This window comes from Astatotilapia calliptera, chromosome 17, assembly GCF_900246225.1.
Source record: "Astatotilapia calliptera chromosome 17, fAstCal1.2, whole genome shotgun sequence".
Lineage (NCBI taxonomy): Eukaryota > Metazoa > Chordata > Actinopteri > Cichliformes > Cichlidae > Astatotilapia > Astatotilapia calliptera.
Window position 1 is genome coordinate 46,648 of NC_039318.1, and position 141,685 is coordinate 188,332.

The window sequence follows — 141,685 nt, forward strand, 5'->3', positions numbered from 1 at the left end:
TGAATGTAAAGTGGGGCCGGGTCTGCTCTGCCCTTCCTGAAGTCCAAGATAAGTTCTTTAGTTTTCGTGGTGTTCAGCTGGAGGTTGTTAACTGAACACCACTCAGTCAGTCTGTTGACCTCATCTCTATAGTCCGACTCATCCCCCCTTGAGATGAGTCCAACCACTGTGGTGTCATCCGCGAACTTTATGATGGTGTTTGAGAGATGGGTAGGGGAGCAGTCGGATGTGTAGAGCGTAAACAGGAGGGGACTCAAAACACATCCGTGTGGAGACCCGGTGCTGAGTGTGATGGTGCTGGACCGGTGGGGGCCGAGTCTGACAGACTGTGGTCTATTTGTCAGGAAGTCCTTGATCCAGAGGCAGATGGGGGTGGAGAGTCCCAGGTGAGACAGTTTCTGGACCAGGATCTCCGGGATGATATGATTGAATGCTGAGCTGAAGTCCAGAAAGAGCATTCTCACATAGCTTCCTCGGTGCTCCAGGTGACTCAGCGCAGTGTGGAGTGCTATGGTGATAGCGTCCTCGGTGGATCGATTTGTCCTGTAGGCAAATTGGTGGGGGTCCAGAGTGGGAGGCAGACCGGCCCTGATGTGCTGACAGACCAGTCTCTCAAGCACTTCATCACTACAGGCGTAAGTGCAATAGGCCTGTAGTCATTTGGGCTGGCCACAGCTGTCTTCTTGGCGATGGGGATGATGGTGGAGGTTTTGAGGCAGGGCGGGACGGTGTTTGATGACAAGGAAAGGTTGAAGATTTTAGTGAAGACTCCGGTCAGTTCGTCAGCACATGCTCTGATAACCTTTCCATGTATTCCATCAGGACATGCTGCCTTCCTGGGATTCACTGACCTTAGAACACGCCTCACTTGATGCTCCCTGAGTGTTAGTGTGCCAGTGCTGGGGGCGGGTGGAAGTGGTGTGGCAGCTGAGGGCCTGGTCGTCTCAAAGTGGGCGAAGAAACAGTTTAGATCCTCAGCCAGTCAGGCATCAGTCCTAGATGTTGCCTGGTTATTGCTTCTGTAGTTGGTAATGTGATTGATCCCCTGCCACATTTTTCTGGGGTCGTTGTCAGCAAAGTGATCTTCAATCCTCCTCCTATAGGCAGCCTTAGCTTTCCTGATGCCTCTACTCAGGTCTGCCCTGGCCGCCCTATACGCAGCCCTGTCCCCTGACTTGAAGGCAGTGTTGCGGCTTTTTAGGAGGGATTGCACTTCGCTATTCATCCAGGGTTTTTGATTTGGAAACACCCTGACCCTTTTGTTGACGGTGACATTGTCAACACAGTTCCTGATGTACGAGAGTACAGTGTCCGTGTACTCCTGGAGGTTGTGGCTGGAGAATAAATCCCATACAGTTGTTGAGAAGCAGTCCTGCAGTTGAGAAAGGGCTCCTTTAGGCCAGGTTTTTATTGTCTTTGTCTGGGGCTTTGTTTTTCTCAGCAGGGGGGTGTAGGTGGGGGTGAGGGACATGCAGAGGTGGTCAGATCCAGCCAGGTGGGGGAGGGGACAAACCCAACCCCACAAAGTGGGAAATTTTAGCAGCATCCGTGGGGAAGGCGTGCGGCGTGCGGCTGAAGAATAAGGAGCATTGGAAAAGGAACCCCCAACACAGGTCTAACTCCCCGTGGAAGGGCTCCAGCGGTGGAGGTGAAACGCTGCGGTGCACAGGGTCGGGCTGCTTGGCTTGCAGCTGATCCTGAGTGTCACTAAGCTCCTGGTAACGGTCTTGGAGTGATTGGAGCTGCTGATCGTGGCGACCGAGAATAGCGCCCTGTTTGTTAATGACGGAGCGGAGTGGATCTGCTGGGTCCATACTGGCCAGTCCATACTGTCATGAACCGAAGTTCAGCGCACAAGCTGGACCCAGAAGCAGAGCCAACACACACAGGAGTACGAGAAAATAAACTTTATTTTAACTGAAGGTGTCCCGGGAGGGTAGAAGGAAAACACGCGTGAAACATGAGAAACCAAGGGACCGGGAGATGAGTCGCGCAGGAACGCCGAAAACGGGACTGTGGGAGGCTGCAACAGAAAAAGGAAAAGAATTATTGGGGCTCGGGGAAATAGCAGCATACGTTGGGGAAGAGTATGAGTCTTACGATGACAGCGGGGCCGAGGGAGCCGGAGGGAGGGGTGAGGGTCCGCGGGGGAGCTCCAGGAAAGTCGAAGTGGCGAGTACTGAAGGCGATCCAAATTCCAGACGGGCAGGTGGACAGGCAGGTGGCTCAAAAAACACGCCGAGTTGTTATCTGAGTGCACAGGACAGAATTAGCGCTGGTTCAGACAGATGAGTTTTCACAATCGCTTTCCCGCAGGTGTACGTTACCGCTGTGAGACGACTACGGACTGGCGTGGAGCAGCAGGCTGGGCTGGATCAAATAGTCCACCTGATGATCGCCTGGGATGGGGTGCAGGTGTGGAGTTAACAGCCACGCCCGTGGGCGTGGGCATCCCATCAGCACCTTGGACGCCGGGCCGCGGACCATGACACTGGGTCACCGACCCAGGAACCCTGACAACTTTTTATCCATGTCTCTGTTATAATTAATACATTTTTGTTTTTCTTTAACAAGTTCATCAATTTTTCTTTTTTATTATTAATTGACTAAAAATTAATCAACACCCAGCTTCCGTTATCCCCTGCATCGCATTCACTATCATCACCACTATTATCATCACGCGTGTCAGTGCTATTAGGTGTTGAGGGCTCATAGTCTTTATCTCTCTCTGCACTCTAAAAAGTGTATTTCAGCAGTAGTTGAAGTTATGTAAAGTTCAGAGTCAGTTTCATTAAGATTTCTGCTTTAGTGGAGCCAGTCTAAATTTGTGGAGTATATCAACTTGTTATTACGTGTTGTTCCCTCAGTACACATGTAACCTGCTATTCTCATTAGAGTCAACCTGCATCAATTAGGTTTCTCCTGACACAGTGCATCTGATGTCATGACGTCTCCGCCTTCTCCAGAATTTTCTACTTGCGGTTGAGAACAACAATTTGAGAGGCACTTTGCTGCAGGCAGGACCTCGTGAACAATTTGGTCAATAAGGTAACGAAGATATTACTTTTTCCATAGTCCTTGAAGGTAAGTCAAATGTAGAACACATATTTTAATATATTAGATATAAAAATATTCCAACTGTATTGTTAAGTTTGTAAAGTGTTTAGTAAACTGACCTGACCAAACCGCTATCATTCAGCCCTGCTAACATTAGCGAAATGTCAGACCTGTTGGTAGTTTGTGCTTGGACATGTAGGTTAAGTTAGTAGTTTTCCGGCGGTACTCTCTTGTTTTAATATCGTAACGCTAGCTTAAAGTTGTGTATTCATGCAGTGTGTCGGTGTTGGCTTACTGTTAGTTATTCATTAGCATTAGCACATTATAGCGGCAAGCTGGGCCGCGGTTCTCTTCAGAATACGTTACTTCGGGCGCGCGCATTTATACACGAGTGGTTGTTCGCAGTATGCCTGTCGGCGCGAATAGTTCACGCGGTCACGGCCACGGGTGATGTAGGAGGTAAAGTTTAGCTGTGGTGGCTCCAGGAAGCATGCATTTACTGCCGCTTGCATTGCTTTCAATGTACATAACGTTAAGAAGGCGAGGAGAAAGGGTGCGTGCAGCGCTCGTACACGCACGGATCAGAGCAGAGTGAAGCTGACCCCCCACCCACTTGAAACGTAAAGGCAAATAGGCGGAGCGGTTAGTGCTACGTTTGTGCTGATTTGTGCAGGTAAAATTAGCGTTTGTGCTGCTACGGTTTCCGAGATATTAAACTTTATTTTATAGGTCATTCAAAGGTCACCATCCCCCCAGACTGCTCCAAAACAAACCAAAATGGTCTACTTTTTTAGTGCTACGTTTGTGCTGGTTTGTGCAGGTAAAATTAGCGTTTGTGCTGCTACAGTATCTGAGATATTAAAAGTTATATTTTTTGCTGATGACATCACCATCCCCCCAGACTGCTCCAAAACAAACCAAAATGGTCTACTTTTTTAGTGCTACGTTTGTGCAGATTTGTGCAGGTAAAATTAGTGTTTGTGCTGCTACGGTTTCCGAGATATTAAACTTTATTTTATAGGTCATTCAAAGGTTACCATCCCCCCAGACTGCTCCAAAACGGGCCAAAATGGTCTACTTTTTTAGTGCTACGTTTGTGCAGGTAAAATTAGCGTTTGTGCTGCTACGGTTTCCGAGATATTAAACTTTATTTTATAGGTCATTCAAAGGTCACCATCCCCCCAGACTGCTCCAAAACGGGCCAAAATTAGGGGTGGGTTTTTATAATCGATTCATCGATTAAAACCGATTCTGGCTTGGATAACGTAAAATCGATTCATTAAAATCCTGAATCGATTTTTTTAATATAAATTTATTTTGTCCGAAATGCCAGAATCTCTGGTGACATCTCACAAAATTTCAAGAACCACCAAACAGTAAATGAGAGCAGGTACAGGGATTCTGCACATAGACTTAAACACACAGCGCGACCCGCGGATCAGAATCAGTTAGATGTCGCCTTTCTCACAGTCGGGGCTGAAAGCCGACAGCTCGCTGATCCGGGTCCGCGCTTTGTGTTCACGCCCTTTATGCGCTGATTCTAAAGCTGTTAGTTTGATCTCTCTCCAAACAATATTGACCGAATCAGCAGCAAAAGAAGATCCAAACGCTTCACATAAACATCGTCATGAATTCACTCTTTTACTGTTTTGCTTCCGTTGCGATGCGCAGCTCTCTCTCTCTCTCTCCCTCTCTCCCTCCCCCTCTCTCCCTCCCACCCTCTCTCTCTCGAACAGTTTCGCTTTCTTCATTATTCGCTTGCTTGTTATGCACAAGTCTACTGTTGTTTACAGCGCTGTCGGCCGCTGTTTTTTTCCCTTTTACATTCTTCCGAAAAGAAAACCTCATTTCTGCTGTTCAATACTGAACAAATTTAAACTTTTTAATATTATTCAAAATGCAAAATGCTTAGCCGTGTGTCTAATAAAACCGCTGTAACGTCAGAGGTAATGTTCATTAATTAATGGTTTTCTTTCGTTTTTGATGTACTGCAGAATATTTTTATAAAATCCCAGGCCAGGAAAATCACCTTCATGTTTTTCTGTGTTTTATCTTCAGCTACTTTGACACAAAGGCATCTGCTGTGATGCTCACACCTTGGATAAAGTCTTGCGAGTGTCAGCTTCCTTTTTATAGATACAAAAATATGTAAATGTTCTGATCTGAATTATACTTCTGACTGTCAAAATTTCCCAGATTTAAATCGAATCTAATCGAATTAAATCAAATCGTGGATCGAATCGATTTGGGACCTTGTGAATCGGAATTGAATCGATTCTAGAAATCAGTGACGATACCCAGCCCTAGCCAAAATGGTCTACTTTTTTAGTGCTACGTTTGTGCTGGTTTGTGCAGGTAAAATTAGCGTTTCTGCTGCTTCTGTTTTAAAGATATTAATGAAAATGTAAAGGTCAACCAGCCCCCCCACATTACCCAAATCCAACAAAAGTGGTATCAAACGTTTGTGCTACGTTTGTGCTGGTTTGTGCTGCAAAGATTTTCGTTTGTGCTGCTATCATTTTAAAGATATTAATAACAATTTCTAGAGGTCATCAGAGGTCAACCAGCCCCCCCCCCCACATTAATTAAATCAAACAAAATGGGTGTCAATCAACTGTGCTACGTTTGTGCTGGTTTGTGCTGCTAAAATTTTCGTTTGTGCTGCTTCTGTTTTAAAGATATTAATGAAAATGTAAAGGTCAAAAGGTCAACCAGCCCCCCCACATTACCCAAATCCAACAAAAGTGGTATCAAACGTTTGTGCTACGTTTGTGCTGGTTTGTGCTGCAGAAATTTTTGTTTGTGCCGTTATTATTTTAAAGATATTAACAAAAATTTCTAGAGGTCAACCAGCCCCCCCATATTAATGGAATCAAACAAAATGGATGTCAAACGTTTGTGCTGGTTTGTGCTGCAAAAATGTTTGTTTGTGCTGCTAACATTTTAAAATGTTTAATAAAATAACGTCTTGATGCGTGCTTAATCATCCAGGTAAGTAAATCCCAAAAGGTTGATTCTGTTCATCTGGACATTTTCAGTTGGAGAAACGTTTTGTCACTCATCCAAGTGACTTCTTCAGTCTCAGCTGACTGCAGGTTTCCCCAGCCTTATAAACACCCGTGAGTGAAGTTGCCCCCCCTACCTTCTTCAAATCGAACAAAATTGATGTCAAACATTTGTCCTGCAAATTATTTTGTTTGTGCAGGTTATGTTTCCCTAATTTTATAAACAGTACATGTACAGTGAGAGAGAGATGTTACATCTGTCTTCACTTGCATCCCAGTCATAGAAGCGTTGGAGGTCGTTCATAAGAGATTACAGGATCATCCCAACCTCAGCAACAGGACCACTCTCAGCACTGATCAGTTGTGTTTGCTTTTGGAACTGTGTCTTAATTCCACCTATTTTGCATAAGGGTCAGTACAGGCAGAAACCTAGGTGTGCCATGGGTTCTCACAGGCCCCTGGTCAAAGTCACCAAACCAGTTCGTAAGCAGGTACAGGTGTGGCCAGAAGGGTCCTCAGAGGCACTGCTTTTCCACCACAGGCCGCCACACACGACAACACCACAGACTTTCAGGAATATACAGAAACTGTCACTGCCTACATCCCAAAATGCATCGATGATGTCACAGAGACCAGGACTATTACTGTCTGGGCCAATCAGAAACCATGGCTCACAGGTCAGGTTTAAATGCTCCTAAAGTTGAAAAATGCAAGCCTTCAGAGCCGGGAATTAGGTGAGTCTAAGAACAGCAAGGGCAAACCTGTCACGTGGCATCAGCTACAGCAAAGCTTCAGCGACAGCAGAGATACTTGGAGGCAGTGGCAAGGAATACAAACCATCACAGACTACAAGCCCACTCTACAGACCGTGGTGACACAATCCCCAGACAGTGTGTGGAGATCCCTCCACCATCATTACTGAACCCAAGAAGTCATCTATCTCCTGCTTTAAGGACTACCGTCCTGTCAAACTCACCTCCATCATTATTAAGTTAAGTGCTTTGAACGGTTAGTCATGCATCAAATCAAATTATTGCTTTCCCCCAACCTGGATCCATTTCAGTTTGCATACCGGTCAAAACGCTCAACCGATGATGGAATTTCAACTGCCCCTCACTCAGCCCTCACACATCTGAACACTAGAGACTCATATGTCAGAGTGCTGTTCATAGACTTCAGTTCAGCATTCAACACCATCATTCCCCAGCAACTCATTCACAAACTGGTTCTGCTGGGGATCAGCACCTTGCTGTATAACGGGCTGCTAGATTTCTTGACAGGAAGACAGCAGATAGTACGGGTCAACAGCAACACCTCCAGCCCAAGAACACGGAATACGGGGGCTACCCAAGGATGTGTGTTGAGCTCCCTTCTCTTCACTCTGCTGACCCACGACGAGATCTACTACAGGGGTGAAGTTAACCATCTGCCAGAGTGGTACAGCAACAACAACCTGTCCCTGAATGTGGAGAAGACCAACAGTGACTCTACTTCCTCTGCAAACTGAGAAGCACAAGAGATTCAACCCCCATTATGAGCACCTTTTACAGAGGCACAGTTGAGAGTATCCTCACCAGCTGCATCACTGTGTGGTATGACTCCTGCATTGGGTTCTGCAGGAAAAAATGACAACGGGTAGTGAGAGCAGCCGAGAGCATTGTGGGGACCTCTCTTGCCTCCCTCCCCAGGAGATCTACTGCACCTGCCTCATCTGGAAGGTCGTCTCCATTACAGGTGACTCCACTCATCCCTTCAACAGCGTCTTCAGTTTGCTGCCATCAGGAAGGATACTGAAGAGCCTCCGGGGCAGAACCAGCAGACTGAGAGACAGCTTCGTCCATCGGGCTGTCAGGATGCTGACCATCTCTGGATCGAGAAGGGGGGCCCAAGGGTACATCTTTCGCCATCCTACAATGCTGTGATTGTAGCCATTCCCCACTTTCTGTGAATGGTACTCATGGCCATTGATCAATAGGCTTTGATTAGTTGTCATTGATCAATGGTCATAAGAATTTGCATACTAACAATCATGGAATTAACCCCCCGGCACATTGTTCATTCAGTGGCGCTAGTTTCCTTCACTATGCAAATGTACTGTTTATATGGTTGGGGAAACCTGCAGTCAGCTGAGACTGAAGAAGTCACTTGGATGAGTGACGAAACGTTTCTCCAACTGAAAATGTCCAGATGAACAGAATCAACCTTTTGGGATTTACTTACCTGGATGATTAAGCACGCATCAAGACGTTATTTTATTAAACATTTTAAAATGTTAGCAGCACAAACAAACATTTTTGCAGCACAAACCAGCACAAACGTTTGACATCCATTTTGTTTGATTCCATTAATATGGGGGGGCTGGTTGACCTCTAGAAATTTTTGTTAATATCTTTAAAATAATAACGGCACAAACAAAAATTTCTGCAGCACAAACCAGCACAAACGTAGCACAAACGTTTGATACCACTTTTGTTGGATTTGGGTAATGTGGGGGGGCTGGTTGACCTTTTGACCTTTACATTTTCATTAATATCTTTAAAACAGAAGCAGCACAAACGAAAATTTTAGCAGCACAAACCAGCACAAACGTAGCACAGTTGATTGACACCCATTTTGTTTGATTTAATTAATGTGGGGGGGGGGGGCTGGTTGACCTCTGATGACCTCTAGAAATTGTTATTAATATCTTTAAAATGATAGCAGCACAAACGAAAATCTTTGCAGCACAAACCAGCACAAACGTAGCACAAACGTTTGATACCACTTTTGTTGGATTTGGGTAATGTGGGGGGGCTGGTTGACCTTTACATTTTCATTAATATCTTTAAAACAGAAGCAGCAGAAACGCTAATTTTACCTGCACAAACCAGCACAAACGTAGCACTAAAAAAGTAGACCATTTTGGTTTGTTTTGGAGCAGTCTGGGGGGATGGTGACCTTTGAATGACCTATAAAATAAAGTTTAATATCTCGGAAACCATAGCAGCACAAACGCTAATTTTACCTGCACAAATCAGCACAAACGTAGCACTAACCGCTCCGCCTATTTGCCTTTACGTTTCAAGTGGGTGGGGGGTCAGCTTCACTCTGCTACGGATCAGCCGTGTGAGAGGGAGATGGTGTGCGGCAGAAAATCAAAATTAGAAATCATAGAAGAAAGTATTACGCTATTGAACACAGAAAATACAGCCATCAGATTTCTTGTAGACCTAGCACACTTCTGGTCTGTGTCTGAATACATATATAAGTACATAGATGCAGATGAACACTGTAAACATGATGAAAGATCGACAGACTAACTCGAACATATCTTTAATCTTTAGGACTTTGGGTAGCGCTTCCTTTCCTTCCTGTCAACCTCTCCAGAGGGGTGTCTGCTGATGGCAGAAAGATTACATCACCTCTGGTTGGAACCCTGGACAGTGCCACAACCTTTGGCTTGGTGTCCAATGTGATGCCCCATCGCCACCTTCTGACCTAACTTCTTCTCAGCTCTGTGACTACTTCAAGAGGGGCATTCCTGTGTGGAGGCGTGCCAGGCAGCTCGTTTTACCTGTGAACTTGCGTACTTTCAGTTTATCAACAACAAAGGTATGCAAGTTCAAAATAGTAATGTCTCATTTAAACTTAATTCAGTTTTACACTGAACAGGAATCGGCTTTATATATAAAACAATTGCAAAAAAAAAAAAATGTACCTATGGGCATTTGGGTTTTGTTTTTAAACTTTTGTTTTGAACTTATCCCTTTAAAATCTAATTAGAGAGGGCTGGCTACATTTGATGAATACATTTTGTGTTTAAATGATTCGCTTTGTGTTGGGCAATGTGGCAAAAAGCTGAGATGAGATCTAGTCTCATATCACCATATTGATATATTGTAATATTGCCCAACTCTCCCTCTGTGTTTTCTCAAATTATTTATATACACCCAGTAAAGCGTGTCTCTTTGTTCCTCCAGTGCTATGCTTCATGTGGAGATGCAAGGACTGTGGGACAACATTAACAAAAAGATCTGAATTGCTCAAACACTACAAACTGATTCATAGGCATTACGGACGAGGCCACTCATATCCATGCACTTATTTAAATTGTGCATGTAGGTTCAAGACTTGGAACGCCCTACTGAGCCATCTATCAAGAAATCACCCTGCCCAACAAGCAGTCTCCAAAGCTGCGTCCACATTCACTTGCCATATTTGTGGCCATAATCAACTCTCCACAGAAAGAGAATATTTTCAACATATCTATCAGCATCTTAAAAATAAGGAGACTGTAACATGTGTGTTCCAAAACTGTGAATATAAAACCAATGTCTATGAGAACTTCAAAAGTCATAAATAAAGAAAACACTCTGGTACAGTGAACACATTTAAGCCTGGAATAAGTTCTGTTGATGAATCTTTTGCCAGTGTTGCCAGTGATATTTCAGATGTGGAAATTATAGAGAGTGATGTAAATTTAAATTCTGCTTTTGACAATGGGTATTCTGAAAACTTAGAGAAGGATATTGAGCTTAAAATTGCTTCAGTGCTCCTTAAGTTGGAACACATCTTTCTTGTGTCTAATGCAGCTGTAGATGAGCTTTTGCAGGAGTTAAACTATTTGATTGGTTCTGTTTCTGTGGCGATTACCCAAAAGACTATTAGCCAAGTATTACAAGACAACGGATGCCAATTTGACCAGTCAGTTGTTGAAAAGCTAGCCAGTGTACTCTGTGAGACAAACCCTGTAAAAAAAGCAATTGGAGATAAAGGTCCACTTTCCAGTCCTTGGAGACGAAAAGCATACTATAAGAGCCACTTTAAAGTAGTGGAACCAGTGGAATATATACTTGACCGAAAAAATAACAAGTCATTCCAATATATTTCAATTTTAAAGTCTTTGCAGCATATTCTTGACTGCCAGACAATCTTGGATCAGGCTGTTAATTTGAATACTGTAGATAATCAGCCTCAAAAAACTTATGTGCACTACAAAACTATCTTCGATGGTGACTTCTTCCATGAAAATGGACTGTTGTCCAAGCAGGAAAGCATTTCATTGATATTATACATTGATGAATTCGAAATATGTAATCCCCTTGGTACATCACGGAGGAAGCATAAAATTTGTGGATTGTACTGGGTTTTGGGTAATTTGCCACCAGGCTGTAATTCTGCTTTAACCTCAATCTATTTGGCTGCTTTAATCAAAAGTAATGATCTGAAGTGCTATGGGTATGAGAAAGTGTTAAAACCTGTAATTAATGATCTTGTAATTTTGGAACAGAGTGGGATATTTCTGTCAAAGTTGGGCAGAACAGTAAAAGGCACTGTTCAGTGTGTTGTTGCCGACAACCTTGGTGCACACAGTATTGCTGGATTCTTTGAAAATTTCTCAGGGACATACGTATGTAGATTTTGCACTGCAGAAACATCAGAGTTCCAGACTATTGAAGTCAGAAGTGAAGTCTTTACTTTAAGAACAAAAGACATTCATGCAGATCATTTACGAATTATCGAGGAAAACAAATGGCCCAGTTATTATGGTGTGAAATCAAAGTGTATTTTGTCAAAGCACCTCTCACATTTTGATGTTACCACTGGGTTTCCACCTGATGTTGTACATGATCTTTTTGAGGGAATTGTTCCTTTTGAACTTGCGCTTTGCCTCAATTTGTTAATAAAAAAAAGGTATTTCACATTATGTACATTGAATGAAGCAATATCATCTTTCAACTTTAAGTGGGCTGACAAAACAAATCGACCTCATCCTGTGGCTCTCAGTTTTGCATCCAAAAAAAGTGTAGGAGGGAATGCACACGAGAACTGGAGTCTTATCAGATTTTTGCCTTTGTTCGTTGGGCAGAGTGTACCCTGTGAGGAGCCCGCTTGGCACATCTTAACAGACTTGAAGGACATTGTTGATCTTGTTGTCAGTCCTGTTCATACTGAGGACTCCATTGCATATCTTGGTTTTAAGATCTCCGAGCACAGAATCAAGTTTCAAGAGGTTTTCCCAGATGTTAATCTTAAACCAAAGCACCACTACTTGGAACATTATCCATACTTGATCCGTAAGTTTGGGCCACTGGTTGCACTATGGACTATGCGATTCGAAGCAAAGCATAGTTTTTTTAAAAGAGTTGCAAGGAACATCAGATGCTTCAAAAATGTACTTCTTTCCCTTTCACAGAGACATCAGTATCAGATTGCATATCATTTGCATGCAATTAGCTTTGCCAAACCCCCACTGGAAGTAACAGATGTTTCCACTGTTCACATTGATGTTCTTAACAAGGACATCTCAAATGCACTGAGACAGAAGTCTCCAGATATGGACAATGTGTGCTTGGCTAAAAGTGTAGCATATAATGGAATAATCTACAAGTGTGGGATGATCTTGATCCACGGCTCACTGGGAGGACTGCCAGAGTTTGGTGAAATCATCCAAATGGTGATACTGCAGGACAAACTAATCTTCATTCTGAAAAAGCTTAGCGGATGGTATATGGAACACTACAGAGCTTATGATCTCAAAACATCACCAAGCAAAGAAGTGGAACTTGTTGAGCCACAAGAACTGCATGATACCTACCCACTGGCAGACTACAATATTAGAGGGATGCGTCTTGTCACCTTGAAAAGATATGTCCATGTTTAAATGGTGAGGCCTCAAAATATGATAAAGTATTTTCTTAAGTGGGAAAACAAAACCCAGACCCATACAATACTAATGTGTTCTCAGAACATATTTATTTTATACTGCAAGCCAAAGTGGTGTGATGATGTCATTGGCAATTCATCAGTTATGTCATTTTTTTTAATGCAGGTCGCTGGATTCCAGTCAGTGAATGCTAATCCTATGCTCTCCCCCCTTCTGCTTCTCTTCTCTTTTTCTTCTTTCCTCTCCTTATTGTCTCCTATATTCTCCTCACCTCCTCTCCTTCTCTCTTCTCTTCAATGTCTCCCATATTCTCGCCATCTCTCTTCTCCTCCCTTCTCCTCTTCGGTTTGCCTTCTCTCCTCGCTGCCTCAGCTGATCTCCACCTCTCCTCTTCATTTTCTCCTCCCCTTTCCTCCTCTCTTTGCCTTCTCTCTTTTCCTCTAGTTTGACATTAAATTCTCCTAATTGGAAATGTCAGTGGTTTACATGTTGATCCTCACTAACTGTGCTTGTGCTTTGTTCTCAGACCACCATGGCTGGTTCAACACCTGCAAGACTGAAGGTTATTTTAGGAGAGAACAACATTGAAAAGCTGACTCTTCCAAATGGCATCCCAGAGTCACTTGAAGACCTTCTCAGCACGATAAAGACTACCTTTGGGTTAAAAGGTAACTTCAGACTGCAATACATGGACCAAGACTTTGGCAACGACTTCTTTAATCTGAATTCTACCACCGAACTTCGGAATTTGGGGACAATCAAACCTTTGATCAGTGCCGATCAGTCCACTTCATCTCTGTCTCTTTCATTTGAGTCTGATGACGGTATTTCGGTGGCATCAAATGACACAATTATCCTCTCATCCCCTGAATCTATGTCATCTCGAACACAACAGTGGCCAGAAGACTTTGCAATTCCCCAATTTTCATATGACACAGAGCTACAGCTAGAGAGGGGGAATACTGAGTACCGTGTGAGCCAAAAAATGTTGACTTTAAGCGCCCGAATGCTGTCTGATATCCTGAAAAGAGTTGCAGAAGAAATTTACCGTTACAAGGCCTATCCAGAGGATGCACATTTCTGCGCAGCTGCAGAGGCCCTTATCAAAAAGCACCCATGTTTGAAAGAACCTGGATCATTCAATGGCTGCTACGGTTAGAAACAACGACTGAAGTACAAAATGGCAAACTACAGGACCCAGCTCAAATTACAGGGGTGTCCAGAGCTGTGTGTAAACTCACTGAAATCTAAAGCTACTACAGATGCTTTCCCTGCTAAAAAAGTGAAGAAGCCAAAACGTTCTGAAGCTAACTTTTATCCATCCTTTCCTACTGGTGAGACTCTGGACAGCATGGAAAAAGTGAGACTAGAACTTCTGACAGAGATCGGGATAAGGGACAATGAAAGGGTCATCGCAGACAAAATGGCTAACACGTTTGCCTACAGACGACATGAGGTGGTAAACCAAGAACCAAGCATTCAGGAACTGAAGGACAGATGGCCTGCACTCTTCACACAGAAAGAGGTAAGAATGGAACTGAAGTGATCGAAGTCTGTATGCTTTGGGATTTATTGCAGTTAACTTTCATGAATCGGTCATAACTTGATTTGGTTGAGATTTTATAACACTGAACTTAATGAAAGAATTTACATTTTGAATTCCCATATATGTTATACTTTTTGGGATATAGACATTTTGGCATACAATCAGTTTCAGCATTTTGTTCCATAATACAATATCTACTGTCATTTGTGTTTTGTTTTTAGATAAATACAGAGTTCCAGAGGCTCATGGCTGTTCCTCTTGAGTGGAAGTTCATGGCCCAGTTAGACATGCACTCAAGTCAGCTGATCAAAGTCATACGTGCCAAAGGAGGAGCAACACGCCAAAAGATTGCGAACATCTTGGACACATTGGACCAGGTAAATCTGTACCATCAAACAAGATGCTTCGTAACTAAGAGGGCTGTCAAAATATATCTGAATCCAAAAAAATATATATATATTTAACTGAATCTTTCATAAAGACAATATGGGCAGGCCAATGCTAATCATGGCTTTCATATGCATGAATGTTTTTAGCGACTGCACTGAACTCATCCCCTTTTCTTTCTGTAATGAATCTCTGGGCTTGTGAATTACTGTTTTTAAATAAAGTACATGTAAGTTAAGCAATAAGAGTAAGGATGTCTGTCTTATGAAATTTAGAGTTTAAAATTACTCAACATTTGTTGTTCTAGACTGTGGACATTAATCATCGGAGGGAATGTGTGCTGAAAGCCCTCACCATCTTCCTGGGAGAAGATGCAGATGGCCTGATCAAGGAATACCTTGTAAGTTTCAACAGTTTGTCAGCACATCTTGTCAAAGGGACACAAAAAAGTTAACTGTTAGAACAAACATAACACGTGAACCCTAGTTGGATTGCTGACATGTATTTATTATCATGACCATATTGGACATTATGTAATTCCCAGCAACAACACATTACATATCGGATTGACTTTGTTTTAAGTAAGACGGGCTTACTTGATTATTTAAGTTCAAAGGAATAGTTTGACATGTTGGGAAATCTTATCTTTCTTGCTTACAATTTGATTAGAGTCAGATTGATACACCTCTCTCTGCTGTTTCTGGTGTGTGATGACACCCAGCCAAGAAATAGCCCAGCACATAACACATATTGGTACATCACCCAAACACTTAATCACAGTAAGAAGTGAGGCTAATGATGATTTATGTTTGTGTCTTGTACCCCTCTGTAGGACTGTGGAGCAGATGATGTTCAAAGGGACCTGGAGGAGGTCACCATGGCAGTGTATGTGATTCGGAAGGAGGGGGAGGGACTGCAGGAGCCACCTGAAGACATTGGCATTGTCATTGAGGGTGTGGAAGTGTTGCATGAACTAACTTCAGTTGCCTCAGCTTGTGCCCTGCTTCTAGGTTTGATCTATGCACTCAACCTAGCTTATCCAAAACCCTTTCGCTTCACTTTTGAAGTGCTCCAAAAAATCTTCATGCAGCTTGATCAGCACAAGATGTCCCCCAAAGTCCAAAATCTGTATATCAAACTTCAAAGCTCCCAGTAATGGCACAGAACAATGACCAACAAATGGCCCTGTGCCATAATGCGAAGGAACAACTGTGTTTGGACATATAGCATGTAAAATATGTAGTCTCTTTTGGATGTTGGGCCTTTTTTATGCTCCAAGAGACCTCAAACCCCAATTTAATGTGCTTTTATGGTATTTTTATTTATTTTTTAATTTTTTTTCAGACATATTTGCCTTCGTTTCAAGGGAAAGGTTGCATTTCAGGTTTGATGTGCTCAGTTATACAACAAACTGTTGTGACATTCTAAAACTCTAGAGGAGTGTTTATATTTTTTCATCCCCATTGGTCAGCTACACTGTTCAGATATTTATTCATTGGCTATAGCTGAAGAGAAGTTTCTGTATACTCTTGGGGCACTTTTTCATAGTTGACACTGTATGTGTTAAGATTGATATTTGTGTAATACTGTGTTGCACTTTACACTTTGTTGACAACTTTGTGGTCCTACTAAGCGTTACTTGCATTTTGTGCATATGTGTTTCAAAAAGGACAAATGTGTAATGTATTTGACCAAAAGCTGTGTTGGTTGCCATAAAGGTAATACTTTATTACATTTATACAATAAAGCATTTAAAAAAAAAAAAAACATTGGATTTTGAATTTTTGAAAAATATTTTCAGCCAACTTAAAATTTTGATTTAAGCTTTATTATACAAACTAAAATTTCATTTTAGAGTCACTACAAAAAGTAATTTACACTAAACCACATTATTAGGTTAGCAAAGAGCAATATTTTACTTTTGGGTTATGCAAATTATTGGGTTGGAAAAACTGAAAACTTTAAGTTGAAATGTCTTAATTTTAAGTTGGATTAATGCAAAATGTTTATTTGGCAACAATTAATTTATTAAGTACATGTAACTTAAATCAGTTGTGTTAATTTAATGTATTAACTTAATTTCAAAGAACTTAATTAAATTTGGTGTTACCAATTGAAATAATTCAATTAAGTTGGTTCAACTATTTTCTTTTTTCAGTGTGTGTCATCAACACCACTCTCCTCATTTCCTTGATTACTTTCTTCCTCGTTGCCACCACCACTCCTTGTTTCAGGAGCAGGCTGTTCTTCACGTGCTTGTGGAGCTAGCTTGTTCACCTTGTATCTGTAAATAAAACCAGTGAAGGTCAGGTCAGTGTGATTTCAGCTGTAAGTGGTCACCAACAACAACAAACAACAAACAGGATTTACACTCATGCCAGATTTACCTAAAACATCTGGAATGCAATAAATTTACTAATGAAATCCTGCCCGACTGTGACATGATGTTATTTATAGTTTCCTTGGTGATCATTTATGGAGGACTTAGTAATTCAGAAGATGTTGATATAAGTTATTGCTCCAACTTGGTAGATTTGGTGTGATCATACCAAATTCTTTAAAGGATATGACTTTAATTCAGGCATTGTTAAGTTGTTCTACTGGTGTCCATTTGAGCAACTGGAGGCTTTAACTCTTGGTTAGTGAGCTTCAGGGTTTTAAACTGTGTCATATGTTGTCATATAACTCACTACAAACACAATTCAAAGGCAGTGACAGCAGTGAGCCAGGTGTGATTTGTAAACATAAGAAACATGGAATGGATCCCTGCCACATGTGTGTGCTGGAGTTTCACCTGTGACATAGACAAGCTTGTTTTCTTGGAGCCTGCTGAAAGGAGGCATACTGGATATTCTAAATTAATCTGTTTGCTAAGTTACATGTATTTTCACATTAAATTCTGCAGATGAGACGCATTCTCCGTGTGTTTCAGTGTGTGAGATACAAACATGGTGACAGTGATGGTTGAGGTGTGAATTAGAGGGCACCAGAGCGAAGACACATTTTAAGATACTCATGATAACGTCTAGTGGGCCTTGTGAATTTTGTTCCTCGAGCGGTTTCCCCACCGGTAGTTCGGACGCGGCCCAGATGTAACTAGGATAGCAACCTTGGGTGTGGAACCCCAAAAAAGCTTGTTCATGCTTGCGTGCCAACCCCCTTGCTTGTGGACGCAGAGGCAGGCCCAGCGGTGTCTGGTTAGCCAAGGTTGGCGACTTGAGAACTTAGGACTCGAATTAGCCTCAGTATAAACAAAGAGACTGCTGTGTAATCATGGCTTGATGTTTATTCTGGTGTAGAACAAGACACATATTTTTTAAAAAAATCACAGGTTGAGTTCTACATTGGGTAAAAAGGTTGAACCACTCGCTTCAGCGGTAAAAATTGTTGATTGTTGTGTGCCTGTCCCCTGACGAATGTGTTTAAAACAAATTAAGAGAAAAGAAGAGAGACAGAAAAGAGGGTAACTCGGAGCCACATAGAGACAGGCTTAATTGGGTGAAATTCTGAGCTGTGTAAAAACAAAAGTGAAAGGTGAGTAGTGATGTGAAATATGTTGGGTTTTAAATTTGACGAGGAGAAAGGAGAAATAAAGGGAGAGTGGAGAACTATTGAGAAGCAGAGAGAGGAATGTTTTGTGAGACTGGTGTGCAGTTTGTGCTGTAAAGCTGGGCGTGTGGCCTACTTGTCTATGGAGCAGTGGTGAAAATGATATTAAGGAAGTGTCTCAGTGTGTTAATACAGGTTACAGACCTGGACCAACCATCCACCACGAGCACAGTGGCCGCAGCAAAATGATAGATTAGCATAATGGGAACCACACCCAGCAAGAATCAGCAGCTGTGAAACGGACAGCAGCGAGGAGAGAATTAGAGGAAAAATTAAGGTTTTAAGAGCACACAGCTAGCAGAAAGCTAAGGCAGAGAGAAGCTTTGCTGGATCTGCAGCTCCACTGAACCCACATAAAATTAACCCGCCTACTAATGCACACACATGCAATGAAAATCAGCTTACACTCATGAACACGTGAAGATTTTTCAGCAATATTAAAGCAGGGAAAATTAACATATACTTGTTGTTAAATTCTAAGTTCATGCACTACTAACAAATGACATCTATGGGTTGCAGGACAACAGCTTAACTTTAAAAAAAAGAAAATAAAGAGACTGGTATGTAAACATGTACCTGTTGTCCTGGCAACTTGGTGGGCTATGAGTTGATTATGTTATTAAAAAATAAAAAGTGGGGCGAGAAGGCTGTCACAGGGCCCGGCCCAGCCTTTCTCCCCTATCCTTGTAACACAGCAAACACAACATCATTTTCCTGTCCGTACACTCCTGTCTGTTTTTTCTTTTGTTTTTTCTTTGTATGCCCCATTACAGGCTGCTTTGCAGGCCCTGGAAGCCGAGGCGGACCTGGACTCCTGCGCTCCTCCCTACCATCTTCGACGTGACCCTGACCAATCGCTGCCGCAGCTGGACCCAAAACAACCACCTGAAAATGTCAACGGTGCTGCAGGAAAGGGATCTTATGAAACGGAGACGGAGGACGCTAAACCCAAGGCCCCTGTCACTACATGAGGGACATTCCCAGACAGCTTCAGCTGACAGAGCAGACGCCCATAAAGCCCGGCTAAAAAGTGAGGCTGAGCAACATAATGCTGACCTTGATAACTCTGCACTAACACTGTGCAGGGCAGTGATGGACCAACACGGATGATCGGGCAGCAAAGAAAAGGGCGTGACAGAGACAGAAGGAGCAACTGAGGTCAAAAGCCACCTCAGAATGGACAAAACACTGGGACGTGGCGTCTTTGGTACAGGGACGAGGCATGATGTCTTCCACATCACCGGGACCCTCTGCAGACTCAGACTCAGCATAAACAGTTTATGAAAGACTCCACACAGCTGGGGGGCACAGGCCTTGAGGATGAGGGGACTCACTCCGTCTGGTCCAGCAGACTTGCCTGAGTGAAGTCTCCTCATTTGCATCTCAACCTGGTATTGAGTGAAGGTGATGGGTGGGGGAGGGGTGTCAGGAATCTCACAGGAGGCAACATGTGAAGAGAGAGGCTGGCACAGTGGTGTGGCTCTGGATTCCAGGCTGACTGCAGGTGAGGTTGTGGGGGTGGGAGCAGACACTGTGGTGTCGAATCTATTGAAAAACAGATTCAACTCGTTGGCTCTATTCTCACCTCCCTCAGCTCCCCTGCTGTTGGTTGGCCTGAATCCAGTGATGGTCTTCATGCCCCTCCACACCTCTCTCATGCTGTTCTGCTGGAGTTTCCACTCCAGCTTCCTCCTGTAATTGTCCTTAGCCTCTCTGATCTTGTCCTTTAGTAACACCTGGATCTTCCTCACCTCCTCTTTGTTGCCCCCTCTGAAAGCCCTCTTCTTGTTGTTGAGGAGGGCTTTGATGTCCTTAGTCACCCACGGCTTGTTATTTGGGTAACAATGAACAGTCTGAGCTGGAACAATGGAGTCGGTGCAGAAAGTTATGTAGTCTGTGATACACTCAGTAAGCCCATTGATGTCCTCGGCGTGAGGCTCACAGAGTGTTTCCCAGTCGGTCACCTCGAAACAGCCCTGTAGTTCTGCTAAGGCCTCCTCTGACCACCTCCTGACAGTCCTGGTGGTCACAGGTTCCCTCCTCACAATTGGCACATAGCGGGGGGTGAGGTGAATCAGGTTATGATCTGACCTACCAAGTGGGGGGAGGGAGGAGGAGCTGTATGCATCCTTGACATTAGCATACAGTAAGTCTAAAGTTTTCTCTCCCCTGGTGGGACAGTCCACATATTGTTTGAATGTTGGTAGTGTATTGTCCAGTGATACATGGTTGAAGTCACCCGAGATCACAATACAGGCACTCGGGTGCTGAGTCTGTACCTGGCAGAGTGGATAGTGTCACATGCAGCTGTGGGGTTAGCAGAGGGGGGAACATAGACAGCCACCAAGATGACGTGAGAGAATTCCCTGGGTAAATAATACGGCCTGAGTCCAACAGCACACAGTTCAGTGTCCGGGCAACAAATCCTTTCTTTGATTGTTATGTTGGCAGGGTTACACCACCGGTTGTTAACTAAAACAGCAAGCCCACCTCCTTTACGCTTACCGCTAGCGATGCTGTCCCTGTCCGCCCGAACAGTGTGGAAGCCTTCCACGGAAGCATTCTCATCGGGAATGTCCTGGTGCAGCCATGATTCGGTGAAACACATCAGGCTACACTCTCGGTATTCCCTCTGACTCCGTACCAGTGCTGAGAGCTTGTCGATTTTATTCGATAACGATCGCACATTTCCCATCACGATAGACGGCAGACACGGTTTAAACCTCCTCCTTGCTTCGAGCCTCCGCTGTCTCACCGTCACCTTTTTTCTTCTCTTCTGTCCTTGACCTCTGCATCCCCAATGTGTTTTCCTCCAAATTTCAGCTGGTATTTCTGCGGGCCTGGCCAGCGAGCCGGCCGGCATCAGGGCGATCAGCTGATCTCTGGAGTAAACAGTCCGTGAGTGTAGGAGATGTGCCGCGGTCCCATTCCTTGATAAAAGTAACAGTTCCACGGCCACCAGAAGAACAAAAACTCTCTCAATCCACATGATTGAGTAAGAGATAGAAAACGGAGGAAAATACAAGTCAGAAAAAAAAAGAATACATAAGAAAACAGAGCTAAACTAAGAGAAAAAGCAGGAGCGACTGTAACAGGCTGCACGCTGGTTGGCGCATGCGCATTACACACACATTGAGATTTAATTTATGCAGGAACAAAAAGTGCTAGGGTACCAGAGGTTCTAATTTCCACACAATGTTGTTCCATGAGGAAGCATAAACGTCCTGTGAATTTTCTTTTGGTTGACTTGTGGGTTTTGGCTTAGAGGTAGGTTGATTTTATCAGTGAGGTTTGGGTTGTTTTCTTTCTCTAAGAGAGAGAGAGACAGTTTTATGCTTCTACATGTCTGGAACTGGCCCTAGTATTTGTTATGGTTATTATTATTTTATTGGTTACCTTTGTTTTTGCTTTTGTTACAGTGCATTGAGATAAGGAAATCTGAGAGGTGTGATCCACCGATGGTGATATTTTGTGAGTTCATGATTTAACAATCAGCTCTTTAAACCAGGCCTGAAAGATTTAAATTTATAAAATATTCTTACTTGAAAAAGTCGCAAAGTGTGCTTCTCCATGATTATAATGGGCTTGGGAGAAAATTCACTTATATGGGACACTGATCACATGAGATGGTGAGTCCTGAGTCTAAAAGGATTGCAGCGAGTCAATCCAGTCCAAAATCATAAAGAAGTGTCTTCTCATTGACATGACATAATATTGCTGTGAGTGAACACTCACAGCACACACGTGCGCGTGAGACTACATTATCAGCAATACCTGGTATGGATTGGTGTGAATGAATGCATGTGACTGGACTGTGATAGACTGACGAACGATGTGGACTAAAAGTTTTAACTGACTTGATACTGAGACAAAGACTGCACCAACTTTAGGATTAGTAAATGTTGAGCAACAATTCACCCAGCCAGTAAGAAAAGGGTGGATGCTTTGATTTGTTTTTTGCAGGAGCAGGAGGATAAGAGAGACTGGAAGGGGAGGCTGTAAAAGGTCGTTCCTCAAATGTCCTGTTTATAAGGTTGGGGAAACCTGCAGTCAGCTGAGACTGAAGAAGTCGCTTAAATCAGTGATGAGGTGTTTCTCCCACTGAAAACGTTACGTCCAGATGAACAGAATTAACTTTTTGGGATTTACTTACCTGGATGATTGAGCACGCATCAGGACGTCGACAGTGCTAGATTTGTGAATCTGTGAAGATTGTGGCATCAACCTCTACTACTCTGCATACTTACATGGTTCCACGGTCTTTGCCTCGCCTTGCCAATAAGTGGAGTTTCCATGCATGACCCTCAGGTGGTACTGAGCTCCTGGTTGGAGGCCCGTCAGCATATAGAAACCCTGCGTAGTGTTGACCTGTTCTGACTTCTCCCACCCACCGCCTCCTGCAGCCACACGGCAGAGAAGAATGAAACATATGAAGAACATAGTAGGAATCAATCCTAAAGCTGTTCCTCCTCTCATTTAATGAACTGTCTCTGATTCTTCTGCTCTTTCTAATAATTCTGCTGTGATGTTGATCCAGAGACGCTGCAGAAGCAAAACAGTGTGAAAATTCATATTCAAATCACTGGATACGCATGAAACATCAGAGAGTCGTGACAGTTTAATCTACTTGTTATCATCATAACAAGTTGGGAGCTGTTTACTTGTTCTTGGTTCACTGCAGGTTCTTCAGGCTCGTCTCACTTTGGATTGAACCATTAGTCAGGCTGTCATGTTCTCAGACCAAAGTATAACTTCAAGAGAAAAAAGCCTTAAAGGTTTATTTTTTGGACATTTGAGAGTTTTTTCAGATTTGACTGTTGAGCCTCCGCATGCTGTTCTTCAACACTGAAGTTTAAACCTCTGTTTGATCATTTAGAGTCAGGATCTTCAAAATAATTGGTCGAATCACCGCCGGGAACTGTTATCAAGACTTTGAGAAGGACTCAGACATGTTTTCCTTCCTTACTCTCCAGCTCCTTTATTCCCCTTTCTAAGAGTCATTGTCCACACATGCTCACAGACCCCCTCAAACTTCCTCTCCCTGCAAGCCGTCCTGTCCTTACCGCTCTTCTTGAGGTATTGGATGTGGAAGCCGTGGTTTCGGTTTCTCTCTCCGGGCACCCAGCTCAGGTGGACTGATGCGTTACCAGAGGTTACTGTGATGTTTCTCGGAGGCTCTAGAAGGCAGGGGGGTGGAGAAAACAAGGTCAATTTGAGAATTTGGTTTTATTTCACTAAATAAAGCCGAACACTAAACGGTGTGAGGCAGAATTCTGAAGTTTCACCTCCATCAAGCAGGGTGGCTCCCCTGCGTGTGATGGGAGGGCCTTGTCCAATCTTTGTGCATGCTGTTACTTTGAAGATGTAATGGCTGTCGGGGTCCAGGTTGTCCAGCGTGATGTGCTTTACTGTGGGATCATTGACTTTCAGTATCTCCACAGGACTGTCTTTGCTTTCCACCTCTACAGATGAAACACAAACCAGGCAGAAAAACATGACTAAGAACGCTTGGTGGCCAAACGCTGTTCCCAGAAAGTGAAATAAATAAAACTTAAACAGGGACAAAGAAAAACATTGAAATCTGAAGGAAACACCAGAAAGTAAAGTTACAACAGAATTCAAGGATGAACACAAAAAGAAAAGTCACAATCGTTAAACTTCATCTTATTTTCATGACGCAGCCAGGATCAGACCTTACCCCGTTGGTACTGCACTATGTATCCCAGCAGAATGCCGTTGGTCTCAGCTGGAGGGCTCCAGGAGAGAATCAGGGATTTTTCTGTCGGGCTTTCAAACTCCAGAGTTGCAGGAGGACCAGGAACTGCACACACAGAACAGTTCCAGGTGAGGTTTGTGTAACTTGAGAACTGATCCTGAACTCTTAGACACGAGGGAAGAAAGTTCGGTTGACTTTATTCTGTCTGAATGTCAAAGTCCGCTCGGATATGAATGTCGTGTCGTAAGCTTTTGGGTCAGGTGCAGAGGTTGCAATGGGCTGGAACAAGAGCAGCATTCTGATACCTTAAAATAATTGGTAATTAAAGCAGACAGCTAACTTACTACACAATGCTGCTCAGATCAGCTGACCTTTGACTTGTGGAACCTGTCAAATTGCACTTCGATCCATGGTCACATGACCCTCAAACAGCAGTGTTTGGTTGAAACTCACCTCCCTCCGGCGTGTGGAAGTGGTGCGGCGGGGAGCGAGGACTCTCCCCTTTGCTGTTAAACGCAGTGACCGTCAGCTCATACTCAGAAAACAGTCGCAGTCCCGTCACCTCCGCTGAGGTCTTGCTATGGTCAACCTCCTCCACCTGCCAGCTGTGCTCGTCTGTCTCACTCAATTGTTTAGATCTTTCTCCTCTGTCCTCCTCATGTTGGGATTGTCTGAGAGACCTCCGGCTCCGTTCGGCCTTGGGAGCCAGCCTCTTATAGTAGATCTGAAACAAGCATAGAGAAACATGAACACACTTTATGTGCTTTGATAAAGTTACAGCTGAAAATGAAATTAAAAAATTCAGAACACGATAAAAACTTTTATCAGCCTGTGTTTTCATCCATTATTCTACTAATCAAAGATGCCACTCGGGACTATTTTCTGGGGTTTGATTGACAGAAAGATTATAAAGTTTCTCAGTATTAAAGATGGGCAGAGGCTCAAAGCCAAAGTCCAATTAAATTTTTGAAACATCGCACCAAGTAATAACCTTACATGAACAGAGGATTTAAATGTTAAGAGCATTTCTGTGATGTGAGTCAGGTAATTAAACTCAATGAGAAGTGCTACCCTGTATCCCAGCAGCCAACCTCGGACCCTCTGGGCTTTGTTCCAGCTCACTCTGATGGTGCTGTTCATCACGGTGGTTGAAACTCCAGTCGGCGCTTCCTCTGGCTCTGAGAGAAGCAGCAAGGCATGAACATAAGAAATCAGCACAGCAGCGATGTTATTTGCACAAACTCGCAGTTTATGACTGTGTGTGTGAATGTGTATTGATATCTTTGTGGGGACAAAAGTTGGACTTTTACTATAGTTGTGGGGACCAACAGCCTTCATGGGGACCAGAATTCTGGTCCTCACAAGTCTGAAGGCATTTTTAAAACTAAAAAAGGTGGTTCTAGTGTCAGGGTTACAACTGGGTTATGGTTAGGTTTAGGGTAAGGGGCTAGGGAAAGCATTATGTCAGTTACACACAAGATATGAATACGCAACATGTGTATGTGTGTGTGCACGGTTTTCTGTCAGAGACAAACTTCTGAATTTCTGCTGAATTCATTACACTAGTAAATACCCATTGCTGCAGTAATGACTTGTCTGTGATTGTCAGGATATTTCTAAGCAATACGGTGATGTCATAATATAAGCACGTGAACCTGAAATGATGAATAGTTTAACAGCATGTGTCTGTGAAGGTCCTCATTGATCCAGGTCATCGTAGTCTAAGGAGCTTGGAAAGAAAAGCGTCTGGACTTCTTTAAGTTGCTTGAAGACGTTTCACCTCTCATTCGAGAAGCTTCTTCAGTTTTAGGGTCAAATGGTGGAGAGTCCCAGATTTAAGCTCTTTGGGAGTAACCCACCGAGAGGGACAATGGACCCACTATTGACCCTCTACCTAATCACACGAGCCAAGAGAAGACAGATGTGTGAAGGAGTGACCTTTGACCTTTAGATGCCGATGGACAGCTGAGTCTTGTCCTGTGGAGGTGGCTCTTCTGTGTTGTGCCATGCGCTTGTGAAGTGGCTGTTTGGTCTCTCCAATGTAGAGGTCTGGGCATTCCTCGCTGCACTGTACAGCATACACCACATTGTTAAGTTTGTGTTTAGGAGTTTTGTCTTTGGGATGAACCAGTTTCTGTCTGAGCGTGTTGCTGGGTCTGAAGTAAACTGGGATGTTGTGCTTGGAGAAAACTCCTAAAGAATGGCAAACAGTTATCCTTTGTGTCAAACTAGGGAAGACACAAAGGATAACTGTTTGTCATTCCTGAACTGTGCTGTGCGCATTGAGAAGAAACCTCAACATCGAAGTTTACCGGAAGCCCACGCACACGGACCAGTACCTCCTCTTTGACTCCCATCACCCTCTGGAACACAGACTTGGAGTAATTAGGACCCTACACCACCGGGCAGAACATGTTCCCTCTAAGCCTGAAGGAAAAAAGAAGCAACACACACATGCAAAGGAAACACTTAAAACATTGTCATCCCCTCTGTAGCCGGTGTATCAGAGAAACTCAGGAGAGTTTTCTCCAAGCACAACATCCTAGTTTACTTCAGACCCAGCAGCACACTTGGACACAAACTGGTTCACCCGAACGACAAAACTCCAAAACACAAACTTAACAATGTGGTGTATGCTGTACAGTGCAGCGAGGAATGCTCAGACCTCTACATTGGAGAGACCAAACAGCCACTTCACAAGCGCATGGCACAACACAGAAGAGCCACCTCCACAGGACAAGACTCAGCAGTCCATCTGCATCTTAAGGATAAAGGTCACTCTTTCAAGGATGCCAATGTTCACATTTTGGACAGAGAGGACAGATGGTTTGAAAGAGGAGTGAAAGAAGCATCTATGTCCACTGTGAGCGACCATCTTTGAACAGAGGGCGGAGCTTGTGACACCAATTGTCTGCAATCTATAATCCAGTTTTGAGATCCTTCCCAGATGCCTTAACGCCCACTCACACCCTGGGCCATCTGACCTCAGGAAATGACATAATAAGGTGGGGTCAGGTTTCACAATGAGCTCACCTGAAACTCTGGCTGATTGTGACCCACACCCAGTTTCACACCTCGGCTCATGTGATTAGAGGATCATCAGGGGGCCCTTTTGTCCCTCTGTGGGGGGGACACTCCCATATGGCCTAAATCTGGGACTCTCCACCATTTGACCCTAGAACTGAAGAAGCTTAGCCCGTTGGTAAGAACCTTTGGATGGTGTCATGTCACGCGTTGCTGCTGCTGCTGCTGCTGCTGATAAAACACTGAGCTTTCCAAAGACCAGTGAAGACCTCAGAGCTCGAGGTAACTGAAGGAAACCGTGATGACTGCTGTGAGGAATGACCTTGGCAGTCATCACCTTTTTACCTCCTAACTACCCTCTAACTGAACAGTTCTCTAAGCCTGTGAAAGAACGCATGTGCAACCTCCTAAACAGAAATAAGTCAGTTCGAGCTGAAACTCGTATTTCTCATCAAAATGACAACATTACAAAAGAGGCAATTATTGATTCACATGCCGAACATTCAGCGTGAGACATTAAACCCTCAGCTGCATCATTCCCATCATCCACTCATTGAGATTCTTGACTTTTGACCTAAAGACATTTTCCCAGCAGGATCTAAGCACTGACAGGAAACTTCACTATATGCTCTGAGTGATTAACAGCCTGCACAGCAGCAAAGCATTCATGTGTACAGCTGCCGGGCACTCCAACAAGAGATGTTAGATTTGACATTTTGACAGAAAGAGCTGTGATGTGATGCTTCATGAAGCTGTTGCAGTGAGATTATTTATGACTGATGGCATTCATAAGCTGTATGGATAAACATGGTTAACTCAGATTGTTTTAAGTTGATATTTTCAGAACTGGCTCACTGTCATCAGTATTACTGACTTGTAGATATCATGTACTGTCTCTATATGTGTATGTATGAGCTTTAGTTCCAGTCCTCTCAGTGGGTGCACACAGGCTTTAGCCCTGTAATGGTTCCCAGTTACACACAATAACAGGCCCTCCCATTACAGCACTCGGCCACAGGGATGAAGCTCTGGGATGACGTACTGTCCTCTCCGGAGTGCCCGCTCTCCGACTTTGGTTCCGGTCCTCCTCCGAGAGCGTTGACAGATCGGACTTTGATCTCAAACGGTGTGTACGTTCCTGTGTTGTTCACTATGAACGGTGGAGACCTCACACGGCCGAAGTTCCAGTTTACATTTGACCCATCGGCCTCCCTCCACAGCACCTCGTACTGGAAGTTCTGGCCGTTATGGAAACGCTTGTCTATCTCCTGCAACAGAAAGTAAGAATATGAAGTGCCCGTGGACTGTGCTTTTCATGAAACATATCAGAGGATGTTTACTCGAGCCCACTGCATACACGCTGACGTACTCACATCCCACGTGATGATCAGTGTCCCTGGTTCTGAGGAGTTACTGCGCACTCCTGTAGGGTTGATGGAGGGAACTAAAAGGGTGAAGGAAAATATCTCAGTTTAATAAACACACTTCAGTCATCCTGTATTGATCTTCTTTATTGATCTCCATGACCATTGATCAACCATGTTTTATATTTCTTTGTGAAACTTTCAGACTGATAATGTAATTAATGGTAAATACATTTTCCGTCCCTCTAATGTCAGCCTGAGGCTCAGCTGTGAGTCAGACTCCATGGTAAAACTTCACAGCAGAAACAAACTTCCTGCAGAAGAACAACACGGTGATGACCATAAACTGCTGTTCCAAAAACCGGTGGGTAATGCCACGCCTCATATTGAGCTCCTGGACACAGTCTATAAAAATCACTGCTAGTAGCAGTTGTAACTCTAAAGCTCATCACATCTGCTGCTAGCTTATATTGTTGTTTCATTCACTGAAGTCTTTTCCAGCCTCTGACACATGGATCCTATCACTTAAGGCTAGAGGTGGGCGGATCGATACCAATGCTGGTACTGGTATCGGATCGATACTATCATGATAGGATCGATTTTTATTTCTATCTTTTAGTTGCAGCATGTAGCCCAGTGAATTGTGTTAAATAAAGTGTATACCTCAAACATGCACCTGTGATGTTCACGGTCACGTCTATTTTATTTATGTCCTATAGCAAACATAAATTTAAAAAACCTCCCAATTTAAAATACACGAAAAGCTGAAGAGTGTGTTTTGTTGTGTCAACTAATTATTGTGGAAATTAAAAATCACAGTTGAAATCAGAATCTCATAAATCATGCTGCTCTTCCCTACATAAGCTGCCTTTAAGCTTTGGTATCAGTACTGGTATTGGCAGTACTGGCCCTGTATTTATTTGATATTGGATCTATACCAACATTTGCACAGCACAAGTTGAGGTATTGTTCTTTACCAGCAGGTGGCGTGCTGTGGTGGTCTGAGGAGTTGCTGTGTCTGCTCCTGCCAACCTCATTGATGGCGATGACCCGGAATCGGTAGGTGGAGAATGGATGGAGGGTCAGCTCCACGTGGTTGAAGTCGCCTGGCACTTTCTTCATTTCCTCCCATGTCCACTTCCTCTCCTCCGTGTGGTACTCCTCCCGAGCCTGTATGATGAACTCTGGAAGGAGTCAGACATGATCCGGTTCATCAGCTGTTTTTCAGCTGTAGGTCGGTTTTTCAGTTCAGTTCAGTTCTTTTTTATTTCAAACATATACATTCACCAACGTTTCATAAAATCATTCCATACAGTTGTTTGAAAAGGAGTAGGCAGAAGTATATACTTATTTAGCCCTACCCCCTCAGGTTTACATCCTCATCATCTAAATTTGAACAACAAAAACGTATACAACGCCTTCAACTTAGAACATAACATCTCAAAAAGTATTTTCACATGTTCAACTAAAACTATATTTAGATTTGCTAATTTGCAGAAGAAAATAAACATGAGTTTGACTGCTGTCTTGGGTTAATTGCATTTTCTTCATTCTTATACTTATTTAAAATTTATTGTTTGAGTTTTATTTTAAACTGGTTTATATCACTACTGACCTTTATTACTTCTTTTAACTCATTCCAGAATTTAACTCCCGCTATTGAAATAGACATTCTTTTCAATGTTGTTCTTACTCTTTGTAATTTTCAAATAAATACGTTTTAAATAAAGTTGAATGAGCAACATGGTTTGTTTCAGGAATGCCTAAGGTGTTCATCCATCCATCCATCTTCTTCTGCTTTATCCGAGGCTGGGTCGCGGGGGCAGCAGCCTAAGCAGAGAAGCCCAGACCTCCCTTTCCCCAGCCACCTCCTTCAGCTTATCCGGGGGAACACCAAGGAGTTCCCAGGCCAGCCGAGAGATATAATCTCTCCAGCGTGTCCTGGGTCTGCCCTGGGGCCTCCTCCCGGTAGGACATGCCCGGAACACCTCACCCAGGAGGCGCCCAGGAGGCATCCTTGTCAGATGCCCAAACCACTTCAGCTGGCTCCTTTCGATGTGGAGGAGCTCTACTCTGAGCCCCTCCCGGATGGCTGAACTTCTCACCCTATCTCTAAGGGAGAGGCCAGCCACCCGTTATGGGAAGCTTATTTCCGCTGCTTGTATCCGCAATCTCGTTCTTTCGGTCACTACCCACAGCTCGTGGCCATAAGTGAAGGTAGGGGCATAGATCGACCAGTAAATTGAGAGCTTCGCTTTTACACTCAGCTCCCTCTTCATCACGACGGACCGGTTCCAGTGCGAGCTGGAGGCCCTCACCCAATGAAGCCAACAGAACCACATCATCTGCGAAAAGCAGAGATGAGATTCTGAGGCCACCGAAGCGAAAGCCCTCCGCCACTTGGCTGTGCCTAGAAATCCTGTCCATAAAAATTATGAACAGAATTGGTGACAAAGGGCAGCCCTGGTGGAGCCCATCACCCACCAGGAACGAGTCCAACTTATTGCTGGCAATGCGAACCAAGCTCTTGCAACAGTTGTTGCAGGTTTGAATGGCCCGTAGCAATGGGCCAGACACCCCATACTCCTGCAGCAGCTCCCACAGGACACCCCGAGGGACATGGTCGAATGCCTTCTCCAAGCCCACAAAACACATGTAGACTGGTTGGGCAAACTCCCATGCACCCTCAAGTATCCTGGAGAGGATAAAGAGCTGGTCCAGTGTTCCGCGACCAGGACAAAAACCGCATTGTTCCTCCTGCATCCGAGGTTCGACTAGTGGACGAACTCCCCTCTCCAGCACCCTGGCATAGACTTTCCCAGGGAGGCTGAGGAGTGTGATTTCCCTGTAGTTGAAACACACCCTCCGGTCCCCCTTCTTAAAGATGGGGACCACCACCCCGGTCTGCCAGTCCACAGGTACTGCCCCTGATCTCCATGCAACATTGTAGAGGCGTGTCAACCGGGACAGCCCTACAACGTCCAGAGCCTTCAGGAACTCGGGGCAGACCTCATCCACACCAGGGGCTCAGCCACCAAGGAGTTGTTTAACTGCCTCAGTCACCTCACCCCTGGAAATTGGCGGGTCATTCCCCTCATTCCCAGACTCTGCTTCCTACTCGGAAGACGTGTCAGTGGGATTAAGGAGGTCCAGGAAGTATTCCTTCCACCGTCTGACAATTTTCTCAGTTAAAGTCAGCAGCGCTCCATGACAGGCACCAACCACCTTGCGGCCGCAGCTCAATGCAGCAGCTTCGGCAATGGAGATGCTGAACATGGTGCATTCGGACTCAATGTCCCCAGTCTCCCTTGGAATGCTGTTGAAGCTCTGCCGGAGGTGTGCGTTGAAGATCTCACGGACTGGGGCCTCTGCTAGGTGTTCCCAGCACACCCTCACTACGCATTTAGGTGCACCGAGTCTATCCAACGTCCTCCCCCGCCACCTGATCGATCTCACCACCAGGTGGTGGTCAGTTGACAGCGCAGACCCTTTCTTTACCTGAGTGTCCAGAACATATGGTCGCAGGTCTGGTGATACGATTACAAAACCGATTGTCCTGGTGCCACGTGCACTTATGGACACTCTTATGTTCGAACGAGGTGTTCGTTATGGCCAAACTGTGATTTGCACAGAAGTCCAATAACAAAACACCGCTCGGGTTCAGATCGGGGAGGCCTTTCCTCCCAATCATGCCCATCCAGGTCTCGCTGTCGTTACCCATGTTTTTCATAACTGATGAAGATGGAGTGTGATTGGTGGAGGTTGGTGGCCTGCTGTACTCCTTTTTCAGTCATCTCAGAAAAATCCAGAACATTTCATAAGGTTTAAGAGTCTCAGCAGGAAATGAAAATGTCCTCTTCAGCTGCTTCCACTATCAGCACATGACAACAGATACCAAAATTCGCATGTTTTGTTTGTGTGCGTGTGTGGTACCTGTGATGGGGCTGTTGTGGGAGAGTCCTGGGCTCCAGCTGAGAGTCACACTGACCCCCTCAGCATTAGACAGAGTCAGACCACTGGGAGGGTCCAGTTTTGCTGAGAGTACAACAGAAAACAATTAGAGCCACAGTCCAGACACACACACACACACACACACACACACACACACACACACACACACACACACACACACACACACACACACACACACACACACACCTATGACAGTGATGGAGCCCTGTGCAATCACGTTGTCCACTTTAGTGATGACTTCACAGGAATACTCCGTGCTGTCATTTAATTGGACGTCTGTCACTTTCAGCGTGTTGTTCTTGAAGAAGGTGTACCTGCACACACACACGAGCACACGTGTAATTCTGTGTAACAACAACAGTACAAGTCATTTATTTCTGCACCCTGACAGAGACATGCAGACCTCCAGTTCAGAGCTGAGGAACTCAGATGTTTCTTGGATGGTGACACCTGAGAGCTGCTGTAATGTTCTCTCTCTGTGTTGAGAGTCATGAACGTTTATCGACGATGCTGCATTTCAAAGTATGCACTTTTACTACATTTTGGTTGTTTTTCATTCACAGACATAAACTTTTGTGGTATTAATAGCTGTACAAGTATGTTTGGCAACTCATTTCAGGGTCCAGCATCCATCATGCAGTCCATTCAGGTGCTTCCCATAAAGGATCGAGTCTTGTGATCAGACATGTCTGACCTGTTCTGAAGCTCAATCCTCTGAAGAAGCAGCTGATGATATGACTCAGTTATTTATTTTTCCCAAATTAAGATGAAAATGAGTCACTGGGATTATTTAATTATTAGGAAATTTGTGAGTGTGTCATTTTGGGGATCACATAGATAAGTACATTCACCATGAAGGTCTTTAGATTTCTGCTCTCAGAAAGAGAAATTTCCAGCTCAGAAACCAGTCCTCTGTTCTTCCTGCTGTCCATCTACACCAAGCGGTGCAAGTCCAAAGCTAGGAAGATTATGATGGACCTCTCCCATCCCAACAATGGACTCTTCTCACTGTTGAGGTCTGGGAAGCGCTTCCGCTCCCTTAAGGCCAAAACAGAGAGAATGAGGAGGAGCTTCTTCCCCCAGGCTATTCGGGCCCTGAACCAGGTGTAGGACTGGACTCTCCCAAACACGTCACTATAAGACTGGACTCTCACACACGTCACCACACGCACCACCACACATTTCCTATAATCCTATAATTCCTATAATTTATAATCCTTATCTTTATAATCTCTTCTGCTATTTGCACATTCTTTACTGTAAATTCCTAAGTTAATTTGTAAATTTTTGTAGTAAATTGTAAATATTGTAGAACTTTTCTTCTGTCATTTAATGGTCGGGCATTGTACAGCTACAAGCATTTCACCCCCATGTCATACTGTGTATGGTTGTGTGTGTGTGACAAATAAAATTTGAATTTGAATTTGAATTTGAATTTCCAGAGATTTCTTCTGTTTCCTCCCAAATAAAAGATCTTTAGGTTTTTTTCTTTCTTTTCCTTTTAGGACAGAAGCTGCAATAGAAATGTGCTTTGTTTTGCACAGTATGTGTGTGTGTGTGTGTTTTTACTTGTCATCTACTGATGTCTCTTCTAGTTTCCGATTCGCTTTCTTCCAGACAACCTGGTAATCCCTCAGCCGAGGATCGGTGTCGACGTCACAGTCCAGGAAAGCGCTCTTTCCCTGGACAACGCGAACAGCCTGGGGGGGCGTCAGTATCTCACTTGGACCTGAAGGAACGCAGGAAACACAGGACCGAGGAATTAGTGACATTTGTTAGTGACTTTTTCTGTAAACGCTTACAACAAAATGATTGCATCATAAATGGTTCATATCACAGTCACACAGTCACAGGTGCAAGCAGAGATTTTTATAAAGCGCAAATAATTCCAGGCTCCATCAGAGAGGAGCAAGATTTATATGAAGCTTCACTTTTATGTGTGAGACTCACGGAAGACGTCCAGCTTGGCCGTGATGGAGATGTTGGTGTTTTGTACGGAGCAGATGTACTCGCCGCTGTCGTTGTGGCTGACGTCGGACAGCTTGAGGGTCCCGTTGGTCAGAATGGAGACACGAGGATACAGCAGAGGGTCCAACAGCAGAGCACCCGTGTCCTCCCGGTCCCTGCAGGCAACACACACACATGCACGCACACACACACACACACACACACACACACACACACACACACGCACACACAGAGCAAAGATATTGATCGTTACATATGCTAATCAGCTCTGTGTCTCCAGAATCATTGCAGACTTATTCTAACATACGATTGCAGAATCAGGTCCCAGGACCTGGATCGATGGAAGTGTGTATCCTCACTGATTAGTGACTTGATAACAAACACAAAGGGATCAATAAATGATGAGAGAGGGGAAGAACATAATGTGAACTGCACAGTGGAAGCCAACACATCACATTTGTTTTCTAATGAAATTCGATGTCTTTTTTTTCAAGGATACCCAGAACAGTATTTCTAAGTTTTGGTGGTTAAATAACTAAAAAAACCTGATAGCTGTAAGTGTACATTTGTTTCCAGATGTCAGGAACTGAAAATCTAATCACACGACAGCTGGAGATAAAAATAAATGCAGACTGCTTTCAGTTCTTCATACTTGGGAAATGGGTGTGGTCAGGTCATCAGAGACATGGTGCATTTCAAACAAAACCACACGAGGGCGCTGTTTCATTCAAAGTAAAGAGCAGGGGATGCCAAACCAACAATGGCTCATTCATGACCAGTGTCTTTTCACTGTTAGCACAACTAGACTGATAACGCTGCTGTACAAATGTGGGATGTGTATAGAAACTGCTGTAATTCTTAGACACTTAATTCACGTCAGCAACCACCAGCTCCAACTCAAACGGTTTGAATTAGTTTGATAGTTTGAATGCGCTCTTTGTTTTTGATCTTGTCAATAAATAGGCTTTAATAAAGTTTAAAATCACCTTTTTTATGTAATAAAACCTTATTTCACTGCAATTAAAACACTAGAATTTCACGGACAGCATACACACTGATCTGCCTGTTTTTAGTTACCTGCACAAATCATCCAGCTGCATGCACTTTGACACACACACACACACACACACACACACACACACACACACACACACACACACACACACACACACACACACACACACACACACACACACACACACACACACACGTGTGTATTTATATCCTTGTGGGGACATCTCATTGACATAATGCTTTCCCTGGCTGCTTACCCTAACCATCAAAAATGAACACCTAACCCTGACCCTGACCATAACCTAACTGTAACCCTGACACTAAAACCACACTTTGAGTCTCAAAAATGCCTTCATACTCGGGCTGTTTGTCCCCACAAGTATAGTAAACTACCAATTTTTGGTCCCCATGAAGATGTTAATACCCGTCCACACACAGAGACTCTACAGTCCTGCACCTGTTAGTTACTTAAGGTAGTTAATGCATGCGCACATCCATATTTACAAGCTTTACTGCTTACAGTTAGCAAACTTTGCCTGCTCTGTTGGTAAATGACTAAATGACATTGAAAAATCATCTCTCTTGGCAGATTTTACATTGAAAAAAACTGACGGCAGAAAACAGCCCAACTTTTTATAATCACCTCTAAGACTAACCACACCTCTGACCACACTAGTTTGAAAGGGCCACCTCTCAAACTAGTGTGGACCCTCCTCTATCAAGCCCTTAACTTTAGGATGCCATCTATATGCTGGATTTTCTTCTGGTTTAGTGTAGGGCTGGGTATCTTCGCTGATTTCTAGAATCGATTCCATTTCGATTCTCAAGGTCCCAAATCGATTTGATCCTCGATTCAATTCGATTGATTCGATTCGAATCGGGGAAATTTTGCCTCAGACAGTCAGAAATATTATAATTCTGATCATGCATCAGCACATTTCCATATTTTTTGTCTATAAAAAGGAAGCTGACACTTGCGAGACTTTGTCAAAGGTGTGAGCATCACAGCAGAGGCCTTTGTGTCAAAGTAACTGAGGATAAAACAGAAAAACATGGAGGTGATTTTCCTGGTCTGGGATTTATACAAATATTCTGCAGCAGATCAAAAACGAAAGAAAACCATTAATCAACACATGAACATGACCTGATGCTGCTGAGGTGAAGCAGAGCAAAGTTACGGAGGTTTGATTACAGACACAGCTGAGAGTTTTGCAATTTTGCATAATTTTAAAGTTTACATTTGTTCAGTGTTGAACGGCAGAAATGAGGCTTTCTTTTCCGAAGTAAGTAAAAGGAAAAAAACAGCGGCCGACAGGCTGTAAACAACGGTAGACTGGTGCGTAACAAGCAAGCGAATAATGCAGAAAACAGATTTTTAGATGGGAAAGTGCAGAGAGAGAGAGAGAGAGAGAGAGAGAGAGAGAGAGAGCTCTGCATGAAGTGTGATTTTATCCTGGTGGAAGCAAAACAGCAATTCATGCCGATGTTTATGTGAAGCGCAGTTTGGATCTTCTTTTGCTGCTGGTTGAGTCAATATTGTTTGGAGAGATAAAAACCCGCAGCTTAAGAATCAGCGAGCTGTCGGCTTTCAGCCCCGACGGCGTGACTGTGACCGTGTCCGTGCCAGCGCGTGAGAAAGTCACATCTCACTGATTCTGATGCATCGGCGTTTTGTGTTCACGTCTTTGTGCAGGACCCGTGTTCCTGCTCTCATTTACTGTTTTAGCTGTTTGGTAGTTGTTGAAAATTTGTGAGGTTCAACTTGAGATTCTGGCGTTTCTGGCAAAATAAATTTATATTTAAAAATCGATTCAGGATTTTAATGACTAGATTTTACGTTATCAAAGCCAGAATCGATTTTAATCGATAAATCGATCATCAAAACCCAGCCCTGGTTTAGTGTTCTCTCCACAGGGCTGGTTAATCAAACTTTCTGATAAAATACTGCCCCCTAGTGGTGAAGGTTAAATTCTGCACAGTGTAGTTAGAGAAATGATTTTCACTGAGGTGAAAAGGTTCAGCAGAGAGAATACAGAGAGGGTATTTTAGTTACACTGATGAGAATCCACACTGTGTGACACTCACCATGTGACGCGGGGTCGTGGCGAGCCAAAAGACTCACAGTGCAGTGCGACGTCTCGGCCCTTGGTGGCGTTGTAGATGAACCCATCAGGGGACAGGATCTGAGGGGGGAGCTCTGAGACAGAGGGAGAGACGCCGTCATTAACCAATCACAGGTGAGACAGAACAAAGAAGGACGTGAACCCGGCGGGAAACATACCGACGACGTAGAGGTAGGTGTTGAGGAGGATGGAGCCGTGGTCGTTTTTGGCTTCACACTGGTACACGGCCGTGTCGCCAATGTTCACGTCTTTCATTATGAGCGTTCCTGCGGTCACCGTGCGCCGAGGTTCTTCATCCACTTCTACAGGGAGGGGGGGGGAAGAGGCGAGGAGGCAATGTAGAGTTTGTCAAACAGAAACAGGCTGAATCTAAAGAACTGTTTAACAGAGAAGCTGAGGCCCACTGAGAGGAGCAGCAGCTGTCACCGCCTGTCACCTCCCTCCCTCTGCTGCTTTCTCAGTTTCCCTCCCAGTGTGCTCATATTCCTTCCTTTTCTTCCTTTTATGTGGCTTTTAGTTTCTTTCCTCATTTTAATTTTCCTAAAAGCCCATCTTCACAAGTAACATGTAAACTCTGAATGTGCGAAACATCAAGAAGAAGGTTTGATACAGAAATGTGGACTCTTTCTTTGTCTCATTTCCATCGTCCATTCTTTCTGCCCCGGTCTTTTGATTCAGTCATTTCTCCCTCTTCTTTGTTCTGATGATTTGTTTCCTTACTCTCTGTTTATTTTTCTATCTTCTCACTTCTCTCTCTCTCTTTTGGTGAGTCCATCTAATTCACGTTAAGCTTAAGAGGCTCTCTGTCCACAGAAAGTCAACAGCCTGGAGCCAGGAAATGCTCGCTCTGCCCTGCCTTCAAATCTATGTCTGTGGCCATCAAGCTTTAATAGAATCAACATCGAGTTACCCGAAGGAACGGTTCACTCTGCAAAGTGCTGATCATCAGAGTAATACAAGTCTGTTTGCCCCAGCTGTTTAAAGGTAGTTTATCATGTGCACTATATAAGAAATCGATAACTCCTGAGTATCAATCACACACATCAGGTGCTACAGTTTCTCCCCAAAGAATCACAAACAGGTCCGTCAGAATCTTGCTGTACCTGTTAACAGCTGACCGTTGATCCTCCACGTGATGCTGGGCCTCGGGATGCCGTCCGCCTGACAGTCCAGTCGGACTGTTTCCCCGGGAGTGTACATCAGGTTCTGAGGCTCCTTCATCCAGTAAGGAGCCGCTGGAAAACGAAGAAAAGCAGCATTTAAACCCTAAAATATAAATCTCAGAGTCAGAACTTGTCTGTTGAACATTTGGCTGTAACTCTGAACAGGCTTCAGGACCTGTTGATGTTAATTAGTGAAGTGCTCATTTGAAGTTGTGAACATGTACACATGTTCTTCAGTAAAGACTCACAATCATCTCAGACAGAGGAGCACAAACACGTTAGAGTTCAAACTAACACAGAGATCACGTCCTCACGGTCAGCAGAGCACCGTGATCGTCTGTGCGCTCGGCTCAGCGGCCTACCTTCCACAGTGACCGTGAAGGAGCGCGTGATGGAGCCGTGGGTGTTGGAGGCTTTGCATTCGTACTCGCCGTCGTCATCCAGGGTGATGTTGTCGAAGTGGAGCCAGCGGTCAAAGTTAATAACTTGGCCGGTTGTGTCTGCCAGGACACCATCCTTTTTCTTCCATTCCACCTGAGGTGTGGGTCTGCAGAGACGGACATGGAAGAACAGAAGGATGTGACTGTGAGAGAGAACCGATCATGGAAGTGAGGTAGGCGACGAACAGAAGATCGATCACAGGAGGAAATTAGAGCTGAGTGCATGCAGATGATCTTGGTAATGATGTAACATCCTTTTTCATCATTAACTCAAAATTATAGTGAGAGTCCATTTGTTGCCATAGACAGGAAGCAGGATCATTAGAATGAAACTGAACAGATCAAATGATTTCATATGAAGAAAAAGGAGCAAGGCTGCATGAGGTCAGCAGGCCAATTTCTTACGAGCAGAGAAAATATGAAACAGTAACTGGGTCCTGAGTGTGGTTGTTATTGTTGTTGTTGTTGTGTGTGGCTGTAGCAGAAAAGCCACAGCTGAGTGTTGTGAGAGCAGCAACTGGGAATAAAGTGCGTTGAAAGAGCGAACCAGGTGGGTCAGTCATTCTTATGCCACAAGGATCATAAACATGACATGAGTTTCACGTGTAAACAAACTGAAGGTGGAAGTACACACACACACACACACACACACACACACACACACACACACACACACACACTGAGATGCTTACAGGCCTCTGGGTAAACATTCCAGGGTGACGCTGTTCCCCTTGAGGGCTGATATTTGGGAGTGGTTCCTGTGGTGGAAGAACTCGGGTTTTCCTCCATGAGCCACGCTGTTACCTGGACGATGTGAAGACAGAAATCAGGACACGGAAACTGTGAAGCTCGATCATCACGGTCATGCTGATTATTGCAACAATAAATGATGAAATGAAGACAAATAGCCTACAGGGCAGGGCTGATTAGTCGACTGTGATCTAGTTACTGAGCATATATGCGTCATCATAGTGGAACAAACACTGGTGTCTCAGTTGTGTTACAGACAGTTAATTATGTCTGCATGACATAATTAACTGTTCTGGCTGATGTTACCTCACACAGAGAGCGTGATCACGGTCCGCACACACACAGGACAGCGTGATGCTCTGACTCACTTTTCTGATTTTTCTTATCTCTATATTTAACACTTTGTGTGCATTGTGCGTTGTGTGTGCGCTCACTCTGCTTGACAGAGAGGGAGACAGCAGTGGCAGGTAGAATAGTCCTGGCCTCTCTGTACTGGGCGTGGCAGATGTAGTCCTCTTTGCTGTCACTCTTCACGAGGTTCGCGAAGTACAGCTTCCCGTCCAGGCCGATCGTCACTCTCTCACTCCGAGTAATGTGCATCAAATCTGAGCCGGGACGGGGACAGTTTAATGTAGGTGGGAAATAAAGCATGGAAACTGCAGTGGAAGGTGAAAATGTTTTTCACGTCAGTGTAAAATGAAATTGGTTAGTTTGCTCTTCAAATGCACAATAAGCGCCTCGCTTTATTGCACCGCAGCCTCAATAAGCTGATAACTGAAAAGGCAGAGAAGGTCAGTCATAGAAAAATGGAGGAGAGTGGACATAAAGAGTCTGTGTGTCACAGAGGCAGGCAGCTGATGAACGGGACAGGAAACAGATCGGCACACTCACTTATGTTCATCCAGTGGATGCTGGGAGGAGGCGAGCTTTTTGGAGGGTTGCAGGACAGGACCATACTCTGTCCCACGAGTCCTCGCTCACGCTCCACTTGTTGTTTCATGAGAATTGGCTGAGCTGAAACACAAAGCAGCAGAATACAAGTTAATACTTGTGCAGGTAACAATGAAGAAACAATGAAAATAGTGACGCAAAATAAAACAATACAAAGAAGGAAGAAGATAATTGTAAAGATACACTCCACAGCTGTTGTAACACAGTGGACTGGAGGAAATCTCCAGGATAATAGACTTTAAATGCCTAAATTATATAAAAACAATGCCAGGGTTCATTTGTAATTAAGAGGAGCTGAAACAATAGCTGCATATTTACAATCATGTGGACACAGAGTGACATCATCTGTCTTTTTGGGTCACATGATTAACTTGAATCTCATATTTCCTGCACAGCTTCTCAGGTTTCATCAGCCAGTTATTTATTTTGCTCTGAAACATTGTTTAAAAGTTTTATTTGCTAAAAGCAGCTTTCTGATGGTGCTTTGGGTAAATCAAGATACCTCGACCACATGCTGCCTGTCGAAACTGACATTTAGTCATCAAAACCTTTACAAACGCTGGCTGAGCTGATTGTAAACATTGAAGTTTCCCAAATTAATTGAGAACAATGGTTCTCTGGAAGTCACAGAGCAATATTCAATCACAGAAAAAAAAAACTGTGAGGAAGAAAAACAACAAATTATGGAAGTAATTTGCAGAGGAAATAAATAAATAAAATCTGAAAGAACTGAACTGCAATCAAAACCACGGCAGAGGTGAGATCCGGGGCAGCAAGAGCCCGTACAGTATAATATTTCATCTGGAGAGATTTTAGTGAGTCTGTGTGCACGCTGACCGCAGCCATCGGCTTCATCCTCCACACCCACGGTACATCCTCCCTACTGAGTGACGTCACAGTGCTGTCTCCGGGAAATGGTTGCCGTGGCAACTTGAGATGAGCGAGCAGAACAGGTGGCCCCGATCAACCTCACTGACTCACTGATGTGTGTGTGTGATTTTATATGATCGTGTGACATCTGTGCCTTTGTGTGACTCACGCTCTACGTTGACTTTGACGGTTTGTGTCATGGCGGTGCCCAGACTGTTGGAGGCGTAGCAGCGGTATTCACCCTCTAACATATCCAGGGAAGAATTGTCGCCTCTCAGCGTTCCGGATCCTTCGGTCTCAGATCCGAACAACTCGCCATCTTTCAGCCAACGGAATCTATGAGCACAGAGGGGAGAACGGCTGTCAGCACATCAGCAGTTTACAAAGTCACAGAAACAAACCTTAAATCACACAATGAAGAAAACAGCTTCTATTTATTTGTGAGCTATTTTGAAGGATCTACATTTTCATTATAAAGCAGCGAGTCTTTATCTTTGGATCAAAGCCGGAAACAGGTTCATGTAAAATTTTCAGCCTTTTGATTGACGGCCTGAAATACAGAAATACATAAATATGAGGAAGTGTAACATTTACAGCTGTTATTATTACTTTTAACAGTCTGTCTCCCCGAGAGAAGCAGGGAGTGGAGAGAGGGACGAGCTGTTAAAAGGGAAACAGCTGAGAGACAATTTTGTTCTTGTTTTATTATGAGGACATTTATTGCCATGTCAGCACACACACACACACACACACACACACACACACACACACACACACACACACACACACACACACACACACACACAGGTGTACGTACGTGGGTGCTGGGTTCCCGGTGGCCTCACAGGCCAGATTGAAGTCTTCTAGAGAAAACACTGTGTGTGATTTTGGCATCTCTGTCAGCACTGGAGGCTGAAATACTGAACACACACACACACACACACACACACACACACACACACACACACACACACACACACACACACACACACACACACACACACACACACACACAGTAATGAAATTGGCAGAGTACAGGCAGGTAAAGTAGGGCGTACAGATCGAGACACATCTAGAGGGATTGACTGAAGCTCATTCATCATTCTTAGTTCTGGCAGGTCCTCTAAAACCATCGTGGTTAACAGGAGCCACTGTTTCAAAAATAAAAAAAGATAAACATCCTATAATAACAGCAAAAATTAAAAACTACAGTTTTTAATGGAATACTCTGATATTTTGTGACATTGTATATTTAAATAAAAATATTTTGTAGATAAATGAGTCTCAGGTCAGCTGATAAGTAGCTTCTGATCGTCCCTAGAAGCAGGCTACAACACAGAGGAGACCTTTGTGATATTGCTGCGCCCAAACTTTGGGCAACTTTCTTCAAATTAGGATCCCTCCAACACTCAACATCTTCAAACCCGTCTGAAAACACACTGTTACTCACCAGCTTTAAGTTATGACTGAGTTTTTGTTTTGTTCTTTGTGTGTGTTTGCTCTGCTTTTTTTTTTTTTTTACCATGTACAACACTTTGGTCGACCTGTGCTGTTTTCAAATGTGTGGAGAGCTGTTCCTGAACATACTGAAAGGACAGAGTTCAGTTTGTGCTGAAAAATAAAGCTGCGCATGACAAACATTTACTCAGGTTCGTTGGAGCTGTACAAACTCTGTCATGTTCATTTCTATGTATGTTTGCACATTTCATTAAATTGCTGCACCGAATCCAAGAAATACAGAGAAATGAAAAGTGGTCCAAGACTTTTGCACAAGAACTATACAGAAATACAATGAAATGACTAATGTGGCAGTTTCAGCCCTCCAAATATCCGTACATCTGTTTCAGAAAAATACTCAAAATAACATTAAATCAGTTTTAAATGAGCTAATATACATGATCTCTTCCTTAGTGTCTGTGTGGAGTGATGCAGGGGAGAGATGTTCTGCTTTGACAAATCTAACAGGAAAAGTGCAGGTGAGCAGGTGCGAGACACAGTCAGCAGACGTCCGGAGCAGGTTTCTACCAATGAAGCACTGCTCACGTCAGAGCTGCAGACACGACACACATTTCTTCATTACAGCAACAAAGAAAATCACTTACTGTTGTCTTTTGTATCTGTGTCCACGGGAAGCAGTGAAAGGAGAGCAGAAAGGAAAGGTTTACAGACTGAACAAACACATGCTGGCACATTCTTCATGCTGTTCCCCGAGCGGGACAAGATCTGCTCATTAACAGGATTTTTATTAACAGTGACAACATCTCAGGGATTTTATCTTCCTTCTTGGTTTTCTGACTCAGACACACTGGCGTCTCAGGTCACTTTACATCCATCTCCTTATTTTTTCTTCCCCGTGTCTCCTTTTCCTTCCCCTCCCTCCCCTCTCTCCACCTCCCCCATCGTTCTCCTCCTCCTCCTCCTCCTATCCTTCTCTTCTTCCTCTCCTGCCACACCCAGAAAGAAGGTCGTTTACCGAAGGTCAGACTGAACCTGATTCCTCCTCTGACTCCCGCCTGCTGACCTTTGACCTTTATCTCCAGGACCAGAGGTTATTCTAACCTGATTGTTTGGATTTATATTTGTGCTTAGATGTGTTTGAAAGTTCCATATCTGACAGGAATAAACACAGCACCAGAGCTTTACTGAACTTTACTGTGCAGGAACCAAAGGATCCACCTTTAAATGGCCCCCTATCAGCACACGTCACGTTTCTGGTCAGTTCCATCAAAGGTTTTTCCTCAGATGCCTGAAAGGCGAACAGCTTTTTGTTGGAGTCTGAGGTCTGTGGTGACGTCGCAGTGGTCAGAGTGAGCTTTGGTCCAGAGGTGCTCGAGGAGACAACCCTGAAGGAGAGTTTGTGGCTACTGCAGAGCTCTATGATCTCACAGACGATGTCTCCCGGTGCTTTCTTTTTCTCTCTTCTTCTGTCACCCCTCACTCCACAACTGATGGTTCTACAGGAAGTTTTTTCCTGTTAAAAAGGAGTTTTTCCTTCCCACTGTCACAATGTGCTGATCGTATGGGGAGGGGTTGATTTTCACAGCATACTGTGGGGTCTTTGGAGTCTAAAGTGTCTTGAAGTAACTGTTCTTGTGAGTTGGAGCAACATAAATAACCTGAACTGACCTGACGTCTCTGCGAACATTTCAACCAAACGCATCAAATGTTGAACGTTACGTCTTGACAAAGGCTAAAGAAAAAAGAAATCCATAGTTCTGGTTCTTCTCCACAGCGCTGCATCAGAGGCTCGTGGGTAGTTTAGACTCCTCCCCTGATGCCTATGAAATAATTCAAGTTGGTGGCTACAGCAGAAATCTACTGACCTGATACTTAATTTCAAAGAGTAATGATATGATTAGAGAAGCCAAATGTGGAAATTCTCCCTCATACTTCCCAGCCCTGTTAATTCTGAGGAAATGGTTTGGAAATATTTACTGGAAATGAAAAAACAAACACTTTCCAGTGTTTCCAGTGTTTCCAGTGTGTGATGTGTGCAGTGGAGGAGGGAGTACTCACAGCTTTCGGGGATGTGGATGGCTCCCTGAGCAAACGGAGGCGTGGAGGAGAGGAAGGACAGAGGGAGCAGGAGGAGGAGGAGCAGCGGGAGGGCGGGGGAGCACATCCCCCTACAGCCCATCCACCGACTCTGTGACACACACATCTTTCAATGTCCCATCAAAAGTGATGCAAGACACCCACACACTCATCAACACATAAAGAAACACACACACACACCCACGCACACCAAGGCAGACACACACTCCAGGGACCGCCCGGAGCTGAGGGAGAGCTGAGAGGAGTAAACAGCAGTAAGTTGGTGGGTGTGTCTGTTTCCTTTACAGCCCAACTGTGAGTGAGGCTCGCTCCTCGCTCCGTCAGCTCCACAAACGCTTCTTCAGGAGCTGGCTGTGGGGGGAGGGGGGGGGGGGGTGACCCCGAGAACAAAGAGGGATAAGAGGGGAGGAGAAGAGGAGGGGAGGAGGGGAGGGGAAAGAAGCAAAGACATGGTTAATTTGACCAAACATAAATCAACAGAAGACAAATATTAATGTATTCCAGAGGGGGGAAAGTTTGACCCAAAATCACATCACGATGAATCCACGGCACATCTGTGACGTTGAGAATAAATTCTAAGATTTAAATTCACTTTGGGTTTGAATTTAGTACAGAATCCACAAAAATTTGAGATAAAGAAAAGACAGTCGGCCGGGTCACCTCGATAAAGTCAAGATCAGATCAAAGCAGCAGGAAGCAGCTTCTCCACTAATGACATTACAAAGAGAGATTGAGTGTGTGTGTGTGTTTCTGCCACACTCGCCGCATTTCCATTCATCTCAACATCTCCTCCTTTGTCCCTGCCTGGTGACTGAACACTGACCCGTGACAGCAGGAGTGTCGGGGGGTGAAAGCAGACACAGATGGATCAGGCTTTCTTTGCTGCCTCGACATGAAGGCCAAAAGAAGAACCCTCAGCGCTCCGAGTTTGGCCACATTCTTGTTTGTACTTGAAGTTGGGGATTACGCGCTCCTCCTCTGCGAGCTGATCAGCTGAAACTAACAGCCAGGCTAAAAATAGCCGATTGTGCCACTTCAAAGCCATGAAATCAGGCTGCGGCTCCATGTATGGGAATACTTTGATCAAGCAAAAAATGAAAGAAACTGAGGGAGATCCCTCGAATGAGCCAAACATCTGTGACAGGTTTTCATGCTAAAGCCTGAAACAGTGTTTCCTCCACTCCAAACCATTCATGCCTCCAGGAAAATTACTGTAAATGCTCCTGATTTATTTGGTATCATGTGAGCTCCAGTGAAACAGAAGCTGCCAAAAAAGCTCATTGTGCAGTTTTTGCATTTGCATGAATCAGTTTGTTTGTTTGCTAACAAGGACAAATCCCAAACAAGCATTTTGTAACGCGTCGTGAGACTTTCACCACCGGGGGCAGCATTTTATCTTTGGGTATGTTTTTATATCTGTTCAGGAGGCTCTGCCTTTAACCAGGATTATTAAAGCAAATAGGTTCTTATAACTTTCCTGATTCAATTCAACACTGAAGTACAGCCTGCACCTAACTTGACTTAATATCCCTTTGACACAGTACAGAGATGCGTTGAATATAAAGTCAGTTGCCTCTTTAGATTCTTTTCACAACTTTATGTAATTTTTTAAAAGACAGGAAGTTAGAAGAAATAACTGTAAATAACAAACTGGAGTCATAAGAAGACAGTAAGATAGATTGTCCAAGAGTTCATGTCACTCCAACGCGCAGATGAAATGTCGTTTTCACCAGAGAGCTGAGAGGACGCATCGCTCATGGAAGATGAATACAAAGAATCGAATAGAGCCAGTGTTGCTGTCAGTGTCTAATTGCACTGATGGATGACATATTGCAGATGAACAGGGTCTGGGTCTGGATGACTGTCCTCCCTCATTCACTCCCTCAGTGGACAATTATGGAAATACAAGTTTTTATACACTGACTTTATGCCTGGTGTGATGCTGCAGCAGCTTAAAGATGCTCCGACTGTAGCGACTCCACGCTGACACACCGGAGTGAGAATACTAACAGACAGGGAGGGCAGAGGAGGTTACAGGAGGTGTCATAACTTATCAATCTGTGAGTGTAACCACCAGCAGTCCTCCGCCAAGGCCCGTCTCCGAGGCTTCTCTTAAAGCACACACATGGGGTGAGGGGCGAGGAGTGACAGCTGGCTAATGTAGACCCCCTCCAACATCTCATAATTACACAACCTGTCCCCAGCACACACACAAACACACACACACTGTCTCTTTGTGAGGATCCAGGTCTTTCTGAGCATCTCCACAAACACAGAGAGGACACAGACGTGACCCCCGTTCAGTTCCTATGACTGTCAGAGTCTTATTCTTCTAGTTTTTCATTGTTATCACTCATGATTACACACACACACTCACATCTGCCCTGCGTCACGGTCACTTAAACACACACACACACACACACACACACACACACACACACACACACACACACACACACACACACACACACACGCACACACACACACACACACCTGCTCCCGCCTGTCGGGCTGCTGCTGTTACCTGCCGGGCGTATTTTCAAAATACATGAGCCAAATGGCACAGCAGGACAGAAGGTGTGTGAGAGCCTGTGTGTGTGCGTGCGTGTGTGTGTGTGTGTGTGTGTGTGCGTGTGCGTGTGTGTGTGTGTGCGTGCGTGTGTGTGTGTGTTTGTCATTTTGTCACTGATGGGGGTGGGGGTGGGTCTAATGATGTAATGAGCTCAGACAGAAAAATGAAACAGACGTAATAAATGACGGGTGAAGAAAACATCCCAGCATGCTCCACTTCCTTTAATAACAGCAGCCTCGTCCTCAGCATGGAGGTTTTAAAAAAACAGAAATCCATGATCATCCACAGAGACTTTCTTCATTTAAATATTCATGGTGCTCCTGCTGGCACTGACTTAAGGAGGGGGCGGAGCTCGTTAATGAATCAAGTCTTAATCTAAAGGCGCCTGATGGAGGGTCGCCTCCTTCACACACTCTGAGTCTTTATTGAGGCTGCAGCTTAGAGCTGCTTGACCTCTGCTGACAGGAAGCTCGTTGAGTTGCTGTTGCCGGTGCACAATGACATTAAACGCACCGTGTTGTTCGCCTCTCACCGATTCTTTGTTATCCTGGAAATTTGACACATTATGACCACTTGAATTAAATCAGCCGTGAGAGCACAGGAAGTCCATTTAGGATTTAGAGAGGAAGGACGAGGAGGAAGAGTTTCAGATCTGATTAATGCTGCAAGTTTCGGCGCCCTGCGCGTTCACGGCGCAGTCTTAGATTTAAGAAAACACAACATACCACACATTTGATCACAACTGTATATCAGCTGCAGACATGAATGTATCAGGCAGGAGGGGACTTTGCAGGTTTTATGGTGATAAAGCAAAAGTTAAGCTCCAAAAATTTTATTATTTGCTGTTTTTTCCACAGAAAACTAAAAGTGTTAAAGTTTTCTTCTGACGTGGAGCTCTCACAAACTGGGATGGACATTTTCTTTGATTTAAGAGAAGTTTATTAGTTGCAGTGTTGGCAAATTCACACTGTTACAGCAGCAACGCGGACACCGCAGGAATAATTAAATAGAAAGCTTTTGGTCTCTGTATATTCTTCCTATAGTCATATCTTACATATGTTACAGAGATTACCAGACCCCAGTCTGAGTGTTGGGTTGCCAGCTGAGTGCTCACTCTCAAGAATGAAAATGTTTAATGACTGAAAGCCCAAACAGGACATTTTAATAGCTGCTGTTAATCTCGCAGACCGCAGTAAAGAGGCAGTTCATGCCCTGTGGGCAGCCATGTTTCCGTTCTGTGCCGGTTAATATTAAACATACTGTACCAATTTCCTCTCTGCGGCCCCCCTCGGCTTCTTCAGGGTCCTGAGCCATCCCAGAGAACCTGAAGGGCTTCAAAAGGCAGAGGAAGGTGGACCCGCCCGTCCACAGGGAAGCCTGAGGGGAGGAGGGGAGACGGGGCGGGTGCAGGTGGAGCAGTCTGTGGGGAGGTGGGAGGGGATCGGAGAGTCAAAGGGAGGCGATGCAGGTGGACGGATGGAGAGCGACAGAGCGAGAAATTAATTCATTGATAGATTCCGATCTGGAGGAAAGAACAGGGACGTGTGGATGGAGAGATTAAGCAAATGCTGGGAGGAGAGGGTACTTCCCTTTTAGTCTGCACGAAACACACACACACACACACACACACACGCACACACACACACACACACACACACACACACACACACACACAGGTGTACGGAGATGAGGAAAGAAAGAGCTATTCCCATGTTGTCCCTCCTATTCGCCCGCATGACCTAAATTCACCCTAAATTCATTATTCATTACACATCTCACATTTACTACTCCATCCACACACACACACACACACACACACACACACACACACATACCACAGAGCAGACAGTCTATAGGTGAACTCTGCTAAGTGTGTGCGACAGTCTGCAGATCGAGCTGCTGATGTCCTTCACATCAGTCCTCATGAATATGTGATGAAGTGTCATTTTAATGAAGCACCACTGAGTTAAACGTGCTGCTGTCTCTGTGTGAATAGCAGGGGGGATGATATGTATCAGACATCCTTTCTCTGAGAAATGACATTTATATACTGTTCATGTGCAAAAGCAAATATGTTTTTAATGAAGCATAATGCACCCGGATTACAAAGAAAGCTGTTAATGAACAAATCTGCCTCGCAGAAAATGTTATCTTCTAAAGGTGAGGTAAGGATCACTATCTTGAATGAAGAATGAAAAAATAATCAGCATACGAACTTTCCATAATTTAATCTAAACCTAGTGTAACAGCATCAACACAAACGTCAATGTCAGGAACCGAAAACTGGATTTTTTTGAAATGTCCACAGCAGACTCTAAAACTCCACACACATCACAAAACGCTACAAAGCATTTTGAATCTTTAGATTCTTCTGTCATAATTATTTGTCAAAGTGTGGGTAAACTTCCTGTTAGCATCTGAGAGGAAACCTGAAGACTGAAAAAATGAACCAAATTCAAGCTGCAGTTCCTTTAACAGCCACTGGAGGCAGACTCCAGCTGTGAGTCCGTCCCATAGACTTGCATGTTATAACTGTACAGCTGAAGTTTGATATATGGTCATCTCAGGCACAGTGGACCCGCCTGCTCTTCAGGCCTCTTACTTTTAATGGGTTGTACCCAATCAGAAGAAATTTGACTCGAAGGGGGAGGAGCTAAAAGGGTTAGGGTTAGGGGGTTAGGATGAACTGAGGCTCTGTATAAGATAAAGAAAGATTATTTTGAATTTTCAATCAAAGCTACTTTAGTAGAGTCAAAGCCAAAACATTTAGAGCTGGCTTTACTTTAAGAAGATCACTTTTTACAACTCGCTCTACTTTCCTCTTGTCTGTGTTACAGCTCCTTTCTGCAGGTGTTAGAGAGGAGGCGTGGCTTGTTAACACTCAGCATCACTGGTAACACCTGAGCCCAGCATCCAGTGCTCTAGAAAAGTCCTTAGAGCTCCTCTTTGAGCTCCTCTTTTGGACTTTGTTTGCTCCTTGGTTTATTGTCTTGCACTAAATCCCATTGCATTCAGCATTGACAGTACTGCACACACCATAAATTAAGAAACATTTTAAATTGCTTGTTTAATTTAAAATAAACTCTTTCCTAATTGACATTTCTGCACTGCTCTCTTCCTGTAATGGCCGTCTGTGACATCAGTGTACAACAACAAGTCATTTTTTAATTGAATAAGTGCAAAAAGGTCATCTGATGACTTTAGTTTAATCTGATCTTTAGATGTTGGTGCAGAGCAGATGTGACAGTCAGCATGTGGGTTTATTCCTCTGAACCGCAGTGACTCAACATTTCTCATGAAGAGGCTTTGGCTCTTCTCCAAGCAGCTTAACAGATTACAGATTTGTAAAGTTTCTTCACATGCAACCAGGCACAAAGTACTCAAGTGCAAATGTCCTTCGGTAGACGATGAGCACCGAGTGTGGCAGGCACTTCCACAAAACCCTTTGTGACTGAGTGAGCAGAGAGGTCATTTCTCTCTTTCCCAACATGCAGAGCACAAACAGATTTGCTGAAAATTACAACAAATTAAAACAAAAGAAAAGAAAAAATATGTTACTGGGAAAAAAAGAGAGATCTGAAAGTGATGTTCCCTCAGTTCCACGAGCTGTTCGTTCTCGTTTGCGTTCCCCACCCTTACTCCCCTTTTCAATTCTTTAACTTCTTCACTTCTGTTTAGTAGATGGGGATCTGCCAGGCCCGGGAGCCGTTGTTTTCACCTCCACCATCTTTTTTAAGACAAGCAACAAACTGATGGGACGAGGACGGCCAGGTCTGACCAAGCAAACTTTAATAAGAGCCAGAAAGAGCGACTCAGACCTCAAACTCATCAGGTCAGTGTTCCCTGAGCTCACAGCCACAGGTAACACCACCTGAGGCCTGCAGACCAAATTTAAGGCCCATCTCCACTGGCTTCATTTTCTTGATGTGCTAATGTTTCACACTGTGTGCGGTGACAGCCACCGAAACAGATTCAAATCAGCATCAGTGACGAAACTATGACTGTTTTCAGCTGCATATTTTTACTCTATAGCTCTGAGTCACAGTTCACACTAATCACATTGATCAGTCTTATAGCAGGCCTCGCTCAGTTCATCCTCAGAGGGAAAGGTGGAGGATCTGTTGTAGCTCCTCCCCCTTTCAGATCACTTCGTTCTGATTGGCTCTGTGCCAGAACATATTAGGGTTGTCCCCTGTTTATGACATCATACAGATCCAAGAGTAGAAAAAACTGAACCCAAGTGTTTAAATGATTTCTGAAACATGAAGTGTTTTTCTTCCTGTCAGTCATGACTCAGCTGCTGTGCATTTGTCAGCTTTATGATGCACAGATGATGTCACCATCAGCTCTGTCATTTACAGGGATGACCTCAACTCGAAGGATGTAGCAACACACACACACACACACACGTCAGTGTTAAGCTGTCTTTGTGTTCACATCTTAGCAGACTGGGATTTCCCCGTGGAAGTGGAGAGATGAATAACTCAATAATCACGAGGAGGTTTCTGACCGACTACAAAGCTCCTCCGCTGACAGGCCTCCCACCACCCACCGTCTTCTTCTGCCTTTGCTTTGTTTTTCCTCTCTGTTTGCAGCTTTTCCTCCTTCATTACTTTTGTTCTGCCATTCTGTTTGTGTGGATCCTCTTTCTGCCTCCACACCAGCGACATGCCTGTAAAACAGCTCCAGGCGATGCTTCACCATGAAAACTCTCCTGCCTTATCAGCCTCCACCATGAAAGAACCACGCTGCAGCAAAGGCAGAAGCATCCACCCCCCCCCGTTAATGGAGACACCGTAGGCTTTGAAAAAACAAGGTTGTGATTTCTGGGTGAAATGTTTTAGCCAGGCTCAGTCTGTCAGTCCAGGCTCTGATGGAGTGCCTTCATCTTGATCCCCAAGGAGAAATCCCACCAACTTTGCTGACTGTGCAGAGCTCAAAGGTCAAAGTTCATATGAACCAATTATTTTTTAGTATAATTTGTAACCTAAGGGGCTGAGGGCTCATGGGCTGAGGTGAAGCATTTAAAATGAAGGCTGATGTTTACAAAACAGAAAGGTGATTTCTGCCTCCTCCTGATTTTAATCAAATAAATAAATTAAACAATAATAACAAAGAATAAAACCTGAAAAAAACAAAACAATCAGAGAGAGAAATGTTCAGCTCATGACCCTGCCCCTCAAAAATCTACAAACGTAATATTTTCTTTAGTGTCGACACCAACCGACAGTATCAGTGTGCTGCCCAGCCCCCGTCTGTGGCACGACGTGAACGTCCGCCTTGGCTGAGCTTCCTTCAGGTAGTACCGGTAGATGTATATCAGGGTTGTTGAACTCCAGGCCAAGAGGGCCGGAGTCCTGCAGGGTTTAGATGTGTCCTCGATACTTCACAGCTGATTTAAACGGCTAAATGACCTCCTCAACATGTCTGAAGTTCTCCAGAGGCCTGGTAATGAACTGGTCATGTGATTCAGGTGTGTTGACCCAGGGTGAGATCTAAAACCTGCAGGACACTTGAGGTCTGGAGTTTGAGACCCCTGATGATAGAGAACAGTCCTCTTTGACAGCAACGTTAGAGGATTTTCATGAATAACTGCTTCATGTTTCTGGAACGAGACGTTTCAGACTTAAAGGGAAACAAACATCTCCTCAGAATTGGGCAGCCCACCCGAAAAACAGGGTTACAGGCAAGAGTATGAACATATTTTTGATTCTAGGCTTTAAGTATTTCACTAAACAAATGTTAGACACACCAGGCTGTCAGTCCTGAAGCACGGCTTGTTGTCCTGCAGAGGCAGAAAAAGCAGCGAACGTTTGTGTTTGCTGAATGAAAAGCTGGTTATCAAAAGTTCCTGATTATTTCTGACTAATCACTTAATTGACGAAGCATCTGAAGACATGCGCGTCTGTCACACAGCTCCGTTGTGTTATTTCTGTGTATTTGCCTTTCAGATGGGATGTGGGGAGTCGGTCCCGGAGCTCAGCCCGATGCTTTTCACATTCAAATGAGCTCTTATTGGTGTGACATTGTTTAGTCACCTCTGGATTACCTCCGCCCTCCTCCAACAGCCCACCCTCCCACGCACACACTCCGGCAGACACAAAGCCGGCACGTTTGTTTATGATTTGCGTTTCTCTCCACGAAGGCAAACGAAGCGACACAGGCACGAATAAATTGCTCATTAGTGACGGTATGCTCCTGGATAAACAACGGCTCCCGCGCTGGGTGGCTTCCCGGCCCCGCTGGAGTCCATTAGATTTAGCTGAGGGGTGAGTGGCACCAGCTGTGAGAGGCCACAGTGTGACAGAGCGCTCGGGGCGGTGTATACAACACCCACGGCCACACATCTATCACTGCCTCCACCCAAATCAAAGTAAGTGGTGGCGGTAATGCACCATTTTACTGTTTGCCAACAGCCAACAAACACTATAAAGAAGGAGAAGAAGAAATGAAAGTGAGGAGGCAGCAGTACTGTTCATGTGTTTGAGAGAGAACACGAAACAGGTCGTCCGAGCGAGGGATGTTACATCCTCTGATTCAACAACCTCTCTGGTTAATCTGATCTAATCATTTTCACACATCCTGGATTAAAACATGGAATCGGCGGCGTGCGGCCTCGGCCCTCGGCTCAGCTGCGACGTCAATCAATACCTCACATGATCATGTGTCACGCGTGTGACGGGCACACTTAACTGAGAGCTGTGAGATCAGCAAAGACCGCTCTCCCACTTCTTCTCTGGTTTCATTCTAGAAAGAGGCGATAAAAACATGGCCGACAGAGGAAACGCCTCAGCGACATCATCGGCTCAGACACCACCGAGCTACAGCTGTGACTGCCAGCAGCACAGATCCTGACCTGCTCCAGGACTTTAGGTAACGTCAGCGTCTGATTGCACGTTTGCCTCACGTCGACCTTTGAACCTTCACGTTTTCCTCGCTTTGCTTTGTTTTCATTGGAGGATTCATTACTTGGGTTTCAGATCGAATCGGACTTTATAAACGTCCGTGTTAGGGTTAGGAAGAGGCGGGAATTGGGTTAAAATGTTCTCCTTCCCAACAGTGTGTGATGCCAGCGGGTGCTTCACAGGTTTATGAGACCTGACAGACCTGACTCACGCTAACTCATGCTCTCCATCACAGCAGCTGTGACGCACAGTAGCTGGTTCAGGAGGAGTGAGCATATCTAACCACCAGCTCGAGTCTTTAGCTGCTAATGCTCCCACAGGCTAGTCCGTCTGCTGTACAGGTAGCGTACCTGGGTTTATCGTTGGACACGGCTGCCTGTGGCCAAAACAGCGAGAACACTGAGCTGAACAAACGAGCTGAAAGTAGCGCTCGTGGAGCTCAGGGAAGCAGTGAGTTCATGGTGTATGCATGAAAATATGAATCCCAGCAACGACTGAGATCACAGAGGTTTGTGTGTAAAGATCGAAAGCATGGCTGTAAAACTTTGTGAGGCCCAAGGCGAAACAGAAAATGAATCCACATTATGGAGATGAGCTCCACTTAAATGTTCTCACCAACACACACACATTATCCTCAGTGGTCCCACACACATCCTCTCTTGTTTCCACCACATCCTCCCACGCACTCCCACCCACTTACACCACAGCGAGCCAGCGGCTCTTCTGACTCTGGATCTTTCTTCTTCATGGCTGATGATCCACTGAGAGCTCAGACTCACAGCAGCTGCAGACACATCACACCTAATCCCTCCTGGCAGGTAAAAGGCGCTACGCCGGGCTTTGATTTTGTCTCAACATAATAACCTCGTCCTGTTGATGTGCGAGGTGTGAGGTCACAGCCAGCAGGTGCTCGGGAGCATCGACGAGACAAAGGTGAATTCGTTTGAAGCGCGGAGATGAAGTCACACAGAACACGAACGGACGAGTTTCTTTAACAAAGATGAAGGATTTCTGCAAGCTTAGTCTGGGTTTGCATTTCTTTCACAGATATTTCACACAAACAGCTACAACCTTCACTTGATTATTAGCCACTTGGTTCAAATAAAAACTTCATTATGAAACTAAAATTAAACTAAATTACATTAGCTGTTCATTTAGCAAGCGAGTGAGTTAGCAGGTTCATCAGAGTCATTATAGATGCAAGGACGGAAAAGGTGGTGCTAAGAGTATAACGCTGGTTAAATTATACACGTGCTGCTTTTACACATCAGGCAAAATAGATAAGGAGACTGCAGTGATCGTTGCACTGGATCACGTGTCTCCCCAACACGTCTGTGTCAGGGATGCAGATCATGTGTGAAAACAGCAGCGAGTCACAGACGTTACAGCCTGTTTGCACACAGACAGTAAAAGTGAGTTTAACACACTGTTTGGTTCACAATTATTTCGTTTTTGCTTCTTTTTGAGTCCGGTTGAACTTTACTGATGTGCCAGTAAGTTAATAACTTTAACTTATCAGCGTCTACCGTCACATCTCTCCGGCTCCCAGCCAAACCCCTCCCAGGTGGGAGATCGCATTTCCTCTCAGAGCCTCGGTCTTTATCTTCTCCTCTTCTTCCTCCCTCTGCAGCATCGTTTGTCTCTGCTCGCCCCACCCTGAGCACGCAGGAAGGAAGCTTTAAATTAAAAGGAGATTTGACGTAAATCTCTTTATTTAATCAGACAGAAAAATGTCAATTTGGTTTGTGCACGCGCTTGTGTGTGTGTGTGTGTGTGTGTATTGGCAGTCTTTCCCATCCCTTTCCGTCATTCTCCCATCACCATGGTAACCCCCTGACTCCAGCAGCACACAGCAATATTTCCTCTTTTCCCATCCCCCAACACTGCCCCTCCTTCTTTTCTCCCATCCCCCACTCCATCCCTCCACACCTCTCCCTCGCTTTCTCTCCGGTGCCACTCCCTACATCGCCTCAACTCACCCCTCTCTCTCTCAGTCACACACAGACACACACACAGTTTCTCTTCCCATTGTCTCAGTTCCCACTCGCGTCTCCTCTGCTCAACACGAGTGGTCTGCAGTGTTAAAGCAGCCGTCCAGCTTTTGGGAAGCTTATTCTCTCCTTTTGTGCAGGTTCTTAAAGTGCACACACACACACACACACACACACGCACAAATATAGCACAAATAAGGTGACAGATGGTGAGCCCAGGAAAAAGTTCTGCCGTCGCTGCAGGTATGAGGAGATAAAAGAAAAGCAGCAGGAGCTGAAATAATGCAGAACATACTAAAGTATCGAGAAACATATTTCCTCTTCCTGAGCGGTCATCTCTTAAACTGAAAAGCTTTATTTCGAGTACTCGGCGACTGGAGGTGCAACAGGATTAAACTCAAAAATTCAAAGAAATGTTAAATTATGCAAAGATAATCGTGGATTAAACGAGATAATTCTGCAGCTGTGGGATGACACGGACGCTGAGATTTAATCAGACATGAGGATTATTTTCATCACTTATTAACTTTGGAATTATTTTCTTGATTATTCAATTGTGAGTCGAATATCAGAAAAATCAGACAAATGCTAAAGATAACATTTGCGTGCCACAAAGATGAACTTTTACTTAAGGGCAGTGATGAACCAATCAGACATTTCTCCATCATGAAGCATGTTGGTGACTGAAACCATCTAACAGTGAATTCTGGGGAAATGAAGACGATATGACGGCTCAGTTTATCCCCACTGAACATATTTATCTTTAGAACGATCCAAACGTTTCACTTGGAACAAGTAAGAACGACATTAAGCAGAAAAAAAGCGGAGCAGAGCCTGGATGCTGTGGTTTCCTAACGCACAGGCGAGCTTCTCTTTGGGCAACAAAGTGGCCGATGACCTCACTCCTCTTTATTTCCTGTAGGTCACTGTGGTCTATAAAATCTCTCCACACCAGCATTAGTAAACCACGGATATGAATATTAGGTTTTCCTCTTTTTTGCGGTGGAGTGTGAAAGAGGTCACAGCAGGTGTGACTGATCAGTGTTTACTGGCTTTGAATGAGTCACTCTTTGTTTTAGTGAAACAGACTCATCTGTGAGCAAAATGAACACAGGACAGAGTCTGAGCTCCACTCAGTGTCATAAAGATTAAGGGAACGGACAAATGAACGCGTTTTAGACCACTCGAGTTTTTCTTCTGTTTCTGATTAGACTATTTGGGGATTTTATTATTTCTTTTAGAAAACTTTTTTAGAAAACTGAAAAAGTGCCTGAGATGATGTTTTTAAACCTTTTTCCCCGAAATCTCCCAAACATTCAGTTTATTATCAAACAAAAAAATGAAAAAACGCTGAAAACCAAAAAACGAGGCGTCCTGTTCTCGACTATATCAGCTTTGTATGAGTCACACTTTACGCTTCCTGAAACTCAAGTTTCACTTTTTAAAGAGAAGTTTTGAACACAAATGGATGTTTGTTCTTTATGACCATTTAAAGCTCTGACATTAGAAAAAACTAATGTTTAGTGATGCGAGCGAGTGCAGTCTGAGGCTCATGCACCATCACCACAGAAGATACACGACAGGAAATATATGGTAAAAATTATCCTTTGATCAAACCAGTTTTGCTGGTTGGTGAGAAGCATCAGATTTATGTCTCGTATTGCTCATCTTCTGGTCAGGAGACTGTATGTCATGTGACCTTTGGTCCACCGAGTCACTGATCATATTGTTTGTCTGATATTTGTCTGATAGAGTCTCTGTGCTGGTGGTCACGCCATGAATGGACTCTTGTCATGGATCAGCTACACTGCCCACAAAAACAGACACATTTACTCCACTGTATGTGTGTGTGTGTGTGTGTGTGTGTGTGTGTGTGTGTGTGAGTGTGTGTGAGTGTGAGTGTGAGTGAGTGTGAGTGAGTGTGAGTGTGTGTGTGTTAAAGCCAGTGAAGTCAGATTAGCTGCTTCTGAAGAGATTAAAGCCCCAAACACAGAGGGGCTGTTAAAACCTGCCTACAGGCTCTAATCCGGGCTAATGGACGCACCCCCCAATCTCCACACACACTCGAAAAAGGAAGGAGGAAAAGATGGGAGGGGGGTGTTAAGGGCATTCCTTAATTTCTAAACACAAAGACCTCATTTGTTGAGGGTAAAATGGAAAAAAGGCGATGTGGAAGAACGAAAGGTCAAAAGAGAGGAAAGATGTTTCGAGGGGGAGGGAGCAGGGGCGTGAGAGCGAGATGGATGAAGATGGATGAGAAATGCCACAAAGAGAATCACAGACGACACTCGGAGCAAAGACGGACAGAGGAACTGAGAAAGAGCTAAATTCAGACTAATCTTATTTTCTGAACCCAGACCTCCATCTGACCTGCGGACCTGCGGCTGAAACCTTTTAGTCCAAACTGCTCATTCTTTGATCCACTTGATAGACCTGCTGGGACAAGACAAATTCAGGTTGTCCTCCCAGTCTGCATGCTAACGTAGGGATGTAGACACCGAGGCTTGCCCGAGGGCCCAGAATTACTCTCAGTAACAACTTCAGTCAGAGCGCTTTTAAACAGGTTTAAACAGTCTCCGCTAAACAACCGCATCGTTCCTCTGACATGTTCTGCATGCAGAGCTGCTAAATGCTGCTCGGGACGTCAGAAAACGATTAATGGAGAATATTTATGTGACAATATTTATTTATAAAAAGTCACAAAAAGTTGTGGAGAAACTGCCACAGAGTTTACGTTGATATTATTTTCAGAAATGTTGCGTAAAGTTTAATTTTTTGATGTGTGAAGAGTCTTTACCCATATCCGTAAAACTGATGATATCATTTTTACCTCAAACACTCCAAAGATCACACGTCTGGATCAACGCTTCGGAAAATGTTTGCTCCCAGCCTGGAAACTGTGACAGATGTTTACAGATGGGCCACATTTATGCCACTTGTTATATCTTTGCCCTTTTCATAACCTCTTATTAGTATATTGATCTTGTAAATGTAGATGAATAAACACGTCATCATTTTTGTGTCATAATTCAGAATCCAGGTTGATCAGACAGAGGCTGTCTGAATAATTTCAAATGCTTTTAACTGTATCAGGTGTGTCAGGTGGGCGAGTTTGCTCCGTCTGGATGAATAAGACTCACACAGGAGGCTCAGTGTGTGCCACATTGTTGGACAGCACGGAGCGCCCAGCACTCGCACACTCTGTAACTGCTGTCAGCTTCATATCATTTCTTATCAGCTGGCTCTCTGCAACGTACGGGTTGGTGTCATTATAGAAAACTATATTAAAGAATTTAAAGTGTCATAATGTTTGGATGATACAAAAGCAAAAACACAGAAATATATCGATGAAGAAGTGATTTAATCACCACGTCACCAGCGGCGCACACAGGGTTAGCTGGTTTAATTTGGGCGTTTTTCTGTCAAAAATCAAATCAAATCAATGTTCTGCAGATATCGTTCACTTAGTTTCATAAATGTTGTCGACATTAAGACAAGAGGACAGTGAGTGTCAGTGTAATTAAAAAGAGCTGCTCCTAATTTCAAGAATATATATGTACTTAATTTTTATTTTATACATTATTTAATTTAATTTAATGTATTTCATTGAGGGTAAAAACAAAAATCTCAGAAAGTTTTAGCGCCTTTGGATAAACATCAACAGGTGGCCCTCACCTTTTATTTCGCCTGGCTTGTCACTCAGATAAGCTGCTGATCTCCGTTCGTTTTGGCACCTTCCACGCAGCAGCCGCAGCTCCTCTCCTCCCCAGCCGGAGTTTCGGCACCAAGAATTGTTAAGATTCGTTCGTTTTGGGTAAGAGAAGAAAGCAGGCTGAGTCCAGGGAGGCGTCAAAATAGTGATCTTTAATTACACACTCTGCGCAGAAGTGTGGGAAGAAAACTTGCAACAGATTCTCCAAAGAGTGGACAGTTCCCCATCCTTATATAACCCATGATGACATCACACAGTTAGACCTTACTGGAAATGATAACAGTCTCCCCATAGTCCAAAGTTCTCCTTATACAAACATCAGATGATACTTTAGAGAAAAACAAGTGTGTGACATGTCATGTTGTGCAGTTCTGTGAGCCTGTGTGTCCAACTAGAGAATGTCCTGACATGACCTCCCTGTGTAAATAAGTGTGTATGCGAACGTGCGTGTTTACATAACTCTGTATGTGCATGTTCTGATGTAGGCCTGCAAATGAATTAGAACAAGGTCCTGCTGGACCCTCCAGTTTGGACGGTGAATACAATGCTGTGGATACCATTTGAGACTTGATTACAATGATGATAATATGCATCCATTAATCTTTACTCAGATTACCATAGATATAAAACAAAGATTATACTGTCATCAGATTCAACAATGATGAATGACTGATCAATGATAGTTAAAATGTCACCATAAGAATACAAAGTAAAATATCTCTTGTCCACAGCTTTCAGAAGAAAAGACGGGGAGGTTATGGTCTAATTGTGAAATAGAGAAACTTCATCATCTGCACAACTTAATATCATTAAAAATTCAGCGATCCGTCTGCAGTGAGGCGCTGCACACAGACACGAGTCTGTTTAAGGGAATTCCTGTCAGAAACACTTTAATAAGTTCAAACTCATTCACGAGAACGAAAAGCAGACGCAGAGCTGGAACTGAGCTCAGTCTGAAATGCGTCGGTGCTGCTGCTTCCTCTCCACTAAACATGACAGAAGACTGTTGAACTGAGTCTGAGGCAGGAAACAGTCGACTTTCAAAGCACAGAAACGGATCAGCTCAGAGTGTCTTTTAAAGAAGACGTGCTGCAAAACAGTGGGAAGCTACTTTTTCATGTTACTGTGACAGCACTGAGCAGCTCCTTCAGTGGGAGACGGCGGCACCCACGGTGTGGGATGGAGAGATTTCGCAGGTCTTTCCTCCCCACTGCTGTCAGACTCCATAATAAAGACTTTAACTGATCAAGCACACACATCCATACATATGCAATAATACTAAGTGCAATAATCCTTTCTGTCATCGTTGTATTTTTACTCAGTTGTATATAGTATTTGTATTTGTATTCTATTTTTATCTTATTGTATATTTATTTTATTTTATTCTACTGTATATAGTATTTTATTTTATTCTATTCTGTACAGCTGTGTACTGTATTTATTCTTATTGTATTCTAATTTTTGCCTCATAACTCTTGCACTGTCCACTTCCTGCTGTGACAAAACAAATTTCCCACGTGTGGGACTAATAAAGGTTATCTTATCTTATCTTATCTTATCTTATCTTATCTTACTGGCAGCAAAAACAAAAGATGGATATGTTTGTTCAAAGAACAGTAAAGTTTAAAAACATCATTTGTTAATTATTGCAGTCATATCTTGAGAACAGGGCTGTGCAGAGCGCTCCTTTCATGATGCATATTTTTTTCATGTGGCTGTCTGGAGGTAGTCTACTGTAAGTACAAAAGCCTGAATAAAAAATGCAGGCAGATGGTTTCAGTCAGTTTGACTGCTGCCAAAGATCTGGGGAGGGGAGAAAGAGAAAAGGGCTAAAAATCCTCCTACGCCACTCAGCCCTAAATATCCCTCCTCCTCCTCCTCCTCCTCTCATCCCAGTCCAGGCTCCCTCTCACCTTCCACATCCTCTCATTTCTTCTGCTCTTTTTGGATTCAGGCTCTTCTGGGCTAAATCCTTCACCTCCCGTTTCACTCAAACTCTGCACCTTATCAACTTCCCCTCCTTCAGCTCTCCTTCCACCTCCTCTCTCTTATTCCTGCTCTCAGGTTCTGGCCTAATTTTAAGTGAGAAAACTCCACAATGCAGGCAAAGAATGACAAAGAGGCCTAAATGATGTTGCCATGAGGAAAAAGAGGAATTCCAGAGTAAACAGAAGCAAAGGACAAACACAGCTTTCTCTTCCTGCATTTTATCCCCCAATTCAGAGAGAAGTTGAGCTACAGGAAACACTTTTTTTTACACGTTTCTTGGTCATAAATGCTGATAAACTGAATATGTTCTTGGTTTTGGACCGCTAACTGGACAAACCAAAGACCCTGTTAACCTGGAAACAGCACCATTCAGCACCAGGCCATGGGCGGACAGCAGCCTGGAAGCTGGCATGGACACAAGATGGGAATTGCAGTTATGTTGTTTGGAGATATGAAGATCAGACTAAATCATTCCTGGCAGAGACTTTTAGCATGAAAGGAAGCGTGCTACAGAGCAGCAGTGAATAATTTAACACGATAATGTGGTATAGTGCAGCATTTCATTCAATATTCATAAAAACACACGGCCGCAGATGATTTATCAGATATTAAAAAGCTGAATCGGGTCAGACACGCCCTACAGATGGATTTACCTCCACACAAACATCACGAGTGAACATTTACTGACCCGAGCATGTTTGAGTCAAAAGGTGAAATCACAGACAGGAGGAAGTGCGCACCAACACCCACACATGTATGTACAGTGACACACAAACACTTGTCTAGTATCTCAGCACAGTCGCTCACACACTACCTGCCTTTTATGTGTTTCTTTGTGTCTCATCGTTGTTGTGCTCTTCTCCATAGCTCTCCGACAGCTTAATATAAAACACAAATCATCAGTCAAACAATCTGCAAAACCCACAAAAACATTTAAAAGAAAAGAAAAACCTGCTTTGAAGAGGCCCTGAGCATTATTAAGCCTGCAGCATGAGATCCTCCTCTTTAACAACCAGACTAAAACGCAGAAATGTAATAAAAAGCTAAAATAACTGACATTAAATAGCATAAAAGCTACACAAGCACACACAAAAGCACACATAAGCAACGCATTTCTGATTTCTACGTGATTCATGCACTCAGTGAGGTTGAGTACGGTGCAGGTCTGCTTTTTACTCAGGCTACATGTATGGTCCTGTGAAAATGTCACGTTGTGAGGCAAATTGTAACCTTACCAATCCCGGATGAGCCCCCTTTGGTCACAAAGTGTATCAAGGACAGAAAGCAAGGTAAGCAGAGACTCCTCACATGAAGTCAGCAAACTGAGTGATGCAAGGAAAGAGAGGAAGTCATTATGTCCTACAGGACTGTTGAAGGTAAAGTGCGAGACATGTTAAAGTTTGGATTATTCTTCTGTTACATTCTTTGGTAGCACTCATTGCACACACGTACTTGTGTAGCATTTCCTGTAGAATCTGCACAGAGAAGTGTTGAGAAAAACTGAAACTGAGCACATCAGGAACCAGGCTTCAGTTAGCTGTCAGGATAACGTGTTTGATGGTCCCTCCCTCTGTGCTGCGCAGCCAGGACGACGACCTCCAACGCACAACCTTTTGTTCTATATGGTTACACCATACTCGTAAATCACTTCATGTAGCTGTATTTAACTGGGAATATGTGTATGCAGTCAAAACAGCAAATCTAAGAAGGGAGGTAAAAAAAGCTGAGACACAGCAAAGACTGCACAAAGCTAGCTGGCCTTTTCAATACCATCTAAAACATACACACAAAGTTTTGTCAGGGAACACCTGTTTGAACAGTGTTTGGACCTGCATGTGTGTCACAGCCTCAGGTACAAACAGATGTCACAGAAACTGCTTTAGCAAATTTGGGGTATTTCAGAATAATTTCTATTGTAATTTACTGTCCAGCAGCTGATGATTAGATTTAACCTTTTCATTCCTTAACTGTGTGTTAAAGAAGAAAAACACAAGAAGCATGTCTCTTTCTAAGAAAAGGGAACTGGACAGTTTTTGTATCACAGCAAGTTTCAGAAAACAAACTTCAAGTTTCCAGGTTTAAATTCTCAGATGCAAACATGCAGACATGATAAAAATAAAAGGTGATTTCCAGAAGTTTAATATATTCATTTTAATACTGAAAAGGCCTTTCTTCCTCTCAGCCTGCTCTGTTAATGCTGAAATAATAATGAAGTACAGTCAGCTTACTGATGAAACGAGTGACAGAGCATTTCATATTCCATTACGAGGCAAACGTAAATGAGCATCGTCCTCGTGCTCGTTATAGTGTGAAGGTGCTTACACTCACTATTCAGACTAAATAATAATAATAAAGTACATATTGTGCTACATGAGCCAACAGCAGGTCCAGCTGAGCTGCAGGAAGATGCCTCACTGCTTAATTTAAATCAATTACAATTCAGTTTTATTTATATGGCACCAAAAGCACAACAACAGTCACCTGAAGGCGCTTTATTTTGTAAGGTAAAGATTCTACAGCAATACAATATTATACTAATACTTATATATGTTTTAAATATGTTTTATCTGAGCTAATGTTTAATAAAAGTTTAACTTAATAGTGATGAGACTGGACCTGAGCAGGCCGAGCCTTCGTTATGCATCCCTTTGTGCACACAGTTACAGTAAATCACCAACTGACCGGATTTAAAGGAGCTTAAGCGAGAGAACGACCAAAGTTATGAATATTTCTTCTCAGAGTTTTCGATGTCTGTTTGTTCACAGGCTGACACAGTGCTGTATAGAGCAGTGCTGCTACACGGCTGAACCGCAGTGAAAGTGTGAGCACCATCCAAACTGCTCTTTAGACAAAAACCAGGGTATTTCCAGATTCCCCCTCTTTCATTTTCATCTTCTGATCTCCTTCTGCTCAGAAAATTGAGTTTCCTCTCAAGCAGACAGCGGGCCCATTATCTCCTCCACCTCCTGCAGCTTCAGCTTGTCCCCTCCTCCCCGCGACTTCCATAGCCTTCCTCCATTTTCATGTCCTCTATTGCTTAATTCGCTTAACCTGCAAGTGCGTGTGTGTGTGTGTGCGTGTGTGTGTGTGTGTGTGTGTGTGTGTGTGTGTGCGTGTGTGTGTGTGTGTGCGTGTGTGTGTGTGTGTGTGTGTGTGTGTGTGTGTGTGTGCGTCTGAGAGCTGATGGTTAAGAGTCAAAGATCAATACAACAGACGAGGATCATTCCCTCTCATGTCCTTGTCTCATGTCTGGCATTGTCTGGGACATGTCATTAAAACACACACACACACACACACACACACACACACACACACACACACACACACGCACGCACGCACACACACACACACACACACACACACACACACGCTTTCTGTGTGGATACTGTTTACTGTAATTGCGACTCAACCTCTCAATACAGAACACCAACAACCTGCAGCACGTGTGCACACACACACACAGACACAGACACAGACACACACACACACACACACACACACACACACACACACACACACACACACACACACTGGGATTAAAGACGACCTGTCATCCGAAGTGTGAGGCTGAAGTGCAACAGAGAGAATAATGTCAGAATTTTAAAAGACAGCAGAAGCTGAGGAGCAGCACTGATGTAGATGTGATCAAAGGAAAAAGTGAAAAGATGAATAAAGGTTAAAGTTTTATTCTATTACAATAAATCCTGTAAAGCAATCAGACCATCAGGATTATGAATTCTGCATCTGCTGAAGCAGAAAATTTTTTTTTAACCCTCTGGGGTCCAGGGTGTAATCGCCATTTTTAACTACTTCTGATGTTTCCTCCACATTTCACCTTTAAAAACGATTTACTTTGTCTTGTTTGGTCTCATCAGCACAACCTCACGTGTCTGAATCTGCAGTCATGCTTTCATTTTGACTACTGTAGTAACACAACTGATCTAAAATCAGACAAAAAACATAAAATCAGAGTAGAAAAAGTGATTTTTTTTACTGTAACAACCACAAACATGTTTATTGAATCATATGTCATAACCTTAAATGTAAATATAAATTGTCAATTTTAAAATCATATGCACAAGCTTTGTGAACAACAAAGTTATTTGCAGCCATTTACCTTTGACCTTGATCTTTTAAACAACGTCTTCCTCATGATGCACCGATGAAGCATCAGTGCACTCTCACACCTTCAGCAATCACATTAACGAGACAGACTGAATATGCAGCAGTCGTTTCTTTTCATTACTGACGGTCAGTGAATTCATGTGTCTGTCGTGTGTTTGTTAATATCACCGCCTATGATTAGAGGTGGAGTCTACAGCATATGACCAGTCACAGACATGAACATGTCTATTTGCAGAAGAGTGGCATGTCTAAGCTAACATGCTCAAAATCAAAAAAGCATGTGACTTGTTCATTAATTATTTTGAGTCAGTGGTTTTTTGTGACTTTAGACAGTCTCTACAAACTGTGGACCCTCTTTGTACCTCTGAGCTCTGCTGATGCCATTCTTGAGATTCCAGAGAACCAATGGAAGACGTTCTTATGTGCTGATGTCGTAATCTCAAATCTATTCTGCGACAGAGCAGGATACATCTGCAGCACAAGTTACCACGGTGATGTTTCCATAAACAGGACAACCATGCACACTGAAAACAAGTGAGTGTGAAAAGAGGCAGCACAACTTCCTGCTCACTTTCTTTGGTTCCCAGTTCATCAGGATAGATCAGCTACACCTGAGGGAAGAGCACAAGCACGTGATGAACCATAAACAATAAACCCTGAACCTGGCCTATGAGAAGCACTGATTCCATAAAAACATTCTGATAAATAACAAGAGCCATCTGTTTTTGAAATGATTATTTTACTGGAGACTGTGAGCAGATTGTACCACTGCTGCTGCCTGTTTCCACGTGAGCAAAGGTCATCTACTCTTTGCTGGGCCTCGTCCTTTAGATGTCACAGTGAACAGTGCCATCTGGTGGTAAGTTAAAGCACTGCACACAGAATACATGGCTGGAACGTGGATTACCGCGGGAGCGTCATTCTACTGGATTTCATCCATAACCCAGCGGGTAGCGTAAGAACGCAGACGATCACCTTGCGTGTTCCTCACGAACACTGAGGGACTTGACAGATCGTCATTATAGTGCACCTCGGAGTGAGAGCGGGCGTCTTAAATGATAAAATCCAGAATTAGATTTCTTCCTTTCTTAGAAATACAGTAAAAACATCTTCTGTTGTAAAAATCTCATCAACTTTCTAAAGTGTCACACTGATGTAGGCACAGAGAATCATCAGCCTCCATCCAGCATCCTCCCCTGTCACATCACCCTGCTCACTATCCATCCTCCTCCTCTGTGGTCTTCCTCTTTTCCATCTTCATCATCCTTTGTTCAATATCTCCACTACCCCCGAGTAGAGATGTTCAGAACATCTCAGCATGTCTTTGTTTTTATAACTGGTTATTCTAAACTGGCTGCATGTGTGGATGTGAGATTGTGTCAGCCTGCTCACCCTGTACTGATGCTCACACGAAGCCCTTTGTAATGGAGGGAAACAGGTTTATTTCCGCTGCTGGAGCCTCTAGTGGACATTAGAGGAACTGCATCTTATTAATATTATTACAGCTTACGGAGATGATGGTGATGATGATGAGGATTATAATAATCTCTGTAATCTTATATACAGAAGAATAGACTGAACTAGGATATTTATACATATATGTCCTAACTTTATCAAAGCAGCCTTTCAAAAATGCTGATATTCAACATTTAAATTAACACTGAAACTTTTTAAAGCCTTTCTTTGTCTCACTTCCCCGTTTCTTCCTCTCATGGTCTTCGGTAAAGTCACACAGAAACTTGTGGTTTGTGATGCAACTGAAACGGCACATTGTCTGGTTCCTCTTTTATTTTTTTCTTGAAAGAGGAGAAATAAATACTTATTTTTTTTACTTTTGTCTGGCAGCACGCAGTTAATCTTTGACATCCATCAGGTCACTGGCGAACCACTGAGTAACCCTCAGTGGTTCGCCAGTGACCTGATTAGGTTTTTCTTTGGCCACATCTTAAAAAAGAAGAAACTAGAAGACGATATCTTCACATTCTCATATTAAACTTTGTGGTTTTCTGTCATGAGCCTCCTGTGTGGGAATATCAAAAACAGGAAGCTGAACGTCCAGATTCAGGTTGTGGATAATAATTTATTACGGTGCCCACAGCCTGTGGGTTTTTTCCTGTTGCTGTTGCTCTCGGGTGGAGATGTGGCTGGTGTGTCCTTGCAGGTCGACCTGTAGGTGGAGTCTTTTCTCGGGTCTTCTATGCCTGCTGTGCATTGTTGAATGATTTCTTGGTATTCATTTTTTTTTTTTTTTTTTTTTTTTTTATGACATCAGAAACAGCAGTATGCGACATTACGTGATGGCAGAGCTTCAGTTCATCCTTTGTCATTTTTTTTTTTTTTTTTTTTTTTTTTTAATAAATAGGACAGGGGGAATGAATGAGAGAGAGAGGGGAAGAGAAAGAAAGAAAACCCAAGGGGAGAAGAGACGGTGAGAAGGGGGGGGAAGAGAGACAAAAAAAAAAAAACTCCTGGGTCACCTGTATGGAGAAAAAACAAACAAACAAACAAACAAACAAACAAACAAACAGAGAAGACAGCAAACAACAAAGAGCAACATAATAATAGAGAAAACAAAGCACCATCACAATAAACTAGCTAGTCATAGATATCAGTATTTACTAAGTAATAAACGATATTGTGCAGCACGCAAGATAGACAGCGCACAGTGTGCTTTGAGGCAGCAGCCAAGAAAGCTTTAGTCCGCGTCTGTGAATACCCATGTGTGCATACCTGTGTGGATCAGCATGCTTGCATTCCAAAGGTTTCTCCATGTAATGATCTGCTAGGGAGTGTGGGGGGGCCTCAGCCCCGTCCTCCAGGGTGTGAAGCGGGTATGGAGGAGATCAAAACTCCAGACATCCAGAGGCCCCCAGAACACAAAAGACCATGGAAGACCAACAGAGGGGCAGCCGCGCCACTGTCCCAGTAAGAGCTGAGGAGAGTCCCAGATGAGGGCTCACTCAGCAGCCGCGGAGCAGAAGCCAGGGGGGGTTGCAGTGACGCGCCCGTGAGCTCCGCCGGCCCCCAGCTGCGCCTGAGTGACCGAGCCCTAGGCCGAGAGGCCGGGGGCACCCCACCTCCAAAGGGGCCCGAGCGAGCCCCAGGCCCCAGGCCCCAACAAGCGGCCGCCAAGGAGTGAGCCGGTGTGTACCCGGACGCCCACCCCCAGACACAAAGAACCACCAACACACCGACACCTGAGGGAGTCCGCCACCGGCAGGGGAAGTGGTGGTGGGTGGAGATAGGCCTCCAAACCTTGGAGGGCCTGGGGTGTCCCCAGAGAGGTGGCGTCTGATTTCTTGGTATTCAAGGACCGGCTGGTTCTGCTGCTGTCTCTGTGATGGTGGTAAACACGCCTCCTTTCTAACTGCGTATTTTGTTCGTGTCTCTCTGATCTTGTTTGCTCAGTTCGTTGGCTGAAGCCTGTCAGATATTCCCAACTTCTCTAACCTGCATCTCTACAAGGAGTTTAACTTACTGACTGTGGCTGTTTGACTCAGGTAGGTTGCAGAACTTACCTGCGACTCACCTGAAGTGCTCACTTTCCCTCTGGAATTCTGTCCGCTGTCTGCTGCTCTTCTTCTATCCTAGTCAGGAACACAACCACTAAGACCTGAATCATTTTGCAGAACCAACAAGGTCACGTCAGTCTCATCTTGGATGTGTTTAAAGTCTCCTCTTCCCCCTTCAATACCACAAATATTTTTAATTGAAGCAGCTGGTTATATTTGGATTAGGATGAGGTTATTTTTTTGTAAACTACAGACTTCCATGAAATTTATGATGTGTTCAAATAAAAAATAAAAAAAACACAAGTGTGGATGCAAACTGTTTTCAGCTGAGAGAAGCAGAACATCAAATAAGCTCAGGCCAGAAGAGACTCAAACTACCAACCCAGTTCACATCTCACATCACAGGTTTCCAGTGATGACATCAGCAGGCAGAGAGGTGATGGTCAGATCCAAGGAACTTCAGCGCTGCGGGTCGAGCAGCGAAACATGGGTACATATCTGGGAACTGTTATAAAATATAATCCAAGTGCCTGTTTGCTAAGTATATTATATATTAGGTGTACTTCCATGGTACATTAGTTCCTGTATGGCACTGTCATTAAATCTGTTCTTCTTAATTATTAATAACTTTGTAAAAAACACTTAAAATATTCTGTTTGCAAACTGAATTACACTTAACTGTTCAAATCTGTTTAAACTGTTTTAATCAACCGCTTCGCACTACAACCTGGTTTGCTTCTTATCTGTAGTTATTTTTATTTAATTGAATAACTGTACAGTACTCTGTTTATAGTAACCACTGTCCTTAATGTAAATATGTAAGAAAAATTGTGCATGTTTCTGTCCTGTGTCCTGTTTGTTGTATATGTGTCTTTCTGGCTGCTGTTACAACCAAATTTCCCCTTGTGGGACAATTAAAGGATTATTCTATTCTATTCTATTCTATTCTATTCAAAGTGCTGTAAAAACATAAACCTGCATACGATTTTGACTTCCTCGTATTGCAACGGGAACTTCTGCACCTGTGCAGTTTCTTCTTCATGTTTTGTTTTTGAAAATATTCTTAAGGGACTCAGATTAGAGCAGAAACAACTCAAACAAGCATCATCAGGCAGACAGTGGATAAATAAAAATGGAGTGTGACCAAATGCAAATAAAAATGCTGCAAAGGTTACTCATGATACAAATGAAAAGGTTAAAACAACCTCACAAAGACTGTTTAGCCTCCAAACTACAAAAGATATCATTGTTTAGAAATTGTTTAATCATTTAAACCCCAAAAACACGTCTTAAACAACAATAGAGACACGAGGTCGAAGAAGATACAGTTCATGCATGTTATCATAACCCTAACCCTTAAACACAAATTAACTCAGAGCGGCAGACTGATGCAGCAAAACGATGAAGTATGATGTACAGCGTGTACTCTATAGCACCCAGCAGTCTCAGGTTATGATGCACATGATGGTCAGTTGTCTTGTGGCAACTGACAAACTGAAACAAAGGAGCGTGCTGTGTGTGCAACAGCATGACAAACATTACCTGTCCTGTCTCAGGAGCTAAAGCTAGGCTATAGTAGAGTACAACGGATCACCTCCGGAGTGGCTCGCGTTAACCCGAGGCTCGGAGTAGATAACGTCACTGGTGTTACTGCGGGACGTGCTGTTGGCAGAGTCACTGCTCTTCTTGGAAAAAGTCACCACGGAGTAGGTGAGTTTGCTCGAGTCGTCTCCAGTCTGAAAAAAATAAAACATAAAATTGTTTATTACAGGTAATGTTTTAAATTGATCTGAGACCATTTTCACAAAGTAGTCCAAGACTTTGTGTTCACTGGAAGCAGGCGCCACAAATATCAGAATATCAGCTCCTCTGTGTGCTGTGTTGTTAGAGGTCACAGGATCGGACCTTTGATCCAAGACCTGGTTACAGCATCCAGCATCCCCCCATCAGGTTATTGATCTGAAATAACGATCTGGATTCTTTAAACTTACTTTGTGCTTTTCAACGTGACACTGATGATATCGTCTTCATATTTATCACAAATGTGAATCTTTTCTCAGATACAACTGTTTGTTCCGTGAATACAGAAAGTGTTTTCTTACTTTGTGCTGAGAAGTGGCTGCTGTGACCAAGCTGTGGTCATCATTGGTTGGTTTGGTGTATTTGGCATGAGAGTCAGGAGGAGATCTGCTGTGTCTGCCCTCTGCTCGGATATTCTCATACACTGTGTTGGTCTACAGGAGAAGAAGAGGAAATCTAATATCAGCTGGTTTCACAAACATCGGTGCTGAGTCTACAAGTCCTTCAGCCTCACCTCTGTGACAGCAGCGTGTTCAGTTCCCACAGGAGGATCTGAAAAACACATCAGTACAGTGTTTATACTGCAGTTAGGTACTCAGTCCGTCACACAGAGAGACAGAAAACCACTCATGCCCACATTCATGCTCACACGAATGATCAGAGACTGTAATTCAACCGAATATTCAAACTCCATCCATCAGTTTGTCCAATTCAGGTTTGCAGAGGGCCCAGAGTGTATCCCTGCTACCACAGGGTGGAGGCGTGGTGCACCTTGCACAGGTCGTCAGCCTGTTGGAGGGATAACTTGCAAACTCTGCACAGGAAGGCCAGATGGAGGATTCGAACACAGCTTACAACATGCAAAGAGATGTCTGACAAAATGTTCACTTTTCTGTGAAAACAGGAAGTTTGATGAGTGTGCCTGTCAGTGCTTCCGGCTGTCTCACCCTTTGGTTTAGAGGATCTGTTCTTGCAGAATATCAGCACCGACACTGATAACAGGATGATGATGAGAGCCAGAGTCAGACCCACAAACGGCACCACATCTGCAGCAGTTTGATGAGAACAACACGTTATTTTAGACAAACACCTCCTGATGAGTGTGAGCACCAGCCCTTCACGTGGGCTGTAAAGGTAGCTGAGTGCACATGTACAGTATAGTTATATGCAAGTTTCTTCCATGGAGAATTTGGTCAGACTCTCATGCTGTATGAGCATAAAACCATGTCTACATGACATACTCACTTCTGATTGGTTCCTAGTGGCAGATAACAGCAAAATTATACAAATGATCACTTAAAGTATGGACTTCTATAAAATCTTCCGTCTCTCAAACCCAGTGGATGGACGTGTCACGGGGTGAAACGGGACAAGTTATTTAGAGTTTTATTGTGCATGTTTTGCAATGTTTTATCTGTTTTAATATTTTAATATTGTATATTGGGTTTGTTTGTATGAGCTTTATTGCATGTTTTTATCTTATTTAAATTGAACACCTGTCCTGTAAAGACTCCGCCCCTACCTGATAGTAAACTGATCACACCTGCGAGAGATCCCAGAGAGGCCAATAAGAGGGCCTGGCAGACCATAGAGCAGAGGGGGAGAAAAAGCTTGAGAAGGCTTGAGAGGAGGAGAGACATGGCATGGTAACCGGTGTGGGCGACGGCCGCGCAGAGCAGCACAGAGGCCCGGCTATAGGCAGCTGGCCAAGGCGTGCGGCAAAGGAGAACGAGACCAGAGATCGCGGACGACCGCGCACTGGAGGGAGTGATCGGAGCTGAGCGGAGAGGTCTGTGCTGGTGTTGACGGGAGGTAGCTCCTCGCCGAGAGAGGCCCACGGCAGGGGATAGAGAGGCAGCGGGATGGCGCCTTATGTCCCCGGGACGGCGAGTCTATGGCTACGCGTGTGAAGCACAACACAGTGGTGGGCGGAGTTAGGAGCTCTGCCCATCTGGGGTAGGTCCCGATTCATCCCGTCTAAGACGAACCTCCAGTGGAATTTAAGAATGGTGACTGCCGCTGGCCCCCTCTCCTTTTTCTAGTTGGCATCAGAATGAAGAGGCCGACAGGACGGCGACAATCCTGTTGGTTTCTGCACCGTTTGGACTTTTATATCGTGGCGGATGCCACTGGACTGTTGATGTTGTGTTTTATTGCTTTTTATTGTGTTACCCCTTGGCCAAGGTTGGTTTAATTCATTTTGCATTTTTAACTATTTAAATATAATAAATAATATTTTAATTATACAGTTTTTTAATCGTGTGCTTTCCCTTGGCGGCTCCACTGCTCTGTCCGTTTGGAGGAAGGTTTCCTTCCTTTAAAAAACGACACTGTGGAAATAAACTCACCTTCGCTCCGTTACATAATTGGCGTTGTCGACAGGATCCGGTCAAGAGCAGTTGGGGTAGCTGAGGGAATAGCAACTTTGATGATGTATGTGTATTCTGGTGCCCCAATAATGTGTGTTTTAGGTCGTATGTCCCCTGAGCAAATGAGTATGGACAGTGTGCACAAGTATGAGTGTTGGCCACACCAAGAGTGAATGAAGAACGTCCAACCGAGGTTGTCATGGGAGGCCAGCTGCAGGCTTGCGGGAGGTGGGGCAGCAGTGCTTGGGATTAAGCACGAGATCCAGGTTAGGCCTGGAAGTATCCCCACGGTAGCAGCCGGGTGCAGTGTTGGACCTTATGGCTTCCGGGTAGCTATGCTACGAGGACGTGAGAGTGATTGCTCGTTGGTGGCCTTGGACTGAATAGTGCACTTGCTTTTATTTTTGCTTGGGGGTAGAAGACGGAACCGGACTCCAAGAAAGCTTCATGATTGGTAGCTGGGCCTTAGCAGGGACTGCTAACCTTTCAGCTTGGGGGGATGTCACGGGGTGAAACGGGACAAGTTATTTAGAGTTTTATTGTGCATGTTTTGCAATGTTTTATCTGTTTTAATATTTTAATATTGTATATTGGGTTTGTTTGTATGAGCTTTATTGCATGTTTTTATCTTATTTAAATTGAACACCTGTCCTGTAAAGACTCCGCCCCTACCTGATAGTAAACTGATCACACCTGCGAGAGATCCCAGAGAGGCCAATAAGAGGGCCTGGCAGACCATAGAGCAGAAGGGGAGAAAAAGCTTGAGAAGGCTTGAGAGGAGGAGAGACATGGCATGGTAACCGGTGTGGGCGACGGCCGCGCAGAGCGGCACAGAGGCCCGGCTATAGGCAGCTGGCCAAGGCGTGCGGCAAAGGAGAACGAGACCAGAGATCGCGGACGACCGCGCACTGGAGGGAGTGATCGGAGCTGAGCGGAGAGGTCTGTGCTGGTGTTGACGGGAGGTAGCTCCTCGCCGAGAGAGGCCCACGGCAGGGGATAGAGAGGCAGCGGGATGGCGCCTTATGTCCCCGGGACGGCGAGTCTATGGCTACGCGTGTGAAGCACAACACAGTGGTGGGCGGAGTTAGGAGCTCTGCCCATCTGGGGTAGGTCCCGATTCATCCCGTCTAAGACGAACCTCCAGTGGAATTTAAGAATGGTGACTGCCGCTGGCCCCCTCTCCTTTTTCTAGTTGGCATCAGAATGAAGAGGCCGACAGGACGGCGACAATCCTGTTGGTTTCTGCACCGTTTGGACTTTTATATCGTGGCGGATGCCACTGGACTGTTGATGTTGTGTTTTATTGCTTTTTATTGTGTTACCCCTTGGCCAAGGTTGGTTTAATTCATTTTGCATTTTTAACTATTTAAATATAATAAATAATATTTTAATTATACAGTTTTTTAATCGTGTGCTTTCCCTTGGCGGCTCCACTGCTCTGTCCGTTTGGAGGAAGGTTTCCTTCCTTTAAAAAACGACACTGTGGAAATAAACTCACCTTCGCTCCGTTACATAATTGGCGTTATCGACAGGATCCGGTCAAGAGCAGTTGGGGTAGCTGAGGGAATAGCAACTTTGATGATGTATGTGTATTCTGGTGCCCCAATAATGTGTGTTTTAGGTCGTATGTCCCCTGAGCAAATGAGTATGGACAGTGTGCACAAGTATGAGTGTTGGCCACACCAAGAGTGAATGAAGAACGTCCAACCGAGGTTGTCATGGGAGGCCAGCTGCAGGCTTGCGGGAGGTGGGGCAGCAGTGCTTGGGATTAAGCACGAGATCCAGGTTAGGCCTGGAAGTATCCCCACGGTAGCAGCCGGGTGCAGTGTTGGACCTTATGGCTTCCGGGTAGCTATGCTACGAGGACGTGAGAGTGATTGCTCGTTGGTGGCCTTGGACTGAATAGTGCACTTGCTTTTATTTTTGCTTGGGGGTAGAAGACGGAACCGGACTCCAAGAAAGCTTCATGATTGGTAGCTGGGCCTTAGCAGGGACTGCTAACCTTTCAGCTTGGGGGGACAGACGCACCTGTAGATGCTGTCCTCTCAGACTGCTCAGTGGTTCCAGTGAAAGTTGATGGAGGCGCAGAGGCTGATGGGAGGACTGGTTAAAAAAAATCACATAATGTCTTTAAGGTGGAGATATTGTGGCATGATTTACTTTCTGTACACACTGCAGTGGTATTTTTCAACTAAAGCATATAAATTTGTACTTAAAGACAGGAAACATCAGAAAGCTTTAAGTGAGACTTCCGTCTCTCAAACCCAGCGGATGGACGCACCTGTAGATGCTGTCCTCTCAGACTGCTCAGTGGTTCCAGTGAAAGTTGTGGAGGCTGATGGGAGGACTGCTAAAGAAGTTCAGCCATATGTTTTTTTTCAGGTGTTTGAGGTGAACAACAGAAAACAACACATAACAACAATTTGACACAAACATCATGAAAAGACAAAAGGAAACCAAACGTTAGCAGCTGTCAGAGACAAATACAAATTTCCTTTAATTCTCCAGATTCATGAATGAATTTGTATAGAAACTCACCTTCTGTGACAGTAATCTCAAACTCTCTGTATGGATCAGTACTAAAGGATGTGTCCAGGTAACATCTGTACCGTCCTGAGTCAGACTCCCTCAGCTGTTTAATGGTCACATACAGAATACCACTTGAACCAGATTCTTCTTCATATTCAGCACTGTATCTGTCTCTCTGAGCTGTGGCCCCCTGAGTCTCGATTAAAATCCCATCTCTTTCACATTCTCCCCTGCAGAAGTACTTCCTCCTTGCAGAGTGTTTAAAGGAACATGCGACTGTGAGAGAGCTTCCAGTTTCTTTATCGAAGTGTTTCAGCTGAGCAGGATCGTTTCCATCCAGCAGTGCTGTTAAAGAGACAAACTATCTATAGTTACTATCTGTGCTGAAGATGATGCAGTCTGATCAGAGTAACTCCAGTTTGACCCACAGTTACACTGGGAGCTGCCCAGTTCAACCAGTCTGTGACTGGAACAGTCAACGACCTCCATCCTAAACCGTCAGTATGTGAGTGTGAGTACTGCTGGAGGTCTGATTAACCAGAGCTGAGGAAATGAGAGCTGCGAGTGTTTCTGAGCGTGCCGTGTGGTGAGCTAGAATATTAGCCACAGCAGACTGTGCCTCAGCATCACAGATGGTTCATGACACAGTGATTTATTTGTGCTGCTGTGAAAACTCATTGACATCCTGCTCTTATATGATTTAGTGTTTGAGCTTGGTAAGAAGATTCTGCTGTTTCTATAACAGGAGGAGCACTTTTGTAAATGGACGGGCTCTTATGTGGCACTTTTTTACTTTATACAACTTTTCACATTCACACCAGCTCTTTTTTCTATGATGGTTTCTATCCAACATTCACACACGTTCATACTCTGATGGAGCATCTTGTGGTTAGTGCCTTGCCAAAAGGTATGTGATACGCAGACTGGCATGATTGCACCACTAACCTTCTGATTAGTAGATGATCTGTTCCTGAGCCACAGCCACCCCATCATGAACCATAGCGGAGTTAACATCCAGCAGGGTTTCATTAACATTTCAAACATAAACATTTTCTTTAGCTGAATTTTTCATGCGCTTCAGTTTTTGTTTTAATTACATTTATTTTACAACAAAGTCGGTGAATTAAATCGAGTTTTTATAAAAGCAAAAATGTAACCTCCAACTGAATAATTCTTTCTCCAAAGGTTTGTCTAACAGGCACCTCTGCCTCCCATTTTACTTTTAAATACTCAAAGAACCACAAGTGAGCCCTCAGTGCTCTAATGACCAAGCTCTGCAGCAGACCACAAGGTAAGGTAGCAGAGGAGGACACAAAATGAGCAACCGCAACCAAAAACCTCCTGTGACAGATACAGGAAGATAACCAGTCAAGAGCTGACCCAGAAATGCCCATGCATGCTCTACGTCTCTCAGTCAGTATTATATGATCAGCTGTGCCTGAGGCAGCACACAGATCCAAAAGTACTTAAATAGTAACTTATATAACTCATATATATGTTAAAATATCATTTGAAACTCTAAGGAGAGCTGTTTCAGTGGAGTGCATCTGGTGAATTCAGGAATGGAATTTATTTAAAATGTTGGGAGTAAAACTTTTGTAAGCTGGTTGGTCTGGTCACCACTCCTCTATCTATCTATCTATCTATCTATCTATCTATCTATCTATCTATCTATCTATCTATCTATCTATCTATCTATCTATCTATCTATCTATCTATCTATCTATCTGTCTGTCTGTCTGTCTGTCTGTCTGTCTGTCTGTCTATCTATCTATCTATCTATCTATCTATCTATCTATCTATCTACCAGAGGCCTGGGAGCTTGCGGGTCCTGCAGTATCTTAGCTGTTCCCAGGACTGCGCTCTTCTGGACAGAGATCTCCGATGTTATTCCCGGGATCTGCTAGAGCCACTCGCCTAGCTTGGGAGTCACCGCACCTAGTGCTCCGATTACCACGGGGACCACCGTTAGCTTCACCCTCCACATCCTCTCGTTATATAGGATCATGGCCAAGCTTGAAACCTGGATCCCCCGTAGCCGGTTACCAAGATTACGTGAAGTACCCTCAGAAGGTCTGCTAGATGATGTTAATGCAGCACTACGGGCAATACCTACAACCACGATTACCGACACTAACAAGCTGATCTACAATACGGCAGCAGTGATCAGTGAGATGCTTGGCTACAAGTTGAACAGCGACAAGGGGCAGTACCCTCCATGGAGAAGGAGGCTAGAGGGCAAGATCAAAGTAGCACGGAGGGAGGTTAGCCAACTAACGGAGTTGCAGAAAGGTGCGACAAATAAGGTGCCTAAGAAATACAGCAAGCTGTCCATACCTGATGTCCAAAAGAGCGCAGTCCTGGGAACAGCTAAGATACTGCGCAGGACCCTCAAGCTCCCAGGCCTCCGGTAGAGGAACCGAGCTTGAAGGATAAAACCGCCCGCATGGGCGTGCTGGGTGTTGTTTTTGTTATATATATATATATATATATATATATATATATATATATATATATATATATATATATATATATATATATATATATATATAAAACACCCAGCACGCCCCTGCGGACTTTATTTAGATTTATGCCTTCAAGCTCTGGTCCTCTACCAGAGGCCTGGGAGCTTGAGCGTCCTGCGCAGTATCTTAGCTGTTCCCAGGACTGCGCTCTTCTGGACAGAGATCTCCGATGCTGTTCCCGGGATCTGCTGGAGCCACTCGCCTAGCTTGGGAGTCACCGCACCTAGTGCTCCGATTACCACGGGGACCACCGTTACCTTCACCCTCCACATCCTCTCGAGCTCTTCTCTGAGCCCTTGGTATTTCTCCAGCTTCTCGTGTTCCTTCTTCCTGATATTGCTGTCATTCGGAACCGCTACATCGATCACTACGGCCGTCTTCTTCTGTTTGTCTACCACCACTATGTCCGGTTGGTTAGCCACCACCATTTTGTCCGTCTGTATCTGGAAGTCCCACAGGATCTTAGCTCGGTCATTCTCCACCACCCTTGGGGGCATCTCCCATTTTGACCTCGGGACTTCCAGGTTATACTCGGCACAGATGTTCCTGTACACTATGCCGGCCACTTGGTTATGGCGTTCCATGTATGCCTTGCCTGCTAGCATCTTGCACCCTGCTGTTATGTGCTGGATTGTCTCTGGGGCATCTTTACACAGCCTGCACCTGGGGTCTTGCCTGGTGTGATAGACCCCAGCCTCTATGGATCTTGTGCTCAGAGCTTGTTCTTGTGCTGCCATGATTAGTGCCGCTGTGCTGTCTTTCAGTCCAGCTTTGTCCAGCCACTGGTAGGATTTCTGGATATCAGCCACCTCCTCTATCTGCCGGTGGTACATACCGTGCAGGGGCCTGTCCTTCCATGATGGTTCCTCGTCTCCCTCCTCTTTCTTGGGTTTCTGCTGCCTGAGGTATTCACTGAGCACTCGGTCAGTTGGGGCCATCTTCCCAATGTATTCTTGGATGTTCGTTGTCTCATCCTGGACTGTGGTGCTGACACTCACCAGTCCCCGGCCCCCTTCCTTCCGCTTAGCGTACAGCCTCAGGGTGCTGGACTTGGGGTGAAACCCTCCATGCATGGTAAGGAGCTTTCTTGTCTTTATGTCAGTGGCTTCTATCTCCTCCTTTGGCCAGCCTATTACCCCAGCAGGGTACCTGATCACGGGCAGGGCGTACGTGTTGATGGCCCGGATCTTGTTCTTACCATTCAGCTGACTCCTCAGGACTTGCCTGACCCTCTGCAGGTACTTGGTGGTTGCAGCTTTTCTAGTGGCCTCTTCATGGTTCCCATTCGCCTGCGGGATCCCCAGGTACTTGTAACTGTCCTCTATGTCTGCAATGTTGCCTTCTGGTAGTTCAATCCCCTCAGTTCTGACTACCTTCCCTCTCTTAGTTACCATCCGACTACACTTCTCCAGTCCGAACGACATTCCAATGTCATTGCTGTATAGCCTGGTAGTGTGGATCAGTGAATCGATGTCTCGTTCACTCTCGGCATACAGCTTGATGTCATCCATGTACAGGAGGTGGCTGACAATTGCTCCGTTCCGTAGTCGGTATCCGTAGCCAGTCTTGTTAATGATCTCACTGAGGGGGTTCAGGCCTATGCAGAACAGCAGTGGGGACAGAGCATCTCCTTGGTAGATCCCGCACTTGATGGTGACTTGTGCTATGGGCTTGGAGTTGGCCTCTAGTGTTGTACGCCACATCCCCATTGAGTTCCTAATGAAGGCTCTTAGGGTCCCATTGATCTTGTACAATTCTAGGCATTCCAGTATCCAGCTGTGGGGCATTGAGTCATAGGCCTTCTTGTAATCAATCCAGGCAGTGCACAGGTTGGTCAGTCTGGTCTTGCAGTCTCGGCTGACTGTTCTGTCTACCAGTAGCTGGTGTTTTGCGCCTCTGGTATTCTTGCCAATTCCTTTCTGTGTCCCGCTCATGTATTGACCCATGTGCCTGTTCATCTTAGCCGATATGATGCCTGACAGGAGCTTCCATGTAGTGCTGAGGCAGGTTATTGGTCGGTAGTTGGAGGGGACCGGTCCCTTCTTGGGGTCCTTGGGGATCAGGACCGTTCGACCTTCGGTTAGCCATTCCGGGTGTCTCTCGTTAACTAGCAGCTGGTTCATTTGTGCTGCCAGACGCTCGTAGAGTGCAGTCAGCTTCTTTAGCCAGTAGGCGTGAACCATGTCGGGCCCTGGTACTGTCCAACTCTTCATACTGGAGACCCTTTCTTGGATATCTGCCACTGTGATGGTTACTGGACTCTGTTCAAGGAGGTAGCTATGGTCTGCCCTCAGATCCACTAGCCACTGAGCATTGCCGTTATGGGTTGCGTCCTTCCCCCATATGCTCTTCCAGTATTGCTCCGTCTCCAGCCTTGGTGGTGCTGTTCTCTTATTGTTCCCTTGCCACTGAGAGTACACCTTTGCTGGTCTTGGGGAGAACAGCTGGTATATATATATATATATATATATATATATATATATATAAAAACAACACCCAGCACACCCCTGCGGGCGGTTTATCCTTCAAGCTCGGGTCCTCTACCAGAGGCCTGGGAGCTTGAGGGTCCTGCGCAGTATTTTAGCTGTTCCCAGGACTGCGCTCTTATGGACAGAGATCTCCGATGTTATTCCCGGGATCTGCTTGAGCCACTCGCCTAGCTTGGGAGTCACCGCACCTAGTGCTCCGATTACCACGGGGACCACCGTTACCTTCACCCTCCACATCCTCTCGAGCTCTTCTCTGAGCCCTTGGTATTTCTCCAGCTTCTCGTGTTCCTTCTTCCTGATATTGCTGTCATTCGGAACCGCTACATCGATCACTACGGCCGTCTTCTTCTGTTTGTCTACCACCACTATGTCCGGTTGGTTAGCCACCACCATTTTGTCCGTCTGTATCTGGAAGTCCCACAGGATCTTAGCTCGGTCATTCTCCACCACCCTTGGGGGCATCTCCCATTTTGACCTCGGGACTTCCAGGTTATACTCGGCACAGATGTTCCTGTACACTATGCCGGCCACTTGGTTATGGCGTTCCATGTATGCCTTGCCTGCTAGCATCTTGCACCCTGGCAAGATGCTAGCATGTATATATATACATATATATACATATATATATATATATATATATATATATATATATATATATATATATATATATATATATATATAGAGAGAGAGAGAGAGAGAGAGAGAGAGAGAGAGAGAGAGCGAGAGAGAGGACCCCCAGAGCCCCAGCAGCCAGGGTCGATCACAGCCCCGGTGCAGAGAGCGCCCTCCGAGGAAACACTGGAGATAATTCAATTCAATTTTATTTATATAGCGCAAAATCACAACAAAAGCCGCCTCAAGGCGCTTCATATATACAGAGAAAAACCCAACAACCATATGACCCCCTATGAGCAAGCACTTTGGCGACAGTGGGAAGGAAAAACTCCCTTTTAACAGGAAGAAACCTCCGGCAGAACCAGGCTCAGGGAGGGGCGGGGCCACCTGCTGCGACCGGTTGGGGTGAGAGAAGGAAGACAGGATAAAGACATGCTGTGGAAGAGAGACAGAGGTTAATAACAGATATGATTCAATGCAGAGAGGTCTGTTAACACATAGTGAGTGAGAAAGGTGACTGGAAAGGAAAAACTCAATGCATCATGGGAATCCCCCGGCAGCCTACATCTATTGCAGCATAACTAGGGGAGGATTCAGGGTCACCTGGTCCAGCCCTAACTATATGCTTTAGCAAAAAGGAAAGTTTTAAGCCTAATCTTAAAAGTAGATAGATAGTAGATAGTGTCTGTCTCCCGAATCCAAACTGGAAGCTGGTTCCACAGAAGAGGGGCCTGAAAACTGAAGGCTCTGCCTCCCATTCTACTTTTAAATACTCTAGGAACAACAAGTAGGCCTGCAGAGCGAAAGCCAAGTGCTCTAATAGGGTGATATGGTACTACAAGGTCATCAAGATAAGATGGGGCCTGATTATTTAAGACCTTGTATGTGAGGAGCAGGATTTTGAATTCAATTCTGGATTTAACAGGAAGCCAATGAAGGGAAGCCAAAACAGGAGAAATCTGCTCTCTCTTTCTAGTCCCTGTCAGGACTCTTGCTGCAGCATTTTGGATTAGCTGAAGGCTTTTCAGGGAGTTTTTAGGACATCCTGATAATAATGAATTACAGTCGTCCAGCCTGGAAGTAATAAATGCATGAACTAGTTTTTCAGCGTCACTCTGAGACAGGATATTTCTAACTTTAGAGATGTTGCACAAATGGAAGAACGCAGTCTTAAATATTTGTTTAATATGTGCATTGAAGGACATGTCCTGGTCAAAAATGACTCCAAGGTTCCTCACAGTGTTACTGGAGGCCAAGGTAATGCCATCCAGAGTAAGAATCTGGTTGGATACCATATTTCTAAGATTTTCAAGGGCCGAGTACAATAACCTCAGTTTTATCTGAATTAAGAAGCAGAAAGTTAGCGGCCATCCAGGTCTTTATGTCTTTAAGACATTCCTGCAGTTTAACTCATTGGTGTGTGTTATCTGGCTTCATGGACAGATAGAGCTGGGTGTCATCTGCATAGCAGTGTAAATGTATGCTATGTCTTCTAATGATGCTGCCTAAGGGAAGCATGTATAATGTAAACAGAATTGGTCCTAGCACTGAACCCTGTGGAACTCCATAATTAACCTCAGTGTGTGAAGAGGACTCTCCATTTACATGCACAAACTGGAGTCTATTAGATAGATATGATACAAACCACTGCAGTGCAGTACCTGTAATACCTACAGCATGTTCTAATCGCTCTAATAGGATATTATGGTCGACAGTATCGAACGCTGCACTGAGGTCTAGCAGGACAAGCACAGAGATGAGTCCACTGTCAGAGGCCATAAGAAGATCATTTGTAACCTTCACTAAAGCTGTTTCTGTGCTGTGATGAGCTCTGAAACCTGACTGAAACTCTTCAAATAAACCATTCCTCTGCAGATGATCTGTTAGCTGTTTGACAACTACTCTTTCAAGGATGTTTGATATGAAAGGAAGGTTGGAGATTGGCCTATAATTAGCTAAGACTGCTGGGTCTAGAGATGCTTTTTGAGTAAAGGTTTAACTACAGCCAGCTTGAAGGCCTGTGGTACATAGCCGATTATTAGAGATAGGTTGATCATATTTAAGATCGAAGAATTAATTAATGGCAGGACTTCTTTGAGCAGTTTTGTAGGAATGGGGTCTAAAAGACACGTTGAAGGTTTGGAGGAAGTAATTATTGAAGTTAACTCAGAAAGATCAATTGGAGAAAAAGAGTCTAACTTAACATCAATGGTACTAAGAGTAGCTGTAGATAATATTACATCTGTGGGATGATTACTGGTAATTTTTTCTCTAATGATAAAAATTTTATTTGTGAAGAAGTTCATGAAGTCATTACTAGTTAACGTTAAAGGGATTGTTGGCTCACAAGAGCTCTGACTTTTTGTCAGCCTGGCTACAGTGCTGAAGAGAAACCTGGGGTTGTTCTTATTTTCTTCAATCAGTGATGAATAGTAAGATGTTCTGGCTTTGTGGAGGGCTTTCTTATAAAGCAGCAAACTATTTCTCCAGGCTAAATGATGATCCTCTAAATTTGTGACACGCCATTTCCTCTCCAGATTACGAGTCATCTGCTTTAGGCTACGTGTTTGAGAATTATACCACGGAGTCAGGTACTTCTGATTAGAGACCTTAGTTTTCACAGGAGCTACAGTATCCAGAGTCGTACGTAGTGAGGAGGTGAAATTATTAACAAGATAATCGACCTCTTTTGGGGTAGTGTTCAGATAGCTGCTCTGCTCTGTGTTGGTACAGGGCATTGAAGATGATAACAGTGGGTGGATTATATTCTTAAACTTAGTTACAGCACTTTCAGAAAGACATCTACTTTGATAAAGTCTACTCTCCACCGCTGTGTAATCAATTATTGTAAATGTTATCAGGAAATGATCAGACAGGAGAGGGTTTTCAGGAAACACTGTTAAATGTTCAGTTTCTATGCCATATGTTAAAACAAGATCTAGAGTGTGATTAAAGTGGTGGGTGGGTTCTTTTACATTAGAGATATGACACAATAGGATATATACAGGGTAAAACGATAAAATAAATAAGAACGGGATACAATATAAATATAAATATTAATAGAGTAAGAAGAAAAAAATCAATAAGAGTAAAATCAATAAATATTAGGTAAAGCCTAAATTAATAATAGAATAACAGGATAGAATAAATAAGCATAAAATAAATAAACGCTAAGTAAAAGCTAAATTAAAAAGGTGGGTCTTGAGCCTGTTCTTAAAAACATGTACGTTCTCTGCGGCCCTGAGCTCCTCCGGCAGGCTGTTCCACAGACAAGGACCATACCACTGAAAAGCTGCCTCTCCGTGAGCATGTGTCCTGACTTTAGGGACAATCAAAAGGCCAGTACCAGAGGACCTCAGGGTCCGCGAGGGTTCATATGGTAAAAGCAGATCTGAGAGATAAGAAGGCCCAAGACCATTAAGACATTTAAAAACCAATAAAAGAACTTTAAAATCGATCCTGAAACACACGGGGAGCCAATGCAGCGATTCTAAAACTGGTGTAATGTGGGCCCGCCCTCTGGTCTCCGTCAGCACATGAGCTGCCGAGTTTTGCAAGAGTTGTAAAGTTGAAATATTCTTCTTAGGAAGACCAGAGAGCAGGGCATTACAGTAATCAATGCGACTGGTAATAAAAGCATGCATCAGCATCTCCGTGTTGGCCCAAGAGAGAATAGGGCGGACTCTGGCTATATTTTTTAGATGATAAAATCCAATTTTGGTCACATGTTTAACATGTGGGATAAAACCAAGCTCAGAGTCAAAAATAACACCCAGGTTTTTCACTTGTAGTGAAGGACATAGTGAAAATGCCTCTAATTTAGACAAGAGTTTCTCTCTCTGAGCCTCGGGACCGATGATTAAAACTTCAGTCTTGTCCTGGTTAAGCTGTAAAAAGTTTTCTGCCATCCAAGATTGTATATCTAAGATACAGTTAAAAAGGGCATCCATTGGTCTGGTGTCATCAGGAGACACGGAGATGTACAGCTGCGTGTCATCAGCGTAACTGTGGAAGTTCACTCCATGCCTCCTGATGACACTGCCGAGAGGGAGCATATACAAATTAAAAAGTACAGGGCCTAGAACCGACCCTTGAGGCACACCACATGTCATTTCATGGATCTTAGAGGAGCATGTGTCCATACTCACCATAAAAGTTCTGTCAGAGAGACAGGAAGTGAACCAGTTGTGTACAGCACCAGAGAGGCCCACCATGTGTTTCAGTCTGTTTAAAAGAATAGCGTGGTCTACTGTATCAAAGGCTGCGCTTAGATCCAGTAGCACCAGGACTGAGAGCTTTTGGGCGTCCCAGTTATATCTAAGATCAGTTAAAACCTTTAGGAGAGCCGTCTCTGTGCTGTGGTTCACCCTAAATCCAGACTGGAATATCTCCAGGATCTGTCTATCATTCAGAAAATCAGTAATCTGAGTAAAAACAAGTTTTTCTAAGACTTTACTTAAAAATGGTAAGTTGGATACAGGTCTGTAGTTATTAAAATCATTACAATCCAAATTGCTCTTCTTCAGAAGGGGCCTCACCACCGCCGTTTTAAAGGCAGCAGGGAAGACACCCAACTGAAGAGAGCAATTCATCATGTATAAAAGCTCAGCCTCAAAAAATCCATAAAGTGTTTTAAAGAGTGAAGAAGGGGTTGGATCTAAAAGACATGTGGTGGGTCTCACTGTGGAGAGAACTTTCTGAAGGTTCTCAGCATTAACCAGGACAAAGCTGTCCAGTGTCTCCTCAGGTACAATCGAGCCCTCAGATGTGTTTACAAACTTATCGCGATTAGATAAAATATCAGATCTGATGGCGCTGACGTTTCCCCTGAAGTGGTCTGCAAACTGCTCACAGAGCGAGTCTGTGGGCTTCTTTGGGAGCTGTTAAAATCAGGGTTAAATTAATGATCTATGGTGGAAAAGAGGACCTTGGGATTATTTTTGTTATTACTGATTATTTTGGCGAAGTATGAATTTCTTGACTTCCTTAATGTATTATTGTACATTTTAAGTTGCTCGCAAAATATTTGATGGTTGATAGTATTTTTATTTTTCCTCCATCTCCTTTCTGCTGCCCTGCAATTTCTTTTGAGTTTTTTGACTTCTTCGTTTCTCCAGGGTGATGCATGCTTTACGTTAATCTTTTTGGTGGTGAGTGGAGCAACGGAGTCAAGGCTTTTCTTCAGTTTGCTGATAAAATGATTAAAAATCAAATCGCAGGGTGCAGGTAAAATCACAGGGGTGCATTCGTCATTAGCAGTTTTTGATTAGCATTCTTGAACATGACACAATCTGATCATATCCAGATCTTAAATTAAAAACCAATGATTGATGCAAAACTCATTTGTTGCTTTGGGTTTGCTATTTTCAGGTTATTTAATCTAAACTTTTAGTTGTGTAATTTTTTCTTCAAGTAATCATTCAAGACAAAGAGAAGGTAATAAGGCAAAGACCTGTTATTGGCCACTAGTGAAGTGTGTGATTGTCATGCTGCCAAACAAACCTCTTCTCCGGCACGCCACACTTGTGGAGCTTCCTGGAAACTGTGACTGTAACAAAAGCAGAGATCAGATGTGGAAAGGGGTTGTTCAAATGTGACCGGTCCAAATTAGAGGAACAATTTGAAGGTAAATTATTATTACTAATCCTTGATAAACAAAGATCTTAATATTAATGTTTCTCTGAAACAGAAACTGAAACAGAAACTCTGTTGATATGATTTTGCTGTAGCAATTTTAAATTTTGTACCTCTCCATAACTGAGATTTAATATTTAATTACAGCTAACAAAGTTACAGAGGAAAGCCTTTTCTGTCTTACCAATGAAGACATAACTGAGTTAATCCCTGAAGTTGGTCCAAAGGTAAGATTCAGACGCAGTCTTGGGCAGTTAAAGGTGAGTCTGTCACGGTTCTGGGTCTCTGTGACCCAGCATTTTAACTTCTTGTATTTTATATTGTGGTTCTGAGTCCTTGGTTTTGCTGTTTTGTGGGAAAACAGGAGGTGAATCACTCCTCCTGTTTTCCCACAGTGTTTACACTTCAGTCTGTTGTTGGTGACTTTTTTGTGGCAACTGTGACACTTAGTAGTAGAACTGACATACTACACTAACTATATACTCTTTTCTGAGGAGGCTGAGGAAATTTGATCAATTGATCGGTCAAGATCCTCAGCAGGTTCTACAGCTGCACTGTGGAGAGCACCCTGACCAGCTGCATCAATGCATGGTACGGCAGCACTATTGCTATGGACCGCAAACAGCTGCAGAGAGTGATAACAACTGCGGAGAAGATCATTTAAAGATGCAAAGAGACTAAAATGGTTAGGGTCAGGAGGTCAAAGGTCAGAGCTCCTGTGGGTCTGAGGGCAGCCTCACGTTGGAGAAGGATGAAGGAGTCTGACCTGAGCCAGTGTTTGACATGAACACATCAGCACTGCTGTCAGTGAGCCTAACGACAGCCGTTAGCATCATTTCAGTGTTTCAGTCATAAGAACACTTCCTGTCACTGTGGTGGTTACAGTGACATCATGCAGTTTGTGCTTTGACCTCCAGAGGGCGACAAATCAGCACAGACAGAGAGCTCCATTCAAACTTTGCTGCCATCAGTAATAATTCTTCAAATATAATCATCAGTGTTTGAGCAGTTATGATATCAGGGACAATCTAGACATGTGTGACAATACTGAACATATCACATGACACACCTTAGACATCATGTGATTCGCTTTTTAAGTTCTTATTTTCTGGCTATGTAATTACCAAACAAGTGCGCAGGTGAGATCATTTGGTTGTTCACTTGACTGGCTTGTTCTTATATCTTTATAGACATTGACAGACCACGTGACTTTCGCTCATTGCATGCCGTGAACTCGTGGCAAAACAATCCAAGTACCTGCATCAAATGCAAGCATTTGCAGCACCGCAAAACGTTCATTCTTCGGTTCCAATAAATTCTTGCTTTTTCTTTGCCCCCCAAAAAAGTTATGTACAAAACGAAGGAGAACAATGCCGGTCCGTACAAAGACAGACTTGATGAAAAGACAAAGAAAAGATACGAGGAAAAAATCAAAGGAGTGAAAGGGTCAGACCCTTACGAGCACACAGAGGGACAAAAGACATCAGCGTGCTGCCCAACTTCACCACGCTCATATTTATAATCATACGGTTCTTGGAGTGAGTGCATACACTCATGAAGTTTAGTAACTTCAGGTCACTGCAACAAGCCCAGGTACAGTTTACCGACGGATGGGTACAGGATCTTGAAATGCACCGTGTAGAAAGTAAAGACCATCGTACGTATCATAAGTTTACCAGTCTCACAAATTGTCTTCATAAATACACATTCGTTAACCGTTTATTAATAGGACCTTTGAGCTCAATGGTAATTAATTAGTAGTGGAAATAATCTCTGGTAGCATCACAGAAATGTAGCAGTGACAATAATACTGTATGCTGTAATCGTACTGGGCAATTAGTGATACAAAAAACCTGTTTTATCCTGTGAATAAAAGTATATGTTTTTGTCAATGTACCATAATAACAGAAGCGAAACGCAATATTGTGTCAGGACAATTTACTATTTATGCACAATAAATAAAGGAGCATAGCGCGACCATTTCTGTTCAGCACCAGACTTGCTGGTAACCTATATCACCAATTATGTTAAGAAAAATGACGCATTAACTACAACAGCAGACTGACCTTTGTGTAAATGCTTGGAGCAGACTAACCTGTGAGCTGGAGGGTTCTGGGACGTTATATTTGATCTTTGAATGGCTGCAATCCAGTCGCCTCTTTGTTACTTCGGAAACATGGCTCGAACAATTTCTCTTCAACGACGTAATCCGATAACAACCGATCTCTTTACCCGTCGGCTTCCCGTGGCTGTCATGCGACCGGCTATTGCAGTTAATAATACAACAGCTTCTTGACATTTTTTGGGTTTCTTTTTATCGCTGCGTGACTGATTTCAATTAAAAGCCTGCGTGCGCTAGTACCTCTTGCCACGAGTTCCCAGAATTCTTTGCGGTTTTACCCCTGAGTGACGTCACATTTTCAATCTCTATATTCTAGCTAGCCCATGGTCAAGAAATGGCCCGCCTGCTATTGCTTGTAATCTCCTTCCATCACCAACAGGGGATCACAATCTCAAAAAATTCCACATATTGATGCAGTTGAGAGACGTGTAGTCTTTTCTAAGGTAATTACAAGGTAGGGCACACTAGCGCCACCAAGGGAGGAGGGTGGGCAGCTTCAAGTGTAAAGCAAGGGTTGTCAAAAAGTGGACTGAATGTCATGGACATTCCCCATCTTTCAGTACCCAGTGAGAAAATATTGTATAATCTCTTCTATAATGTGGTTGCACATCATTCTTGCATCTAATGCTTAGTTTTCTTATCTCAGCTGTAGTTCTGTTACAATTTGGAGAACCATCCATGGAACCAGGTGGGTCAGCAGCCACGTCCCCTTTATGTTGTTTGTCCAGAAAAATAAAAAATAAGTAAACAAAAATAAATAACATTTTCTATGCACATTGTGTTTAATCTGTGTGATGATGCTGCGCTGAATTTTTAGACATTCCTGTGAACAACAGTATATAACCTTAACGTGAGGAAAATGAAGGGCTCGCTCAGAGTCAGCGATCTGAGAGCCAGACCAGCCAAAAGCACTCCTGCACCGTGAGTAGGTGGGTTAAACCATACTGACTTGTTTCAGGTGTCAACGTCTTGAATCTTTCTTTGGCACAATGAAGATGATTTGGTTCAAGTTTTACAGAGTTAATCTTGGGTTTCATTCTTTTGGGGTCTTTTTGGGTGTTTCTGGTCTCTTGTCAGTTAGGTTCCTCTGTGTCATCCCCGTGTCTCCTGTGAGAGTCTGTCGCGTCCTCTGTGTTTGTTTCAGGCTTTGCTTCTCCTTTCTCTGTCATGTCTGCTCGAATCAAGTCCACACATCTTAGTCATAGTTTCAGTGTTTGTACATCTGTTTTATTTTGACTGTCTCTTGAGTTCGGTGCGTTCAGTTTTGCTTCCCCCGTCTCGTTACGTCTAATTTGTTCCTGCCATGTTCCCATGTGTTTCCACTTCGCTCTTCACCCCACAGTGTCATCTTTGTCTTCCTCAGTCCTTGGTCAGAGCATGTATTTCCGTGCACCGAGTTTCTAGTGTCTTTCCAGTTTAGGTTTTTTTCATTGGTTCATTGGTTTGGTTTTCTTGTTTCGTCTATGTTTGGTAATCAGCCTTTGTTATCGTTACTCCCTGCCTCTGTTTGTCTGTATTTGGGTTCTCCCTCTTTCCGCAGTTGATTTCTCATATAAGAGTTGAACATGATCCAAGTTCACATTTTTTGGTTCTCAGCCGGGGCCTGCCTGTCTTTGTTTTGTTGTCAGAAACTTTACATTTAATTCAGTAATCTGATATCACGTTTTCATGTACAAGATGCAAACAAGTATGGTTTCAGTGTCATACTGGAACCACTGAAAGCCAAGAGGTAAATGGTCTGTATTTGTATAGCGCTTTACTAGTCCCTAAGGACCCCAAAGCACTTTACACATGCAGTCATCCACCCATTCACACACTGGTGATGGCAGCTACATTGTAGCCACAGCCACCCTGGGGCGCACTGACAGAGGCGAGGCTGCTGGACACTGGCGCCACCGGGCCCTCTGACCACCACCAGTAGGCAATGGATGAACTGTCTTGCCCAAGGACACAACGACCGAGACTGTCCAAGCCGGGGCTCGAACCGGCAACCTTCTGATTACAAGGTGAACTCCCAACTCTCAAAGTAGCTGAAGATAAAACAGAGAAAAACATGAAGGTGATTTTCCTGGATTACAAGGAGACCTCCCAACTCTTGAGCCACGATCGCCTCGTAGGTTTTTACTGTATGATGGGCAGGTGTGTGGTCCAGTGGCTCACTGGAGGTTATCTTGGAATGAACACAGTTCTTTGTGTTAATGAGTCATTCAGCAGCTGCCATGTCTGTCGCCTGTGCTTGATTGAGAAGAATGATTCTCAAATCGTACACAGTGATCCTAAGTGGATCCTTTGTGAAGAAGATGGGTTTAAATTACATTGCCAGTCTCTCCAGAAAACCCATACTTGTAGTCCACATGTGGTTAGAAAAAACAAAACAAAAACCCCACACCGCACTGCAACTGACTGAAATGAAAGGCTTGGGTGGAGCTCTGACTGAGCTGTCTGTGAGGTGGAGATGGGAAGGCGGTGGGTTGCACGAATGAGAGTCTAAGTGGGAGAATGAGGAGACTGATTGGCTCAAAGAAGGCAGGCAAGAAGAAGATTGGACTAGAGCAGAGGTGTCCAACTCCAGGCCTCGAGGGCTGGTGTCCTGCAGGTTTTAGATCTCACCCTGGGTCAGCACACCTGAATCACATGACTAGTTCATTACCAGCCTCTGGAGAACTTCAGGACATGTTGAGGAGGTCATTTAGCCATTTAAATCGGCTCGATCCTGCAGGACAACGGCCCTTGAGGCCTGGAGTAATGGTTGAGAGTGAAAACGTGGGAAAGTGGTAGTGATGTGAAGAACAGATAAGCAGGCATATGAGTCATTACAGACCTTCCTTATTGAACTTACACATAAACTTCATTAGATTTTTTGTGTCTGCTAAACATTTAAGAACTTGTATAGAAATTTGACACCTAATCATTGCAGGGAACGTTGACCTCTTTCAGGTTAAACAAATATCCTGCTACAAAGCATCAAACTGATATTTAAACTGTCACTACGAAACCTTTACCTCAAACAAAATGAGTGTAGGCTGATTACAACGCTTTCTTTTGTGGATGGGAATGAGGGCAACCATGAAATGCTGGAAATGATCTTGTCAGAACAGGTTTTCAGAAGTAGTTAAAGTTGATTGGCGATTTTCATGACAGGTGAGGGTTATGCATGATTATTTATCTGTTGTTTGTTTTCTTCCCATATGCACCCCTCCCACAAATGCACACAAAAGTACCCACATTCAGTTGTATACACACTTACATGCAGTGTGTACGTTTCTGTGTATACATGTACATGTCACGTAGGACTTCCAGTGTGCCTTGTCTTGCTCTGTCTTGTCTCTGATTTAATCTTGTTGTGTATCTGTCTCTGTTGTCTCGGGACTAGTAAACAAAAGTATAGCACAGAATACACTCACAGGCCACTTTATTAGGTACACCTGTTCAACTGCTCACTCATGTGTATGTGTCAATCACATGGTAGCAACTCGGTATGCTTAGGCATGCAGACATGATCAGTCTGCTAAATTTGAGAGGAATACAGCCAGACTCCTTTGAGCTGATAGGAAGGCAACAGTAATTCAAGTAAAAACTACAGTTACAACCAAAGTAGTGTCTCTGAACACACAATACATGGACCCTTGAAGCAGATGGGCTGCAGCAGCAGAAGACTGCACCTGGTGGCAACAAGCTGAGACTACAGTTTATATGGGCTCAGCAAAATAGCAAAAAATTAGAAAAATGTTGCAAAGTCTGGTGAGTGTCAACTTGTGCTGCAACATTCACAGTAGAGTTATAATTATGCACAAATGACATGAAAATATGATCAGGGTGCTGCTGCTGTGGTATCAGGGATATTTGCTTGTTGCACTTCAGGTCTCTGAGCTTCTATACATATATATGCAACAATATTAATATGCATTACTTTTATTGTTCATAATTATACATTTAAATATAAAAATACACTTTTAAACATGAGTTAGTTCCATAATCCATGAGGGGAAAGTGGAAGCCAAACCAGCCACTCTAGCCATTTCACGTTGACCAATACCTGTTAAACCTGAGCAAGCACACCCCTGTGCAGAGGTTGTGCAGCAGAGGACAAACAAACTTTGCTTAACCTACTTTTTTTGCATGACTGTTGGAGCTGGGATATTTGGTTATACTCAGACTGCTGTGTGACTTTCTGCTGTTGTTCATGAGATGTTTACCACCCAGAGTTCTTTCTCTCTGACTGCAGTCTTGTGATTTCACACAGACCATAAATAAACTTCAACTAAAGTCATTTTCCTCATTTACACGAGTGCTCACTCCAAAGCCGAATCCTGGCTTGCAGCACGTGTTGGTGACCAACACGGCACCGGGAGGAGGGGGCCAGGCCTGCCACACGTCAAACACTTTCTGCTTCATCATCCACCCCCTGTCCCCAAACACGAGAGCTCCCACTCTGACTCCAGTAGATGAGTGTCTACAGCGGTGTTGTGTGTCTGTAATAAATGTGCCTGCCATATTTGGTATTTGTCTTGAGAGAGAACAGGAAATGCCAGATTTGGAAAACCTTTTAGACAAAAACTGCTAAAATGTAAAGGTCCCCTTTCCTTTCTGTCTTCTAGCACTGATATTAAAGCATAGCAAGAACATAAAGTAGGCCTGCCCTTTGTTTTAGGACTACAAAGTGGGATGATAAAGACAACAACGCATGCGTGCAGAGCTACTCCCGTTCATGCGGACCGGAAGTTGCAAGAAAGTTTTACGCAGAGGGACTCATCCTGTCCGCACATTCTATCTGTGGTTTATCGTCAGCGTTTGGTGCTCTAGTTAAAGGACGTTGCCCTTGTTAAACTTCAACCGGGGAGGTCAGTTTATGTACTTGTGTTCTCCTTGAGCCGACAGCATCTTAGCAGCTGGAGGGAAACAAGGAGGATGGAGGTGAGCGAAGTGTCTTTGCTAGTATCTTTGAGTTAGCTTGTTTCCCTGTGAGGAGGTGAAAGCCTCTGTCACAGCCACGGGAGCTGCTGTAGTTGCGCTCGCCGTCGTACCTGTAGCACATATTGGCCCTTTAATTAAAATTCCGTGTCTCCGCTTTGAATTTATCAAAGCTGCTTTTTACAATGTGATGTGAGCGAGCTAGCACAGGAGAGGAAATGGGAAGAAGCGCGAGGCGTTCAACTGTCGGCGCGAGAATGACTGAACAGGAGACTTTATTCTGCATGATAAATAAAACCTGTGACATAAGTCTGTTAATGCTCAGGACCTGTTCCACACACGGGGAAAAACAAGCAAGTGTTACTCATTTGCATATTATTATATATAAAATAATAAATATAGATTTAATAAATAATTAATGTAAATATCAAATACAGAACTGTCTTCTAACCTTTCTAACAGTCGCCTGCTATTCTCACAGTAGTTTCATTCACTATTTATCTGCATAGACAGAGATTTGATTTTTTTGTTTTTTTGGATTGACTTTGAAGGCACCATGTCGAGCTGTAATCCAAGTACTTAACCAGACCAGCTACGTGGTTCCTCTTTTATAAACGTTACCCACATGCATGGCTTTGTTCCTCGATCGTGGTCCATGATGACGTGTGGTTGCAAGACTTCTGGGAGAGAGGTTTGCCTGTAGCTGTAAAACACTGCGCACCTACCCTGAGGAAACTCTATGCCGTATGATTTATTCAGCAAACCTTTCCCCCAGTACACCAGACTTAATGCAAGCCATTACATAAGCTGGTCAGAGACCAAATATTTACTCGAAAGTTGCAGCATTGCAAATCAAACTGAAATCTTTGTCGGCATAGCAAAGGGCTTTCTTATTATCGTCACCCATGCTTGTAGAAATCATAACTATCTTGTCATGTCTTGTCCTCGCTTGCTCTGAAAAGGTTTAAGGAATGAGGATATACCAGCCGAGAAGAAAAAGCGGGAGAGAATAAACTACACGGGACATAGATTCTCCGCCAGCCCTCCGGCCTCTACCATGGAGCAAGAAGAAGAAGAAGTGGTGGCTGCAGCAGCTCGAGAGGATGAAGACTCCCAGCTGATTTACAGGATCGAGCGTCCTGTCTACAATGAAACTCTGATCCAGGCACAGCTTCTTAAACGCAAAGAAGACACCACCACAAATTGTCAGAAGCTGGCAGAAAAGTTCCAGTAAGTCTTTCTCTGGACATTTCCTGTTAACATGTCATTGAACAGATCAGCATCGACATAGATCCACACACAAGATCCCAGTGTGCTGTGTAAACTGAAGCCAGAAGCCAGTGGGAAATCTGTGGGAGTTGATGTGCAACCTTCGAATGTCCTTTATTTGAGTGGAAAAATAAGACGTTTAAACACATTACATTGCAAAAAAGCTCCAACACTGATCTTCAAATAGATTATGTTGCATTCTAACATTTAAAAACAAATGAAAAAGTTATTCAGAGCTAAACTGCACAAACCCGGGATCCTCTGTCCCTGCTTTCTATTTGGGAACTGATGCAGCTGGGCAAGCAAAAAGGGGGAGAAGTCGGGGGTTAAACAAGTCGCCCGAACAAGGCTGGGAAATGACATGTTGATGCCAGCTCACTGGCAATTTGGGACTGAGACAGGTGGGAGGGCTTACTGAGGGGAGCTGAGGAGGAGGAGGTCTTCATACAAAAGCAGAGATGTGCTTTGGAAGCGTACAGCGAGCAACCCGGGAGTTAGTGAAGAACGGGTCTGCACTCATAACCATCCACAGGACGCAGGGGGTGTGACAGAGCTCAGGGTGGGAACCGACACAGTGACACGTTAGAGTCATTTCTAGAGATGCTTTCTTGTCATCTTGCAGAGGGAACAACAAACGTGTCATAAAGTTGTAAAACATTGATGTTTCTTAAATAACTCTTGGCTGTAGTGCAGAGTGAGGGTGAATGTTGGGGCTTAAATCTGTAACAGCAGAACAAATATTGCTACATCACTGAAATGATATTTCTGTGGTGTAAGAATGAACAAATATCTGTTAACCAGTGTGAATCACGTGGTGCTGCTATTAAAGGTATAGGAGGGATATTGTGAAGCACGAGTCATACCAAAGTTCAGCTAACACGAGGGGGCTTCTTGAATCCTGCAGCATGAAAGTGACTCCAGAAAAACTTTGTCTGTGGAGGCTTTTAAAAATCTGCTTGGTGTTGAATATCCACAGGTGTTCTTCAGAGAAGGCCAAGGCAGCAGCTCTGAGCTTCATGCCTATTCTCTCATGGCTGCCGTCGTATCCAGTCAAGAAGTACCTCTTTTCAGACGTGGTCTCAGGTCTCAGCACGGGAGTCGTGCAGCTTCCACAAGGTCAGTGAACTGTGCAGCAGCGCCGTGTGAAGCACCGAGGCTGCGAGCAGGGCCGGCTGCGGCTCCAGAGGAGCAGTTTCTGCTTCATGCTGACTCTGTTTTGGCATCGCTGACACTTTGACACTGTGATGGAGTCACTGAACCTCCAGGATTGTTTATTTGGAAACGTGTTATCTTCCCTGCTCCACAGGACTAGCCTACGCTATGCTGGCTGCGGTGCCTCCTGTTTATGGTCTGTACTCCTCCTTCTACCCGGTCCTGCTGTACACCTTCTTTGGCACGTCCAGACACATATCAGTAGGTGAGAGAGCCGTCTCTGTCCTGACCTCATGGCCCTGTGTGACCGGCTCTGCCCACGTACAAGAAAACAGTTACAATATGCTCGTCATTGTTCCATAAGCTCCGCCCTCTTATGTACTCCCTGCCCCCAACACACACACAGCAGAAAATTTCATGTTCTGTACAGAGGAGAGAAATTAAAGGTGCCGTCGCCACAGTGATCCCCGACCTAAATATTTATCAAAATATTTATTTATTGTTTGAAATCGATCCAAACAGACACACCCTGACACGGTCTGACGTCTCCTTTCAGGTTAGTGTTAAATGTAAAGTTGGTGTTAAGGTTCTCGCCAAGAAAGAAGATTTTAAATAAGATGTATAAGAAGAAAATGATTGTATATGAAGGAAACTGCTGCTTCCTGGATGTGGCACTGATTGCTGGCTTCTTCATTTTCCAGCGTGATGTTCGTTTGGAATAAAGAAACCATGGAAGCAGCTCCTGTTTCACTGCAGCTGTGTGCTCGGCCACGGCTGCTTCCTCACGTCTAACAGTATTTCCAGTAATGCTTTGCTGCCTATTATGAGGATAGGAAACTATAGCTGATTTGTTTCCAGCCTGACTCTCCTGACATTGTCCAGAATTTGTCTCTCATTGGCTCCCCCTCTGTTCCCCATGTCTGCTTTCAAAACACCAAGATGGTGACGTTCAGACGCACCGAGCTGTTTTCTTTTCTCGCTTGCTTTTTGAGAGAAAAGACAAATGTAGTTAAGATGATGTCATTTTTACATGGTTGAGCTTTTTATAGATTTCTTAATCCACATTAATGGTGTCACATCGAAGTCTTGCAGGCGACGAGTCACTTTCCACACAGCTGTGTCTGTAGTGACTGTGAGGTGCACTGGGTTACACAGTGATTCAGATTATGAGATGAAAGGTGTGGAGGAAATGTTTGGATGTGTGCTAACTGTGTGCTTAGCTTTCACGGGAGGATTGTGACATTTCAGCGACCTCACCCTGTGACAGCTTCCTTTCCTTGAAATGGGTCCAAGTCTCAAATGCCAGCTGTGACCTATGAGTCCCTCTGACTGTTGGACCCAATGAAGCACCTCGCAGACAGGAAGTGTTCCTGTAAAACTGTCACATGGTGAGGAAACAACACGTCACATTATGGCAGAATAAGACACAGATGAGCCTGATGACAGCGCACACTTGATGAACAGCACCAAAGTGCTGCAGTGATGTTTGGTTTAGTGCAACTGTGTGTGGCAGAGGGTTTCCTGAAAAAGGACAGGTGCGATAAAAATATTACGTTTCATTTTGTTAAAGCCAACTGTGCTTTTATTGAACCTTCGTGGTCCTCTGCGTATGTGCGATGGTTTGGATATTTCTCTGTGAAGAACAGAAAGAGCTGAAAGAGCTCCGTGGTCCCACAGACTAAACCCAGCATCCTTTCAGACACAGTGCTTCATGTCTCTCACACTTTGCATAGTGAGATTCAGTTTCTGCCTTCCAGACGAAGGCTTCTGCTCCCACAGGGCAGATGATCCCGTCACAGCTGTGTTACTTTGTAGGTTACAGTTTGTCTTTCTGTTTGCAGCAGTTTGTACCGTGGTTCTGTCTGTGTGCACGCGAGGGTGGATGACTCTATCTACAGGTGCAGGTTCTTAAAGCAAATAAGAAAACCCCGTTATCACATGATAGACAAGGTGTGTGTGTGTGTGTGTGTGTGTGTGTGTGTGTGTGTGTGTGTGTGTGTGTGTGTGTGTGTGTGTGTGTGTGTGTGTGTGTGTGTGTGTGTGTGTGTGTGTGTGTGTGTGTGTGTGTGTGTGTGTGTGTGGAGTGACGTCATGTTAAGACTCCATTCATATTTGACTGACATCCACCGAGGTCTTCAAGCTCCACTAGTGATTTTATTGGTTAAAAACTGACAGAACCTTCTAACTTAAACTGTCATTCATACATGTGTGTTGATATTATACAGACAGTGCTGTATACATGCTGCTTTCCTTCTCACTGAGTGTTTATGGGGACTGTAAATATGACGTTATTACCTGATCTTCAAACGTTCCTAAAATGTTTTTAAAATTCTGATTAACATTGAGGAAGTGATGCTGGGGCTCACATCTGCATCCAAATGTCACCTTTGACCTCTACCTTTAAAGTAAATACTGCCCACAGAGGCTTAACCTTGTGCTCTGGTTTCAATCCAAGCAGGTTTAAATGTTTTTAGTCTCTTAGGCTACGTTCACTCTGCAGGTCTTGATGCTCAATTCAGATTTTTTTGATCAAATCCGATTTTTTTGTCTGCTCGTTCACACTACAAATAAAATGTGACAGCAAACGCGCAAAAGAAGACGTCACACACAACGCGCTCTGTTTAGACCCAGAGCAACAGTATTGTTTTTTGCTTTAAGTTATTTTCTTATTTACATAATAATGTCGATAACCTAATAATGATCCTTGTTGCTGTTTCAGAGGAGCGCTGCTTCAAAGGATAGATTTCTGTCAGAATCTGCAGATTATACAGTACAAATTAAATGTTCACGTTTCTCCAACGTTGTCTTCCCAACAGTTTCACTGACATCTACACGGGATGGTCAGGAAGCGTTCACCATGTCTTCTCCGGCGCTGATAATTGGCGTCTGTCTCGTGTCAGTGACGTAAAAGACGGATTTAATGCGACATGACCATCAAACAGCAGTCGCTTTCTGAAACATCGGAGATGTATTGGATTCAGGACCACATATGAAAGTGACCCAGGTCGGATTTGAAAATATCAGATTTGTGCCGTTCACACTGTCACACCCTGATTGGATAGATGGTCGCATAGGGTCAGAAAAATCGGATTTGATGCGCTTTCGCCTGCAGTGTGAACGTAGCCTGAATGATAATCAGCATGTACCCACATCATTTTTGTGAATTCGAAAGTTTAGTAAATGTAAAAACAAAACAGCAAAAACTGCAACATTATAACCCCTCAGAATGTGTCTCCTGTGGAAGGTTTTTAAAATCTGAGCTTGACAGATGTTGTAAAACTTCACTTTCTAACATCTTCCACAACTGGGATTGTAGAACTCGCTGCCTCTAACTATGTAAAGACTGACATAAGCAGCAGGACTGAGATTTCATTAAACCCAGCCTCAGTTGTCTCACCAATCTGGCTGCTTTCTTTTCTCCAACGCTGTCACGCTTGTCTCGATTGTCAGTTTAAATCCGTCCAACAAATGGGTCCAATAAACTAGACCTGCTCAACCCTTTGAAGCTGAGGAGCTAATCTGCAAAGATTGTAAATCACCGCTGGCCAAAATCTGGCCTGACATCAGGTTGCTGTGGGAATGATGACAGAGAACGAGAGGCAGGACGGCCTTTACCGTCACAGGGTGGTGAGAGGAAAGGCCGGTGCGAGCACAAGTCTGCAGTTTCTGTGCTGCGTTTGAGCGCTCGTTGTACTCGACATCAGCTTTGACCCCAGCCTATCATAGCGCTGCGTTTGTGTCGATGACCTGCAGGTACCTTTGCTGTCATAAGTCTGATGATTGGGGGCGTCGCTGTGAGGGAGGCACCAGACAGCATGTTTATGAATATCAATGCTACTGGATCCAACGCATCTGATGCCATCAACGTGGAGCTTCGTGATAAGAGCAGGGTCCAGGTGGCCGTGATGGTCACAACCCTGGCGGGACTCATCCAGGTCAGCCTCCCACCTGCAGAGCAGCCGTGGCTAATCTGTTTATCCAAAGCAGCAGCAGCATGTCTGAATCACTGTTGATGTATCAACTCGATTTTAACTGTTTCTGTATTAAACATTGTTTTTCAAAAACAGAATGACCCCCCTCTTCTTCTGCATTCCTTTCAGATTGTTTTAGGTCTTCTCAGGTTTGGCTTTGTAGCAATCTACCTCACCGAGCCCCTGGTGCGAGGCTTCACCACAGCAGCATCCATGCACGTCGTCATCTCCCAGCTGAAGTACTTGCTGGGGGTGGAAACGCAGCGTTATTCTGGGTTTCTCTCTGCTATTTATGTGAGTTTTGAGAGGCCCTGTCTTTCTCCTTCCCAGAATGGTCAATGAATCGCTAACACTCACCTTTCTGTCACTGCAGAGTGTCAAAGCAGTGCTCAGCAGAATCACCAGCACCAATATTGCCACTTTCCTTCTGGGGCTCGGGTGTATCATCTTCCTTTACGTGATCAAAGTTCTCAACGAGCGCTTCAAGAAGAAGCTGCCCATTCCCATTCCTGGAGAGATCATTGTGGTCATCGTGTCCACGGGCATCTCCTATGGTTTGTCGTTATCAAAGGAGTACAAGGTCCATGTGGTTGGGAACATACCAACAGGGTAGGCCGCACACTCTATTTGTTTAAGTGTCTTTTGGTTTAAGCTCGTGTTCTCTACACGTATGTGACAGAGGTCTACAGATGTTGTCTTATTGGTTACAGGCTTCGCCCTCCTGCTGCCCCAAACATCTCGCTGCTGCCCAATTTGGTCACAGATTCTTTTGCTATAGCGATTGTAGGATTCTCCATGGACGTCTCGCTGGCCAAGATCTTTGCCCTGAAACATGGCTACAGTGTGGATGGCAACCAGGTGAGTGTGTCCACGGGGTGAGCTGCCGATGAGCCTCTGGCCTGTGTGTGACTAACTGTTTGGTTAGGACACTTTGGGTCTTCTGGATGACGGGACGTCCTCTAGCTGTTTGCTGCAAATCTTGTAAAGTTATATTTTTATCCTGCGCGCTGATATTGGAAATGCTGCTCACAAAAAGGTTCATTGTTCCAGTTTGTTGGAACGTGTTCATTTCATTGAACACTGAGTTGTTTGGAGCGTTGTGTAGTTGCCTGACTGTACTATTCGTTGAAGACTGAGCAAAGCGTGTCCTCCAGTGACACATAGCTGACAAATAAATGCAGGTCACGCATTTAGCAAAGCACGACTGTGGAAAATATACGGGTCGCATTTTCCTGAAATTGTCCAAAGCTGACGTGTGAAAATGTTGTTGCAGAAGGACTTTCCTCTCTTTTTCACGGTTTTCCTCCACGTGTCCACTTTCAGGAGCTCATTGCACTCGGTCTGTGTAACTTCATCAGCTCCTTCTTCCAAACGTTTGCCGTCACCTGCTCCATGTCGAGGAGTCTGGTCCAGGAGAGCACAGGAGGCAAAACACAGGTGACACACACGAGCTGCAGGAGTGATTACACTATCTAAATTGGTGCTGTAAAGCTGTTGTTAGAGTGAGAGGTGTGTTGATGGAGTTATTGCTTTTTATGTGTGCTTTAGATTGCAGGGCTCCTGGCGTCGCTGCTGGTGCTGGTGGTGGTGGTGGCCGTCGGCTTTGTCTTCGAGCCGCTCCCTCAGGTGAGTTCCTGTTTGATGTTTGGGCGTGACCTGTGAGCCTGCACACACCTAAATGTCGTCTTTGGCTCTCGTTTGCTTGTGTTTCTCAGACTGCGCTGGCTGCCATCATCATGGTCAACCTCATAGGGATGTTCAAGCAGTTCAGAGACATTCCCAGTCTGTGGAGGACCAGCAAGATTGAACTGGTCAGTCTTTAAAACCAAGCTTAGCTGACTTAAAGTGCACCGTTGTTCTGAGAGGTGTGTATGTGAACCCGAGTGAATACACAGTGGAGAAGCTGAGGTTGCAGACAGAAGTGTGACTATAATGTGCAGGAGTGGAAACGATCAGATAAATGCACGTCGTCTGAAGACATTTGCTTATGTAAAAACTGCTTTGGTCTTGCAAAACGCTTCCTCTTCATGCTAGTTTCATGTTACTTTCTTTTTTGTCCTCTCAGGCCATCTGGGTGATCGCCTTTATCGCTTCTGTGCTGCTGGGACTGGACTACGGCCTCCTGGTGGCCGTCACATTCGCCATATTGACAGTCATATACAGGACACAGAGGTAATGATTCGAATATGTGTTTTTCCTTGAACTGAAGCTTAAAGGCAGCTGTGAGAGTTTTCAAAGAGCAGGTTTGATTTGTGCTCTGAGCTGTTTTCTTTCTCTTCCAGCCCTAAAACTTCCATCCTGGGTCACGTCGCTAACACGGGGCTCTACTGTGACGTCGACGAGTATGAAGAGGTAAATGTGTGAGGAGAGAAACCTGCTCCGTGTGAAACATCCACACTGACCAAGCCGGCTGTTTGTGTTCTCAGGCGGCTGAATATGAGGGGATTAAGATCTTCCACTCCAACTCTTCAGTCTACTTTGCTAACAGTGACCTGTATGTGAACAGCCTCAAGGAGAAGGTAGCAGTGTGTTTGAGTGTGTGGAAGCAAACAGAAACCCTTTTGTGGGGGAAATGTGTGAAGCACTTATTATCACCTGACTCGGTCTGAGAGGAGCAGCGTGAGCGTGTAATCATCTGGTGGTAGATGCGAGCAGAGCTCTACTTTGAGATGAGCAGGAATCCGTTTGCTTGTGTTTTCACTGTCTTGGCTACAAATGAAGGTTTGCAGTTGTAGCCTGTTCACGTTACAGCTGAAGCTTCAACAGTTCAGTGAAAACGTTTCTACGTTTGTCATTTCTGCTTTTTTGTGTGTTCAAATAACTAAGAGCAAAGAATACATTTTAACTTTACTGTGTGAATTAAAGGTTTATCCAGTATCTAAGCACCGTGTGGGAAATATTCCCAGCCTCTCCCAGTCTTAACCTAAGGAGTAACTGTGCCAGCTTTACCAGCAACACCTGATTCCTAGGGATCAGTCTCTGTTGCTACTGTGGTGGCATGTTGAGTCCTTAAAGGGGAAAAGAGTCCCGTTGTAAGACCATGGACTGAGCTCAGTGTTTACGAGTCACAGCCATGCCTGATCGCCTCAATAACACAAAGAGACGCTACAAGAGCTCAAAAAGCAACACGGTGCCACGACCAGCTGCAAAGGGTAACAGGGTCATTACGTTACTGCTTCAGAGCTTGGACAGTTGATGAAACTATGAATTCTGGGTAATTACGTTTTCACCTAGGTGCAGGTTTGGATAGCTTGTGTTGGTTAAACAATGAAATCACACGTTGAAAACTGCATTTTGCTTTTACTCAGGTTATCTTTGTGCAAGATTAACGTTTGTTTTGTGACAAATCAGGTGAAGCACAGATGTTACTGAAAGCAGTTGATCATGTGCTTCATGCTTATTGTGTTAAAGTAAAGACGTCGATATGTGTTTGTTTTGTAAACATTGTTTCAGTTCTCATTTTTGTTTTTCATATTCAATTCAGCTTTATTTACACAGCGCCAAATCACAACAACAGTCGCCTCAAGGTGCTTTATATTGTACAGTAGACCCTACAGTAATACAGAGAAAAACCCAACAATCATATGACCCCCTATGAGCAGCACTTTGGCGACAGTGGGAAGGAAAAACTCCCTTTTAACAGGAAGAAACCTCCAGCAGAACCAGGCTCAGGGAGGGGCGGGGCCATCTGCTGTGATTGGTTGGGGTGAGAGAAGGAAGACAGGATGAAGACATGCTGTGGAAGAGAGACAGAGATTAATAACAAGTGTATTATGTAATGTAATATGAATAATTATCAGAGAAAATGCCAAAATAAGAGGTGAGGTAATGGTAGAGGTAAACGAGTGAGGGAGAATGACGTGCTGAGTTGGATGTTAACAGCTCTGTTGTGATTATGTTGATCTTTACAGACGGGGCTAAACCCTGAACACTTACAAGCTGCTCGGAAAGCCCAAAAAAAAAGAAAGGAGAAGACTAACAGCAATCGGTCGTCTCCGCTGAAAATCTGTGCCAAGGTGGGTCGCTGTTTGTCTTTTGTCTATCCAAACTTTGAGCTTTGTCAACAGGTTAAATACACACTCATGTGACGGTCGTGTGTGTGTGTATATATAATATGTTTTGTGGTGCTGCTTTGTTTCTAGTACAAGGATGAGGCAGTGACTCATGACGTTTTGTCCCAGAGCCACGTGGCGGAGGATCAGAAGAACGGCCAGTTTGGCGACAGACATGGCGACTCAGAGGAGGCGGTCTTCCTTGAGCCTTTCAGCACAGTCCACTCCATCATCCTGGACTGGACGTCTGCAACTTTCATCGACTCAGTGGGAGCTAAAGCCATCAGACAGGTTCTGGCCCTTTCTCCAGCGCTGCACTGCACAGGAGCACCAGCTGCATATTTTCACTGAACTCCAGTCACTGTTTCATGGTGTAGAGCTCAAATACTAAAAACTATTATCTCTTTGTGCAGGTCATTAAAGAGTATGCCGCCGTAGATGTCCGGGTGGTCATAGCTGGCTGCAACAGTAAGTGACTATTAAGACTTTTCATTAGATCTGAAAATATCTGTGCACATGCTCTGTTTTATACGCACTACGTACAAAACGCAATTAAAACCCATCCATCCATCTATCCTCTTATCTTTACAAATTGCTGTGGGGACTATTTGTGGACCATGAACTGTTCATGAAACCAGTTAGAGGACTGGTGCTTTGTTACACATCGTCCTGCAGGAGTTGGTACACTGTGGTCAGAAAGGCATGGACGTGGAAATATCCCTCACACTGTAGCACCACTGATTCAATGCAGGAGGAATCCATGCTGTTATGATGTTTGTACCAAAGTCTGCTACAGAAAGCCTGTGCATACTGCAACCTCAGGTTTCTGTTTGTCGCTGGGCGATGTGGCGCCCTGTGGTCTGATGCTGCTGTAGCCCATCTGCTTTCCAACACGAGGTGCATTCAGAGAAGCTCTTTGGTGGTAACACATGGTTATTTGAGTCACTCTTACCTTCCTGTCACGCTCGACACATCTTCTCCCAGAGAACTGCTGCTCGCCTGTTACGTTCTCTTGTTCAGACCGTCCTCTGTAAACCTCAGAGATGATTGTGTTGGAAAGTCCCGGGAACTTCTAAAGCACACCTGATATCTAGTCATGCCATGTTCATTCTGATGCTCGCCTTGAACTCCAGCTGATGTCTGCATTGAGCTTCTGCCATGTGATTGGCTGATTTCGATGTTTGCATGAATGAGAACATAAGGTCTGTAAGTGGAGACCTATAATAAAGACAAATTCCACACACTGGGGTCATAATGTAAAGGATGGAAACAGGCAACAAGCGCTATGACAGAACTCTGTTGAAAGTTTTGGTTTGAATGATTAAGCCTGTGGGTCCTGACAGACCTGTGCAAACACAGCCTGTGGTTCACAGACTGAAGCCATTCCTGCAGTAACAAACAGGACGCTCCTGTTCTGCACATTTGGGATTGAAAATGAGAAGATATCATTTGGAACCAAATGGTAAACATGTCACACGATATATTTACAGTTCACTTTCAGTATATTGGCTCACGAGCGCGCAGGATGTTTTCAGAGTGGCAGCTAGCCAGAAGAAGGCAGGGATGAAGCTGCAGCGGCTCGTTTCACACTGTAACAAAGCTGCTGTCCAAGAAGTGAACACAGCAGGTTGCTTTAGTTGCTTTGTGTGCCCTGTAAATGGAACAAAGGTATCACTGCAGGAATGTCAGTGTCTGCACAGAACGTTTATTAGCCCCACTGCAGTGAGTCTTTCCTTCACTAAAGTCTGTTTGTGTTCAAATGGTTTGAAAGTGGTTGTTGTCATTGATGTAAATACTGAGCCTGCTGCATGCTTCTCTGCAGGAAACCTGCTGGCTGAACTGGACACCTTGAAGTTCTTCACTAAGGACCTGACCACAGACTTCCTGTTCCCCACCGTCCACGACGCCGTGCTCCACTGTCAGCACTCAAACTCTCACCCGTCTGTGGCTGCGGTCAGCGACACGACCTGAGAGGATGGGACGTGGTGGCGCTCTCACAACCTCACTGTGAACTTGTTTTCAGCTGAAATATCAGGAGTGTTTTTCAGTCTTGTTAAAGTTCCAAAGCAGCAAGAACATCGTTTTAATCAGAACCTTCAGGATGTGGCGTCCAGCCTGATTTCTCTGCAGTGTTGATGCTGCACTTTAGTCATGTTGTAGTTCTCACTGTTTGCTGAAGTACTTTTTAAAGCTGCAGCTTTGTCTACATGATGTTAGCAGGTACTGTTGGAGGCCTTGTTGTAAACATGTAATACTGACCACCTCATTATCACGCTGGTACCAAATTGTTACCTATAATCTGTCAATATGATTTTTGTTATTCTGATCTGGAATGACCTTTCCAGTCTGTTTGCAGTGTCATGTTGCCGTTACTGTACACTTGCATTGGTATGACTCATATGAATGCAGTGGACAGCTTTAATTGTGCTGTTAGTGAACGACACAGGAGGCCTTTCAAGCTCCCTGTGCTTATTTTGTTAAACACTGAAACTGAAATCTGGAATAACTTTTATTTTTTAGTGAACAACAATAACAACAAAACAAAATCCTTTTGACTCTCTTTTTTTTGACAAAGCCAAATCAGACACAAGCACACACTCAGTTGTAGGTCATGTATCTGGGAGTGGCGCTGAACTTGGCGTATGATTTGATGACCTTGTTAACGGCTTCCAGGAAATCTTTCTCTGTGGCGATCTTCCTGCGGGCCCTGATGGCAAACATTCCTGCCTCGGTGCACACGCTGCGGATCTCGGCACCTGAAAGGAAGCACGATTTAAGAGAGTGCTCAGACTTTCAGAGAGCTATTAAACCTGTAGACGACCTTTATCCCACGCTGTCAAGCCATTCAAAACAGTTTGACTTGGCTGAAATACAGGATCGTGTTAAAGGACAGCCAAGACTCAGACTCTCATCTACTTTAACATAACATACTTCCAAGTTTATAAAGGGCAATAAGAAACCTTTCCAAGTAACAGGTTGCCCCCGTGTGGTCATACATCAGTACTACACTAAGAGGTCTGAACTCTTCTAAACTAACAAGAAGTCGATAAACAAATTGGAAAAATACTGGAAGTTTAGTGCAGCGGTCCCCAAGTTTTAATTTATCTCTGACAATATTTTCACAGACCGGCCTTTATGATGTCGCAGATCAGTAAAACAAAATAAAACCAGTACTGGTACCAAACACCGGGAAAACCAAACATTTCACACCCAAGCCTCAACTCTTACGGCTCGGTACCGGTCCGTGATTTGGGGACCGCTGGTTTAGTGTCTCTATGACAACGGCATTCTGAAGGAAAGGACAGCTGATGTATGCCACACCCACACGAGCAGGAAACACTAAAACAGATAAAGACGCAGCTGAGGGAGACTGTGACTCGACAGGAAGTAACGTCTGCTCTGCAGTCTTACCGGTGCTGTTGGGACAGAGGCGAGCCAGCAGCTCAAAGCGGATGTCTCTCTCCACACTCATAGAGCGGGCATGGATCTTGAAGATGTGGGTGCGACCCTGCAACGGCGGGTTTAAAGATGGTTGAATTGGACAGAGCTACATCGGAGAAGTGTAACACAGTCCAGTTTGAAACTCACCTCAAGGTCAGGCAGGCTGAACTCGATCTTCCTATCCAGACGTCCGGGCCTCATCAGGGCCGGGTCCAGCGTGTCCGGCCTGTTGGTGGCCATCAGCACTTTGATGTTGCCTCGAGGGTCGAAACCATCCAGCTGATTGATGAGCTCCAGCATGGTCCTTTGGACCTCGTTGTCTCCACCGGCGCCGTCATCAAAACGAGCACCTGGCAGGTTCAGAGGGTTACACGCTCAGAATGGATTTCTCTTCACGCTGGATTAAAAGGGCTGCTGCACGTCAGTGGATGTTTTTCTTTTTAAGTAATGAGACTAACCTCCAATAGCATCAATTTCATCAAAGAAGATCAGACAGGCCTTTTTGGTCCTGGCCATCTCAAAGAGCTCACGCACCATCCTGGCGCCCTGTGAACGAGTTCAGGAAAAGTCAGACGTTTACGAGAATCAACCTTCCTGATCTGAACTGCAGCTAATCTTTCTTTTCGTGAGCGCACCTCTCCCACGTATTTCTGCACCAGCTCGGAGCCGATGACTCTGATGAAGCAGGCGTCTGTTCTGTTGGCCACAGCCCGGGCACACAGGGTCTTTCCGGTTCCGGGGGGCCCGAATAGCAGCACACCTTTAGGAGGCTCAATTCCCAGATTGACAAACCTCTCAGGCTGGTGAGAAGAAAAAGACGACAAGTGAGCTCCCATGTGCAGAAGACAGTTGCTTCACTCGTGCCTCAGTGGTGGTTCTAACTTTGGAACACTCACATGGAGCAGCGGAGTTTCAACCACCTCTCTTAGCTTCTCAATCTGCTCCTTGCATCCACCAACATCACTGTAGGTCACATCAGGCTTCTCTTCCACCTAAAGCAAGTGGGCCAAGGAGTTATCACATGCAAGCAGACAGATAACCAAACAATCACAGAGTATCCTCGCCTCCCAACCTGCATCATGGTGACAGTGGGGTCGATTTTCGGAGGCAGAGGAATGTGGATCTGATACTTGTTTCTGTCAACCCTGGAAAAACAGAAAGGACACTAAACTTAGCTTACGGCTGACGGAACCTTCTGGAAACTATGTAACACCTCTAAATCATGTTTCTGCCTCACCCCACTCTCATGCCCTCCTCGATGTCAGTTGGAGCCACCTGGTCACTCAGGTCCACCACAAACTTGGCAAACTGTTTGACGTTGATGATGTATTTGGGATCCTCAGAGTCTGCATTGATGATCTTTGTGCATCTTTCAGAAAGAAATAAAGAATCATGAAGCTACATAATGGAAATGCTGTGGAAGGAAGTAGGAAAGCTAAGAATATTCCAGTCAGATTAACAGGAATGTCGCTCGAAACATCCCAAAGGGAAGATCAGCGATATAACACCACACTTTACATTTTGGTGATGTTAAAGTCGAACATTTACCTTGCTACCTGCAGCGGCTGCTCGCTCTGCAGTGTCTGCTTGTCAGCAGCTAGATCCCAGAGAGCCGGTGGAGCCAGGCCTGTGTCAGACTCCTTGATCCCTGTGCAATTAAAAAAAACAAATCAGACACAAAGCATCTTGTGCAGCCCTCCAAAGTACCAAAACCGTCCATATATACTCCTCTGATAAAGCTGGACAACCGTTCCAAATTTAAGATGATCCATTTTCAGCAACAATGCAGCCCTTTGCATTTTTTGGAGTTAAAGTCAACTAGACATGCCTTTTTAAAATCTAAACTGGCCCCATAGCTGTGGGTTGTGGTAGAAAAGGTGATCTCTCTTTGTGTGTTAAACTAGCCCAGAGTACAGGCTGGCACTGGGTGGCTGGGAAAGGCCAGCTAGACAGCTGCATCTGAAGTGACAGGCCGTGCAAGCACCAAATAATTAAATCAAGGAGTGAAAATACATGAGATTTAACTGGCACCTAATGAAACTAAAATGTCCAAATGTATTTGTGCAACAGTGTTATTGAGTCCTGTGCATGTTGCAGGATAATCAGTTAATATGCACAGGACCATGCAGCTGCAGTTATCATTGTGTCTGTAACTTGGGACGCACAATTTGCTAAACTTGCTGATTTTGTATCGTTTCTGGATGCGACAAAATTCATTCAGGATCAGGCTTTTTAGTTCAGAAGCCTTTTCTGATTTGCGTCTCCTGCTGGAATCAACGAGCGACCTTCCACTTGTCAGCCTAATGTGTAAACCACTTCTATGGAGCTACCAAATACTTCCTGTACTACTGTTGGTTGTTAGAAATGAAACTGAGAATATCTGAATACATTTATAAGTTGTAATGGTGAATTCCAAGTAAAGAAAATCTAAGAAAGCCGGAGTAAAACCCCTGAGTTTGACCCAGTACTTGAAATCTGGTCAGACACAAGTGGCCTCCTAAGCTGGAATTTTTGAAGGTTTAGAAAGTTAGTTCGGCAAATGAGCTTTTCAAATAAATGCCGTTTTATTGCTTATGTCCGGTTTAATCACCAAGCCCAGTAAGAAGCTTACTGAGAACATCTTACTGCCCTGCTGTGGCACAAATGTACTTCTGAATTCGTCGCTCACCCGTCAGCTCGTTTATCTTCTTGAGCAGCTGCTGAATGTCATCTTCCACTTGTTTGATCTGCCTGGAATAGGTACTCTGACCCTGGTGGTGAACAGCAAGCAACACATTCACTCACTGTGGAATCATTTCCTTGACACTTGCTTGGTGTCGTGGTTTGAAAGCCATACTTACATATGTTTTGAGCAGAGCGATGTCCCCTTCATCCAAAGCTTTAAAAAAGAATCACAATCACATGAATGCGTTTGCACTCCGACACTGTTGTCGGACTGAGCGATGCAGTATACACAAGACTTTTTATTCCACCATCAACACATATTTATAACAACATGGTAACAAATACATTCAGCAGGAGCAAACTGTTTTCAACGAGCTAAGCTAACATTAGCAATGTTGCTAGCTGATATCGGCGCTTCCTTTCGGGAAATAATATCTTAGGGTTTAAAATAAACGATTTTAGATATACCTCTAATAGGGGAGTCACCCTTCTCCTCTTCCTTAATCTTCCTTTGGTCGTCTCCCAGATAGTCCGGCATGTCTAACGTGTGAACAAACTGTCTGGTCACGAACAATCAGGACTGCTAAACTCTACAATTACACAGCAGCTTTGGACTTCCGCCGCTATGCGCAACTTACCGGAACACACAAGCGGGAATTGTAGTGAGGATGTACCAGCTTTACGGGTTTAAAAAATATAATATTATCATGTTGTTCTGTTGGGGGCTACAGGAATCTTGTGCGTATCATTTTTACATCCTAATTATTAGAGAAACTGTATGACATGTTTAGCTAGCGGGGCCAGGTTTTAATCTACAGATAAATACCAAAACAAAAACGGCGGAACTACAAGTGACGAGGCGCGATGAGACACCCGGAGGTTTTAGCGGTGTGACAGCAGAGCTCGTTCTCGGATTGGCAGTGGCAAAAGGAGGCCCATGTGGTAGAGAGCGGGCCACAGACTGTAGCACTTTCTAAAGGTCTCACTTGATCATTCGGGCATCTGAATGTTCGCGTAACCTGCTTTGAAAATGCTGCTGGAAGCGTTGGATGGGGACGAAACGGTTGTCTACAGAGCAGCTGCCGGTAAGCACTGAAGGAGGTCAGAGGGAGGCAGCTAGTTGAGCAGGCACTCTTACACACTGATTGCTGCTCTGCGTGTTAGCATGCAGCTAAACAGAGCACACAGCAGGCTAACATTGCCGGCTAATTTGAAGCTCGGTAAAGTCTCTGCGTTTGTATTAGTTAGCCGTGTTGTGTCTCGGGTTATCCAAACGGCGTTTGTCGCCGGGTTCACTCGCTGCCGCCAGAGCGTCTCACCAGCTTCACCGGTTAGTTGGCTTCTACTTATAATTATTATTATTAATGACAGACTAGTTTGGAATTTCACAGCCTTTCATGTGGAGCAGTACCTGGCTGTTACGTAAGGGCTGAACGACTGTGACAGGCGTGAAGGTGGACACACGCAGCGCTCCCTGTTACTGACTGACGGCCGTTAAACTGTGACGGTGTCGCCGCACAGCGTGTCACATGTCGGTGCTGCTGATTCATCTCCAGTAATAATGCATTTTATACTTTTGTAGCTTTAAAATGACAAAGCAAGAGAGAGGCGACATGTTCAGTCAGTCACTGGGAGCGCTTCCTTTGGGACCTCTCAGCTGTGGGAGTTCTTGTTTGGAGGATCCTGAGTTCGCAGTGAGACTTTCCACCATGTTTGGGGCAGTGATGGTTGTGACACTCGCACTGTGCTTGCAGCTCTGCTTCAGTTCTTCAATAACCATAAGACTGTTCCCACCTCAAGCATATGACCCTGTCCTGTGTTCTCTGCATCGGCTCCATTTTTGCACTGATGATCAGCTGCATTCATGTATATACCAATCTGCTCAGCACTTTCAATTTTTATTTTATGTTTCAGTGTTTGTCTTACAGCATGTTTCACACCAAGTACCGCAGCAATTTCCTAATGTTGTAAACCTGCTCAACATTGGCAGTAAAACCCTTTCTGAGCATAGTCTGCTTAGTCTCTCTGAAGCTCTTTGCTGCCAAACAGCCTCTTAGTTTCCCAGCCGTCAATCATAGACTGTACATAAAAGACAGCCATAGCTGCCAGAGCCCTCCACCTTGGAGTCTTTCTAATGTAAAGCTTTGAAAAGTTGCAAACGCTTTAGCCCTAACATGCTAATTAACGCCTGAGGCTTTGCTAAAAATCTCTTGGCAGTGTTCAAGTTTAAGATAAGTAATGATTCGAAGTACTGAAACACTTAGTTTTACAGTGTCGTAGTAACAAAAAAGGGAGCAAAGATGCTTCATTTACCAAAATGTCTCTTCCTCCTCACAGCCTCTGCACAGGTTCAGGTGGAGCCCGTGGGTCGGTGGTTCGAGGCCTACATAAGGAGGAGAAACAGAAATGTGTCGTCTTCCTTCCAGGAGCTGGAGGAAGAGGAGGAGTCCTCAGAAGAGTCTGCAGATGAGGAGTTTCAGCTGGAGGAGTACTCCATGCTCCGAAAACTTGATCCTAAAGACTGGAAGGTATGTGACAATACATCTCAGCTGTTTGCAAAGAGATCCCTGCTTTCACATCGGTACTAAACGGTTCTTCTGTCTTAGAAGACAAACAAATATGGATGAAACATTTTTACTGAAATGTAACAAAAACTGAAATCATCAAAGTTCTGCTGTGATCCTGTTTATTAAAACATGATGGGGAGTTTGTTCAGCTGACCTGAGGGCATGCTCTGTAAGCAAAGTAGAATGTGTTGGGAATTTCAGAGTGAGGTTCCTGACAGCCCTCTCCACTTCCCTGTGATGTGTTTACAGTCTGGAAAAACTATTCAGTTGAACCGGTGATGGTGCGTGTTTTGCAGCACAGCCAGTTTTCCAAAGCCTTCGATACTCACTGTCTGTGGACGCTTATCTTTGGCCGTGTGTGTGTGTTTGATGGATGCACTGACACGCTGCACAGACGTGCTTTAATGATGCCTGAGTCGATGATAATTCACGTTAGCAACCGCTGCTTTGTTTGAATCAGTTAACGGTGTTGTGCTTTCCAAACAGAGGAAAATAATCCAGTTTGATGGATGAACTCTTTACTTTCTGCTGTTTCAGGGCTTTGGGTTTGTTGCACACCAGGCACATGCAGCACGTCATCAGGCCCCGTCAGGGCTGGACTTGCTTTTGCCTCGTTCTCTCAGCGGAGCGTGCATTTCCAGTGTCGTTCATTTAATTGTCTGAGATTAAAATGTGGTTCATCGTGAAGTCCTTTGAGTCATGTTTCTGAAACACACAATTATCCATTTCAAGCTTTTCACGGTTACTGACGTTTCAGTGGTTACGGTGCCGTGTGCTTACAGCGCAGTAGTGCATCTAATCTGTGAGTCACAGAACATTAGTTTAATGATCTCATGGTGAGGTGTTAACACCTGTGCCAGATCCTGCAGTCAGTGCCACTAAGACTTCGATTCACTGCATTAAGATGAAGCTGAAAAACCCAATCACAGGTGAGTTCTGAAATGCCTCGCAAACTTAAACGGTTTTGGTTCATCGCTACAAACGACAGTGAGCACTTCCTGTAGTGAAATGTATTCCACGTTAAAAATAAAGCGTTAGTTACAAGTAGACGGATACATGTGAAGGCGAGTTTTTTCTTTTGACTTTAGAGTTTATCTGGAACGAAAAGGCCGCACGTGGATTGTAGAAGACGGTGCAGATGTAATGTTTTAAAGTAAACCCATATTTACTGTACGGTGTTGGGACTAAGTGATTATTTGAAGCGGTGATCTGATAACAGGTGTAGCTGTTGGTGCTAACAGAGTCAGGGGAACAGGAACCCTGAGGGACTCCAAAGAGTTTAAGAGCTGCAATAATGTCGTTGAGCGTTACTGTCATGTGACACAGCATACTCTCCTGTAACCTGTCAGAATCAAGATCACTATGCTGTGCTTGGGCTCCCACACCTGAGGTACAAGGCGACACAGAAACAGATCAAAGCTGCCCGTGAGTATGTTCCCACCTACACGCGTGTTTCATGTCTCTGGTTTGTTGTAATGACGCAGTTTGATCCCAAGTCTCTGCCGTTTATCTGCAGACAAATCGATTGTGCTGAAGCACCATCCCGACAAAAGGAAAGCTGCAGGGGAGCAGATCGTGGAAGGAGACAATGACTACTTCACCTGCATCACTAAAGGTACGCAGTGCTGCAACTAATCGTCAACACAGACATTGTTTCTGGAATCTGCTGAACTAACTGACCCACCTGTTGAACCTCAGCTGTGGAAATCTTGTCCGACCCCGTGAAGAGGAGAGCCTTCGACAGTGTAGATCCTACCTTCGACAATTCTGTGCCTTCCAAGAGTGAAGGGAAAGAGAACTTTTTTGAGGGATTTGCTCCCGTTTTTGAGAGAAATGCCAGATGGTCTTCCAAGAAACATGTGCCCAAACTTGGAACCGCGGAGTCCTCTTTTGAAGAAGTGGATAATTTTTACTCTTTTTGGTAAGTGGAAGAGTGAGAGATGCTCCTTTGAATGAAAAAACGAGACAAACACAGGGTAAAGGTTCATTCTTTTCTCTTTGGTTAAAGGTACAACTTTGACTCCTGGAGGGAATTTTCATACTTGGATGAAGAAGAAAAGGAGAAGGCTGAATGGTAAGCTCCCGTCTGCCCTGATGAAGCAGGTGTTAGCCCTCTGTCGTCTAACGCGTCAACTCTCCCCCCGTGTAGTCGTGATGAGAGGAGATGGATTGAAAAGCAGAACCGAGCTTCGAGGGCTCAAAGGAAGAAGGAGGAGATGAACAGAATACGAACACTAGTTGGTACAGTCACACACTTCATTAGCAACACAAAGCCCTGAAGTATTGAGCAAATAGCTGCTGCACGTACAGAGATGGTCTGTAAAAAGAGGCTGCAGTGTGACTCATCGTCTGTCATGCTTCACTGCAGATACTGCCTACGGCTGCGACCCTAGAATAAAGAAATTCAAAGAAGAAGAAAAATCCAGGAAGGAGTCTGAGAAGAAAGCCAAAGCTGAGGCCAAGAAGAGAGAGCAGGAAGAGAAGGAGAGGGTAGGTGTCACTCACGGCGGGGAAGGTCGATTGGCCTAAAGGTGCGACTGTTACGTCCAACGGTAAAGCTAGCAGCATAGAATCATCTCATTGGGTTGGTGCTGTTAGCTGCAACGTTCGTGTTACATTAGCTGCTCCTCTAGTTAGACAAGGTGATTAAAACAATCCATGCTGAGTTTATTCCTGCCAGTGCAGACGTGACAAAGGGAAAATAAATCAATAAATGAAGGAGGGTTACTGCAGGACAAATGTTCACACAGCTTCCTGTCCTGGTTCAGGCGCTGTAATTCCTCCATCCTCTCTGTGACCTGGATCACGAAGGAGCAGCTTAACCTGGAGCTGTTATGAAATTTAAAGAGTGGATAGTGTTCGCTTCTGTTTACCAGAATCTGAGCAGTGGACAGTATTGGACAGTTTGGTTTTCTTATTGTCATGTTTGGACAAAAACACCACTCAGTGCTTCACACTGTGGGTAATACACATATTTCCAGTCAAAGAAGCTTCTTAAAGCTGCTCAGTTCATGCTGTGAGAAGATGCTGAGCTTCAGTTGGTCACAGGCTCAGGTTCTGCGTGTCTGACAGGCCCGGCGGGCGGAGCTGGAGGCAGCTCGGCTGGCAAAGGAGAAGGAGGAAGAGGAAGCCAAGCAGGCCGCCCAGCAGGCCAAGAAAGAGAAGGAGATCCAGAAGAAGGCCATCAAGAAGGAGAGGCAGAAACTCAGGACCATGTGCAAGGTAAGCGCCTACAGTGTCAGACGTGTTTGTGTGCTGCTGCTGCTTGGTGCATTTTCACTATCTGATGCTGTTCCTCTCCACAGAACTGGAACTACTTTGCAGACAACGAGGCTGACAGTGTGAAAATGATGGAGGAAGTGGAGAAACTCTGTGACCGCCTGGAACTAACAAGGTACGAGTCAGTTTTAGCCAAAGGGCCGCCGTCGCCAAAGGGCCGCCGTCGCCAAAGGGCCGCCGTCGCCAAAGGGCCGCCGTCGCCAAAGGGCCGCCGTCGCCAAAGGGCGTGATGCTTTTTGTTTTCTTGCTCGACTTTGAAGAAACAAACTGGATTCAGGTTTCCACCATGAGATGATCCTGGATGAGCGTAAAGCTGTTGATAATGTTGGTTACATTTAAACAGCTTACCATATAATGAAAGGAATGACCTGGGATATCATCTGTGAAACATCAGGTCAGGTTTGCTCATCTGCAGCTGAAAGCTTTCAGTGTTGGAGAGGAACCCTTTGCAGCTGCAGGCAGGAGCAGTTCTCTGGCACACAGAAGAGCCTGTGGTTTCATTACAAGTGTGAAGAACTTGGTGGTTTGACATGATGTGCCAAACTACAGGCTTGAATTAAGATTTAGTGTAATTATTATTTCATAAAGCTTCAGCAGTGCATTTGATGAGATGTGACGCATGTGTGTTGTTTCTTTCCAGCCTACAGTCCCTCAATGAAGAGTTGGCTTCGGGCTCTAAAGAGGAGAACAAGGCAGCAGTAGAAAAGCAGGTAGAGGAACTTTTTCTTTGTAGCGCCTCAGGTTTGAAGCCGGAGACCATCAGGAGCCAGCACGTCGACAAACAGGTTGCTGCTGTTTCCTCAGGTGCAGGAGGTGAATGCTCAGCTGCAGAAGGAGAGGGAGGCTGAGATCCAGGCCAGGCAGGCGGCTCGCAGCTCTGAGCAGGCCAGCGGGGGAGCAGGCGGGGGGAAGGGCTGGAACGAAGAGGACCTCCAGCTGCTCATAAAAGCAGTGAACCTGTTCCCTGCTGGAACCAACGCCAGGTGAGCGCTCGGAATTACAGCCGGCGTCAATCGGGGAACTGTGTGTCAATAAAGCTTGTTTCGTGTTTCCTAGGTGGGAGGTTATTGCTGACTATATGAACACGCACTCCACCAGCGGCATGAAGAGGACGGCCAAAGACGTCATCAACAAAGCCAAGAACCTGCAACGACTCGGTAAGCTCACAAAGAAACCTCAGCTTACCACGGTTTTATCTGTAGGCGCATGGATGCTTTGACCTGCTGCTGTTTACGGTCTCATCCACAGATCCGGTGCAGAAAGATGAAATAAATAGAAAAGCATTTGAAAAGTTCAAGAAGGAGCACACATCAGTGCCGCCCTCCATCGACAACGCTGTGCCCTCAGAGAGGTTTGATGGTAAGTGAGGCTGGGGTAGACACACACACCTGATCGATTCTGATTGGCTCCATCACCAAGCAGAATGTCAAAGACGTGCTGTGGATCAAATGTTATCAAGTACGTCTCCTCCCTGTGCTGATCGTGTCAGTAATAGATTACACGCACACGTCAGCGCTTCTGTGAAATGACTGAAACACATTAGCTCACTGCATAAGCACACAGGCTACCACACATCCCAGTGATGCTCGCTGTGATCAAACACGATGTTACAGTGTAACGAGTCGGTGATCTTACTAACATCCTTTGAACTTTAAATATGCCTGTACATTTTCCTGCACCATATCAGAGCCAATTTTACAATAGTTACGGGTCAAAGTATCTCTCAAGATTTTAAGAATAATAAATATCTCTTAAATTGTTTGCAATAATGAAGCATTTCAATATAATGTAGACAAAAACGAAAAATAACACGATAGTTACGGATCAGGACTCCCCGATCCTTACTGCGCCTGTGCAAAGTTGGACCGTGCAGTACAGGGTACGAGGATACCGCCACCTGCTGACCGAGCGAATGAACCCTATTGTAAACTGAATTAGCGTCAAGCGCGTGTTAAATCTGATTTAGTGACAGTCGAGTGTGTTTATGCTCGTCTGTGAGGAGAGGATTGTTGGAATAGTGATGATGATGTGCGCTGTCACTGTCAGTTGTCAGTAAACACTTCATCTGGCTGATGAATCTTCACGTGACACATTACTAAGTCAGTATTATTAAGTCTGTAAGTAGGCGCCATTCTTTCTATTTTACGGCGCTGTTGCTCAATCGGGGGACGAGAAAAGCATGAATTTGTTTGTAAACGGATTCTCCATTGTTTAAATGTCCCGGGCAGTCGAAAAGCAGGCAGAGCTGCTGAGAAATGCTAAGAGCTAACTGGGCGCTAACCGTGTCACTTAAATACATTAACTCTCGCAATGTTGGCAACGAGAGGAAGTGACGGAAGATTTGCGCATGCGGAGTACTGATCAGGTTTCCGGTACGGATCCGGTAGTGACAGCGTCCAAATTCAGGAACCGCATCCTCCTGTGCCCGCATTTGTAGGCCGATTATGTTACAGCGACACGACAAAGGCTGCACAAATTCGAAGACTCTGACAAACGCGGCCTTCATTTCCCCAGATTTGAAGGATGGGTCAGGTGTATACTTCGTGGCCCACCTATCCCAGAATTCATAGCGTGGCCTTGCCAATTCCAGTTTCCAACAATGGCGGCAGCTAGTTAGTTTTAATATTACTCTTATTATTCTTTCTGGGTCACAAAATAAACGTTTAACATATTTTCAGGCGAGAATGTAGCTGTGTAAACCTCAAATATCTGCTCAGTTTATCAAGACACCGCATATTTTCAAAAGCGCTCCGACGTCTTCGGAGACGTCTGTTACCCACTAGCTCGATAGCTAGCCGGGGGCTAGGCCCACTAGAGCCGTGAGAACACCGGACTCCCGGCAAATCGTCTTCAAATGTTATTGTTTGGCCTTTTTTCAGTATTTTATTTGTTCCTGAGTAAATCGGTTTGGCTGAGATTAAAGTTATAGTTTTTACACAGCTGAATAAACGTCAAGCAGACAGCTGATCATCAGAAGTGTGAGATGCTCCAGAATATACTCCGGTGTCCTGTTATATTTTAGATAGCAAGGAGTTTATTAAACTTCACCGAAACAATCTGCAGATTTCATTAAAATTTAATAAACTATCATCTTGTCTTTATTTTTAGTTAGCACCTTAAACACTTACAGCTGTAAGCTAATGATAGTTAAATAAGAGCAGATGCTGCTGGTGCAATAAGCTGTACGTTGTACGTCCAATGGATGATGATCTGATTAGTCGACTATCAAAGTAATAGTTTGTGGCGGCCCTAGACCACACCTACTGCAGCTGAGCTGGTCTCTATTTGGGGCACAGCTTCTGTAGATGGCTCGTTTTTGTCCCAGTCGTTATTTAGTAGCTGATGTAATGAAAACATTCAGTCGTCAGCTGTGAGCTTTTGAGAGTTCCTGACGATTGTGTTGTCACGTGTGGCCCCTCAGCCTCAGGCAGTGATGGGAATGCTGCCCCCTGGACCACAGAGGAGCAGAAACTTCTAGAACAAGCCCTGAAGACCTACCCGGTCAACACGCCTGAGCGCTGGGAGAAGATCGCAGCTGCTGTGCGTGGACGAAGCAAGAAGGACTGTATGAAGAGGTATAAGGTATGCTGCTGCCGTGGTCTGTGCTCAGAAGGCTCGTGTTTTGCATTAAAGTGTTTTTACTGCAGCGTGAAACTCTGCAGCGACAAACTGAGGAACTAACACGTTTCCTTTTTCCTCTGACAGGAACTGGTGGAGATGGTCAAAGCCAAGAAAGCTGCTCAGGAACAAGTGGCAGCCAAAAATAAAAAATGACAAGAACCACGCGTTAATAGAATCTGTTATTTTAACATTATTGTGTTGGTCTTTATTTTATAATAAAAAGAAGGAAAAAATAACGTGACACGACTTAAATTTTGCATTTGTCCACTTCCTCAGCGTGTCCTGCTCAGCTTCTCATCCAGAACATCCCACTGCGGATCTGGTTGTAGTCGGGCAGCTGTTCGATTGGACCTGAGAACAAACAAACTTATTGCTTATCTGCTTTAACATCAGGCAGAAACACGAGTTTGAACACAGACTGAGTTCCAGAGACGCTCTGATCTTTGACTGACTGCATCGTCACACTTGAAGCTACGCTCACTTCCTGTTTTGGCTCAAGATTTAAACCCAGAGTTCTGATAAACCATTCTTTTCTTTACAGGCGACAGAAAACTGATTAAAATTGTAAATCAGGGCTAAAAGCTAAAACATCAGTCTGCATAGTTCAGCCTCTGCAGGCGTCCCGTGTTTGAAAACGTACCGACAGCTGCGATGGCAGGAGCTCTGTTGTAGATGTATTTGGTGCACACGTCCTTTATGGTGCTGGCGTCGATGGCCTGTGGAGAGCCAGAGACAAACATGGTGGAGGATCAGGGCAAAAAGAGCTTTTCAAACATTATTTCAGGTCGTGCTTAAAGACACCGGCTGGGACGTTACCAGATTTACATTGAGGTTTTCTCAGCCTCACACAGTTTATCACTGTGACTCTGTTATTGTTCTGGTCTTACTGCTTTAAATGTAAAGAAACCTGGCCTTATGAAAAAATATACTCTTATGATGCATTTTAACTTTAAATATGGAAGCAGCAAATAAGCACACGTGACGAGTGCCAGAAAGCTCAACGTTCCTGGGATCTCACTTCCTCCTCTGGTTGCAGTTTTTCTACGTTCAACAGTCACAAAGGTGGAATTCAGCTGCGACGTTCTGCGACACCACGCGCTAAGGACGCATCAACGTGGAGGTGTTGGAGACGCGACGCAGTCTCACCACTATAATCTGTCTAAACAGGTTACCATGGTTACCAGGTAAATAAAAAGTGAAGTACAGGCCTCAGTTTGAGCTGCAATAACAGAGCCAACCGTAGCTGCTGGATACTAAGAGTACACAGAGTTATGAACTTGTACAAAACGCAGCCCTCAGTTGGATTTCCGGTAACAGTTACTGACAGAGCAGAAGAACCTGTCGACTCACATCAATGCGGGCTTCCAGCTCATGCAGAGGGATCCTGCGACTGTAGCACAGCATCTGTCTGCCGATGTCCTCGCAGATTGGGGTGGATCCTGGAGGAAGCAGATCAACACGTGAAACCAGGCGCCGCACGACTGCACGCTCTACAGTCACGCTGCCTTACCGTCCAGATGCAGCAGCATGTTGGTCTTGAGCAGGTTCTTGGCCCGAGCTACCTCGCTCTCCGTCACACTGGTACAAAGAGAAATCCTGACAGGAAGCAGCGACACACAAGCGTTAAACACGTTCAGTCAGCAGGTTTAACCTTCTTTAAAACTTTGACGACTAAACTGATCTGAGCGCGCTCACCATTCCATTTGAGTAAAGTGCATCATGTCGTTGATGGTGCCGGGTTCACACACCATGTAGAGTCCCCAGAGGCCTGTGTCTGTGTAGCAGGTGTTGAAGGACTGGAAGCTATGGCACAGGTTCCCCTGACAGGCCATCTGAGCCAGCTTACTGGATAGATTCTAAACTCAGAGGACATAGAAACAAACGGTTCGCTGAATAAATGCTGAGCACGTATGTGTGGTCAGTTTTTATTTAAAGATGGCGAAGAAGAGGAAGAGCATTTAGCAGCAGCACAGAGAAAACAACACGTGCCACATCCAAGGTTTCCTCAGTACTCACCACGCCTCCACCAAACGAGCGGTCCCAGTTTCCAATGAGCGTGTTGGCTACCATGAGTGGGATTGTGTCGGGGTGAGACCATCCGACAGCCTCCACGGCGATGGCGATGTGAGCGAGTGGCATTTTGTCGTCACGGACTCTGATCTGAAACCGTAACAGAGTCCTGAAGCATTCACCAAATTAAAGCTTTTTTTAATAACTTGAAATGAAACTGCACCAGTTTCACAGTCAACGAATGATAGAAAGCACACAAATACTTAACTGAGGTCTACTGGAAGTAGAGCAGGGCGATATGGCCAAAAATATTTATCACGATATATATTTGAAACTTTGCGATAACGATATAACTGACGATATAATTGATGCGAGACAAAATACACCTCCACAACATTACTAGCACAAAAAGACAACCTTCCATTTATTTTTACGTAAACAAGAAGCTGGTTTTTATGTACATTAAAGCTTTATAAAAATGTAACCGTGCAAATGCAAATTCCTTGCTGAAAGTTTAACCAAAAGGCATTTCCAGTAGAAATGGGCTGACATATCCTGAGCATAACCATGTATAATATCCACTGAAGTTAAAAAGAGGTGCTTTGCAACATTAAACTGCAGTGTGCAGTACGTATTTTTTGGACCATAAGGTGCACGGGATTATAAGGCACATTAAGCGAAACAAAGCAGTCAGATAAATCAAACTTTATTAAACTCATTCTTCTTGCTTCCTCCACTTCTGTACCATTGATTCATTAATGTTGAATTCTCTGGCAGCTGCTCTATTCCCATGTTGTTGCAGTATATTAATGACTAACCTGGTATTGTGGATGGATTATCTCAGTTGTTCTCCTGACTGAAGTTTGGTCCGTTTACAGCATCCTGCCATGCGATTGCATTTGTTTCTAACCATGAAGAACCTTCACGTTAACTTTTATAAGTGGAAAAGTGTTAGTGTTCGTCCTCCAGCTTCACTGTTTATGTTATGCTAACATAGCTGTGTCGCTAGCGATCACGTAGCACATCATTATATACCAGCTAGCCCAACTTCAGTAACCCTACAAACGTCACTGCTGTTTAGTTTCCTGTCTTCATTTATGTTGGAAGTGATAGCAGAGCTGTACGTTTGATTTTTTTCAGAAATCTCTCAGTCAGAACATGCTATATCATGCTTAGGTAACTAGCGAAACTAGCGAGCTAACTTCCGCTAGCTTCCTGCTAACTTCTAACTCCGTTAAATGTAATACATTTTGTTTTCATGGATGCCTGGAAGTTAAACTTCATAGTTTCACCTGGTAAAGCAGCAATGCTGATCGTTTTATTAAAGATGAAAGAATTTAGACAGTTTTTAAACTCTCAGTGATGCTGCAGTGTCGTTTGACCTGAAGCATACGGAGTTTAGGACCCAGATTACTCCCAGATTTAAGAGTAGGGATGGGTATCGTTTAGGTTTTATCCGATACCGGTGCCAAATCGGTACTTTTGAAACGGTGCCGGTGCTTAAACGGTGCTCGAACCGGTGCTTAAAGAATGGAGAACACAAACTTTGTCCAAAAACCTCTCATGTTCAGCTGTTTTTTTTTTTTGTAAAAAGATAACAATGTTAGCCTTTTCTGCAGCTATGGGGCATATATGGTATATACTCTTGGCTGGAAGCAGTGCTTAAACAATGGAAAAAAACACAAACTTTGTCCAAAAACCTCTCATGTTCAGCTGTTTCCCACTTTTTCTTTGGTCATTTTAGCCTTTTTGGCCAGGGTGAAGGGAGCATCTGCCATCAAACAAGAAGACAGCCGCATGTAGCTATGATGATGTTTGCTAGTTCACCTTACATGCATTAATGTAATAACGTGGTTAGCCTACTCAACGTAAATTACACACGAACAACATGAAGCTACTCACGCAGAGAAGAACGGCTGCTGCTGCATCATCATCCTCATCATTTCTGCTACACTGGCAGGGCTAGGGGCCAGGACTCTATTCTTCGGGTTTTTGGGGGATGTTGCTCCGGGTCCGATAACTGGCAACCCACCCAACGTGCACAGTGTGAGGTCTCGCAGCAAGCTATCAAATACAGCGCATTTCTCGGCTTTAAAAAAAAACACTATGCGTCGCCAGGTGTTTCATCGGATTTGAGGAGTTACCTCCTTTGACAGTATCACAGTATCAGCTTAAAGCACTTGTTGCTGCTGAGTTTGCATATTTTGCTGTGAAGTACAGCCAGACTTTTGACCGCTTCGCCTTGGACATTTTTAATCTGTAGCTCTGCTCTAACTGAACGTACGTACCTGGCCCCGCCTACTATCCTGGGAAACGTAAAATGATTGGCTAGAAGTGTATCACAGCTCAGGGAAAAAAAGCACCGAAATAAAGCACCGAAATGTGCGCTGCTTTTCGGTCTGGTTACTACCGTTTGTCAGAACCGGTGCCATCATGGCACCGGACACCGGTACCCATCCCTATTTAAGAGCATCTTAGTCCGACAAATACGACAATAACGACGGCCGCTTGCATGTTCTGCAAAAAAATGTGCTTTGTCGTGTATCTGACGGACAAACACCAAACCAGTTTCACATCACTGAAGCTGCACCATTTTTACAAACCAATTCTGGTTCATCTGTTTCACTCAACAATCGGCCATGTGCGTATGAAAACAAAGGCACCGCGCATGCGCGTTTTACTCCCATTCTATCGCGATATTTCATTTTCCTATCGTTGCCTAACATTATACCAGTATTACCGTGAACGGTATAATATGGCCCAGCCCTAACTGGAAGTATCTACAGTTCTCAGTGCTGTGATACAGGCCGGCAGGAGTTAGTGGGGAACTGTCAACGCTTTTGTTTTGAAGGCAGAGCTGGGTTAAAGAGCAAATCTAATCTGTGAGACGAGCAGCAGACGACAGGATGCATATGTGTATATAGAAACTGAATTCATGACTGTTTTTACACGTCTTTTAAACCACTTTAAATACAACTTGAAAGCAAACTTGTTCTGGTTACTCCTCTAAACGATATCTCACCGTCTCCCCGAGCATGTCCAGCTGCAGTATAATCGTTCATTTCAGGGAATATCCGACACATCTATCGCCTTCTTCATCTAAAAGGTTTCCATTAATGAAAGCCTGATGCCGTGTGAACTAGAAAGCACAGCCTGCATGAACCTGCATGATGCAGTCACACTGGATGATCCAAGTCCGACTGAAAATCTAAACCGTGTGCAGAGGCTTTCCCAGTCTGAATTCATTTGCCTGACTATTGATCTTATTGATCTTAGTCTTTGGCGCCAAAGAAAAACGATTACAGGTCACCAGAGAACTTCAATCTATACATCTAAAAACCACAAACCAGGCGAGAAATTTGGGTGTAGTGATGGATGCAGACCTAAACTTAGAGTCAGCTTACTATCACCTCAAGAATATTTCAAGGATCAAATATCTGATGTCTCAACAGGACCTGGAAAAACTAGTCCATGCATTCATCTTTAGTAGGCTTGATTACTGTAACAGCATCTTTACAGGTCTACCTAAAAAATCAGTCAGACAACTACAGCTCATTCAGAACTCTGCTGCTCGAGTCCTCACTAAGACCAAAAAAGTGGACCACATCAGTCCAGCTCTGAGGTCTTTACACTGGCTGCCTGTCCGTCAGAGGATAGACTTTAAAGTTCTGATGCTGGTCTATAAAGCTCTGAATGGTTTAGGACCAAAATACATCAATGACCTCCTGACCCAGTATGAACCTTCCAGATCCCTCAGGTCATCTGGATCCGGTCTTTTATCAGTTCCCAGAGTCAGAACCAGACACGGAGAAGCTGCATTCAGCTTTTATGCTCCTTATATCTGGAACAAACTCCCAGAAAGCCTCAGATCAGCTGAAACACTCAGTTTATTTAAATCCAGGTTGAAGACTCACCTGTTCTCAGCTGCATTTGAATAAAGCACCAAATCCACACTTTTAAGCTTAAATTTCAAAACTTACATTTAACTACTGATTTTATCTACTGTTCTGATTTTATCTGTTTTGATTTTATATACTGTTGTTTGTTGTTTGTTTGTTAATTAGTTAGTTTGTTTGTTTGCTTGTGTTAATCAATTTTAAATCATGCTTTTTATTTGTTTTTGTTTCTAATGTCTCTGTAAAGCACTTTGAATCACCTTGTTGTTGAATTGTGCTATACAAATAAACTTGCCTTGCCTTGCCTTGCCTTACTGTGATTTGCTTTGATTCCTGGAGAGGTTGTGGTTTGTATGTGCCTCAGAATCTTGTATTGCCTGAGCTAAGTTCTGTTCTGGTTCTTGTGTACTTGTTCTTTTTGTCATTGTCTGTTACTATGAACAAAATCCTAATAAAAATATATTAAAAAAAAATGTGCAGAAACTCGCGTACCATCTGACTAAAGTCATATTCACTTGTAGACCCATCTGAACTAGATTTAAGGCATCTCAAGTAATATGTGTGTTTTAAACATTTTCCAAGACGTGGACATGTCTGAGCCATCACCCTTCATTTGCATCCACCTTAGAGACAACCGTGTTACTCTGATACACTCGATCTCATTCTTTAAATAACACAGTAGCTGCTCTGTGCTGATGTGACGCCCCGTTATGCAGTAGTGAGAAACTAAAGTTAGCCTTACCTCACTTCCTGTGAAATGGCACGGAGGAAGAGCCGGGGCTTCGCCTTGATGTCTGCTGGGAAGTTTTCCAAAGTGATACTTGGCCAAATCGATGAGCTCGTCATGACAGACACCTGATCAGAGAGGGAGCGAGTCCTGGAGATCAGATCAACTTTACTCTGGTTCAGAATTTATTGCATACTTTGAGCAGTGCTCATGCATCAGTGACTGTTTGTTGCAGGTTTACAGAAAATGTTAACGAAACGTGAGCAGAAAACAGCTCTAACCTCCAGCAGCAGCCAACACTATTCTGGGTCCTTTATAGTGAGCGGTGATATACTCCACCAGGTCTCCTCTGTTGATGGTCCTGCGTCACAAACACACAGCAGGAAGCTAAGCTGTGCAGGATGCTTTCAGCAAACCTCAGAGTACTTTGTGTTTTTTAGGTGTTTGGTCTCACTTGATGTTCTCAGTGGGGCCCAGGATGGTTCTTCCCAGCGCTGTGGACTGGTACGCTGTAGCATGCAGATAATCAAAGACCACCTCTTGCAGATTGGTCTCCACTTCCTGCATCTCTCGAAGGATCACCCCTCGCTCCCTCTCGATCTCCGCCTCTCCCAGCGTGCTGTTCTGGATGATGTCAGCCAGAATCTCCACAGCTTTGACACAGAGAGATATTTTATTGTGCTTTAACACATTCCAGGTTTTTCGTTTGAGATGTTGCCATGTAACATTCAGCCCCTCTGCCCTCCCGTACCTCTCGGAAGATCCTTGGAGAAAGCTTTGGCATAGTAAACAGTCTGCTCGCGGGATGTGTAGGCATTGAGGTGAGCCCCCATGTTCTCGATCTCCAACTCCAGATCAAGCTGAGAGCGTTTCCTGGTGCCCTGTCACACATTTATACAGACAAAGTGAACAAAGTCTTGAATGTTACTTTCATTTATAAAGAAACTCTGAATTTTTACATTTATGTCATTATTTTGTTATTATACTGCTGTGAACTATTAGAATGCATTCTTCCCTCTCTGCATAGGCCAGATACATTCAAATAAAGACCACTGCTTTAAAAACTTTGCTGCGTAGCTGCCATCTCACCTTAAATGCCATGTGCTCCAGAAAGTGCGCTGTGCCGTTATTTCTCTCGTTCTCATAGCGACTCCCGGCATCTATCCACAAGCCCACCTGGAACAAAGCAGGAATTAATATACGCTTCCACAAACTGCTGCTACTGTACCACAACCCCACATCTCAGCCTGTAGTGGCAAAGCTAGCAGATGCTAACATTTTTTGTCATGCCTATTACATTTGGCTGGCTGCTTCACAATGGTTATGGTATTTTAACAACATATTTACGTGCATGTATTAAAGCAGCCTGTTTTAAACTGTTTACTTCCAGCTTACTGTGCAGGTGGGGAGCCCCGAGTCCTCAGATGCCACCCGGAGTCCGTTCTCTAAAGCAGTCACCTTGGTTTCAGGAACATTTAGCGCCACCTGGTGAGCAGCTTGGGTAACCAAGAGTCTGTGCGGTCCAGCAGTGAACTACGGGAGAAGGACAGCCAGTCACCATGACGCTTCAAAACTTAGAGCGTTACGTTTGCTGCTACCAGTCAGCGATAATGAATGAATCTGCCCCATTGGCGGTTCTGTTACACAGGGACATCCAAACATCACAGTAAGAGTTGATCACGTGATAGCTAAGCTAGCTTAAATAGCTGTTCGCAAACAAGCCGGCCATGCGCAGAGCTTTTCCTCTATGACACTGAGCACTGGCAGCTGTCACGGGCATATCAATTAAATGAGAAACTCCAAACATGACTATGAGTCAATTCTTCTTACCCTGCTTATCGAATTCTTCTTCAGTAAATGTCTTTGTAAGAAAAATCTCCCAGCAGACGTGAGGCACTGTACGGACATTGCCATATTGTTTATCTGTAACGGTGCCGTTCTGCTGACGCAACATCCGCCGGAGATGACGACTTACTTTTTTCATAGTAGGGAAAAAATATCACAGGATTTGATGACAACCGCACAAAGAAATCTATTCTTACACTCTCCTTAAACCAATAAAAAACAGAGATAAACACACCTGAACAAATAACTTTATATTTCAGACATTGATCAACCTATTATATGGAAATATGAAAATTGCTGCCACACGACTAACTGCCTATGTGACCTATTGGTTTGCACGTTAGCTGTAAATAAAGTATTGAAGTAATATATATTTACATTTAGGATACTTCTCAACCATATTTGACGTGGTTCGTTTATAACGAACGTTCTAACGTTTAATCGCTTTTGTTTATTTTGAAAGGGTGTCAGAATTTGAAGGCGGAAGTGTCGGTTTAGCCTAGCGCGGATTTTTTTTCTGTGAGTTTCAAGTTGGTCTGTCAGCTTCTTCCTAGCAGTTCAGTGTGTGACTGAAATAGTAGAGCAAGGCTGAAGTCCAGCTGTATACAGAGCAGAAGGCCTGCTGCTGTAGCCTGCACTGGAGGTATTTCCTCTGTAACCCGGACTTAATTAATTCTCTGTTGGGTTCAACGGTGTCGTTAGCCGCTAACGGTGCAGCGTTAGCTGTTCACGCTAATTAGTGGCCTCAACTTTAGCCGATGTAATAAAACAGGAGTGTACGGCCATTAGCTTCGGTGTGGCTTTCAGACAAGAAATGGCGGGAGGCAGAGATCTCATGGACGGTGACCTGGAAGATGGAGAGATCTCTGGGTCCAGCTCGGATACTGAGATGGGACCAGCCACAGCAGCACAAGAAGCTCGACCCCAGGTTCCCCCGGCTTTCTGCGGCCAGTCTTTCCAGAACAGAGCCTATGCTCAGACACTTCCAGCCGCAGCTTATCGCAGCACAGGTAGGACGGCAGAGTCTAGTGACAGTGACCCGGAGTCCTCTGACGAGGAGGCGGCTGTTTGGCGCCGGAAACGCCAGAAAGTGTCCAGTGCTCCACAGCCGCCTGCATGCAGCGCCCGGCTAGGGCCGACCCCTGTGCCCGCCCAGGGGACGACGGGTGGCCGCAAGGTGAATAACATTTGGGGCTCTGTAGTACAAGAGCAGTGCCAGGACGCTATCACTGCAGAACTTGGCATATTTGGCATGGATGGTGTTGGCATGTCCACCAGGAATGTGGAGACTTATAATTTCGTCCTAGCTCGGAAGATAATGGAGAAGGAGAGGGAGATGGAGGCACAGTCAAAGGAAGGAGGAGAAGTGAGCATGCTGGATGCTGAGCTGGAGGAGTACATGAAGGGTAGGGGGTCAGAGGAGAACACAGGAGGTGATGCAAAGAGAAAGAGACCTGCAAAGGAGCGGCTGGGCCCCAGAGCAGAGATGGACATCAAGGGCCGCTATGAGATCACAGAAGGTGACCCAGATGATAAGGTGATAGAGGAGATTGCGTTCAGGCTGCAGGAGCCCAAAAAGGAGCTGATCACTCGAGTTGTCAAAGTAGTTGGCAAGAAAAAAGCCATAGAACTTCTCGGAGAGACTGCCACCCTGGAGGAGAGTGGCGGTGTGTACACCATGGACGGCAGCAGGCGTCGGACACCGGGTGGGGTGTATCTCAACCTGCTGAAGAACACCCCCAGTATCACCAAGGCCCAGATCAAGCAGATATTCTTTGAGGAACAGGTGAAGGAGTACAAGAGCAAGAAGGCTGCCCAGAAGAGGAGGCGACATTTGGTGGCCAAAAAGATGAAGCAGGCCATCGGCACCCTAAACCTGCAGGAGCATGATGACGTCTCCAGAGAGACTTTTGCCAGTGATACCAACGAGGCTTTGGAGTCTCTGGAGGAAGCTGCAGAAGACGAGGAGGCTCAAGAGGAAGCTGCTGTGGGCACTGAGGAGACAGCAGTGGTCTACAACGCTGCAGACCTGGAGGTGTTTTGAAAATAGCCTGCTGTCTGAACAACGATGTTAATGAAACACTGAAAGCACTGAATATGTGATTGATTCAAAATCCACACTGGTGTCCTTTTTTGTTTTTTGTTTGAAACCTTAGCAATAAAAGCAGCGCTTCTGTTAACAAATAGTTACAGCATGAACATGTTGATTGGAGCTTTTGCTGTTCAAATGTTGTTTTGCCTTTTATAACCAGTCCTTCTCAACAAAATGATGTTGTGCGAGTCAAATTCATAACCATTTGTTGCTGTAAGTGTCATTATACAAACAGGTCTTGAGTTATTACTTTCATGGATGCACCTCGGTCTGGAAAATAATAAAAGTGGTGACTCAGGTAAAAGAATTAAAAAACTGTAGGGTTCTTTTTTTGTGCACTCACTTCCAAACACAAAATAACATAAATGTTATATAAGGTGAGTTTTAGTATCATCAGATCAGGATTCCTGTACTGACATTCATACCAAGTGGGGCTTCTCAAAGAAAACAAAGGCATTGAATGGCTGATGTAAAAGTGCTGAAGTGTCCACTAGATGGCAGCCATGTTCCAACTTCTGCAAGAGTGGAGAGCCCTTTTAGTCCAAGGCTGTATAGAAAGAACCCTTAACCGTTCCGTACAGCATATATAAAAACGTATAATATAAAAGAATAACTCAAGAATTAAACTGAAAAATGCAAAACTGCATGCATATGAAGTGCTGCCTGCTATAGTAAAGGTTAAACTACCAGGTCACAGGTGTCCTGTTTAATTTGTATAACTCTGGTACAAATGTACACAGTCTGCCTGGCTCAGGCGTGTCAAACATATGGCCTGAGGGCGAGAATCAGGCACACGTGATTATGAAAATGTAAAGGAGAAATTCTGTTTTTACAATGAAAAATAAATATATTCATCCATTGAGCACCACAAATGATAAACGTCCACCACGTTAGACCTTTCACATTTGTCATTCTTTATGCAGGTGGTTAGGACAGAGTGTACTCGTAAATGACATCCTCATCTCCAACTTAAACATCTCTGCACTGATGAAAATGTCAGTTCCTGCTTTTGTTTGGGGTTTTTTTTTGCGACACCACTACTCAACGAGTGGTGTCTTAAACAGGAATCCTAAATGTCAGCTGAAGAATGATGATTTCTACAAGAAAATCCTGAAAAACCATCGGCTCACGCCCTGAAGCTGAAGCACATTTAGGTCATGCATCAGTACAATGATCACACGTCAGCAATTAGTTTTTCACATAAGACCAGGTGGGTTTGGATAGCATTTTTTTCTTTAATACATGAATACACCATTTACAAACTGCACTTTATATTTACTCAGGTTATCTTTGTCTAGTATTAAAATTAGTTTGACAGTTATGCAAAAACCAAACACGTTTGATTCAGAGGAATCAAATATATGTTTGTTTTTTTAGAATTTGTGAAACCTGTGCTGTGCTTTCAACATCTGCAAAGGCCCAAAACCTGAAATCTGAAGACACAAATCTTCGTTGAGGTTCACTAACATTTTGTTTTACAAAGTCTCGCTTCTAAGTGTGAATGGTTGTCTGTCTCTGTGTGTTAGCCCAGGGTGTGCCCCGCCTCCTGCCCTAAGACAGCTGGGATAGGCTCCAGCCCCCCTATATATATGTACAAAAAAAACAAGCTCAAGCTCCCAGGCCTCTGGTAGAGGACCCGAGCTTGAGGGTCCTGCAGTATCTTAGCTGTTCCCAGGACTGCGCTCTTCTGGACAGAGATCTCCGATGTTGTTCCCGGGATCTGCTGGAGCCACTCGCCTAGCTTGGGAGTCACCGCACCTAGTGCTCCGATTACCACGGGGACCACCGTTACCTTCACCCTCCACATCCTCTCGAGCTCTTCTCTGAGCCCTTGGTATTTCTCCAGCTTCTCGTGTTCCTTCTTCCTGATATTGCTGTCATTCGGAACCGCTACATCGATCACTACGGCCGTCTTCTTCTGTTTGTCTACCACCACTATGTCCGGTTGGTTAGCCACCACCATTTTGTCCGTCTGTATCTGGAAGTCCCACAGGATCTTAGCTCGGTCATTCTCCACCACCCTTGGGGGCATCTCCCATTTTGACCTCAGGACTTCCAGGTTATACTCGGCACAGATGTTCCTGTACACTATGCCGGCCACTCTGTTATGGCGTTCCATGTATGCCTTGCCTGCTAGCATCTTGCACCCTGCTGTTATGTGCTGGATTGTCTCTGGGGCATCTTTACACAGTCTGCACCTGGGGTCTTGCCTGGTGTGATAGACCCCGGCCTCTATGGATCTTGTGCTCAGAGCTTGTTCTTGTGCTGCCATATATATACATATATATATATACATATATATAGGGTTTTGGAGTTGACGTCACGCCGCAGTGCACTGTGGGATCGCGGCGCCACGTCAGTAGGCCAGGAAGCAGAACAAGCGCACAGTGTTGGAGTGTTGGAATCGGGACTGCCAGAACCATGCTCAAAATCAGCGCAAAAGACTGGGGCTGTAAGGGGCTGTATCGCGACCGATTGTGTCCAGACGCCAAGAGACGGTACTTTGAAAAAATTGCGTGCATCCGTAATGTGGACCCGTATGAAATAAGGAAGTGTAGTGGAAACCCAGACGACCACTGTGACCGCGTTGTGTGGACACAGAGAGACCTTGCTGTGATATGCATCTTCCCTGATGTGGATTTCTGGGAACCGCGCTTAAAGCAAGCACAAGACTTCTTTCGTAAAGTGTGCCTTCCTGAACTTGTTGGGAAATACTTCTCCAAACAACGTGCTGCTCTAAATAACCTGTAATGTTTCATTTTGTGGTTCAAGATTAATGCCAGCTGTGTGTTACCATGTAAATAGTTTGCATTTCATTTTTATGTGATTGCTAAGTACATGTGAACAGATCAAGAATAAAACAAACAAACAAATATACTATTCTTTTTTGTTTTATTAAAACAACTTCACACAAAGTACAACTATTTACAATGTACAGTACATCCAAAAGAACAGCTTTAAGAATACTCAACAGGAGCAAGTGTCATTTGGCCCTGGTTTGACAACAACACTGGGGCACATATTCACCAAAACACAGCAAACCTTAACGATCTTATCAAGAAGTGTTGTCTTCAGCCTCACATGATAAGAGTAATCGGATTGGCATTGTAGTGTGTAACATTTTGAACTTGTTGCGCTAACTACCTATTACTCGCTCAACATGAATTCTCAGGTGGGCAATTGCTCTTGTTTGTTCAACGTCCCTTGCATCAAGTGTCAGTAGCCTTTTGTGAAAGCTGGAATCTTGACCTCCGCACACATCATTCCTACAGCATTTCTGATGTCAAAGCCTCTGTCAGCCAATACTACGTCCCCTGGTAACAGCTTTTGAAGAATGCCACATCTCTCTGTGATGTGTTTATCTGATGCACGACCCCCCATCCCCTGGAAATGAAAGAAATAGCTCCATGGGGTGTAATCCCGATGAGGTATTTATGGTGTGTGTACCCTTGTAATGAGAGTATGTTTGTGCACGTGCCTTTAAATTAGATGGTCTTTCTGTTCGAATCTCAAAACAGTCAACAATGATGGCTACTCGTTTTCCAAAAGTTTCAGTAAACTGTGGAGGCATTGTCGCCTGCAGACAGTGCCTCTCAGGCCAGTGCACCAGTGCTCCTAAGCGGGCATACAAAACATCAATGGTATCGGTGAAGACAGAAGACAGTGTTTTGTGGGACACATCGAATGGATGACAAAGATGCTGGACTGGAAGATCAAGTCTCAGACGCATTAGTGTGAGTAAGAGCATTTGGAAACCTGTCAGTTTCTTCGATATTGGCAGGAAATCTTTGACAGTGTTGAAGAGGGACATTAAGACAGCATAACAATGTAGTCCAGTGTAATATCTTACTTTTTCAGTATCATCCTTTAAGAAACTTTCATTCAGCTCTGTCTTTTGCAACTGTGATTGAAGCAGTCTGTTCTCCTCTAGCAGCCGGTTTATTTCTGCTCTGCCCTGTTCATTGCACACACAATCCTTCGTATATATATATATATATATATATATATATATATATATATATATATATATATATATATATATATATATATATATATATATATATATATATATATATATATATATCTGCCAAAGGTGCTACTGATGGGTCAAAGATCAGAGTACACTTTGGCCTATAAATTGATTCCATGGTTTCTATTTTAATGCCAACTGCTTATTTGTACTATGCTTTCATTTCAGAGTGCAATTAAAATAACAAATTTCCCACGTGTGGGACTAATAAAGGTTATCTTATCTTATCTTATCTTAATTAGACATTAAAATGCACCATTTTCAATTTGAAAAAAGTGGAAAAATTGAGGATTTCTAAAAGTTTTGAGTAGTGTAGCTTTTCAGTGAGAACTTCCTTTTTCATGACTGTAGCTGCTGAGTGAGGAGTCTTGCTTTCTTAACACTTGTGCTTAAATGTTAGTACTCATTCATTCAAAGTCATGATCAATCTTAATCTTTCCTGTTTATCTTTCCTGTTTTTTCAAAGCAATTCCCAGATTCTTTGGAGGATTTTCCAGCTAATTAAATTTTTGACAGCACACGGGATTTTCATTGGAATGAAAAAATAGGTGGCTGAAAGCAAAAATGTGAAAAACCAAAACAATAAGATAAAAGAGTCTAAAAGGTTCCATAGTACTGTGTATATGTGTACAGAATATATGCTTAATAAAGCAGGTGTTTCACCTACAGAAGGAGCAGTAAACTAGCGTACAGTTCCAATATTTGCCTAACAAATCCGAGTTCTTACTTGACATAAACATGCCTGAGGAAACAAATGGCCCCCGCTAAAGCAGCTGCATCTAAATCAAAGTAAAAGTATACAGTCTCCCCACACAGCTCTGGGCAAGAATGAAAGCCTTTAATGGTGGTGGTGGATTTGTCAGCTGAAGCTCTTGGAAATGATCATTATCTCTGCTTGTGGCTGCCACATTAAAGGCCCAGTGTGTTGGCAGAAACATGTTTGATAATCCCACCACTTATGGCTGTTTTCATATTTGCTGGCAGATATATCTCCTCTGATAAGCTGTCACTGCGAACATCACGATTCCATGTGGCAATTAGGCAAGCAGATAAGGGTTCACAGAAGGTGCAGAGATCAGTTTCCTGCCATTGACTTTTACTGCCACTTCTTCTGCTCGCAGGCAGGCCGGAGCATGTGAATGCATCGTTTGGTTTAATGGGTAAAGCTGATCAAAGCATGATTTTCAAAGCCTTACTCATATGGAATTGTTACATGCAGTCTCTGGTCTCGGGACCTCTGTATCTGTCACCTGGCAACAAACTTGTTGCCTGGATACAACACGCTGTTTCCACTGGATTAAACAGGACGGGGATTGAAAGACCTGTATCTCACGACAGGCTGGGGTAGAAGTGCTGTGTGATGTTAGCACTGTCACTCCAGCAAATGAAATGTTGAGTGCTGCATATTAGCATGTCTTTGAGATCCACCCACAATCATCCAGCTGTGCTATGAATGAATGGCTCCCTGCCTGCTATGCAAAGACTTTCTTTAATCACTTGACCAGAAGTAAAATGCAGTCTGTGTTTATCAGAGCTAATTTTGGACACGCTGATGGAGAGGCAGAAATGCCACAACCACAATTACACCATGGATCTGCCATCATCCGTCCCATTCCTCTGTTGGACATTCTCAGTCTAACAGACAGTGGCTACAATTTTCACCTTCACTCTTTAACAGTTGCTCAGGGGTATATCAGGTGCCCGTTCAGTGGATTCGAACCCCCAACCTTCCGATCATGGGCCGACCACGCTACCTACTGAGCTATCCAAACCTTTAATTAACGACAGTAAATTAGATAACGTGATCAGAGTGGCTCAACACTTTGGCTGAAGCAAAGGTGAAGAGACAATGGATCACATTCCTACATGTGTATATCAGCTTTGAGGATGGCTTCTCTCCAAATATGATTCTGTTTTCCTCTTTGATTACTGAGAAATATTCTGCACATGGTTTATTACTAGTTTATTTTCTATTCATACCTCATGCGGGGTTCACAGTAACTGGCAACGATTTTCAGATTTTCTATTCTCACGTGCTTTCTAGCAACTTGCAACTTGGGGTTATATGTTGCCTGGAGCAGCTGGGGACTGGACCACCAACCTTCTGACGAGCAGATGAGCTGTTCTACAGAAGCTTAACCTGCCATGCACCTCCTTATTAAAAACCTCATCCAGTGCCACATCAGGGGCCCTGACGTGAAACCCAAACCTCGTCCATCCAAGACTTTGCTCAACCTACATGAAACCTGCCTCCCTCTAAATGTGAATTTTATTTTGAAAATCCAGTCTGTAATCTTAACTATGATCCATCTGTATGTCCACCTGTCTGTCTGCAGTTAAACTCCTACACAGAGCTGTATTTATAGGGAGGCATGTTAGTATCAGAGAGTCCTGACTGTACAGGACAAGGTGGATTTGTCACCAAAATTACATTTCCGTGTTTTTATCTGAAGTGCTGTAAAATTAGTGTTGATGTATCAAACCAATGAAAGTATAAGTTTGAAAAGCATCATTTAGTTCAGTTCAGTTTTATTTATATAGTGCCAAATTGCAGCAACAGTTTTCTCAAAGCACTTTATATTTTACAATAATACAGAAAACAACAACAACAATCCAATGATCCACCTGAGCAAGCTCTTGGAAACGGGGCGATATCTGTCAGCTCATAGCAAGAGGGTTTCTGACTTTTCTGTGTGAAATTTGAAATTTCTTCCTGGTCTCCTTTGGGTTCTCTGATTTCCTCTCACAGTAACCTAACACGCACATTAGGTTACGTGGTGATCCCAAACTGGCCACAGATACCAGGCATACAACCACTTCAGGCACCGTATGAATGTAGTTGTGGCCTGTAGTCTAAAGCAGCGGTCCCCAACCTTTTTTGCACCATGGACCGGTTTATGCCCGACAATATTTTCACGGACCGGCCTTTAAGGTGTCGCGGATAAATACAACAAAATAAAACTAGTACCGGTACCGAAAAAAAGAAGATTTATTCATAACACACTGAAAAGACCCAGGAAAACCGAGTTAACGATAAAAACGATAACAAAATAACGCTGAAAACCGATAAAAACCCTGAAAACTATACATTTCACACCTGAGCCTCAACTCTCGCGGCCGGTACCAAACGACTCACGGACCGGTCCGAGGCCCGGGGGTTGGGGACCGCTGCTCTAAAGCATGTTCAGTCAATAGTGAGATTGGAAAAGCTGCCGGTTCATTCCACCACACATTTGACATCATAACTTTACAAAATACATTCAAAATAATAGAAGAAGACAATTGGAAACATTTCCTGATGCTGTTTGAGTAAATGACACGAACTAATCTGGATCCAGTCTCATCCATGTGGATCCACTGACTCAGCTGATGGGTAGTGTGGAGTGAAGTCTTGGTCAGCCTGCAGTGTCAGACACTTAGTAGTCAGGTTTCAGTGGTCAGCTGACTGCAGACTCCATATACCATCACAGTTTAGCGGTTAGTTTAGAACAGAGAGACTATTGGACTCATCAGCTCTCATGCTGCGATACCTTTAGAGTATACAACCAGTGTTGGGGAGTAACGGAATACATGTACCGCCGTTACGTATTTAAAATACAAAATATGAGTAACTGTATTCCGTTACAGTTACCGTTTAAAAAGGTGGTATTCAGAATACAGTTACTTTGTTGAAATAAATGGATTACACTGCGGTACTTTCCTGTTTCATTTTGTCGCGGGTCAGGACTGTTTGGGTTTTGTTTGACAGCTACGCTCTTTTGTTCCAGGCGGCAGCGTTACGGTTGCCATGGTTACAGGGCGACGCTCTCTCTCTCTCTCTGCGACTGCGTGTTTCCTGGGTGAGAGAGCGCCATTTCGTTGTTGTTGTTGTTGTGCTAAGCTAACAGGCAGAATGCTACAAGCATAGCTCTAAAGAATGCAGCATCATGGGTAGTGTAGTCCGTGTTGCAGGGAGAATGGACTGCCATACACGTTATGGGTCTGTGAGCGCGAGGAGGGAGAAAAAGGGGAGTGGAAAGGTACGAGTTGTCATCGAGGAAAAACGGGAGCTGGAAGCATGTAAATATAATAATAACCACTGCAGCCAAGAAGAGTGCCTGACGAGCCCAGCTGTAAGTAAGCTGTTAGGACTCGACTGTACACCGTGTTCGTGTTTTCCTCTGAAAACAATAAGTTCCGTTGGAGCCTTTCAACGCCTCTCTCTGTCTCTCGCAAGAAAAGTTGACCCACACAACAAAGTAAAGCTATTTTTCGGCTACGAGCCGACAGGGACCCCGCCGTATTAGTCAGAGGTCCCTTTACTACAGTTCGGAGTCGCGGACCTTCAGTAATAGTAATAAATCACACAGCAATAGTACATTCACGTTGTTGTAAAAAGCATGATAATATATTAAGTAATCCAAAGTATTCAGAATACGTTACTGTCATTGAGTAACGTAACGGAATACGTTACAGAATACATTTTGGGGCATGTAATCTGTATTCTGTAATGGAATACATTTTAAAAGTAACCTTCCCAACACTGTATACAACCAATCATGTGCATACAGAAATATTCAATATGATCTTTGCAGTGTTATCCTTTTATCTCTGCAAACATCTCTGTGAAAAAGCAGATGCTTCACACTCGCGCTCCTTATTTCTCAATAATCTTTAGTTATTGTCACAAGCATTTTTAAGTGTATTTAAGCATTTTTGGGGGGTCATAAGTGAATTTGACCAGTTTTGTAGGTTGATTGAGCTGGCCACAGTGAGTGAGTGTCTGTTTTTGGATCAGCAGTAACCAGCAAAAAACTAAAGAGGATCACTTTTCATATAATTTTAATAATAATAATAATGCTGCCTGAGAACACATTTTTGAGCGAGTACAAAGCCGCTTTGTGTGGATATAACTCCAGTGTCACTGATGCAGAGGTGTGGACTCGAGTCACATGACTTGGACTCGAGTCAGACTCGAGTCATTAATTTTATGACTTTAGACTTGACTTGAAAAAATGTTCTAAGACTTGTGACTTGACTTGGACTTTTACACCAATGACTTGGGACTTGAATTGGACTTGAACCGGTTTACTTGAAAAGACTTGATATTTTACCCCAAATATAAAATTTAACATACATATTATATAGAGATTGAAAATGTGACGTCATTCACGGGTAGAACCGCAAAGGATTCTGGGAACTCATGGCAAGCGGTACTAGCGCACGCAGGCTTTCAATTGAAATCAGTTATACAGCGATAAAAAGAAACACAAAAATGTCAAGAAGCCGTTGTATTATTAACTGCAATAGCCGGTCGCATGACAGCCACGGGAAGCCGACGGGTAAAGAGATCGGTTGTTATCGGATTACGTCGTTGAAGAGAAATTGTTCGAGCCATGTTTCCGAAGTAACAAAGAGGCGACGGATGGCCTGGATTGCAGCCATTCAAAGAGCAAATATAACGTCCCAGAACACTCCAGCTCACAGGTTAGTCTGCTCCAAGCATTTACACGAAGGTCAGTCTGCTGTTGTAGTTAATACGTCATTTTCATAACATAATTGGTGATATAGGTTACAAGCAAGTCTGGTGCTGAACAGAAATTGTCGCGCTATGCTCCTTTATTTATTGTGCATAAATAGTGAATTGTCCTGACGCAATATTGCGTTTCGCTTCTGTTATTATGGTACATTGACAAAAACATATACTTTTATTCACAGGATAAAACAGGTTTTTTGTATCACTAATTGCCCAGTACGATTACAACATACAATATTATTGTCACTGCTACATTTCTGTGATGCTACCAGAAATTATTTCCACTGCTAATTAATTACCGCTGAGCTCAAAGGTCCTATTAATAAACGGTTAACGAATCTGTATTTATGACGACGATTTGTGAGACTGGTAAACTTATGATGTGTACGATGGTCTTTACTTTCTACACGGTGCATTTCAAGGTCCTGCACCCATCCGTCGGTAAACTGTACCTGGGCTTGTTGCAGTGACCTGAAGTTACTAAACTTCATGAGTGTATGCACTCACTCCAAGAACCGTATAATTATAAATATGAGCTGGTGAAAGTTGGGCAGCACGCTAACGTATTTTGTCCCTCTGTGTGCTCGTAAGGGT

At 44.2% G+C, this 141,685-nt stretch overlaps 8 protein-coding genes and 1 long non-coding RNA gene across 10 annotated transcripts; 4 read left to right on the top strand and 5 right to left on the bottom strand.

Annotated features, from left to right (window-relative positions):
- Positions 1–1,892: 1,892 nt before the first annotated feature.
- Positions 1,893–2,247, bottom strand: LOC113009294 (uncharacterized). Its single transcript, XR_003270152.1, has 2 exons — positions 2,101–2,247; positions 1,893–2,023 (listed from the first exon to the last, which is right to left on the bottom strand). It is a non-coding gene; the product is annotated as an uncharacterized LOC113009294 (long non-coding RNA).
- An 11,629-nt stretch (positions 2,248–13,876) lies between these two features.
- Positions 13,877–15,095, top strand: LOC113009718 (uncharacterized). Its single transcript, XM_026148194.1, has 3 exons — positions 13,877–14,233; positions 14,476–14,631; positions 14,949–15,095. The coding sequence occupies exons 1-3, from the start codon at positions 13,889–13,891 to the stop codon at positions 15,093–15,095; spliced, it is 648 nt and encodes a 215-aa protein (XP_026003979.1). The 5' UTR covers positions 13,877–13,888.
- Positions 15,096–15,127: 32 nt separating this feature from the next.
- Positions 15,128–61,064, bottom strand: LOC113009717 (neural cell adhesion molecule L1-like). 2 transcript variants are annotated; one of them, XM_026148192.1, is made up of 26 exons: positions 60,304–61,064; positions 45,122–45,511; positions 43,708–43,722; positions 42,423–42,525; positions 41,775–41,941; positions 40,676–40,798; positions 40,219–40,389; positions 39,727–39,838; positions 38,957–39,141; positions 38,535–38,666; positions 37,590–37,733; positions 37,394–37,505; positions 34,277–34,449; positions 33,896–34,055; positions 32,513–32,640; positions 32,288–32,389; positions 29,332–29,538; positions 28,364–28,434; positions 28,033–28,258; positions 25,038–25,144; positions 24,420–24,690; positions 23,949–24,071; positions 23,536–23,712; positions 23,314–23,427; positions 22,498–22,647; positions 15,128–16,925 (listed from the first exon to the last, which is right to left on the bottom strand). In XM_026148192.1, the coding sequence occupies exons 2-26, from the start codon at positions 45,264–45,266 to the stop codon at positions 16,915–16,917; spliced, it is 3,429 nt and encodes a 1,142-aa protein (XP_026003977.1). In that variant the 5' UTR covers positions 45,267–45,511; positions 60,304–61,064; the 3' UTR covers positions 15,128–16,914. The 2 variants fall into 2 exon arrangements, with proteins under 2 accessions (XP_026003977.1, XP_026003978.1); XM_026148193.1 differs by lacking the exon at positions 43,708–43,722.
- Positions 61,065–71,269: 10,205 nt separating this feature from the next.
- LOC113009407 (uncharacterized) lies at positions 71,270–77,153 on the bottom strand. Its single transcript, XM_026147680.1, has 8 exons — positions 77,099–77,153; positions 76,674–77,009; positions 76,417–76,485; positions 76,164–76,238; positions 72,714–72,812; positions 72,281–72,318; positions 72,069–72,200; positions 71,270–71,702 (listed from the first exon to the last, which is right to left on the bottom strand). The coding sequence occupies exons 1-8, from the start codon at positions 77,151–77,153 to the stop codon at positions 71,532–71,534; spliced, it is 975 nt and encodes a 324-aa protein (XP_026003465.1). The 3' UTR covers positions 71,270–71,531.
- Positions 77,154–94,742: 17,589 nt separating this feature from the next.
- Positions 94,743–107,953, top strand: slc26a5 (solute carrier family 26 member 5). Its single transcript, XM_026148154.1, has 18 exons — positions 94,743–94,963; positions 95,923–96,190; positions 97,206–97,345; positions 97,536–97,646; positions 101,135–101,316; positions 101,482–101,646; positions 101,726–101,961; positions 102,063–102,210; positions 102,676–102,789; positions 102,901–102,978; positions 103,068–103,163; positions 103,418–103,524; positions 103,635–103,704; positions 103,779–103,871; positions 105,264–105,368; positions 105,495–105,695; positions 105,818–105,872; positions 107,227–107,953. The coding sequence occupies exons 2-18, from the start codon at positions 96,018–96,020 to the stop codon at positions 107,373–107,375; spliced, it is 2,223 nt and encodes a 740-aa protein (XP_026003939.1). The 5' UTR covers positions 94,743–94,963; positions 95,923–96,017; the 3' UTR covers positions 107,376–107,953.
- Positions 107,954–112,135, bottom strand: psmc2 (proteasome 26S subunit, ATPase 2). Its single transcript, XM_026148157.1, has 12 exons — positions 111,978–112,135; positions 111,686–111,723; positions 111,514–111,595; positions 110,394–110,493; positions 110,083–110,214; positions 109,918–109,990; positions 109,742–109,837; positions 109,481–109,645; positions 109,304–109,391; positions 108,993–109,195; positions 108,816–108,912; positions 107,954–108,160 (listed from the first exon to the last, which is right to left on the bottom strand). The coding sequence occupies exons 1-12, from the start codon at positions 112,045–112,047 to the stop codon at positions 108,003–108,005; spliced, it is 1,302 nt and encodes a 433-aa protein (XP_026003942.1). The 5' UTR covers positions 112,048–112,135; the 3' UTR covers positions 107,954–108,002.
- Positions 112,136–112,401: 266 nt separating this feature from the next.
- Positions 112,402–121,212, top strand: dnajc2 (DnaJ (Hsp40) homolog, subfamily C, member 2). Its single transcript, XM_026148155.1, has 16 exons — positions 112,402–112,594; positions 113,847–114,037; positions 115,426–115,501; positions 115,593–115,691; positions 115,775–115,997; positions 116,085–116,150; positions 116,226–116,317; positions 116,445–116,566; positions 117,149–117,298; positions 117,382–117,470; positions 117,996–118,065; positions 118,160–118,338; positions 118,412–118,512; positions 118,604–118,714; positions 120,777–120,937; positions 121,061–121,212. The coding sequence occupies exons 1-16, from the start codon at positions 112,540–112,542 to the stop codon at positions 121,127–121,129; spliced, it is 1,854 nt and encodes a 617-aa protein (XP_026003940.1). The 5' UTR covers positions 112,402–112,539; the 3' UTR covers positions 121,130–121,212.
- On the bottom strand, positions 121,156–129,573 carry pmpcb (peptidase, mitochondrial processing subunit beta). The gene is made up of 13 exons (XM_026148156.1): positions 129,440–129,573; positions 129,005–129,142; positions 128,699–128,785; positions 128,361–128,490; positions 128,064–128,262; positions 127,891–127,970; positions 127,625–127,737; positions 122,993–123,136; positions 122,672–122,832; positions 122,487–122,572; positions 122,327–122,415; positions 121,617–121,692; positions 121,156–121,327 (listed from the first exon to the last, which is right to left on the bottom strand). Exons 1-13 carry the CDS (start codon positions 129,521–129,523, stop codon positions 121,263–121,265), a joined length of 1,452 nt encoding a protein of 483 aa, XP_026003941.1. The 5' UTR covers positions 129,524–129,573; the 3' UTR covers positions 121,156–121,262.
- A 348-nt stretch (positions 129,574–129,921) lies between these two features.
- phax (phosphorylated adaptor for RNA export) lies at positions 129,922–131,861 on the top strand. Its single transcript, XM_026148158.1, has one exon. The coding sequence runs from the start codon at positions 130,269–130,271 to the stop codon at positions 131,496–131,498; it is 1,230 nt and encodes a 409-aa protein (XP_026003943.1). The 5' UTR covers positions 129,922–130,268; the 3' UTR covers positions 131,499–131,861.
- Positions 131,862–141,685: the final 9,824 nt, after the last annotated feature.

Bases quoted from the DNA above. Each gene is read 5' to 3' on its own strand.
- dnajc2 (XM_026148155.1), top strand. From the start codon at position 112,540: ATGCTGCTGGAAGCGTTGGATGGGGACGAAACGGTTGTCTACAGAGCA. The intron at 115,998-116,084 runs GTAAGTGGAAGA...CTTTGGTTAAAG, and splicing joins GATAATTTTTACTCTTTTTG to GTACAACTTTGACTCCTGGA. The intron at 118,339-118,411 runs GTGAGCGCTCGG...CGTGTTTCCTAG, and splicing joins CCTGCTGGAACCAACGCCAG to GTGGGAGGTTATTGCTGACT.
- pmpcb (XM_026148156.1), bottom strand. From the start codon at position 129,523: ATGGCAATGTCCGTACAGTGCCTCACGTCTGCTGGGAGATTTTTCTTA. The intron at 122,833-122,992 runs GTGAGTACTGAG...CTCTGAGTTTAG, and splicing joins GCTCGTTTGGTGGAGGCGTG to AATCTATCCAGTAAGCTGGC. The intron at 121,328-121,616 runs GTACGTTTTCAA...GTTTGTTCTCAG, and splicing joins TCCTGCCATCGCAGCTGTCG to GTCCAATCGAACAGCTGCCC.
- LOC113009407 (XM_026147680.1), bottom strand. From the start codon at position 77,153: ATGGAGGTCGTTGACTGTTCCAGTCACAGACTGGTTGAACTGGGCAGC. The intron at 72,813-76,163 runs GTGCGTCTGTCC...AAACTGCTGCAG, and splicing joins TGAGAGGACAGCATCTACAG to ATGTGGTGCCGTTTGTGGGT. The intron at 71,703-72,068 runs GTAAGAAAACAC...TATTTTTTTCAG, and splicing joins CAGCCACTTCTCAGCACAAA to ACTGGAGACGACTCGAGCAA.
- slc26a5 (XM_026148154.1), top strand. From the start codon at position 96,018: ATGGAGCAAGAAGAAGAAGAAGTGGTGGCTGCAGCAGCTCGAGAGGAT. The intron at 103,705-103,778 runs GTAAATGTGTGA...TTGTGTTCTCAG, and splicing joins ACGTCGACGAGTATGAAGAG to GCGGCTGAATATGAGGGGAT. The intron at 105,369-105,494 runs GTGGGTCGCTGT...CTTTGTTTCTAG, and splicing joins CGCTGAAAATCTGTGCCAAG to TACAAGGATGAGGCAGTGAC.
- LOC113009718 (XM_026148194.1), top strand. From the start codon at position 13,889: ATGGCAAACTACAGGACCCAGCTCAAATTACAGGGGTGTCCAGAGCTG. The intron at 14,234-14,475 runs GTAAGAATGGAA...TTTTGTTTTTAG, and splicing joins CACTCTTCACACAGAAAGAG to ATAAATACAGAGTTCCAGAG. The intron at 14,632-14,948 runs GTAAATCTGTAC...TTGTTGTTCTAG, and splicing joins TCTTGGACACATTGGACCAG to ACTGTGGACATTAATCATCG.
- psmc2 (XM_026148157.1), bottom strand. From the start codon at position 112,047: ATGCCGGACTATCTGGGAGACGACCAAAGGAAGATTAAGGAAGAGGAG. The intron at 110,494-111,513 runs GTGAGCGACGAA...TTAATTGCACAG, and splicing joins GAAGATAAACGAGCTGACGG to GGATCAAGGAGTCTGACACA. The intron at 109,991-110,082 runs GTGAGGCAGAAA...CTGTTTTTCCAG, and splicing joins GAGGAGGGCATGAGAGTGGG to GGTTGACAGAAACAAGTATC.
- phax (XM_026148158.1), top strand. From the start codon at position 130,269: ATGGCGGGAGGCAGAGATCTCATGGACGGTGACCTGGAAGATGGAGAG.
- LOC113009717 (XM_026148192.1), bottom strand. From the start codon at position 45,266: ATGTGTGTGTCACAGAGTCGGTGGATGGGCTGTAGGGGGATGTGCTCC. The intron at 37,506-37,589 runs GTATGTTTCCCG...CCTCTGTCTCAG, and splicing joins CACCTACCTCTACGTCGTCG to AGCTCCCCCCTCAGATCCTG. The intron at 34,056-34,276 runs GTGAGTCTCACA...GCGTTCCTTCAG, and splicing joins GGCCAAGCTGGACGTCTTCC to GTCCAAGTGAGATACTGACG.